Source organism: Lepeophtheirus salmonis, chromosome 6 (genome assembly GCF_016086655.4).
Source record: "Lepeophtheirus salmonis chromosome 6, UVic_Lsal_1.4, whole genome shotgun sequence".
Classification (NCBI taxonomy): Eukaryota; Metazoa; Arthropoda; class Copepoda; order Siphonostomatoida; family Caligidae; genus Lepeophtheirus; species Lepeophtheirus salmonis.
The window spans coordinates 7,488,126-7,632,304 of NC_052136.2; the positions used below are offsets into that span (position 1 = coordinate 7,488,126).

Sequence of the window (144,179 nt, forward strand, 5' to 3'; positions counted from 1 at the left end):
ACAAATAAATAAAGAACTAAAACCTATACTTTACATAAGCTCAAAAATTGACACATTTGAGTAATGATTAGTCTTATTTCTGGTATCGCTCAAAAGGACAGTAAGAAATTATAAAGTTATTATGAAAAGAAGAGTTGATGTAATAAAAGGGAAAAATTGAAAATTGGTATATTTTTCTAAAACGGCTTGACTTGAGAAAGAACTCAAACTTCAGACAGCTCAAAAAATGTATTTCAATCCTAAAATATAAAAAATAGTTGTCTGTAGTTTAGCTCAAGGAAAATTATTTGTGTAAATGAGAAATCCAAGTAGTTTTTTATTATACTATTATATGTATTAAAACTCAATCAGAAACATCAATATTTCGATCCAGACTGGAGTCTAAAGCCGTGTATTGAAATTTAAGTCGTAGGTCTAGAAAATTTACAAAATTCCTTTTTTTTAAAAATAGTTTAGAACTTTTTTGTCTATTCTTTATAAAAAAATATATATATTGTAGGACCGATCAATGATTATTTTACTACAATACCTTAACCGCAATTAGTTTAATATTACAAAAACTTTAACGATCTCAAATCGGATTTGGATTACCAGACCAAAAACCTAACAATAATAGTTATCAAGTCCAACAAAGATTACTATCGATCAAAAAATATGATAATGAAACAGGGAACATCTTTTTGTAGTTGTAACCTGAACTGTCTTTTTTTTATTCTTCGAAGCTGTTTTTATTCATAAAATAATAACTTTAAGTATAATGTCAGCACAAGCACGTAAAAGAGGAAGAATAACACTGATAATGTGTTGCAGATTTATAAATCTAAGTCATTGTTGAACTTTCAGTAGAATTGAGGATCTACATTAAACTAATTTCTGCTTATATTATTTATCAATACAGAGTGGAGATTTGAGTTTAAATCCTTCATCTTATAGCTGTTGACAGCTAATTTAATGTAACGCCCTGACAAATATGATGATCTTCTCCCAAATATGATTCAAATGGTCAGTTTGATCATGTTAATTTTCTGTTTCTTTTCTTTTAGAATAACGGCAGATCATATTATTCTCAACTATAAGGTTTGAATATACATCATTATAATCAAACCTTCAAATAAACTTTTGTTATATTTTGGCTAATAATATACATAAGTCAGTTTGTATTAATATCAACGTAATTTTTTGCATACTTTAGCACACACGTGTTTCCTGCTACCTTTTTTAAAATAGAAAATTCCTGGAATTACTGCCTCATAGAGTATATATCTAGGTATTTCCAAATTTGATGATGAATAAAAATTAAAACACCTTTATTTTAATGAAGAATCTACCTACATTATATAGGTATATATAAAATGTCGTTAGTTACTAAATACTTCTGAAAAATAGAGCAAGAGGAAGGAAACTCTTTGAATAAATAAACGTATGTATATTTCCACACTATGACATCGGAAAACTCGACCAAACTATAAATAAAATACCCATCAATAATGTACATTTAATTCACATATTTCATGATAAATGAATGTCGCAAAATAACAAAAGATAATTATAAATAGAACTAATTAGAATTCGTTTACGAATTGGTAGTACATAATGAGGATTGTCTGCAGGGATCTCAGGATCCCGAAAACCCGGGATATATTTGTTTTTATTCCCAGAACCCCCAATATCCTAAAAATGAATTATTTTTATGTATTTATATATAAGAAACTAATATTTTAATATTATCCAAATAAACATAGCATATATTACTAGAATTAAAAAGCTAATTGGAATCTATTCCATCCAGATCTGTGGAATCAGATGTGGATGTTTCGGGATTTATTTTTTTTTTGTTTTGAGACTCAATGCTCGTTCAAATTATAAAAACAATTATGCTTAAGCTTTTTGCAGGCCGAATTTAAGTGTTTTGAATCACATGATAGCAAAATTACGATATATCTGCGTTAGTAAAAATGGTATTTTATTCACAAATTTTGATATTTATTATGTAGGTATTGTCGGAGTAATAAAAACTCGAATAACAGACAAAATTAATTTTAATAATCAACAAATCGTCAGTATTACTCATTGTTATACACTCACCTATAGCTACTCAATACTTAGATGTTTGGTAAACAAGAATGAAAGGAGAATATTAATAAAGGCTTGATAATTCTTTTAATATGTCGTAATTACCCAGAGAGTACTTAAGTCTGTAGAGCACTCACTGGCCATGCTAAAAACGCTCGTTGCTAAATATCATTTAAAGTAGTATTCATTATTTTATTTATGTGTACTGTATTTTTTTAATATGAGATTGTTATTAGAATTGAGTCCTCATCCGACACACAAACAAACCCACAGGCAGACATTCTTTGCCTTATTTATATAGATTTGTGTATATTATTTTCCAAATGTGTTAGCTAATACTTATTTCAAATGCTATTAACATCGTGCATTATTCACTTTCTTGATAAATATAACAATTTTTGTAAAGGCGGTAATGGTGTCCGGGATTATCACAGAATCCCGGGATAGAAACTGTCTCAAACAAAAGTGTCTAGTACATGATATATGTATGTATATGAATGTTAATTTTTGTTCATCGTCAACATATAAATATATGATCATTTAAAACTATGAATCTTTATATGGAATATATACAACAACTATGCAAAAATAAAGAATAGCAGAAGAAAAAAAGAGAATTTACGTACAAATGATTAATTAAATGAGAATGGTAAAGGTAAAATACTATTCGTGTCGGTTTGAATTGATGCATTTATAACTCTTAATACTGCTACAAGAGATCCCAAGGTGAAGTAGCTATTCCAAATATGAAAATCAAAAGTTTTATTATTTCAAAAAAATATATATAATATGAAATTCTACGAAAAAATTATTTTTAAATAAGTAATATTTAGTAAATACTTATACAGAAAGGATGTTATGAAGACTAAGAACATTTGCATTGACAAAAGGCTGTTTTTCTCAATCATCAAAAATGCTATAGTCATCAAAATTCTAAAATCTTATATGAATTATTGAAAAAAAAATTATATGATTTTTGTTTATTTTTCTACGAAATTGAATAAAAAACGGATAAAAGTAACTTTTTTTTTGAGTAACATTATCTAGTTTTTCTTTGTTTTTGCTGTAAATTTGACTATCAATTTCTATTTTGTTCTGAATGTTGATTGGTTAAACACAACTTAGCTGTTGCAATTATATACATATAAAGGAAATTGGCGTTGCAATTTCTTTAGTCTAAGCCAAGCCAGCTCCGAGTAATTTAGCTAAAAACTAAAAGCATTGTAACTTTTCTAGATCTTCCCCTCGTAATATCTACTTATAAAATGTATATTAAAGAAATTTTATACCGGACGTAACAAACAAAAAGTTACACTCGTACAAATGATTAGTTTACTGGATTTTTTGTAATAACTTCAAGAAAATTAGATGAAAATGTGATTTTATAAGCAAATAGTTTGTTTTAAAAATGTTTTATTAAATCAAGGATGTTTAAAGAACACCGCCAAAAAGTCCAAACGTTTTTCAGATTAGAACTACTCTATCAGAGATCACGACATGGTAAGAACAACCATCGACTCTTTACAATTTAAAAAGGATGACGGAAGCTGAGGAAGACATAGAAAGCCTAAATTGTTCACTATTGCTATAAAAAAGACTCTCAAGGCCGTCTTACTTAAGAGTATGTGGGCCCATACATATTACTTCAAATGTCCAAAAAACATAAAAAAATAGATAAAAGGTCTTACTGCACACCTAAAAAGGGGCTCATAATTTTTCGAGGAATGTTTGCCTCTTTGGTCACATAAAAAAGTTAATGTGAATCCCAAAACCCGGATCACAATCCTCTGTACTATGCTTTATGACTACATGTTTGGAGGCAACCCTAAACGCTTCATCACCAAACATTTATACCCTGAAGAACATAGTCAATAAACAATTGGTTCGAGGCATATATCAAAACAGTCTGCAATCACTTTCGGAAGAGATTCGAGGCGCTTTGTGCTATATATGGGGGCTATATGGAGTGAACAATATTTATTTTTGTCTTGTATTTAAAATATACTTTTATAAAAATTAAGAATAGCAATTTATTTTTTATCACCAGTTGTCCTTGATGAAGTCAGAGTTTTATTTTATTTTTTCAGAACATCCTCCATATCAAACAATTCTTAAAATATCTTCAAAATATATTAGGGCAAAGGATATCTACATCCTTTTAATTCCCTGTGTGTCACATTTCATTACATGATGTGTGTAAAAATGGCCAAATAATAACGACCACACCTGCCTCTTAAGGGTATATATTTTTGTGGCAAATGTTGGATTTTAAGACTCTTATGTAATGTAAACGTCCATGTTGGAACAAATACTATTTAGTATATTTTTTGGGTCTATTCTTGATTGCTACAAACCTCTAGAACCTAATAACAAATATAGAGTCATTTATGCCAATTTTATATAAATTTGTTTGGTGTACGTGATGTTTTGGTCTATTTAAAAAAAAAATAGATAGCATTTCTTCCGTGTTACTAATTGATGTTTTATCATTGATAAATCTCAAATATTTCGTATTTTATAGTGCATAGAAGAAAATAACATTATTTGCATACAAATAGCAGATTGTTTATCATGGAGGCTAATCATGACTGAAAATCGTGATGGAGCGACAAAATACATGTGTGTTGAACGTCTCTTAATATTTAAAAAAAAAATTATCTTTGTATTGGAGAAAAAAACAAACGTTTAACAAATTAAAATTGTATTTTTACATATAGATTTGTGAGTAGCTTTTTGTATGTTTTCATTATAGTAAAGTATATTTTAAACATTGACAACTCCTAAACATATTTTAGTCAGCTGTTGATTTTCTACCTCGGATTTCGCTCCTTATTAGTGCTATAAACGTTGATTGGTTGTACACTATTGTTGATTTTTGACCAATTTCCAATTATTCATCGAAAAATAGAACCATAGTTGGTAAAAATTGGCTATCTACCTACTGCGACCCGCTAATGTGGGTTTTTTAAATATTTCAATAAATATTGTTATGTAGTAAAAATTATTGAATTCAGAAGATTAACAGATTTAGTTAAGACCAATTTTCTTATTTCGTCAGACTTGTCCTTCTTTGTACTTCCTATCTGGTGTGTCTGTGAACTTTTTTATAAATTCATGACAGGTCCAGATTTATATGGTTTAAGTTTGATAATTATTCGACTAAAATAAATGTCGAATTTTAAATGAGGAAAAATCCAAAACAATATTTTTATATTATGAAAACAAGACCTGAAATTCTTAAAAATTAACACCCTTTAGCCATAAAACAGTTACTGAACAGAAAACATGTCCTATTTGTATAAAAATCCAAATATATATGTCAAGGGACTGACAAAGTCGGTCCAGTATAAAAGAAATTTGCCTTATAAAAACTAATTAGTTCATTAAACAACTAATTCGGACCTCTTATAAATGCTCACTATTAACGAATATCTGTATTAAAAATTGGTACCTTTATTGAGTTCCACTGTATATTTTTTAAACTATATTTATAAGTCTACATATTATTCGAATATATACATATATACAGACCCAAAACTTGCAGTAACATGACTCAATTACAAAAAACGTGACTTGTACGGAATTAAGAAGTACAAATAAAAACCAATTTTTTAAATGTTTAAATACTATACTTAGCTATATTTTTTATTTAGTATATGTCCTCCTTCACAGCAATAATAGCCTGGATAGGCTGGCGAACTGTTTGACAGGTTAGATCCATAGCGTACCAAACTGTCATGAAGGCACCTCGGAGTGAATCCAAATTTCATGAGAGTTGCGCCAGACCTTGTTCTCCAATATACCCTAAACTTCATAGTCCAGGGGTTGAGATCAGGGCTGAAGAAGGCCACGTAAAGGCAGGCAGAAGTCAACCACATTGTTGCTGAATGAGTTATGGTTATTCCTTGCTGTATACACTTTTCAACAAAATTCCCATCTTTAATGAACATCTTGATGTTGTAAGCAGTTCAAATAAATATGTCAATGGTCTCTGCAACCATCTCTGAACTGACTCTCATGTGGAAGAAATCGTTAACGGGCTCCGTTTTTTGTTGTTGCTCAGACATGTTTAGACTTATAGACATGGGATAAAAGCAAATTTTGTTTATTTTTGTTTCAGCTGTCGTTACGTTTACATCATTGGTATAATCGTATGTGTAAATGAATAAAGACCAAAGTATTGAATTGTAAACTAATGTATTATATTTTTTAACCGTCTTGAACAAGAAATAGCATAAGACTAAAGAAAATGAACTGAAGGAGGTACTACTCAAACACTTGCAAATTAGCCTGATCAGTCCAATAATAAAGCCTCTAAATCAAAAATATCACAAATAAAATCATAATTAGATGCCACCGAAGTTTTGGGCCCTACTTTGTATATTGAGAGCGTCAAAAAAGAAACAATTCCAAATTCATTAGTTACATTTCGTAAATGTATACATTACGAACCTAAATATATTTTGGTCAATTATAAGAAATACATATTCAAATCTCTGCATTCAATGCGTTCAAACATGCAATGACGTATAAAATAATTGAAAACAATCATTTGCTATGTGAGAATTAATTTGGCCTCCATATGGCCTTTTAGCCAATTTATCTAAGAATTGATTTACTTTTCATTATGATAGGGATGGAAAGTGATAGAAATATTGGGCATCACTGATCTAAGGAGTAAATAAAATTGCAGTTATGATTTGTTATCATATGAACCCACTTAAGCTGGATCTCAAGGGACCGCTGTAAAAGACATCCGACTTATTGAGTTAATTTTTTACTCAATTAAATAACTAATATTTAATTGAGTCAGTCTACTATAAACGATATCTGTATAAAGAGTTGGCGCCTTAACTCGGTTCCACTCTATTGTATTAAAATATTACATTATACAGTATATGTTATTTGAAAATACATCATATGTGATGAGTTAACACATAAACAATCTTGAACAAAAATTAAAAAAATCAATTATTTTACTTCATAAATGCATTCAGCATAATATTTCATATACTATTTCGGTAAATTATGGACTTTATATTCGAATTTAGGGATGCGATGATTTACACAACATTGTTTTCCACAGGGTGTGACAACATAACCTCCTTTTTTATAATGTGAGGACATCAGGATGTAGAAGTAATAGGGGGTGGGCATGGTTTCAACTAAACGCAGAATTCTAAAGTTGTCTTGGAAATACAGTCAGTCGTTATCCTGCCATCGAAAATATTGTTAGAAAAAAATGATTTTGCAGAATATATTCGTACATTAAACTAAATCCAATTTAGCTTTTAAGTTTTTATTTTTTTTGAGTGATTTATGAAAATCAGTTAATTGCTTCAATTTTTAATGTACAAAAAAAAATTCAATTCATTTTCAAAATTTAAAATATGAAAAATTATATGAATGCAAAAAAATCCACTCATAATAGTGTAAGATACCTAAAAATGGTGTAATCAGATTTAATGTGACGCATGGGTTTTAAATTGGTTCAAATCGATTAATTCGAAATGGATTTATTAAGGAAAATCCTATATTCAAGAACTTTGCAATCATCAATTACTAAATCAACTAATCATCCCCAACTTCAAAATAAAGTACATTGTAAATTAAAATTTGTATATTTTTGAATGAAATAACTATCCCTCGAAACCTCTCAATAAAAAGGTATTTTAAAGAGAAACATAAAAATAAAAAAAAACATATGGTATTAAAATACCTAAGTTGGTTTGTTCAACAATGGAGGACACCATTTATAAAATATTTTTATAGAACAAAAAAAAACATTTCTGATTTATAAAAACTTGTTTAATAGCATTTTTATAAACACAACTCATGTGCTACTTTGATTACACATTTTATTAACATAGATTTTTTTCTTCCTTTTTTTAATTCAACCACTAACAGTTTTTTATTTTGACTTATTAATTGAATAGTAATTAAATTAAATAGGAAATCGAATTAGAATAATTTTGTTATAAATGTCTTCAGGAATTAAAATATATTTATTCTATTAATTATTATTCTTACGACATAGAATAAATAAAACAACCCAAAAATATTTTTATTTCTTAAGATATTCATTATACGATTGTTTAAATTTATTTTCCTTATGGCTATTTGATTTCAAAATTATTCTAATCAAAAAAAAAATTCCTATATTTTGACAGAAGAAAAAATATTCTTAATATAAATGTAAGATCATTAGATGAAGCCTACAAATCTACCCCAGACTATATTTGAAGGGAAATAATTTTTCATTTCTGTTTTGTTGACGGACCACATATTTTCTTCGTTCATCAAGGAGATCTAAAGCTTATTAGTACGAAATTCTCTATGATTATATCATATAGATTTTTTGGTGTTGTTTTCACACGATGAACGGACGCATAACCAATGAACGATGCTGATAAGAATCATTTTCAAAGAAAATAATTAATTAGTAACAGAGAGGGTATGGAATGAAGGGATCACCCTTTTTCTGAAAGGAGATCAACTTAATCTTCTTTGAAGAAATGATCCGTATCATCTGTAAATGTATGTCAATTTACTTTCAAAGTTAATTACGATGATTAGAGCTGTTGTATGTATGTAGGTGTGTGAACGAAGGATTAAATTCTAGGTGGATTCTAGGAAAACAAAAAATTATTATTGAGAGTAATTATACTCCCTGGAGTTATTCCGGAGGAATTTATTTATTTGAAGATCACTTGAATATATTTTTATATATAAAAAAATATGAATATTTTCAACAAGAACTACTCGTTATATGTTATTTAAAAGACTTTGAGTAAAAAAATGTATTTTTGAGAGGGATCAGGGGCGCCAGAACCAATCCAGGGGGAAGAAGGGCAGTTTTATAAAGAAGACGTCATAGGTATATTGATGACAACATAATCACTAGTTTTGAAACTCAGATTTTTCTTCGGTATAAAGTGATTTCTTCTAAACTGTAGCAATATTTTGGTTGAGAGCGCTAATTTCAAAAATGTAAACCAATTTCTTCAGTTTCACTCCATGAATCAATTTTCTTTCCATTCCACTTAAAAAAATTTAACACATCTGACGCTATTATACTCTTGTTCACAATTTTGGAAAAAAACACATGGCATCAACAACAATTCTCTTATAAAATAGATCTCAATCTTTTTATTTTATTTTTTATTTTTTTATAAACCCCATCTAGAACGAGTTTGTAGCAAACTTCATTAAAGGACCGAACTAGTTCGTCTAACAAAAGTTATAACGATACAAGATTGATCTAAGTCTTCCAGACAAAGCCTCAAGACTAATAATCACATGACGTCCTTTTTGTACCTTTGCAAGAGGCATACTTATAGTTAGTGCTGAATAAAATATAACCTAAATGGAGTGCGAGTCTATTTGTAGTTGCAATATGAACAGAGTTTCTTATTTTTTCAAGTTCTTATTTTTATTCTTTTATTATTGAGAATGGAACAACTAAGTTTATCGAAAAACACTGGTGTCTGTGTTTTGGAAAGACTGAGAATAATACGAAGGATTTAACTCGGAGTTGTAAGTGTAAATCCTTCTTGTATTCAGAGTACAATTGAGGACCAACATCACGGTAATTCTTGCATATGTCGGAGTGAGATTGAGGTTTATTTCCTTCCTCTGATAGCTAATCTAAGCTGATTTTCTCTATAAGCTTCTTCAAATAATCAGAGTTACCACATTGATTTTGATATTTTTTTTTTGTATACTGGTAGGTCATATTTAATACAACTCCATAAGTATAATAATATCAATTTGATTTATGTATACAGGGTTCGGAAACAAAACGTACACTGTTAATAAATGCTAATTATGTCATTCAAATAGAGATGTTTTTGATTTTTTCTTGCATATTCCAAATTTCCTGTCTTTTCTGCATAAGTAAACAATAATAAACATTCCTCAAATCTTTCATCATGAGTGAGCAAGAAGTAAAAAGGCAAAAATATCAGACCTTCAAGATGCCAAAATTGAAGTGGTAGAGATTATGGACGTTATGAAGTGCTCCGTATAAGAAAAAGGATGGAAAATACCTCTCAAGGACGGAAGGAAGTGGGGGACACAACTTGAAAAGAGGTTCTGAGTGTCTGGGGGACCTGAAGAAGAAGATCAATGAGGGCCCTACAAAATCCATGAATCGCATCTTTAACGAGTTTGAAGTAGACGAGAGGACAATCAGGAGGGTTGTGAAGGAGAACTTGGGGTTATCCTCTCACACAAGGACCCCACACCACCTGTTGACAGACTCTCTGAAAGAAAGGAGACTGCAGGGGTGCAAGAAAGTTCGTGCATGGATCAAGGCAAATGGATGCAAAGTAAAAAATTTTCTCTGACGAAAAGACTTTCACCGTGGACCAGGTTTACAGCCATCAGAACGACCATTGGCTAGAAGGATCACCAGAGGTGGTAAAGGGGATGTTCTGTAGAAAACATACGGCCCAAACAATGTTACTGGGGGGTCGTGGCGTCCGACACAAGAAAATACCTCCCTTCTTTTTTAAAGCTGGGGAGAAAATCGGCCAGGAGGCCTACTACAAGGTGCTGAGGTTCACCATACTGCCATTGCTCAAGGCCACCTACCCAGAGGGCAAATATTTGTGGACCCAAGATGGTGTACCCTCAAATACATCGGCCAAATGCCAGAAGTTCTGCGCCGACTGCATTACTGATTTTTGGCACAATAACATGTGGCCATAACCTTTGCCAGGTTTGAACCCATTGGAATTTGCTGTGTAGGGCACTTTGGAGAGGGAGACTAACAGGACATCTCATCCGAACGTAGACTCCCTGAAGGGTGTCATTGTGAAGGAGTGGAACAACTTGTCCGAGAAGTTCATCATCAACTCCAGCTAGACCTTCCCCCGCCGTGTGGAGGCTGTGTTTACTGCTGAGGGTGACCATATTGAGTGAACATGTTCACAAAGGTCGTGTCTCAAAGTTTTGTTTAAAAAATTGCAAAATTTTGTTTAACAAAAAATAAAATTATTGACATTTTTCTCAAATCAGTCTTTCAGTCCACGTTTTGCTTCCGAACCCTGTATACTTCTATAATGCACAGGTTTGATCTAAAATATAGAGAACAACAATCAAAAATTTAATTGATTGCCGACAGCTTTTTCATAGAAATTGAATTTATGTTCCTTTACAAATAATTAGTCCTTTTATTTTATCAAATTTTTACACAAAAAATATATGGCACTTTTGTTTATATATCTATGTATTTTAATATATTGTTTTAAAAGACGACCTCACTGTAAAGGACGGTCATTTCAAAGTCATTTAAGTAACCAAATTTTATAAGGATAAAAAAAAAGTAATAAAACTTTTATTGTCTCTCGAAAATCTATTTCTCTTTATTACATTTTCTAAAACAAATTATTAAAAATGTTATTATACATTTACCTTGTTTTTATCCAATAAATTAGTTATTACTTTTGCAAAGGTTAGTTATTTTTATCCCAATATGCCACTTTTTGAGTACCATAATCCATTTGAAACAATATTATTTGTAAACATTGCGCTTCACTACCTTAGTATTTATTTTATCTTTTTTAAATATCAATGCTTTCTTAAACGAAAAGTTATATTTTAAATAAGTATCTAGTTTTTATTTATTTTCAAAGTAAATTCAATACTGTTTTCTGTAAGGTTTCCATTAAAATTTGTCTACTTTATTTTATAAATATATACCACCAACATGGCGTTGCTGTTAAGTATTATGCTCTTTGACGTCTGAGAATATCATTTTTTGTGTAGGTATTTTCTAAGTTGCCTTTTGTGTTTGTACATTTTTTGCAAAAAATTATCAATAATAAATATAATTAAACTGTTAACTTTCTGCCATTCGTTGAAAGATCTCAATTTTTAAAAATATACTACCTGAATTAATTTTATGTTGAAGCACCAAAATTGTTTTTTTCAATTGAATTTGGAATTTATTTATTAAAAAACAAAAGGTAGAATGCCTTTTTAAAATTGTAATATTTTATACCTAAATTATAAAACTTCATTTTATCTCTCTTTTTAGTTGAATAAATTGCATTTGTTGATGTCATTATCATGGTCAAAGGGTAAATAATAAAGGTGGAAATTTAAAATAAAGCTTTACTGAAAAGTTATAGATAATGGAAGAACAAAAATATGCAACATGTTTCGAAATTTAAAAAAATCTTTTAATTGTTTAGATGGAACCACTCATAAGTCATAGATATTGGTTAAAATAGTTAATGGACTTAGGATTCGTGAAGGATTGCTCACAATACCCTTTTCTGTCGTAAAATTGGTCATTTTCCTAAACTTGTATTAAGTAGCAAGAGAAATTTTGGGTTCTAGATATATTATACAACATCTTTTGATGATTCTTTGTTAGTAGTTTTTGGATATGTAAATAATGCAATTATAAGATCAGAAATGTAAGAAAGGCAGATTCCGACATCAACCAATTACAGATTTTGAGATGTAATCAATAGGTGGCAAATAAATACCAAACGAGAGATGGGATGTCCTTTTGGGGGTGATTTAAGAGGAAATTACTATCTAATAGGCTTGTATATGTGCAAGCAATACTGATTATCATTTCATTTGACGTCTCTTTCTTTAGTTATTTTTTGGTTGCCTCAGGAAGATTTAACCTCATGGATATCTTAATTAATATACATTTTTGTCGGCTTCTTTTCAAGTATTACTTGTACAAAACCTCTCGATGATATTATCCACACATACTATGTACACTAACTTATTTTGAGCTTACTTAGTTTAGTTTCTATGCACTTATTAAGAATATACTGATATAATTTATCATGGTTAAAGGGTCAGAGTTCCCTTCTTCTAATGCGTCTGTTTATTTTAATAATAAATACAAATAAATCATAATTTATTCATTCTAAATCATCATAATAAATGAAAAGTTCTCTGTGTGTGTGTTCATGAATGCCTTTGACCTCGTTTTGATGATTTCTTCCTCATTAGAATCATTTCTGCATATGCAGTACGTCAACACAAAAGCAATCTAGAGCAAGTATTCTATAAATTGAGTCTGGATTACATTTGTAGTGTGTACACATAAGAACAATCTTGAGCAAAAATCTGGAAAGGATAAAATTCTAAGTAATTTTTTTACTTCATTTTTATAAACTCCCAATATTGGCTGAACATATTTGATCAATTATGTGCCTTTGTTTAAATTTGTGGGATGAGCTATAGTTTAGAGCCTTAATTTGAGTTAGGACACTTATGAGTGTCGTTCGAAAAGTCCTTGCAAAGTCTAAGAGATGGTACTACTGGCATGTATTGAGCTTATTTTTAGCTAACAGCAACAAACCAACTTTCAGCCAGATCGGTCAATTTCTTTCTGTTTGGCATTTGTTTGAATTGAGAAAGTGTGTTGATTAAACATTACCGAGCCGTGCAATATTATTTACCGATGATGTAAATATACTTTTTAAGAGATTTTGTGGCAACCAATCTGATTGTTTCGTATTTTTACTGTTAAAATAAACAAAAATCCTTCCTGTGAGAGCGTAACAACTTCCACACGTGAGACCATGTCTAATCAGGAAACAAAGAAGATCGAAATTGCAGCCCTCCTCCGAGCGGGAGTGCCTCATAACAACATTAAGGAACAGGTTGGGGCCTCGTTGAAGACAATTTACTAGGTTTCCAAGCGCTTGGAGGCTGGGGGTGATCTTAAGCATTCTTCTGGGGCTGGCAGGAAGCCCACTGTCTCAACAAGGCAAGTAAAGGCAGTATTTAAGAGGACTCCCAAAAGGTCCATTGCCGACATGGCAAGAAAGATGGGAACGTCGAGATCAACTGTTTCAAGGGCATTGAAAAGGGCTGGAGGAAAGTCCCTGAGGCGTACTGAACGCCCTCTGCTAACTGAATGTCAGCCAGAAGTCAGACTTGAGCCTGCTAAGAAAATCTTGAATGATATCAAGAGCTCATCTGGACGCATCATCATTTTTTCAGATGAGAAAACTTTTACGGCCGATCCTGTTTTCAACAGGCAAAATGGCCGTGTTGTGAGCTTTGGAGATGTTTGGAGATCCAACAGGAAGGTTATGAAACCGGTATGGTCCCCTACTGGCTCAGATTAACAGCAGAGGATTATGTGAAGATTCTGGCGTCCAAGGTCCTTCTGTGGATCAAATCCATAGTCGGCTACTCTCCTTGGGTTTTTCGACAAGATGGAGCACCCGCCCACGCTTCCAAAAAAGCTCAGGAGTGGCTCAAGGACAACATGAACTTTTGGTCAAGGACTACTGGCCCCCTCAGAGCCCAGATCTGAACCCACTAGACTTCCCTATCTAGGCGCACGTGGAGACCAAGGCCTGCAAAAAACGACACAACATAAATGCCTTAAAGGCTGCTGTCAACAAGACCTGGGCCTCCATGGACGCCGATTACATCCAGCAAGTCTGTGGCAGCTTCAGACGTCGCCTGACCAGTGTCATTGAGTCAAATGGTGGCTACATTGGTTAAATTTGATCAAAAACTATTTTATTATTCTAAAAATGTATAAATAAATTGTTTTTCAAGTTATTCGAAATGTCATTATTGTCTGCAATTTGTTCTGAACAAAAATCGGTAAATAATTCTGCACGGCCTGGTACTTTATGAAAAGCAAAACGTCTCAGGAGACTTCAAAGAAGCTTGATAAACATTATGTGGACTCTGAACCTTTGATTAGAACAGTTGATAAGTGATATCAAAATTTTCGGAGTGGCAATATGGTGTAAGTGACGCTGAACGATCTGGACGCACTTTTGATGTACTACTCCACAGATCATTGATAAAATCCATGATATGGTGATGGATAACGAAAGAGTGAAGGTGCATGAGATTACTACTGCTGTGGGAATCTCAATTTGGGACCCTATTTCCATTAATTTTGCGACCACAACTGTTGAGGTGTGAGCTGGTGCATTGTCGTGATGGAAATAACTTTTTGGTGGGCAAATCGTGGGCGTTTTTCTTGCAGCTCAGTTTTCAAAATGTCCGCTGAATAATATTCACCTGTAATAGTTTTACTCTTTTCCAGATAGTCACTGAGGATTATTCCTTGCGAATCCAAAAGATCATCGCCATAATCCTTCAGGTCGATTCTTCGATTCAAATGAATGACAAACGGAAAGAAATAGACTGATCGGACTGAAAGTTTGTGTGTGTTCTTCCTAGACATGCTACTAACTAAGCATAAACTCGATACGCACCAATAGTGCCATCTCTAGGACTTTGCATGAACTTTTCAAACGACCCTCGTATATGAACCCCAATATGTCCCCTTTCAAATAAAGTATATCAAATTCTCATTATTTTAATATGGGCTACAATAAATGCAATTTGCAAAGGGTTAAAAGATTAATTTTAATTCGTCAACTAATACAAAATATTATCCAAGCTCTATGATTGAAAAAAATATATTTTGGTTCGCTTTTGTTTTAACAAGCTATATTTGTATTCTTCAAGTAATTATCATCCATTTCTATGAACCAACTATTGGGATTAATTCTTTCGAGGCGCCGAAAACTGCACCTAAACCTATGTACCATACGTTTCGCATTAGATATGTACATGAATTTTGGAATCCTTGATTTCAGCAGTTAACATTTTTGTGGCTCATAAACTTCATGGGTGCAATTCCAAATATATATTCAATGGATCATTAAACAGAAAAAGTGCTAATTTATTACTTATGAGCTTCCAGTGTTGTTGCAAACATATTACACATCAAAAAGTGCTAAAAACACTTGATATTTGGAAAATTATAAATATAATAATATAAAAAAACAGAAAGAAAATGTTGTTCGACATGGAAAATTATTATAATTTCAAAAAGCTAAAAAATATGAACACATGTTAGCCAAGTGAGTGTTATGTATTTAAAGTAGCGAAAATTGTTTCTCACGATGCACTAATTATAAATTGATAGATTTCATTTGTAATACTATATCGGAGTTAAATAAAGTGTAATAAATTTAAAAAGGTTTTAAATTGTAGTTGACATTTTTAGATTTTTTAACCCATACCAGGAAATTTGAATACAATACCTATAGTTTACCGAAATATGTTAATGAAATATTAGGCTTTAGGTAAATATTGTTTTATGTTAACTCACGACATATATGACGTAGAGACTGTTTTGATATTTTTCTGAAAATAGAATCTGGAATAGAGTTTGTATTTTAAAACTAATCATCTTTATTACTATTGATAATTTTTACTTTGGAAGTCCCGTAATTAGAAAAAGTAGGAGAAATGTATTTAACATTGAAATAATTAGAAACTGATTGATTATATTTTAAACGCAATATTGGGTCCAAATACAATCTGATAAATCAAATAAAGAATTTAAATCAAATTTAATATTATTGTTTACTTCATCTCATCTTCAAAATTTGAATTTAAAATTCATCATTGAGCAAAATATGTTTATGAATTCTCATGCATTTATAAAGTACAATTATCAGTTGAAAACAACTCATTTTCTTGATTTTCGTTCAAAACTGTTTTTGTGTTAAATCACCATATGTATACCATGGGAGTGGTTCACTTAGAAACATAAATAATATGTATATGGTGAATATTAAATCTATATTTGTATTTGGTTAAGTTTTGAGTTTTTTCTAAGGCATTTGATTGCCCATTAAGTAGGGTTTTAAAAGAAACGTTATTCTCAATGCAAACGTCTTATCCAAAATCCTGCAAATTTATCAAATGCAAAAAAAAGCATATATTAATCTGTCTTATATTAAATTAAGACATATAAGCTATTTGTACAGTGCTTATAATCCAAGTTAAATAATTTATTTTAAATTTTTGTTCTACTGTAGTAATCTTTTTCCATTTTATTTTATTTTGTATTAAAAAGTGGAGATTTTTTGTGTTTATATAGAGCTTTTATGGTGTTATAGGCCTTTTGTTTTTAAAAAACATGATGGATAAAAACAGTATTACTTGGATTTATGTCACGAATGACAATAAATAATCCGTTGATGTTGTTTTTATGTAATAAAAAGTTTTTTGACTATATGTTTCTTATTATACAATGTGGTAAGGTAACACAGAAAATTTTTGAACAATAATCAAGAATAAGAGAAATATATAATTTATTTTTTTACATCATATATACTTGCGATGGGATGATTAAAAAAAATCCTGATGCCGATTCCTTTGCGGTTCTAGTAAAATTAGCAATGCCAATTCCAATTCTTTAATATTATATTATTTTGCTATCAGGAGCGTCCATAGAATTATATTTTAGGAGGGAGATGGGGGCTTGGTTTTTGGATTTTTTTTGGATAACAAATGCAAAAATTAAAAAAAATTGAAAAATTAAATTTTTTTGGAAAAAAAAGTCAAAAAAATTCACAGCTATTTACAAGAAAAATTCCAACATACACAGCTGTTTACAAAAAATTCCAAACCCCACAGCTATTTATAAAAAATTCCAAAATCCACAAGTGATCACATGAAAAAAAAAAAAATGGGAACAAAAGTTCAAAAATCTCCAGCTTTTCACAAAAAAAAACCAATTTTTTGAAAAAATTTCAAGAATGAAATTAAATTTCACATTTTAAAGTAAAAAAAAATCAAATAATAAATTTTGTAAAAAAAAACTCAAAATTCCTTAATTTGGGAAATGGGCTATTTCTTTTTTCATAACTAAGAAAAGTAATAGATAATAATTAAGAATCGGAATCTCAAATTAAACATTATTTTCCCCGATTGGATTCATCGTCCCATCACTAATTATTAATTTTTATGGGATGATTTAAGAAGCCCAAGAACGTGAACTATAGTATAAAATCTTTCTTTAAATTAAATGAGACTTCATTTGGGCCTGATATGGTCTTTCAAATATAATCTATCATTTCTTTGATCAAAACGATTAATTTTTCCTTCTTTAAGTGCAAGTTGTGGCGTCATCAAATGATTAATCAGAATAGTTTGTTTATACAAATGGAATATAGAACCAATTTTAAGACAACTCGTTCTAAACTGCATTTATGTTGAAGGGACACATATATGTACACAAACGACACCGCTGTGAGTCTTAAATATATATTTTTTCGTTTTGTAAAGGATTAGATAAGGTGAGCAAATGGTATCTTTAACTTACCATTTATCCACTAAAAAAACCGTACATGCTTTCCTTAAAAAAAGTCTCTACTCATATTGAAACAAAGATAATTATTATAGAACATGCCGTGAAGAAGTTTACGAGTCTGACTCGCCAAATAGACATTGTCAACAATCCATGAGAACTATGCGCATTTCTCTTCAGCACTACCACAACGGCTCCTTCGTTAGTTAGTACAAGAAATTCTTTCAACTTGGCATCCGAACTTTACGACTTAACAAAAGGACCACCCACCCATCCCTCCCCCCCAGACGCTCTATACTAATACACATAGACCAAAACACTTCACTAAAAAAATAATATGTAGAATAAGTACAATTAAACTTTTTACTTATATTATATTATTTTTTTTGTCAAAGCGAAATGAATAATTCATGAATTAATGTCAACATTTCTTGTCGTCAGAGTGAGTACAGAGTACGTAGGTTCTTGAAGAAGCTGAATGCTTATATTATGTAAAGGATTTTCTTGTCAACAGTATCAAGAGATTAAGAAAGACGAAACAAGAAAAAGAGGTGAAGAATCCACGAAATGTGGATTAAAATATATCTTTCTATCCATTTCTGAAGGAATGAGATCATGATGATGTCGACTTAGTGAGAAGAGAAAGTAAACACAAAGTGCATAAGTCAGTCCGTCAGTCAGAGAATTAATAACATCTTATATGTAGGTACGTACACCCCCCCCCCCTCTATTTATTTTCCAGAATTAAATAAGTCTTGACTTACATATGTATATTATGTAAATACGTAACTTAACATCTTAGCGCATAGACAAGAGAGAGGTGCACCTATAATGACGTCCCAATACACGACATTTCTAATGTGACGTCAACACTGTTAATGTCGGCTGTCTTGAGAGCCTACACAAGTTTTATTTAAATGAAAATTGAAAACTCTTTCCATAAATATTGTGGAAATTGTGAGCTATTGCCATGTATGTATATAGATATCGAAAATGTAAATTGAGCTCTTAGGCTCTTATTGTCAAAATAATAACTTGATATTGAACTCTACAGTCTTCAGAGTGAAAAGTTGGGAAAATTTTGGCGGCGGCAAGGCATGCAAAGCTGGCCTAAAAATACCTACTCTACAGAGTTATTCATGTCCCAAAAGGAAATAAAATATTTTTTTCTTTTTCAACAAAATGTACAAAAAGATTTTCCGAAGCTTTAAAAAAAACCACTTTTATTTGACTCTTTTTTTTTAAACTTTTACAATGTAATATTTCACTTTATTAGCTTATTTAAGATATAAACTACAGTTCATCAAAAGTATATATTTTTCTATTTCAGATCTACAAATTTGATTTTTTACGTTTATTTATGAATATATTTCAGGCATTAGCTTTGCTTTACCTAAATGTAAGTACCTATTTTAATGAACTGTGAATATAAAAAAATAAGGACTTAAACTTTTACTGTCGATCGAAAATCTTCTTTTTTTACTTCTTATTTTATTATATTTCAGATCCTAATATGAATTAAAAATACGTTATTACTTTTCTCTATATTCTTATTTAAATAGTAAAGCCAATAAATTAACTATGACATTTGCAAGTGTCAGATATTTTTCTATAGTTATTTCATTTCTCTTGTCTCTAATCGATCCACAACAAAATTAATTGTACAAATTTAGTCATTTTTAGTACATATTAGGTCAATTTTTTGTGGAGCAATGGGAAAAGTAGAAATATGCCTCATTGCCCAATCAACCCTTCCCTATTGCCTAAAGAATTTGAAAAAATTGACCGAAAGACTCTACAACAAACGAAACCTGCAATCGGGAAAGGTCCAGAGGGCAATGAAGCATAGGTTACTCGCTGTTCTCCCAAAAATCGACCTATTACTTTGATTTAATTCATACATCATTTTTTAACATGGGTATAAAGTTGTATTCAATGCAGGTGTTAAGTACTTTTTTTAAAGCCATTTAATAGAGTTTAATCAATAAGGAATTATTCTAATTTTATATTGTAGCAATATCGACTACGATCCTCCAAGATGGTGTCGCCTTAAATTATACTATAATTTTCTGACATCATTGAAAACCTTTCTTTTTTTTTTTTGATAAAAAAGAATTAAAATTTTTATTCTAATGAAATATATTTGCTTATGGCTCCAGACAGGCTAATTTTCACAATGACGACGTCTTGACAAAGTGATTTTTTAGTGAAAAAATATTTTTTTAAATTCGTATATTCTATGAACATAATAAATGTTGAAACTTGACATCACAAATCATCTCACTTGAATTATCAAAAGCCCAATTGTCTAAACAATGACTTAGTTTTTCTCAAATTATATGGAGGAGAAAGTTAGTTATTCAGCTTTTAAAAGGAATTTGGGATGTAAATTTTGTTATTGCAAACTTCCAACAAATAAATAATATTTGCCACTAATTTAATAACATAGTTGATGCTACTTAAGCCGTAATACTAATTTTGATGTTGCCCAGTTGTTGCCCAATTAGCTTAAGCCAACTAGTTCCTACCAGCTACTCTTTGATTTCAATGACTAATATATCTTCCTGAATACTTTACAGATTAACTCCATTTAACTTTAAATTAATCCCAAATAATTATAGTTTCATTAAAAACAAATACTATTTAAGAATTTAAGCTAGAACACAGCTCAGAGAAATTTCCCTTGAAATTGAAGAACGCCAACATACCCTGTGCACCACCTACCCCCACCCTCCTACATACACTACAGGACAGATAAAAATCATTATAATTTAAGAATGAAGTTGTGAATTCGAATCTAACAAAATCGATTTATTCCCCCATAAAATATCCCCACTTATTCAACCACACTTCCCATAAATAAGAGTCCAAATGAGATGTCAAGGGCGCAATGAAGAAGTAATTTACAGAAAATATATTTTTAACCTTAGCCAAACCAAATAAGTCAATACCTCCTTACACTTTAAAGAGGAAGACTATTCAATGACCAAATTTGGGAAACTTTTTTAATGATTTTAAATAATATTTATCATTTAAAGAAAAATACAACTAAAAAATAAACGTCAATATGGGGTTACATTATAACTTATTGTTTGTTTTATCACTAACTTTGTTTCTGCTTCATATACTATGTTTTTTTATATATATTTGTTGTCTAGTAAAGTATCACATTTCAAGTAAAATAGAATACCCATCTTTTAAAATTTGCACGCATTTCCTTAGATGAGTGAAAATATAATTATTGCTCAGAATTGTATAAGAGCTTGCTTGGGTAGGGACTAGTGTTGTATTAACTCGATAAATTATGAGCTCGATTCGGGTTTGAATCACTCAACCTCGGCCAATAATGACTTTTAAAAATAATAAAGCACCCCATTTTGTTTCAAAATCCTATCAATATTATATAAGCCTAATCCTTTATAATTCATTCAATATTCAGATTAAGATAAGAATTATTAATGTTTTGTCATTAATTTTTATTACATATTATATTGCTATAAATGATACTTTGAATGGACAATATAATAGGCCAAGTCAAGAGTAAGCCTTTGGTACCATAATCCAAGCATCTTTTATTTCATAGGTCATAGATACTAAACTATGGATGTGACAAATGTACATAATTATTCAAGGATCTTAGTCAATCCCTCAACCTTTTTAAGCATCATGTATCCGCATTTTAAGTATGTTAAAAAAATTAACCGAAAAACAACAGGGTAACCCTGAAAATTTGAAGAATGTTATGGAGGAGAGTGCCATAGTGGTAATTACATTTCAGCTAAAAAGCAGCTGTGACGAGGGGGAGGAAGAGAAGTAATAAACTATGACATAGGCAAGAATTACTCCGATGCCGATCTTTAATGCTACTTTGAGTCTTCAAGAAGGCGTGACTTATATATCTGCAACAAATCCTCAGGGTTACTCTCTGTATGGTATGACCACACGCAAATGTTTAATCCGATTTGGTATATATCAATGATATGTTGGAGTTAATAGAAAATGCAGTTCACTCATCAGGATTTAATTAATAATGACAACCGATTAGGAATAGAAAAAATCACTCTTTAATTGACCATATCCAAGAGACGGACAAGCTAAAAAAACACCTGATTTTCATCAATAGTTTAGTAGTGTTAAGGCTTTCCTAGAATTAAATATAAAAAAACTCTAGGGTGCAACTGGAGTCACAAGTCCTAGCCTTCCATCGTAGGTCGCAAGTCTTTTAAATATGCACTCCAATACAAGTAGAGTCGCCCTGAACAAGAAAAAGTTGAAGGATGAACGAATTTTTTTTTTTTAAATTGTGTTCATTTCGTCACTCATTTTTTGTCGTTAACCAATGATATATTTTATGCTTGGATCAAAGCTATGACAAGTGGCTAAATGAAGATCGGGTAATAACTTCAATTTCAAATCATTCAACTCAATTTAATCTTTAAAAAGTCGACACAGCACTACTTTTATTTAGAATCTTTGTACGTACTTGATAAAAGTTAAAAGTATGAAGTCTCGTAAATTCTGCAAATGCATTTATGACTATCTATAAAATTGAAAATGTTGTTTGACCTTCCAAGAATAAGCCACTATTTTAGATAGGGTTAACATTGACCCATATTTGAAACTACATATTGACAATGTACATGCAACTTTTTCATTTAAGCCTAAAAAAAACAAATAAGTATTAAGTATTTTGATAAACAGGGTTGGAACTTCTGACACTCGCTTTATAAAACAACTAATATATGCTAGAAAAGATCAAAAAATATCACAAAATAATATTTATATTGGATTTTATATTGATGTTTAATTAATCTAGTCAACAATTTACCTCCATGGAGTCAACATACAAGAAATTAGGAGAGTTTGATTACAACCAGAAGGAGTGGAAGTGGATTGGAATGATGAAAGCATTACATTATGTCGCTGGAGGCTGGAAAAAAACAAAAATGAATCTAGAGTCATTATCAAGAAGAAACTCAGGTCCAAGAAGCACCACAGGAAGTCCAGGAAGGTTGTCTTTATCAGGAAGATGGAAGAAATTATTCAGGAGTATCCCAGCGTGTCAACATCATCAGCTATCATCAGTGAAATAGAGGCCATTGAACTACTCTGAATCGATAAGATCGATGTTCACTGTCCCTGGGGTGACACTAGACTTGAACTCTGGAATAATTTTTTTGGTGTGTGTTGGGGACAAGGAGTAATAGACGTGACCATACTAACAAGACCTCTTTCATCAACACAATCAAGGATGAATGAAGCAGGTTAGAACAGGATAAGATAGACTGCAACCACTTCAAAAATCGTGTGAAAAGGGCGATTCAGGCTGAAGGCAACTACATTGAGAAAAATTGATCCAATATGTCATAACCTTGTCGTCAGTTTTTATGTTTTAAAAATATATTGAATTTAGTGAATTTATTTACCTCATGTTATATGTTAAGCGAAAATTACAATTGAAAACCACTTTATCTGGGCAGCACCAATATTTTGTTAACTAAAAAGATATTTTATGAATTCAAAGAAATTTCCGTAAAAATTGGTCAAGGTGTATAACAATTTTTTTTCTTTTTAATTATTTTGGAAGAATTATCTTGCCAAAATATTATATAATTATAGCAAAGTTACCTATATTTAATATATGTATATTCATTTCTGTACGCCCTTATATATTTAAAACAAATAAATATACTTTTCATTATATTTAACACATTAGATTTTGAACCATCAACTTTGGCTTACATAATTTTTTTGGTATATGTAAATTCATTATTAAAAATTAGTATAAATTGTAAAACAAATGAAAAAATTGTTCTTCAGAAGTTTAAGGATAATTTTGACGAAAAAGGAAATTCTGCAAATTTTTGACCTCAACTTAAACAGTTACTTTTAAAAAAAAATTGACCACTGCAATTTGATTCAATGAAATGTTGAAATTTTAATGCAAAATAGAATGTGCTTTATGATGTGTATACAGCATCAATAATATTTTTATATTTAGATGCATTTACTATCATCTGTAATTTGGTGTACATAAGTATTTCTTGCAAAAAGTCAACTTCCCTAATAAGTCAACCTAAACAATTTTTATTATTAACTTTACCTACATTATTTTATAATTTATTTGAAAGTTGAAATAAGTGAATATTATATCAATGATGGATATAATAATAATGATTCAGATATTTATATAAACCTTATGCATTTTGCGATTAAAAACAAGAAATTTAGTTCTTTTATATTTTTTTCCCTCCAAAGTGTGTGTCATGAAAAATTGTTAGATTTATTGAATACACTAGATGTTTCAAAAGATTTGATTATAATTATGCATTGAAATTCTATAGGAAATTTGCATGGCTCTTTTTTGTCAAGCAGTAAATTATTGACTATGCTGGATTTGAATCAGTGCCAATTCATATTAGAATTCATAATTCATGGTAAAGTTAAGTGTATGTTTATCGTATTAAAGTTTGGCAAAAGATGGTTTCACAATTTTTAACACTTCATCCTGACTATAAAGGCTTATAACTCAAGGTCTGTAACAAGATTCTCCGAAAGAAGAATGAGGAATGGTATTCTACCCAATCTCATTTTCAATGACGATAAATATTTTCCCATTTAGACTATATTTTACACTCAAAATTATCGTGTGATTAGGAAATACATTGTTTTAATATCTACGGCAGTCCCAGTTTGTTTTCAGCTTCAAATGTCATCATAAATTATGATATAGGCTTCTGCATGTGAGGAAACAAAGTATCCAGTAACTTTTATATAGAAAGGAACCAAAGTCCATTCAGACGTATACTGGTAGTTCATATTGGAGCAAGGATTATTATATTGAGTTCAAAATAATTTTATAATACCTACATTTACTCAAGATGGAACTCAATAGTATTGATCAAAATCCACCCAGGCTTTGTACCATAAGAATATGAAAGTCTTTGTTTTTTAGTTTAAACAAAGATAGTCTGCGTTTATTAAAGATATCAATCCACACATTTTTCCTTTAGCTTCCATACTTTAAAAAAATGCCTACCATACGAATAATCCAAATATGGACTCATCGGTACTTATCGGACCATTAAGTCGACCATGACAACTGCCCTTTGCCAGGAGGCTTGGCCTCCTTTTTGATCCCATATGGCGGTAACTGATTATCATTATTTTTGTTATTGGTGAAGAAATTGATTACTATTATATTATCGTGACTGTATAGAAGCCAAGAAGGCTAAGGAATACTATAGCTGTCAAGGGTGGGCAAATAGAGTATAACTCTGCATCACTATCTGTTTAAGATAATTTGAAGATTATTAGTACAGGGTAGGGAAGCAAAACCTGGACTTGAGAGATGGATTTAGAAATACATCCATAATTTCATATTTTCAATAATTGGCTTAAAAAAAATATTGTTTACAAAACATTTTTCCTCTTCAAAATCAATCACAGCCTTTACACGTTGTCTCAAATCTGGTTCAAATCTGGTGAGGAAGGGGTTGTGGAATTGATCAACTTCTAAAATCTTCTTGTTCGAGAAAGTTTTCACAATTGACCCACTTGCCTTGATCCATGTGAGGATTTTCTTGCACCTCTCGAGCCTCCTGGCTTTCATGCCCTCTGTTAGAAGGTGATGTGGGATCTTTGCGAAATAAAATAATCTCAAACTGTGCTTTATAGAATGACCTTCATGATGGTCCTATGAGCCACAGAGAAGTCGTTTGCTAGGCGATTCTTCGTGTTTGTGAGATCCTCCTTTATATTCTTTCTCCAAACATAACAAGAACTTCGTATGCCTCTTTTAATTAGGCCCTACACTTTCTGACATCCTGGAGAAGTATTTTCTATTTTTTTTATGTTGGCCGACTTAAAAACCAGGCTCCTTGAACACTAAACAATGTCCATAATCTTCATCACATCAACTCTGGCATCTAGGAGATCAGAGCTGTGCTACCTTTTTGCTTGTTGCTTGCTGATGATAGTGAAATGACTAAATGACTAGTAAAGCTTGTGTATGTAAAAAGGACGACGGAAACAGAATATCAAAAAATAATCAATAACCCTTGTCATAATAATGAGAAAATAAACATTAATAATTAGTCCACGTTTTGCTGCAATACCCTGTACGTATACAGGGTGAGGATTTTAAATCCAGAAAAAAATTGGACCTCAATATCTTGACATCCCTGAGATTTATGTTTATGAAAGTGTACTCATCAGGTTTAGCTGACAAAACCGTATTAAGAAAAATAGAAAATTCCCCGAATACGAAAGCCGTGTATCTATTATTGTGTGTCTCCGTACTGGAAGCAAGGCCAAAGACGCAAATAACACCGTGCAAGATAGTTTAATTTGTTTCAATCGATCTAGTATCATGCTAGAATTTGAAGTTGTTCAGTTTGTCGAAATCGGTTGATTAGTATCGGATTTTTTTCGGGGAAACCCCAACAATTTTAATACTTTTATGTTTTGGGCAAAGGATATGCAGACTCCTACCTCACTTGATCTGAGACCCTTGGACTACTAAGGATGGGACGTCTTGGAGAGAGAGTCGAATAAACGTTCAAATAATACTCCGTGCAAGCTTCCATTCTCGAGGCAGTGCCCAACATGGAGACGGAATTCCTCGTCAAGGCCTATACCAGGTTCAAGGCCAGGTTGGAGGCTCTGGTTGAACATGCTAGTGGTTGGTTTGATAGATTGACTTCACTACACAATTGATTTATGAATTACTGAATTAATTTTGGAAAATTAATTGTAATATACATTATCCTTAAATTTTCCGAATTTAAAATCCCCACCCCATAAATTATGAAAATGTTTTATTCAGTTGTTCTCGCTTTTTCTCATTATAAAATGAGAACAAAACTTGTTTTTTGTACACATTTTTTAATAACCCTAAATATTTATAAAAAAATAGCTTATCATTTTAATATTATAAATAAGTATACAATAGGCCGACGTAAGTTGCACTCATTTATAAATAATTGTTCAATTCAGTCGTAGATATATATGTAGGTAAGAAAATAAAAGGAAGCAAATAATTTCTGGAATGTTCGTTTACTTTTTTTGAAAAAGTCAAGTGTTTTCTCTTGTGTGCAAGCATAGCTTTTTGCTCTAGATTCACACACTGCCCACAAACTCTATAAAGAACGTACGCAATTTTAGAGTAGTTGTTATGTATTGTTTTTGCATAAATAGCTGACTTTAAATACTCAACTGCTTATTCACTTACTCATTTCTATCGAAAGTATGAATCTTTCATGACGTCATTTAGATAATTTAATATTGATATAAGACGGATCTTATACTTAAGCCGCTACTTATATTTATGGCCTCAAAGAAACTATCCATTGTAAGCTCCATTTGTTGAATACAAATATCAACTTTATAATAACGTTTGATATAGTACATGATCATTTGTCTACCGAAAGTCTCCAAAGAATTCCAAAAAAGAAGAAGAAGACGCGAATCATTTTTCATCATGAAAATGCAAGAGCTTACACTTTGCTCAAACAAAAAGATTATTGACTATTCAAAACATCGAAAGGATCGGTCATCCACCGAATATTTCTAAATTAGTCCACAGTCACTTTTTTCTATCCCTATACATCAAAATGAATTATGTGGTCAGCAGTTTTCATCGCCAGAAGAAGTCATTGGTGTATTCAATCCTATGTTTTGGAGTTACCTCAATCGTAATTGAAAAAATGCTTTGAAAACTGGTTCAAACGTATGTCAAAGTGTACTGATCTTCATGGATAATATTTTGGAAAGTAATATACCTCAATTTTTCTTGTAACTACTTGTTTGTCTGTTTTTTTTTTTTTTTTCATTATTATATTAGAAATATAAATAGCATCCTACGTATCATCTACATATGTGTGCAAACCCGTTCAAGGTATAGGTGAAAGATGAATACAAATGTATGTATATAAACAAATACGACAAAAACTCATGAATAATTATCATAAATTAAAATCCAAGAAAAGTCAATTTATATACTATCCAATTAATTGAATATATCAGTTCCACACATGGAATCCTTTCTTTATTTACATTTTATTTTTTCAGATTGAAAAACTCTGTTCCCTTAATATAAATATATAACGTCGTTACCTCAATTGTACCCTGTAATCCTTCTTCTAAAAAAATAAGGGGAAAGGTCAGTTATTAGTTGATCGTTAGCCAAGAAATCCCCAACTGCCGGATCGTCAGTGGGTCGTGAGAAAAATTTAAATTTTCGTCTTCTATTATCAGTCGAAAGAATAATTAAAAGGCTAATGAATGGGTCTGTGTCTATGTAATATAATGATATTTACATTTCGGGCCGGGACTATAGGGGTTGAACATGCGTAATAATTAGATATAATATAACCTTCAAAAATGTGTAATCAAAAAAATCTTTAGGGGCATATACCCCCTGGTGTCAAGCACCTTGTATTTGAAAGATGACCATTGGGTAATTTTAAAATCAGTCTAAAAAACTAAAAAGACTTCAGTCCTATCAGTTCGGTCGAAATAAAATTTGTCAGTCCTAGAATCGGTCCTTATCAGTCTTTTGTAGAAACTAAAAAAGCTGAGCTTACGTAGTTACTACTATCTATGACCTTTGAGTCGCAAAAGTTGCATCATAGTTCACATAACCTCTTTCAATGAGGTCCAAATATATAGTTCATATATTCTTCAATCCTAGTTATGAGTGAAGAAAATGAAAAATAATGGAATTGCCGTAGCTGTTGGACAACGCGAGAAATTATTCTCTTGAACTTAATGTGCGTAGGTTCGCGCCCAGGTAATTCTCAGAGAAAGAAATATACTTTATGTATATGGACTTTACACAAGATTCCTAAGTTAGTTTGATTAATTGTTGATCTATAATATTTACTTATACTTAATCAGTGCAACTCCAATCTAACCAATTTAAGGAACATTAAAGAAGAAAAAAAAGATAGCTAGGACCCTAGCACTGAAATAACGATGTATCAGTCCTTAGTGCCGTTGAAATGTAAAAAAGATCGTACTGGAAAACAAAAAAGACTGAAAAGGGAGTGGGGAAAAGACTATTAAGGCAATCAGTCATAGTACTGATCCAACACCTCCATTACGTCATTAAGAACTAAAATAGATTAAATGAAGGATGGTTTACTATATTTGTATGATAAAACTTGTCTGTGTGCAATAAAGATTGGGAAACTCTGAGTTAGCCAATTTTTCCCAACTATGGAATTAATATTTACTATAAAAGTTTGGAATTGTAAATACATAGCTTGAACGAATCAGATCGGAAGAAAAGAAGCAATAATAGTGTTTAGGGGTTTCCAGAATTCCATTTAAATTAGCTCTCGAAACTAAGTGAAGTCGTGAGTCTTTGATTGTGATATCAAGTCCACTTGCAATTCTTCTAAATATTGACTCTAGTCCAAGTCCCAACTTTTTAAAAGAAGCAAGAAAAATCCAAATCTAACAACAATGTAGAGTTTCAATATTTGTGTTGGTGAGGTAACACCTGCCGTTGATCCCGTTTGAATTATGGCAAAAAAAAAAAAAATCCCATCCAGAATGCCTTACTTTTAATTAGGGCCACAGGGATATATTACATAAGTTTCTAATCATCATCAAGTTTCATTCATTAAAGCTTTGGTAATACATATAAATTAGAAAAAAAGAGTTGATTAAGACACTTTACTATATGTATGTATGTCTCACAGACACAAATTAAGTAGCAAAATGAATATTTCACAGCCCCTTGGATGGTAAACGAACTGTGACATAGAAGAGTTTTCCTTTAAAAAAGATAGTTTTTTAGGATAATTGATTTGCTTTTTGAATATTATGTCTGTCTAGGGAGCAATCATATTCTCTTTACCTTAACTTATATTAGAGACATAAATATTATGTGTATATAGGCAAATAAAAATTATATTCGTACGGATTTATTAACTTTAAACATTCGAGCCAGGTTTTTTTTTATCAAATATTTTATAAATATATATTTGAGGCAGAGCTGGGAACTCGGACTGTCCCAATCAATCAAACGACTTGAAAGATTCATAAAAAGGTCTGGACTCACATTTGAAAAGATTCAGGCTTGAATAAACTCGAGTCTTGACACTCAATGATATCTTATAAACATCAAGAACTCCTTATATATTTTTTGTCAATTTTCGTGTTTTTTTTACTTAGATTGCTCCTTATTAGTGTTTGGGATGTTGATTGCTTGTAATTGAATTAGCTGTTGTTTTGCTCTGAATCATTCCCGAGCAGTTATCTAACCTCTACTAAATAAAAAATGTTCTGATGGTTGGGGAAAAATTGACGAACGGCAAACTTCAAAATAATTGTATGCAATAAAAACAAAAGAAAAATAAGATGCAAATAATATGGATATGTGTAGAGACTTACAGCATTACCGCATTTGCATAATAATATATGCTGTAGTTTGTGGTTATTTGTCGAGTTTTACCTCCGCCAACGAGGTTGAACGGAGTTTATGCCTCTGTTTTCTTGTTAGTTTGTTTGTCTGTTGGTTACCAGGATTGCAACAAATCAATTTTGATCTAACATGGTACAAAGATTATATATAGTCACAGTTAGTTATGAATTTATTGCTATTTATCATAGTATATACATACATTATAAAATAGTACAAATACGTATACATTACAAAACTATACATACACACGGCAAGGAACACGACCAAACAAAGGGGTTAATGTGCTACTACAGCAAAAATTGATCTTATGTCCTACTTGTTTCATTTTCATAAATTTATAGTTATTACCAATGATTTCTTTCATTTTTTTCCATGCATTTTTGGTTTCTTCATCATGTGATGTGTATGTTTCATTCTTTGATATTCCCTGTATCTGTTAGACCAAACTTCGAAGAAGAAGAATCCTTTCAACTACTTTCTTTATGTAGCTAGGAGACGTTCCAACGCACAAATGAGTTTGACTTTCAGTACCACTCTTTACCAGATAGTCTGCCAATTCGTTTCCTGAAATATCTTAATGGCCTTTTCATCAGTGGAGATATATGTTTATTTCACGTTTTCCGCTTTTGAAATATTTCTTTGCAGTTTTTAAATGTATTATTTTTTGTAAAAGGATTTTGAATAGCAGCAATTACCGATTGAGAATTTGATTGAATTATTACGTTTTTTGATGGCTTGTCATGTATAAGTAGAGCTACCACTAATTGTGTGATTTATAGTCACAGTAAAATACCCTTAAAATTTTAGAGGTCAAGGTAGAACAAAACGTTAAAAATACATAATCGACATTAACATTAGAACATATTGAGGTGCAGTGCTCCAATTGCTACATTTATGTAAGTTTATTAAAGATGCTTCATATAGCAAAAAATGTAATTTAGGAAAGATAATCATAGGCGGAGGTGAGTGATTTACCGAGATCCCATTCTAGTTCGACTGATTTTTCCAATATTAGTATTTAGAACTTTGACTGGTTGAATTCTAGCCTTATAATTTTTTTAGACCAAACTACTTGGTCCTGTTTGGTGTAGGTGAGTCCAAAGACAAAGTGGATCTACCCCAGTTTATAGAGAGTGCGTTAGTACTCTTTACAAAATATTTGAGAGTAGACTAAATTTTAATGACGTCGCGTGTGTTACCAAATTATGAATATCATTACATTGATGGAAGTTTTTGATATGTATCGGTACATTGAGTGAGATCAAAAAAATTGATCCACGTAGACAAAAGAGTTGTCACGATTACAATATTTTTGTACTGATTTTGGCACCGAAATAGGTGACTGTATTTTTCAATACTTTTTGACTAAAAAAATAAATACAATAATATTGTCAAGGGTACTTAAAGGGGTGCCTTTAGGCCTTTTGTTTGGAGTCCCATCTCAGAAGTTTAATATCCTTTTTTATAAAATATTTGGGCTTATTTGATAAAGGACAATATTTTTTGGCTTGAGTAGAGGGGCTATACATTTTAGGAATCACTTCATTGCCAGGTATATTTTTTTAAAACGTAGTGAAGTTTTAATATCCATCTAATATTTTAACCCTTTAGAATGTGTTAGCACTCCAGTACCACTTTTAGGATCGGAGACCGAACATTAATAAATTTATATTTTTTTAAAGATGCAGGATGTTTTGTATTTATGATGCGTCAACATAAAAGCATTATGAATAAAATCAAAAAAGGAGAAAATCCCAAAAGATTATTTTAATTTTTTATATATATACACATACAGCCCTAAACTTCATAGATACATTTGAGTCCCTTAAAGTCTTTGTATTTAAATTTGTTGGATTAATTAAAATATTCATAGGTTATAGCTATAGCTTAGAGCTTTTATTTGATTTATAATACTTATATTGACTCCAATATGGGTCCTCTTACATAAAATCTATCAAAAAAATTTCATCTTTTATGTTAATAATAAATTTTGACTAATTTAAATGTAAATTTGTGAAAGAACACAAATGTAATACAGACTCTACTTTTATAATAATAATTCTAGCTTGCGTTTGTGCTGATTGGCCACATATATGTCTGTAGACTTTGAGTAAATGTCAGTGCACATTTTATATTCAAATTCTGATTAATAACATTGCTTTAAAATCTTTTTTTTAAGAGTAAATGAATGAGCTCTCCTTCTCGACAAACAGACATTAAAACTACTTCCATGAATAGTAGTATACATACTACAATTATGTAATATGAGTGATTATCACTTCATTGCACACATGAAAACACTCGCTTACTGCAAATAAACTAGAATAATATACTAATATATGTTATGCTAATATCCTCGTACAATATGATTGATCACGTTTTGAATGATGTTTCCTCAACTTTTAATCACTGCTATATATATTTTACAATCATCATCACTTGATACAAATTGACAACATCATAAAAGGCCTCCAAATATTACACAAATTAAAAATGCAAAATAGATTCAATTGATCTTTTTGGGGGTGTATTGTTATTTTTTTGAGTCAAGAGATGAGTTATTGTAGACTAATAAAAATCAATCACAAATATAAGGAAACACTTATTGTTGAAACACTCTCTTTCAAATAAGCTTGAAGGCATTGCAATTGTGAGTCGTACGGAAATCTACTCGTACTTTATTTATGCTTGAATAAATCTGTCATTTTTCTTGCAAAAATGTGTTTTTAAAAGCTTTTGATAAAGTTGCTTGGAACTTTTTCACAAAAATATTTAATAATTAATATATATTATGTATAAATATGAACACCATCCATAGAGAATGACAAAGGATCACTTGAGGGCGCTGTTATCGCATAATTTCACGTCAGCTGTTGTTGAGGGAATTTGTCTATTCTTAATATTTTGTTCTTCATCTTCAAGATTATATATATATACATCAAAAAGTGAAGAGGAACAGCAATGGACGTGAACTGACCAAATCAGTGCCCTCAAGCAATACATGTTTAGCTATGTCCCTACCCTAGATAGTTCAACCAGTTTAATTCCCCAAACTGATATAATTTTTTTTTAAATGTATTTTCTATCTTTTTCCGGACTTTATACCATCTGAATACTTCCGACTAGGGTGTAGTTACGGATTATCAGAAGAATATTTCTGTATGTGGATATTATTTATAATGTTATGATTCCACTCTTGCAAGGGCAAGATACAAGGAAACAAAAAAAAACATACATGGAAGAGGACGGAAGGAAATGAATTTGGAGCCCTTATTCACACGCAATATCATAGTTCATTTCTCGCATTCAGAGTGTCGAAGGAGCTTGTAGATATTCATACATATACAAAGTATAATTTGTACCAACATTATAGCTAAGCACTTCAGTATATCATTTAAATTAATTTAGTGAAACTATTTAGGATTATAGCCCATAGCTAGAGATGGGATTTTTGTATGAGCGCAAGAAGAAGGGGAAAGCAAGACCCATGGTGTAACTGAATAAGAATTTTATTAATATTAGCTGTCAGTTATAAGATTTTGAGTGAAGAAAATGAATCATTTCTATAACAAATGAGAACTTTCTACATTTAAAATAGAATTAGTACGGGGAAAATGTTATAGTCATATTTAAATATATATATTTATGTTAATTTTATTATACAATTTTAAAACAATCCCCTTGTGAATCAAGCCCGTGGTTACATAACAGTCCAACTTGACAATTTCTATAAACTTTATCCACATTTTCAACAATTGACCCTCCAGAGCGTAGTGCATCCTTGACATCAAAATTACAAGGAACGGTATCTACAAGACCAAAATTGTGCGTAATTGGCTTCTTTAGTATAAGAATCATAACAGCTATTCACATTTTCAGCCGCCTAACTTGCGTTTTCGCCTTTATCGAAGGAAAAATGTAAAATATGGCGTATTTTCTCTTTGAATGTGTCCATCTTTGACGCGCGTTCAAACTATCACAAAACTGCATAACAAGATTTTCAATAAGAAATCAAGAACTTTCTAACGTCATCAAGCATAAGCCGATCACAATTATACAACGACCGATACAAATAACCAAAGCCATCTATTGGGAAAATAAGGAATTTATTTTTACTTTACCTATTATTATATTTGTTCTTATAAACATAGGATGTTTATATATAGAATCAATCATGTAACCAGAGATATGTTCAAGGAAGAACACTCCAGACTCTAGAAGGAGTCATGACTATGAATGAGATTTTCATTTGCAAGGTAACTAGTATTTATAATAGGCCAAAATTTGAATAACTATCAGTATTTTTTTTTTTTGTAGAAAAGACAATTTACTTAACGTTTATGTAATTATTATACTCATTAGCTGTCAGAGGTCTAGAGTGCACATTTAAAAATAAACTATTGAGTGTGCTTAGAAAATGTGGTTACAATTCTGAGATTTTAGTAAAATAAAATTTAATTTCTGTTTATACTTAAATTTCATTTGGCAGGTAAGGCCCCCTACTGCCTCACCAAAATTAAGACACTTATTTCACTTAAGAAAGTGAGTATATATTTATGATGACGTAACTAGTTAATACCTATGATGCTGTAATGGATAATTTGAATTTTGTTTAAAACATAAATTTAGAATCTTTTTTTCAATAATTTATTGATTGCTACATTAATGACATTTTTTTAATAAATATAAATTTGATTTTCTCCAACGGCCTTTTTCGTAAATGGTCTTAGAATGACGGTTTTTTTTTATTAATAAATAATGTATATATATATATATATATTCCTAATTTATCACCTTTCTTCCAATTTTTACCGCCTCCTCATTGTGTTACAACTGCCACTGGATGGGACTGATATATCCCTGATAATTGCAAATTCATTTGTCACGTTTTATTAGTTATTAACTCAGTTTTGAATATGCATATTTTGAACAGGTGGATGATATTGTTTATAATATATCATCAAACCCTATAAATATTAAAAATATCGTATTTTAATTCATCCTCTAATTAAGTTGAAATTGGAAGTTTATTTTGACTATTGAAAAGTATTTTGCCATGCTTAATTAACGTAGGTTGACTCTCTCATTTGTATATTTAATTAAAAAAATATAATATATAAATTATGTATCTGTATATTTATAGGTTGGAACTTCTAAATACAAGTAGATAAATTGATAAAGCATAGTAACAATAGTTTTGCATCATGTACAAGATATGCGGCACAATGAATCAGAGTCACACACTCAATAAGAGCTTGACTCTACATATCATATTCCAGAGTGGATTGTACTCATTTACGAAATCAGATCTTTAAATGAGATGCAATTTCATAAAGAAAAAGAAATTGATGGGTAAAGAGAGGGGAATTAACGCGCATCTTCTTCAAGGAACTTGATACATTAATGGAGATTCCATTTGAAAGATTTGGATTGATGACAATCATGAACATCGAAGACACATCTTCTTGGATGATTAAAAGTTGTATATACTTACATAATAGTCAGAATTGAATATTTAGTGGAAAATAAGGGCAGTTCATACGTTTTGCTCATTTTTGAACGGCAAAAAATTTGAACAAGTATATGAAAGACAACTTCAGTACGCTGTTTATTTAGCCAATCATTTCTTCGCCCCTTTTTTTTTCTTTTTTTCAAAAATATCCTTTACTCAAGGACCAAAGCTAAAACCAAACGATCAGCACGCTATTAATTTTAGTCCAAATATAATTGTCTAAAATAATACGTTTAGTTCACTAGGGGGGCGTATGAGGGTATCATAAAGCAACTACGCAATCTACATTAATTTACAAAATGAGTAGTTAGGGATAAGGTCAAATTTCACGACAAAAAATGATTAACTGGCGTCATATGCGTAAAATGGACATCCTGTGATATTTTTTTTCCCTCGCAGCCATCTATATTAGGACAAAAATTGACCCGGCGGTCATCCTTTCATTATTTCAAAAAAATGAACGGAAATAACTTAGCAAAAAGAAGGGATGAACAGAAACATGTCAACAGATCCAATCCTGTAGCCATTATAACCAACGTGACAAATTGCTGTAATTACTTAGCACATAAACTTAATTGAATAATAACAATTTTGTTAATAAAAGGAAATAAAAACACAAAAACAATGGCTAATTGGATTGATTTTTTAATATTTTTTGGTAAGGTCTACAATCTTGCGTTGTTATTTGTAATGTATTAATGTTTGCGTCCCTTGTACCTGAATACATAGGTATGTTAAATATCAAGAAAGTCCATGATGTATGACCGTTAATCAAGAATTCGAGTGGGTCACTCCTTTATCAAAATATGAAATGAGGTATGAGAGAAAATTATAGAGTATCATTCCGCATGATTTTGTAACATGTGTAACTATAATTGGAACAAAATAATATGTTTCCGGTGTGGAACATTGTTTGCAAATATGTATGAATAGAGCCCCGAAGTAAACACACGTACCCCTACTAAAAAAATGATTGATAAACAACTGAGATAGGTCGTGTTCCCTTTTATTACTATCACTATTTTTACAGATGTTCTATGAGAAATGGTGTATTTCCATGTGTACAAAATAAAATTAATGATTGTGGACAATGTCGGGTTGTTGTTCGTTTAGGATATTTAATCAAGATTTGCTGATGTGGATTATATTTCACTTATTATGTACATATATACCTATACATAATTCCATTTGAGGTTTGGTTCAATTGTCATGATGTTATCCTTGTTGTATCTTGCAACCTTTTCTCTAAGAGAGAAACAACAAGAGGGCTAAAATAATTTACAACGGTGGGATACGTCGTTACATTACTGTAACACCGAGTGTTCTAGGAAGCCGTCCCTGTGTAATAATAGCAACATAAAATTGGAACAAATTTGGTTTAAAAATTTAAAAAATCTGATAATTTCAAATTTTGGTCGGACAAAAATCAAAATCATATTACTACCCTGGCCTCTCCTTGGATAAAGATCTGGTTACTGGACTGTCATTATCTTTATTCTGTCTCACAACACTACCTTCAAAAATGTAATGAAAAATGACTCCAATACAGTTTTTAGTTAGCCAATTATTCCCAACTAAGGAATAATTATTAGGAATTGTTCTAGACTTAGCGACACCTAATTCGAATTCATCCAATCAACGTACAGAACACTGATTAGTGGAAAAAGAAGTATACAAATTGACAGCTGACTACAAAAAAATAGTGTAAATTTGTATGTAAATGAGGTAACACTCTGTCTCAATACATATTAATTTTCTTTGTACCTCTCAACTTTTACTCGAAAAAGAGAAAGAAAAAATGCCCAAAATTATATGATAGATATGAGTTAGCTAATTTTTCCCAAAATAAATTTTTAAATATGTATGTAAGTTGGGAAACATCATGGGTATTCTTAAATATAGTAAAACATTTTTCAGAGTTGAACAAGAGTTCCTTCCAGCCTTACCTTTCAGCAAAATATTATTTATTAATTATTTTTGTAAGTTTGATACGTGTTACCATTTTAAAAAGATTATTTCACAAATAATTTTGTCAAGTAAGAAATAACAGCTACAATACTATTATAGGATCAACGTTTTGAATGAGGATTTCTAACAGTAATCCATCTTGTATCTATTTTCAAATCAAATGTTGACATGTTTGTTGATATTACTCGTACATGTTTATTGTAGAAAATTAAAACACCCGGTCTGTCAATGATATATTCTGTCATCGCACTGCGTTTAAAGTGGAATTAAATTGATTCCTTGATCATATTTATAGCATAAACCTCTTGAATAATTATTCCAAATAATAACTCAGTATGGTACCATGGCACCCACTGCAGTCGCAGTGGACACTACACTTACCCATCATACTTGATTGAAAAAAGACATTAAACAATACTCCTCTAAAATAAAGTCGTTGGGAAAAATGAGGAAACGTTTTTCTAAAAAATGGTAATTTTATAAAAATAGAAAGGTACATTTCTTCATTAAATGAAATATGGACACAATTTGTTAAAATAGGCCTCCTAACAAAAGTTCATATTAAGAAATACAATAAAATTATATAAATAATGATTCAAAAAGGCCGTTGGAAATATTTTTATCTTTCACAGATTGGGGTTCAGACCTCGCCCAATCTATTTTGCATAGGACTCACAATAGTTAAGGGCACAGGACCGTTTGCATAATCTTACTTAGAGGATTGGGGGGGGGGGATTAATGTTTTAGAAGAGACAAAAGACTTTTAAGAGTAAAACTTTTTGGGTCCATCTTGAATTTTAACAAGTGACCTTTAAAAAAATTGATTTTTTTTTCTACAAACCGAATATTTTGGGGTGATAAAGACACGAATTCTTCAATTTGGAGGGGGCCAATCCCCTGAAAACAGTTATATCAAGTTTATTTGGAACTGTGGGCCAGTTTAAGTGACTAATTAGTAACTTTATGAACGAAATTATAGGCAATCCTAATGTAGTAGACAATTATGAGATCAGCACAATGATATGGAATTGTCATAACTTCAATAATAGATATTTGAAGATGAAATTTTTGTGTTTTTGCAATTTAAAATACTTATTCTAAGTGATTTATCCGTCATATTCCGTACTCCCCAGTTGTCCTTATATTTAGAAAAAAAATTAATTAACAAAATAATAATATTTATGTAGCACACAACAATTAAATTAAATGAGCTATTTACAAAATATGAAAAAGAATCAAAAGATTTATTTAGGTATTGTAGTCTATATAATAAAAAAAAGGACAAAAAAGACGATATGAATCTCTATAGAGACATATATTAATGTATTTCTATTAATTTTTGTTTGTATTAAAAACTGCTAATCAATTAGAGCTTTTATCATTTATAAAAAAAAAACATACAAATAAACGAATTGAAATTACATTTGAACTATGAAAAAAAAAAAAATCTTCATTGTGAACAGTAATAAAGATCATTTTCAAAATATATTTTATGTACAAATTTCGATTGTACAAGTTACTAATGTCTAGCAATGTCTTATTGAATTTCAATTTATATAACCCATCCGGAGAGGAAAAGTATTGAGATCCTTTTCAATCACATTTTTTGATAAGTTAAGTGAGTTTAATTAAAAGTTTCAAGTTACTAATTAAAGGCTGAGGTACTTAATGTTCATTTGACATATACATAGAGCATAAACAAAACAAGAAAGATTATCAGAATGGAAGAAAAATAACTTAGTATGTACCCGACGTTTACTCATGTTGAGGCCACAATTCCTAGGATTATCATAGAGACCGGTTGCTTGGTCTTGCTGACATTCCAATGTTCTTATTGGTATCAGCAAAGCTAACTATCCAGTCATTAGCCTTGATATAGACAGGGTTACTAGTGAATGTATTTTATTCGGAAGTTCTTTATATCCAATTTCATTCAGAAGTTGCTCACAAGGGTCCTGATAGGCTTTTTACTGTTGTGAAGAAAGGGTCAACTTAATCCTCCTCTTGACTTTGAACCAAGTATTCGCCAAAACCAAAAATTCACATTTAGTCTTCATGATGTCGGACAGTGGTTTGCTGGCGAAGAGTACAGCGACAATATTAGCTCTTTTTCCTTCAATCTGGATTATCTTGTTTGCTTTAATTATGTTCAATATATCAAAGAATAGATGATAATCAAAAAATTCAGTTCGTGAATAGAGCTTTATAATTAAACTCACTAAACATAGTAAAAAATGTAACTAAACAAGCAAGTAATTATGATAGGTAAAAAAAAAGAATACAGAACATTAAGCAATTGTTGGTCATTTACATGTTGTTGTTTTTTTTTTAAATTGGATCAAGACTTTTCCTTGTTCAAGTAAATTACTTACAGTTGCTTGATGTTATGCAATCTTTTTGAACAGTTACTTATTTGTTATATGTATATTTACGAGCATATTATAATTTTTTATGAGGACAGTTTTAATTTTTGTCTCAATATAAATAACTAATTCAATTCAAATTTAAGACTAAGATTTTGTTTCAAATTTGAAAACTTCCTAAGTGGATGATGACATTTAAAAAAATATATTTTTCTATAAATTTCTTTAAAACATTATGTTGGGATAATCTTTATTTTTATAAGTTGTTTCTTTGATGAAGTTTATTTATAAATGTAAATGAATACATTAATTTCATATCTGACCTTTTTAAAATCATCTAAGCAAATTGATTGTCCCAATATTGTTTGGTTTGTCAAATATATAAAGACAGACCCCATCTCCTACACCTGCGTTTTATCGAGTAATATAACTATGGATAATTTTTCATTGGGCATGAATATATCGACCAACAAAGCATATTCAATTATTGCATGATCCTCATCACAAGTAATCTAAATCAATCATTTAAAAGTATTCATATCATTTTTTGGTTTCAATTTGCATAATAGAACAGTTTATTTGTTAACTTTTATCAAAGTTTTACTATGACAATTATGGCAAAATTGTCGTCATTATTTTTCAATATAAATTAAAGTAAAGTATTGCTTGTTAATTTGCTTGAAATATCATTGATATACATTTTTTAACCTATTTAAAATATAAATATAGAAAATTTTGGGTCAGTTCTTATTTAGGACTTCAGTTTAGTCTCGGTCCGGCCCAGTTCAGTACGTCATATAATTTCTAAAACTGATACAATTGGGTCTTTGATGACGTTACTCAACTTTATTTCTTATTTTTTAATCAGTTTTATTGCTGAACGTCCGAAGGCCCAGCAGTCTTAAAGACCATTTGCAAGGACTGATAGAACTAGCCCTAAAAATAGACTGGACTGGAACGAATAAATTAAGACTGCCATGACACTAAACTGATAGAGCAAGCAAATAAATAAACAGGAGAATATCATAAGGAAATTTTGATTATCTATGGCTCTATCTTATTTTTTACATTCTCAAATAGACCAGATTAAAATAAATATAATTTAAATTTAATTCATTAAATTTTTTCTAAAAAGATTTCAATATTTAATATTGGGGCTATTCCATCTTTAATGAACTATTGCGAACAATAATTGATATGCTGTGTAAATAGTATTATTTGACAATTATATTTTGACAAATTTTTGGGTTTTATGCTCACTATTTATTATTTTCATTTTATTGTTCTTAATAAATTTTTCATTTAAGAAATTTTGTTGACGTATTGTATAATTGATATTAGGCAAGATTCCACTCCAATACGCGTTGTTTTATTACTGTTGGGTAATTAAAGGAACACACAGGGAGAAAAAGCGTTTACTATTGGATTTTTAAAAGAAAATCTACGTACTCTGAGACATAAAGGTCAAATTGAGAAGGAAAGATAGATTCGGCAGTCATCCATCATTTAGGTCAAACTACAGAGTCCCCACTCCTTTAGTGTTTTGAATATCACATTGTATCCTATTCATTCATTTATATTGATGGGTTTATTATTTATAACTTACTTAAGACCTCTGGTCCCATCTGCGGATATAATATGTATAATTATAATAATCAACTACAGGGTGTTAATATAATTCTAATGCAATTTAGACTAATGCCACATTTTTGTGCGTATCTCTTAAAGATACTCGTGTATTAGTAGACATTTGATATTTTGACATAATATTGCACAAAGAACAAAAAACCTCACATCTTATCAGGCTTGTGAGCGATCAAGAAAAAAAATGCGATCCGATCAAAAATTGCGATCAGAAATTCACTAAGATATATCGATCAGAGCCATTTTAATTGCGATCATATTCAAATATATACAACTTCTCTAAACCTATTACTAAACCTAAATATATATATATATACCTTTTTAACTTAAATAAACGATATATAAACCTTTTTCATATGTATTTATTTACAATAGTTTATTATACTAAACAAATGAAATATATCTAGAAAATAACTAAAATATAGTTTGCCACCGTATTATAAAATATCTACATAAATCATTTATCTTCTAGCTCTTTACTCACATTAACAGGAACTGCTTCTCAAGCTGTCGTATCTGAGGCCTCTGTTTAGTCGTCCTCAGGATCTGTTTGGGCTTGGAGAACAACGGTCGCTGCTGGCACTACTGGGAAGCACGACATTGTATCTTTGAAATACCTTTTTGACTCTTCAGTAGGCCAAGATCATTTCCAGACCTTCATAGTCATCAGCCAGGTATTTTTTTACTTTCTGCTTGGCCGTATCCATCTTTTTGGGACTTTTTTTAAAAAAGAAATTACTATTTTTTTGTTCATGCTAATACAACTGGCTGGATAGCTGATCTTAAAATAAGATGGTCTACTCAAGAAGGAACTGTTTGCTTTTTTTTAGTCTCCTCAGTAAGAAAAGGAGATAAGCTGATATATAATTTTGTACAAATTGATCGGATCACAATTTTTTTGCTATTTCTGTTTTGATATAAGGATCAGGACCGATTGCAATCCTGCTATCAGCGATATTATATCGCCATATCGCAATTGATCCCCGATCAGAAAAAACTCCAATCAACAAGCATGTATGTTATTCAGCCATTTGGCCTCAAAACGCACTTCAAATAGGTGCATAACTTAATAATATAACCTGGCCATTCACCACTAATATTTTTGTTGAGGACACTCAAATTTGGTGCACATTTAGCACAAGCACTCGCCTCAATTATTATAGCTGAAGTTGTACCTGTTACTCGGTTATTTATTCCTTGAGAATACTCAAATTTGGTACCCGTTTAGGGAAGTCAATATACGGTTATATGCAATGGTGTATAATATATGTTCTAGAAATCAGGATGAACTTCTCCTAGGTGGCTTTTATTTTCCAAAACTGTTCTCATTATTATCTAATTTTTGAAGACATAACATCTAAGTATAAAGTAATAACTATAGCGTCTGCTCATGAAGGACGGAGAGTAAAAATACAGTTTTGTTCGGGAGTTGTAAGAGTGAGTACTTGTTGTACTTGCAGTAGAATTGAAGATCGAGGATGGATGCCAAAATTACTTTCAGCAATAAAATCTATTGTTGTTTTAGCCGAATAGACATCCCCAAGTGTTTACATAAGACGTCGTTTTATTCGATGCACAGTTGACCAGAAAATTGTTTAATTCTTTACAAATTTTGTTAATTGGAATTGACCTGTAGAATTCCTAAGATCCGATTGGGGATTTTGTTTGTCATTTCAAAATTGTGTTAATGTGTAAAAACTCAAGGCTGAATCAGGGGTGTCCGCAGGGGGGTGCTGGAACCTTTTCCAAATTGAGGAATTTTGGTTTTAACTAGATCTTCTTAAATTTCATTTGGGCAAATTATGCAGCAGAGCAAGAAAATTTATAGGTATTAAAAAAAAATTTACAGAAAATTTAATTTTTTGAAAATAAATAGATTTTTCTGCAAATTTGTTTCGAACAAATTTTATTTTTAGATTGTTTTTTCAAAAAGATGTAATATTTGAAATTTTTGTTCCAAAAAATTAATTTTTTCTTGTAAAAAGCTATGGATTTTAGGAACTTTTTTTTGAAAAAAATTAAATAATTACAATGTTTTTCAAAAAATTATAATTTTTGGCTTTTTTTTTCAAAAATTTCAAAAAACAAGCCTCTAGAAAATTTAAACCCGCGGAGGCCCCTTGAATAATAATTATTATTTGCAGAACTTTTGAATAGCGATATATCTTACAGGATGTTACCTCAATAGTAAAAAATGTCCTCTGTATTTTGTTGTCAGCTGTCATTTGCACACTTTCCCTCATCAGTGTTCGAATTATTGAATTCTAATTAACTTTGGGTAAACTGTGAACAATTTCCAACAATGATTTACTAATAGTTCCATAGGTAGGAAGAATTGGCTTATAATTACCAACTATTTTGGGGCTTTAGTTTGCTTCCTTTTGGAAGAAGGGTAAACGTTTACAATAAAAGTAACAACGACCTTCCTCCTTTAAAAAAATCATTTAAAAAAGTGTGTGATAATTAAATTTACACCCTGTATGTGTATGTAACCAAATGCAGTTGTAATCAAAATAACAAGAAACCCATGGTGGTGACTTGGCTCAATAAATCTACCAACTCAAATATAAAGACACATTAGACATGGAGTCTCTGACTTGTTTAACGTCCTTCGAAGCCAAATAACATATTTTTTGACTGTGACTCCAATTTCCTTCGAAAAAAGAAAGGGTTTGGGACATTATTACTCCTGCAAGTATTATTGTTATTTTCTGTTCAACATTATAGCAAACAAAGAAGAGTTAGTGCCCTATGGAGTTTTATAAATATTTGACATTCATGAGGTTATTTATGCATTGGACAAGAGGGAGAACCAATACACCAATAATGGTTCTTACAATTAGTTACAAGGATGGTTTTCTTAATGAATTGAAGTACATTCATATGGTGTATTTGATTGGATTGTATTCTTTCATCCCTGTGTAGGTGAGGGGATGAGGAATATTATGGAGGTATGCGAGTCTCTTGTTTTGGGCAAAATATTTGAGGCACAGTCTAAAATAAGAAATATTATTCTTATAAAAATATTTAAGGGAGTCCGGGTAGAGTTGCAAATACTAATTTTCTTGACTGAATTACTCAAAGTTTAACTCGGACCGGCACGCCAAAATTTTTACACAACATCCCTACATGTTTGCTATTGTTTGAACCTATTAAGAGATTATACCATTTATTAGTCTTTCTACAAATTGTATTGAATGCGACTTGTAAAATATTAGCCGTCCCTCTACCCAGGAGCGGTTATAACAGTTTAAAAAATTGAGTTAATTATAAATTAAGAAAAATATTTGTAAAAATATTGAATTATTCAAATGAAACAAACTACAGGCAAAACTGACTGTATTATTATGATAAATATGCAGTCATCCTTTATTCACCTCTCCAAATCCGACATATCCTCTAAACAGCTAGATGTACATATGTATTCGTGATTTTAAAAACGGAATTCCATGGGACATCCATGGGGCCTCAATTCGATGATTAAGCAATTTCGAATCATCCCAACATAGTTTAAGAGTTAATCAACTGTGGATATAGTGTATTGACGTCACAAGGGTTAAATAATTTATAATTAGATGAGTATCATTAGCGAGTAATAGTCCTACTACAAAATACCTCTTAGTATTTGATTGGTGAAATTAATTTACTCATCCTTTACCTCTGTCCTGTTCCAGAGAAGAAGAGAGGGACGAATAAAAATTATTAATCAAATTGATGCACGCACGCGTCAACGACAACAACAATATATTCTACGCTTCCTCTTTTGAAAGAAAAGAAAAACATTTCAAACTCGCACACCCGCAGTTGAAATACGTGAAGGTCCGAGCAACATCTTTCGTTACATATCTACTTTACTATCGTCTGGTATTATATACCGAATTAGTTCGTTGTTTTAATATAATAATACATTATAATTAGTTAAAACAAAACGTGTGGCTTTCTGTCTTTCTTTCGATAATTGTGGATAGTATTTTTGCTAGTGTTTGGAAGGAATTTGTTAAAAGATGCGTGATAAATAGAGTTAGTATTTTACTATAGAGGTCGTCGTCAGTCATTACCACTTGTTGTGCTGTGTCCTCTATCTCTCTATGCTTTACTCGTCATGAATTCGATCTCTACTCCATCTTATTTAAAAAGGATGCTTATTTGTACATTTATATCACTCATCCTCCTTGGCACAGCTTGTGATGGCTACGGGAAAACGCATCATCGGAGAAATGCTCATTTAGGTAAGACGCTTCCTTAGTTATTACTTTAATATTTCAGTAAAACCCCTTAACCCGATCGCCTAAGTACTCGACATAGTGCCTTAACTACAGGGGCATCTGGGATCTTTGTACCATTAAAACATGGCTCCCCGTTTAAAACTGAAGAAGTTGGAACATCAAACTTTTGGCTTTTATGAAAAAGAAGGTTATTACAAAATTTGAAGAATACATAATTTAAAGTATCATATAAAAGTTACGGGACTGTCTGGATGAGAGTCGAGAAAACTTTTCCTTTGAGTAGCCCGAACAATAATCACCTTACTTTTGTACACAGTTCATACTTTGGTCACAGTCCTATAGTTGAGGTTTGTTAGAAAACTGATTCAGAACCCAAATGTATCTCACTTCTCAACGCTTCTTTCGGGAAAAACTCAACTTTGGGAGAGGGGGAGGGCGGAAGGGTTCTAGAATCTACCCTCATTACTAAAATTTTGTTCACAAATTGCAATATTAATACATATCGTAATTATATTGTGGTTAAATCCCATTTTTTTAATTTTGTGTAACACATATTTATATATATATATAAAGCTCTTTAGTCTTTTATTGAAAAAGTGCTCAAATTTCAAAATAGTGACAATACCTAAAAAATAATGCTAGTTCGGCTCTTCGTCTGAGCGTCCAGTTCCTAAGTTCTACTGTATCTTAATTTTTACTAGTACTTCAAAACATAATTTGATGTATCCATTAAGTCTTACTGACCTATTTATGGAACATGAAATAAACAAAATGATTTTTCATTAAGGGCGCTAATTATCCTTAAAAAAAACACATTCCTGGGGTCTTTCGGCAAAAAACATAGACTGAATCTTTAATCCATCAATGTGTTTTCGTTTAGTAAATCGTACTAGGTTGAACATAAATCCATTTTTCACCCCTATTGTAAGAGGCGTAAAAAAGGATTATTTTTTCTATTCACTTGCTGCTAAACAACAGTATATATATATACATACATAAATCGTCCATTTCCGATTTTTAATTGGATATAATTAAATAGAGATTATGACATATTTTCAAAGTATATATATTATGTAGATTAGTTTCCATAGACCATATAAAATTTGTGAAGGGTCAACACAAAAACAATCTTGAATAAATATAAAATAATGATAAATTGTCTATTAATTAGTTTTACTTAATAATTGCGACCAACCTAGTAATGATTCATAATAATATTTCGGTCAAATATGGGCTTTATATTCAAGTTTTGGATTCAATTTGAAATACTCAATAATATTTACTATAGTTTCATTTGATTTATGAGACTTAATTTGGCCCCGATATAGCCTTTCCAATAGTCGATGGTAATAAGGATTTTTTTGCGACCTTAAGTGAAAATTACGTTGCCTCCAAAGGATTTATCATAAGATTTTATTAACAAAAGTAGAATACAAATGTATTCTGGAGATTTTATTAACAGAAAGGGATGATCTTTTGTCGAGGAATGTAAATGTTATTTATACACAATTGATTGAGGGAAACATTTAGTATTGACAGGGACCACATTTCTACTCCTCTCCCATTTCTATATTAACTTAATAATCCTTCTTTTCGGACACTTTTTAATCATTTCTACAATATTTGAATGTTTGATCGTCTGGCTTTGATATCCTATGGAGTAATGTATATAAATAATCCACAGGAAGGCTGCATGGTTGCGTCCCTCTTACAAATTTCAATGCATTTTTAATCAACCTTCTTCACTTCTGTGACTGCATCTATCTTCTTGTTTTTCTATTATTATTATTGAAGTTAAGGAAGAGCGAAAAAATTTATGTATAAATCCGTCTCACTCATATCATTTCATTTAATCTTTGAAAATTAACACCTAATTTATTTGAAGCAAAGTTTTTTTTTTTTCAAAAAATACATGATGTGAATAGTAAAATGCTTTATAGATATTCACACAGATGCTGCACAGAAAGAGAACATATTTATTAGTGTTAAGCTTAAGTCTGGAAATCCTAAACCGGTCTACAAAAAAAAATCAAAAAAATCGGCCTTTATCCAATCCCACAAAAACAAATTTGAAAAAAATGGTTTTTTTAAAGGAAGGAAATTTTCAATCATTGAAATATCTTTTTAATTTTTGGTCTACGTTTTTAAACCACAGCATTATTAGTGTTGGATTCGGTTTGCAAATCCTAAACTATTCTGAGACAGTTTAATTTTAACCAATTCGGTACAACTTCAGTCTAGACAGCTCTCGTAGAAAATTCGTTCTTGATCTAAAATTGAGGGTTCTTTTTATAAAAATAATTTTTTAAAGGGTAATTTCCCACTTCGATTTCAATTTCGACCTATGGTTTCAATCTACGGTCTGAACCGAAATATTGGTCCAACTCAGCCTTAAAAATATCCCATTAGACCAAACCGAGTTTCAACACTAATATTTATGTACTATTGTACCTCAGTTGAGAAACCGCTAAACAACTGTTAGTTGTTAAAATAAAATAAACTACTACTCACTTTGAAAAATTAATCTCATGACTCCTAGTTACACGGACACACTGTGTGTTTTGTTACTTATTTATTAATATTATATTAGTATTAACAATGATTGACTCTTTGTCTTTGCGTATGTTTTGAACATGTTTTTTACTCTCCTTGTACGTTGTAAGTTCCGTTTATTTTTGACAAGTGAGCTTTGATATGTACGTAATAATATGTGACCCGTCAATACAAAAACAAGCATGAATGATTTTTCTCAAAATGGAGTCTGGATACCAATTGTATTCTTTCAGCAAATATTGTCAATTTCTATGCACAAAATATTCTTATCAATCCTTTGGAGGCACTTCAAATTGTATTTTAAGTAGAATAACTTTATTGTCATGATGAAAGTTTATTTGTAAGTCCATATCGGAACACACAAGCAGCATCATATATCAAATAATGTTTCTTAACTAAATTTAACATTATTGGGTATCTTAACTCATCCCATAAATTTGAATATAAAACCTATAATTGATCGAAATATGTCTATGTAAAATGGCTAAATATAAATTGTACATTTTATTTTTGTGTTGACTCACCACATATATATCATGAATATAATATGTTTTGTAACTTTGTTTTACTCTCATTCAGTTTAAGTTATCTCTCTACTATAATGTCCTCCATTCCATATGAAAATATAGAGCAGGGCTGATAGGTGATAAGGGGAATAGGCTCCTTGGACTTTGGTCCTTCATCAGTCATGAAAAAATGACGAACAAGTTACTAGGACGTTTCGTTGTTGTTTTTCCTTTTGAAAGGAACAAAGGTGCTACACGATTTGATGTGTGGTTAATTAACATGAAAACAATCTAGCATGAAAGTGAAGAAATGAACATAGTTTTTAGATCATATACCGTCCAATAGTTCATAGAGATATTTTGGTCATTTATAGCCTTTTTAATCAAATTTCCGGGATAAGTTGATATATACAAGAATGTTTACTAAAACAAAGAACTTTCATTTAATTTATGAGACTGTACTGGGACTCTATAATGCCTTTCAACTAAAATTTATCATTTTTTTTCATTTTGATTTTGACTTTTAAGTGCAATTTGGGACGTTTCCAAAGGATTAATCAGAATAATTTTGTTCGTATTAATTGATGATAATTCGTCAAAGAAAATAAATGTAATCAAGATTCATATTATGCCTAATTCTGATGGATCCCTTCCTTTTAAGATTATATTTTGAAACTAAGTTGCAAAAAAATAACCAACCCTATATTTATATTCTGTACATTGATTCTTTATTTGGTCTAATTAAAATAAATCATTCTCAAATATCTATATAATATAAATTTATTTATTTATTTACTTTTTGGTCGAATTTAATGATCTAAATATCCCTTATATGGAACTCCACAAAACATTAAAAGTTATAGTTATATATGTGTGTATAATAGGACCTGTAGATGAAATACTTGTTTTCTACCCTTTAAGATGTTGAATGTTGATGCATTCGTCATCCATATTATCTAGGTAAAATAATAGATACCTTCGCTTTTAATCAATTGATTTTTTAATTTGAAGAGATTGAGAGCGACCATTTTGATATAACAATATGTAGTAACAAATTTGCTGTCTTCAATGAATAATATATAAATGTAGTCATGAAAATTGTCTGGATTTTGGGCATATAAAAAAAGGAAAAGAAACTGAGAATCAGCATGGTAAGCCTGACAATTAGAAGAATGTTTTTTTTGGAGAGCTGCTCAGCTGTCATGACGTTTCCGCTATAGCCGCTACAATCAGCTGCGATGACGTATGAGTGGGATAAGGAAATAAACAAGGGTATTGGCAAGAATGAATCCGATGTCGATCCTCAATTCTACTCTGAGTCCAACGAGAACAATTATAACTCCGCAAAAAATCCTCAAAGTTACTCGCTATGATCACACATAAATGCTCAATCCGGTTTTGTATTTAATTGTAATTTATATTTAGTAGAAAAATAAGTTCACTCCTCAGAAATTAAATAATTATGACAACAGTTACGGAAAAGAAAATTAATTCTTGAGATTACCAATTCCAAAAAACAGGCCAACTAAAAAATACACACGATTTTCATCAATGTCGTATACAAATTGCAACTTGTATAAACAGATTGTGCAAGTTTCAATTTGTACGTCTTACCAATCACTTTGCCTTGTATAATTACAACAGCAGTCATTTTAATTACCATCGATTTATTGACGTCTTCTCAACTGGGCTCTCAGTTTTATAATAATTAATAAAGTAACACTGTATAACAAAAATATTTATTGAATTCATATTAAATGAGACTTGTGGCTTATTTGAGGCCTTTATGACGGGGTTGGGTCAATCCCATTTGAAACAGAGGGGTTCTTAATCACTCATTAATACTATCAAGATTGATTATAGAGAATAAATGCGGAGTAATACAATGTGTAGCGTGAGAGTGTGACATTGGTTGAAAATACTGGAGTCTTGCGGGATACTTGAGAGACCTGTAATATGTATGAAAGAGTAAAATATCTTTGAGTATTTGAAAATTACCCTGCACCAGATAATTATTTGCAATTAGTATCAAATTCATTAAAAAGGTTAAGAATTACACCATTAATATAATAAAATATTTAATTTTTGCATTATCCTCACCACAATTACTGTAAATTATTCATCTCATTTTTGTTGTAATTTGTTCATAATTGCAAAGCAATCTCGTAGTGGTCACTTTTATCATTACTATTTGCCTGTAGTTATTATGTACTGAGTATCCCTGTGATCGATTAGGGACGATAAATGTAAGATAATTAGACAACAATATCTTATTATTTTGCATTGTTAATTTGTATCTACAATATGGAAATAAGATTGTATAACGATGTAATAACATGTTTTCAAACCCTTTTAGGATCTGATATATAATAAAACTAGGCATTTTTGGTAGAAAATACAGTTTCAGTTATTTTATTTGTTGGTCCTATTTTAACATTCAATAATTGACCATTTCCCGTAATATAAATGAAAAAGGGGCTTCTTTAGTATTCAACTTGGTTGTTAAGGCCCCCAAAATGGCCTACATCAACAAAGCTGACATCACATAAACATGCTCTATGACGTTGACTTTTATTTTTAAGTTTTAAAAAATAGAGTCAAGGATCATCGCCTTGACAAATAATAACAGCTAGCTGTTGAGTTACTATCAGCTTTTTAAAAAGCAAGTCCAAATGCAAGATATTTATCTTGAGAGTTGTTTTTTCGCATATCTTTCTTTATTATTGCCTTGACTGACTAAAACAAAAAACAACAACTAAAGATTATAAACGAGTCTTAAATCATCAGACACACATACATATATGTTTATATATATAATATAATTTTTATGATTTATTACTTTAGTGTTAAATTTAATAATAATAATAATAATTTGGTAATATATAAATGTTTTTATTTTATTTTTGAAGAAGTTAGTTCTTTCTTGTCGGTTGAAAATGTATATAATGTTATATTTATTACTAAAGCTTTTTAAGAATGAAGGGGAAGGTGTGATTAAAGTTGATTGAAAATATTCGAATATTAATAATTTTATTGATAAATCTTTAGAATAACTTTTTTTTGTATTTTTTTTATCGTAACCTTTTATTGGATATTCTATTGAGTCTACAAATAACATGTAGATTTTAATCTATATATATTGTGTACATATTAGATTGCCCTGTTTTTTGGGTTAATACCCCCCCCATTTTACAATTGTACAAAAACCTTTTCTGCTGGGGAGAAAAAAAAACTGACTTTGATAAATGATGAAGCATCTTAGCCCATTTTTGTTTCAGTAAAAGTAATATAAATTCGAAAAAAGGTATTTTTGGATAATAATTTGAAATTTGAATTTGAAAAAAAAATTTTCAGGAAGAAATTATTCATTTGAAAAACTAAAAAAAAAAGATTTCCAGCCCTAAAATAGTCATTTGAGGCCCTTGTACCACCGTCCTGAATATAATTCTATGAGTCAAAAAGTTTAATTTTGTAGATTTTTTAGTACATAGAGTCAAATTTGTATAAAAGAAACTGCTATTTTCAGATAAAAAATTCATTATATCCGGATTTTTTTTTTATGTACAAAGTTTTTAAAAATATCACAATTTTTGGATTCATCAATAAATAAGTAATTTTAAAAGTCCATGTTCCGCTTTTCGAAGCAATCTGTGTTTGATTAGATTCTGTTTTAACAGATCATCTAGGATTTTACATTATCTTCCAGCAAAATTCCTTTTCAGGGGCACTCATCATATGTATCCGTATTGATTGAAAAGCAATGTGATACGAATATAAAAAGAGACACAGAGAACGAAAATGTTGTCGTCAGGTTACGATCTGTACCTATAAAAAGGAAAATCCCAATGAGAATTCCTCATTCTTGTGAATTCCTATAAAGTTGATAGCAAAAGGAGAAGAAATAGTTGACTTAATCCGGATTTTTTACATCTTATTTCCTCTAGGCCAAGTAGCTTATGTAGTAAAAAAATGATGTCTGCGAGAACGTTGACTATAAGAGTATTTTTATTATATCCTAATTTGATTTTATGTGGCTTATGAGTAATTATTTTATGCAACTAGTTTTTAATCATTTAAGAGGGTTCCGATGTGCTCAATGATTTGCAATTTCCCTGTTTTATAAAAGATAATGCTCTGCTTTTTTGATATGCAACTATCATTTTAACCATAGTTAAATTTTGCTATCTTACGTTTGATAAAATAGGGAAACTGAATATCATTGAACACATCTTCAATACTTAAAAACACCATGTTTTGACCTAATAAACCAAATACTAAAAAAATTATATAAAGCACAATTTTTGAACCATAGCATCATATTTGAAACACTGGTACAATAGATCTAGAAATGGCCCATTTTGACCCAAAAATGCCATTTTTTCCTAATAAATATGGCCTGTTGTACTCTAAAAATGGTCCGAGAGGTTTCAAACGCTGATTGTTGCCATCAAAAAGGGTTTTTTATTTGGAAGGTAATAATATGAACCCGACAACGGGACAGTCTAATAGTGTATACCTATATAGATATTCATATTGAAAGTCTTATAGGCAATCAATAATTATGAACAAATAAGACATTGTGATTCAAGGATGGAGTATTGTATATACATACATCTATTTTGATAGTCCTACATAATATTATATTCTTCATCCCATAATAATGAATGCTCCAAATACTCTTTCTTTAACTCTTTTTCATGTTCGACTTTCACTCTTTGAAAATGTTTATTTTAGAGCTAGGAGAAGTGAAAGAAACTACATATTTATATATATATATATATGTAGAACTTTTACTTTAAATAAATACATATTGTTTGTAATAAACAAGGATTGTGTTTATTGCTCATATAATGCATCTACGTTTATTACACTTCTTCTAGTATTCAAATAGTAGAAGTTAAGGGTATGGGTTTCTACATCTATCGAACCGTGAACATTAAAGGAATACCCTCTAGTACGCGTACTCTTGTGTCGTTCTGAATTTATTTTGTACAATATTGTCTTAGGATAGGTCCTATCGTGTATTTTTGGGACCGGTCCTTAGGACTGTCAGTCCTCGGTCCTTAACTGTTGGTCCTTGATTTTTTTTTAAATATGTCGATGGCTTATTAAGTCAAACAAGAAATATACGATATATTAAGAGCATATCTTGCAAAAATATTTCTGTTTTATCTAAAATGCCATATTATACGAATATATCTAAATATCCAAATAAAATCATATTTGAAACACTGGTACAAGAGATCTAAAAATGGGCCATTTTTTCCTAATAAATATAGCCTGTTGTACTCTAAAAATGGTCTGAGAGGTTTCAAACGCTGATTGTTGCCATCAAAAAAGGTTTTTTATTTGGAAGGTAATTATCTGAACCCGATATTAATAGCCAAATTATCGTAACATCAAAAAAGTGCTATTGTCTTTTCATCCTATTGGTCTCATATTTAATGTTAATACATAAAAACAAAGAAATTCAGACCTTTGAAATGAATTTCTCAGATCTATTTTACTATAAAAAATGGAAAACTCCATTATTCATAATGAAAGAATTGTGTTTTCTACCTTAATTCCGTGTAATATATATTTGAGTTACGAACAATATTATTATTTTTACTTAACTATATAATTTTTTCTAAAAATGTCTAACTGAGTTATTAAAAAGAAAAACACCCTCAATGAGATCATAGTGGATTGATTTTACCTTCTTTAATGATAGTCAATTTGGACTGTGCCGCAGTCTTCGGGCCTTAATCAAGACTGGCAAAATCAAAATGTTATAATTTTCAAAGTCTAACAACTCTTTTCTTCTAAATTAAGGAGTTATTTAATTGAAAAAAGTTCTTGTTGTTTGTAGGTGTGCAAATGCGACGATAAAAAAAAAGTTAATGAATGTAATACGTGAGTAACTATCGTGCTTCCAAAAATTACATACTGGAGCGTCCCTTTTTGATTCTGAATACAAATCGGAAACATTTTAAATTACAGAATATCTTTATTTTGAAAAAATGAAGAATTATAAATGATTATTTATAGTATGCAAAGTTCTTATAAATAAGTTGTACATTGGTCCGTTCCAAAATTATGCAAGTCGTAACAGTACACGTCCGATAGATGTGGAAACTCACCTTCACTCTTAAAATTATTAGGAAACTCCAGTTTACTCTTTTTTTATTGTTGTTGTGAAAGGTTGAAACATAACATTGTTGTGATATAGAAGTTGTATTTAAAAAAAGTCGTAACCCCTTGGCGTGATATTTATTTTTTCCATGAAAAAAAATTGAAGTTATTTTTGGAGTTAAAGACACATTGGAGAAGAAGAAGAAAAAAAAAATGGCTTCGCCACTGTGGGAATGTTTTTTAAACTAGTTTTGTTTAATCTATTACATTTTATCTTGGTGTTGTTTTTTGTAGTTTTTTTCCCCTTCAATTTCTAAAGGAGTTATTATATGATTTGTTTCTTCGTTTTTTCCTGAAGAGATATACTTGTTTTAAATATATGTCTGATATTATGTGATATTTTAAGTATTGATTGAGTCCAAAATGAGAAATCTGATATTATTATTGTAAATATTACCAAATGGAATTTAAATATATTGAATGTGCAGAGTGCAACAGGGAAATTTTCCACAATCAAGAAGCAAAACCTTAATAACTTTTTATACGAGAAGTATAATGAAAAATATTTTTGAAATTAAAATCTTGACTCCATCCCATTCTTCTTGCCCCCCCTCATGTTCTGGAATGTCCTCAGGGTCACACTGACTATGTCCTAAATTCTTTTTGGATCAAAATCTGCGTCGAGAAGATCCGATACCCTTTGCTTTTTTTATTCAATGTGGAAGAAAAACAACACATGTATCAGAAAATTATTTGAGATGTTTCCTAAAACCTTAATTAGCTCTAAAAATAATAATTTTAATGACGCTGAAAATTTCCCTGTTACACTCTGTAAAATTTTATAGTGGTTTCAAAAATAAAAAAAGTTTAACAGATTTAAATTTGTTGTTTTAAATGTGGAAAAATATTGATATTTAGTAAAATATTTAAATTCACTTTTGATGAATCATTATACAGAATGAAATATAGATTGACGTCTTAGCTATCAAACAAAAAATACGAAAAGAAAGTTTGATTTAAAAACAAGGGTAGTAAGAAATATTGAATTTATGATACAATTGTGTCCCTTGGGTGCAAAGGAGTTAAAACATAAGAAAACTTCAATTGAAGATTTCAGACAGTTATCTGGACCAAAATTTCAGTCCATATCGACATAAAAAAAACACTTGAGACTAATTTTATCTAGTCAAACGGTACTATAGAGGTACTGGTGCATTTAAAACGGTGCTATACTAAATTGAGAGTGGAGTCTATACTAGCTGCTCCTTTACGTTATAAGAATGAAGACTCGCCAATGACCTAATCCCTCAATTTTTTTAGGCAACCCTCCCTACTCAGACCAAACAAAATCCTGAAAAGGTTATACATGTAAATTGCCCTTAACAACATGCTTTTTTAAATACTTTTAGTCAAAAAAAGTATAGAAAAAAAAACTATACAAATTTTGCTACTAAATATTGATAATCGGTCTCAGACTGAGTCGTATCACTAGTGGTTACATTACGAAAAAAAAGTTCTGAAAATCGTTAGATTGACAACCGGAAACAATATGAAATGGCTTAAAGAAGAGAGGACTTGTATGCTTTAATGTTGAACATTATTATTTTATTGTATTCCTATCAAATCCCCCCCCTACTCTGGATGGAGTTTCTATTCGAAAAAATTGGGTTATTAGGAATGTATTTTTTATTCACATTTTGATTGACATGAGGCATCAAGCTGTGCTGTACCTATACAAAAAATAACTTATGAGTTCGACAGATATAATTATTGTTTCATAAAAATATGGATAAAACCCATTTAGGTATTTGTTTTTCGAATATATTGTTTGCCATGTTTGTCTTTATTTTTATCCTGACATCTGCTTCAATTTTGACATTAATTTCTAAGGGTTATAATAATACTCACTTATTATATTTATTAAAAGGATTTCTCAAGGAGCAAAGGTGTTGTTGATTGTATACATATAGGTTGGTACTTACATTATTGACCAGCTGGGAGATTATTTATAACAATATGTAATTCTTGTGTCATTTGATTCCCTCACCTTTTTGTATCTATGGGTGTTTTTCTCTCGAAATGTTGGGGAAGCATAGTCCAAAAAGGTTTTTTTATAAACAGAATGAAGAAATATAAAGTTTCATGTATATTAATCAATATTTAGAGGTCGCTCAATATTCATAAAGTTTCTTAACTAATATATATATATATTATTTTTTTTCAAAAAATACCAATTGCTATCTTAAAAATAATCATTCGGGTCAAAATAAAGTAATTTATAAATAATAACCAATATTTTAATAGTTATAATATAGTTTTATGAAAAAAATGTTAAATAAAGCATTGTTGTACTAATTTTAACGTTTTTGAAAGTGAAAAAGTCCATATATTTGATTAAATATTACAATGTTTGTGTGAACATTTAAAGATAATTTCCCATCGACAGTAAAAATGTGAAATCAAAGAGACAAACAGTCTTAAATTGTACACATTTATGATTTTTCGTTGTTTTATTGTATCATTGTCAAAATACAACTATATAATATGTAAATGTCATGTCCCTTAGATTATATCCTTGATATACTTTTTATGCTTAAAAGTCACAAAAAATAATGTGTAGTATATACACGGGACTACGTCAATACAAAAGCATGTTAGAATAAATTTGATCTAAATTGAGTGTACATATTTGTATTCTTGGAAAGATTTATCGTTGTTTTCTATCAACAAATTCTTGCATATTTAAAGAATTTTAAAATAGAATGATTCAGCCGTATTTTGCAAAGTTTTATGCCCCCAATCCATTGCTACTTGACGTTTGAAACCATATCTATTTCAAGTGTCTCCAAGAAAGCTATCAAAATCCAAATTGTGGGTTCTCCGGCTGATTTGGTGAGTAAACACTTCCTTCGATTAGGTTGTAAACCGTCAGACAATGTACTGAAAAACTCAAATACAATATTTTGCAACCCTTTCATGGACTCAAAAGAAAAGTGGGTCCACTACAAGATAGCTACTTCAACCCTTTGTACAAATAAATCGAGAGTCAAAGATACAGTGAGAGACTGCACATTATGTATTTTTTTTTTTTGTTTGAACAATGAATAACAAATTATTGTTATATTAATTATTATTTTTTTATTTTGTGATGAATTTGCTATATGTTTTTTAGAATGTATAGATATATGAAATTAATTTACGGAGAATAAAGTAATCATGTGATTTGAAAAATATATATATATATATATACTGATCAATCCTTTTGAGTCGTCGCAAATTGCACTTAAATTAGCAAAAAAATAATCATCACGATGAAAAAGTTATAAATGGATCGTTGATTTTATTAGAAAGAGTATATGTGGGCCAAATAAGGTGTAATAAACGAATATTTTAAGTTATACTTATTGTTCTTGGGTATTTTGTTTCATCTCGGAAATTTGAATATAAAACCTATAATTGGCCGAAATATGTCTATATATCGGGTTGTATTTATATAGTATGAAATAAAAAAGATTGACTTTATTGATTTTTTGTTCAATATTGCTTTTTTGTTGATGTTGAACCCTATGATTTAATTTCGGGTGTATTTTTTTTATTTTTTACAAGTGTTAAAGTATAAGAAGGGAAATATAAGTAGGAAGAAGAACTTTGTCATTATCTAAGAAATTGATCACATTCCTTAGATTCTTCTTCATAAATGTAATTCTTAATAATAATTATTATTTGGGGAAGAAGAAATGAGTACTTTTCTTACCTTACCTGTGTGTATGTTCGAGTATCTGCTCTAATACTTTTCATTTTATCAAAACTATATGAATATAAGTGTTGGATTCGAGTTGGATATAAATATCGAGTTGGGTTAAGTTCCACTAATTGAATATTGAATCGGGTTAAATATAATATAAAAATGATCTTTTGAAGTATAAAACTATTTTAAATAACTAGTGTTAGATTCGGATTATAACTATCGAGTATGGGCAATAGTTTGAGTCGAGTTAAAGTTTTTGATTGTTCAGTCAATTCGAGTTCGAGTAAAGGCATTTGGCAAAGAAAAATATTTATTTATTGAATTGATAAAATCCTAGATCAACAATTAAGTCAATTTGACTACTTAAATTAATTATCAAATACTGTAGACAACTCCAGGCCAGATTGAACACATAGGTGCCCATACATTAGCATAGTTTAAAACCCTTGCTCTACAACAGCATATTATGAAAGCTAAAAATGTTTACAATTTTTTTTTTTTTTGTAGAATTACGAAGAAAAAAAAAGGTCCAATTAGAACAAAGAAAAAACTTGCCGCCATAAACATGACAACGAAATTGAGAAGGGATTACTGCATAAAAATGTAGAAAAAATTAGTCTATACTCAAATATTTGGAGTTTTTTGTAGCTTTTCAAATAATATTTTGATATAGTTCGAGTAATGTTGAGAAAAGTGATTTTTTTCGAGTTCGAGTATTAATCGAATCCAACACAATATTTAGTCATTCTCTTTAGTGAATTAGATATTCCTTTATTTTGTAAATAATATGTAGTGTTTAAAAAATAATATTTCAACATAAACACACTAGGAGTCAAGTCTTATTTTAAATAAATATTTATATACAATCAATGTATGCGCTAAAAAGCATTAAGTATAACTTTACAAATACGTATGCTAAATGTTTGTATGTTCTATCACATAATATTATTCATGGAAAAAAATAAAATAGTATTATTATGTACAAATTATATTTGTAAGAAAATTTTATTTATTTTCTTCTTGTCAAATTTAATTTTGACAAGCTTCAATTATGTTTAATATTGTGATTACTACTACTTAGTACACACTGTATGTAGAAGGGGACTGATATTAGAGTAGTGATATTGTCATTATAATGTATTTGTCCTATTAATAGCTTTTTCGGATATGGAGAGGGAAGAACGGAGATTCTACTACTGAGTGGGGACCCAAAACTTGCAATAGTATGCCTAAATTACAAAAAATGTCATATTTATGGAATCAAGAATGAACAAATAAAAACCAATTTATGTGATATTGAATAAAAAATTAAATATTATATTTAAACATATGTCCTCAAGTAATAACTGCCTTGACACGCTGCCGGACAGATTGACAGGTCTTGACGATAAAGGCCATGTCAATGGCGTATGATTGGATGATGGCAGCTCGGAGTGAATCCAAATTTGGATGACAGGTGCAACCGAAATTTATCTACAAAAAATCCATAAAGAAAAGTCCAGGGGTTTGAGGGGAGGGCTGGAGGTAGGGCAGAAGTCAGCCATATTGTTTCTGAGGAAGTTTTGTTTTTTTCTTCATTTTATGGGGCTGCTTGAAATTGTAGGCAGTCCAGATGGAGATTGCAACAGTCTCTACAGCCTTTTCATCACTGACACCGGTGCGAAAGAGTGCTGATTTTTTTTTGTTACTCCTATATTTTTACACTTGGAGACATGCCATAAAACTTAACTTGTTTATTATTATTTCAACTGTCCTTTGGTTGCGTAATTAAAAATAAGGAGGATAAAATCGTAATTAAATGCTACTGTATGATTTGGGTCCTCATAAAGTATTAGAGATGTTTAAAGTATGATTTGCGGTTTTATTAAATAAAATACAACGAAAATTAACGTAATAACAATTCAAAGCTGTAATCACCCGGGCCGAGGGGGGGAGGTTGCCCTTTCCCAATATTGTTGTCAATAGAAGTATTTGTTGTCCTAGTCAATCTATATAAATCCATAGGCAATCCAACCTGAACTCCCCTCCCCAATAAAAAGCCGTTAGTATAACATTGCAATTTGAAGAATGTTTAGAAAGAAGAGCAGATTAGTGCAAGGGCATTATCGATCCTCAATTATGTTCAAACTCCAACAAGGACTTAACCATATAACTCCTCCACAAATTGTCAATTTTATTCTCTGTCTTCCACGAAGAAACAAAATATTCACTTTTTTCTTCAATAATTAGGGATCAATTGGTTAGGTTGCCGACTTTAAAAAATATCGCTCGCGTTTCCGGTCATATTTTCCACAACTCTCTCTATGATTATCTGTGCCAAGAAAATACGAAAAATAATATTTTGTTATGTAACAGGGGTTTGAGGACAGTCAATATGTTGTAAAATTGCTTGGAAACAGGAGTAGGGATGGCCAGGGACAGTTGCTACACTTTTTTGAGAAGTTTTTTTTCGTAAAAACCGAGCTACGGGACCAGTTCCAACATTTGACGAGTCGCATTAAAATGTAATTTCTCAGGTATAACCTTTAAATAGAGTCAAGCAATAGTCAACATACGTAGGTAGGTATCTTGCGTTAAAATATATCGTGTCTAACAGTCGAACCAGCTCCTAGTAATTGAGCCAAAAATAACAAGCGTTGCAACTCTTCCTGTCTACCCTACTTTACAAGTTGTTGTTTTCTCTCCGCCTTTTCTATTCGATTAGGTTTAATAAAGGATTTGAAAATGAAGGATGTAATCGCTCTATTTGAGCTCTCCTTTTATAATATAATATTAATAACAAAAGATCAACATAATTGAAAGAGACAAGTTCATATTTCAATAACGTAGTTTTATTTGTATAGCTGCTGTTTTTCGGCTATAAGTATATTATATTGAAAAAATATTATATATATTTTCATAATCCATATCAGATTTTAATCTTTTCTTTTATTTATTTTTTGACTAAATATATGTACGTAGAGAAGCCTCCGTGTATAATTTGAAATATTTGCATTCGTTTTATTTCTGCTTCAATAACACTCAAAGCTGACTAAAAAAAATAAAAAATTAACCGAAAATTATAAACTATAAAATAGATTTACTATGTGTTTGTGTGGGATTTTTTAAAATATACATATATTTTTTGTAATTCTTAATTGTGGTTAATGAATAATTATGCTACACTGTTAATCATATATTGTAGAAAACATGCACAGTCTACAAACATACTAGGATTTCTCATTTCTCGGGAAATTGTCTTTCAGTGAGATCTCAAAATTTATGTTAATAGGCACTATTTTTTCCGTGGGAAAATATATCAATTTAAGTTTTTGCTACTACTATTTTAAATATTGTAAGTAATTATCATTTAAAATCACAAATCAGACTTGAAAATGACCCAGAAATATCTAACCTCCTAAGTATTTGTTCATTAAATCTTCTGATATCAATTAGTTTATTAATGGGTCGTGTTATACTTTGTCCTGATTTTCTCATCCTTTTCATAAGATCAAAATAGTTATATTTTAGTTTTGCAAAATGTCATATAAATTTGTGTTCATCAACAGGATCATTTTGATATTTTGATGAAATTCCTGTTGCAACATATGAACCTTCTCTAGAAAATCAAGGTGACGGTGACATAGAAATGATCCATTCTTTGAAATTTTCTAGAAAGTGTATATTTTATAACCAATATATACATATTAAAATGTCTGTACTATTTTCCAAATTATATTTGTTTTGCTCTTATTCTTTAAAATTATGGAATGCCTGGAAATTTTGTAATAAGATAGTAAATATAAGATTTTGTGAAATTTAAGTAATATATTTTCGCATAGTTGTAGCCATTCAACTTAATTTTAAGTTGAATTGGTGCAATCAGGACTTATTATTTTAAGGATAAAACATACAATCAATTCGTTAAAAAGTACAGATAAAAAAAAAAAAGTCAATTATTTCTCGGAACTTGTCAATTACTCCGAACTCGTTAATTTTGAGAGTTGGATAGGTGCATGGTGAGCAACTTATTCACCTTAATGTTTTATAGTAATAATTCCTCATTGAATTTCATTAAAAAAATTGTAAATACTCGGAATATAGTTTTTATTCTATATAATGTTGTGTCTACTTGAGTAAATAAATTAGAAAATGATTTTTTTTTATAATCTGGGTAACATAAATGACGAAAACGATTTTTAAAGGACAACTTTTTATAATTCCATAAAGAAATATGATTTTTTTTATTTGGCTGACGAGTTTGTTAGTGAACAGAAAGTGTTTCTGTGACTAAGGATTATTAAGGTGAGTAATGAGTATAACTCAGTAGTAAAACTAATGCAGCAAAATTCAGCTCGTGGGACATCACTAATCGATAGGTTTGTTATAGAGAGTTCTTTCATTAGGCATCATTTTTGTCAATGCGCATAGTGCATCATTTGCACGGATAAATAGTTAAAAACTGATTGATTCTTCAATGTGTTTCCCTTCATTGTAATGAATTACAAAAATTAAACTAAGTTTTAAGCTATTTTTACTAATATATCCGTAAAAAATCATAAATGAATCCGTGCTTCCTATGTTAGAAGGGGCAGTATTCATTGCTATAATGATTATGGGTGCTTCGTTTTGCATCATTTTCTGTTAATACAGAGGGAACATTTTTTTGTTTTCAGTCCTAAGTCGGGTTACCACATTTATCGTTCGTGTACACGTCTAAGTGTACATATAAGTATATACAGGATATCACGAGAAGAGTTTCTCTATCAAAAATATCATTTATATATATATATATACCAATATATAAACCCGCCTTTAAGGCCTGAGAAATCCCGAAAGATCAACCCCTATACATAACAGTGACACCAATTTACCAATATTTACGTACCAACTCCGGGTACAAAAATAAGTATCGCTATTTCTATACTTTTTTGTATTAAAAATATAAACGAAAAAAGGGTAGTTCACATACACTCACACCGGCATCCACTTTTTTTCCTTTTTTTGGTAGAGCCCTAATTTAGATATTTGTAGACTGTCTTATTTTAAGTACATTTTGTTTTGTTTTTTGGAGGGGGATATATTTCTGAAATGGGGGAGGAATACAGCTAGCAGTTCGACGTTTTTATCATAGTATGCCCCTGCAAATACCAATTTAGTATAGTACCGTTTTAAATGCGTCACTATCACTATATTACCGGTAACAACTTTGGTATAAACATAAGAATTTGTGATGTGGAATGATGAAATAACTTGACCGATTTGGGGATTTTTTTAAGGACAAGTAATTATCGGTAAAGAATAAAGTGGAAAGAAAAAAAAAAGATTGTACATAATTGGAAAATATTTTGTTATTATTAATAATATTTCTTTGGAGGAAAAAAAAATATGTTATTGGTTGGGAAAAAAAATATAATTACAAAATATATTGTAGAAAAATAAGAGGTCAGATATTATTATAAATATATTTATTTATTTTTGCAGATATGCTGTCATTTGAGCGAAATGAAGTATGTGAAACTTGGAGTGATGAAGACGTATTCTCAACAGGGAGTTTTCATCGTGTTGAAAAACGGAGTAGTTATTTACCTCCAATCGACTGCACAAGTCCTCATGAAAGAGGAGCCATGAATTCCAAAGCATCTTGCCGTCCACGTCCTCGTGTAATACGATTACCATGGCCAAACAGCACTGAAGTGAATCATGTAAGTCCTTCAATCTCTTGATTATTATAAGTCGAGCCATACTCTAAATCAGTGGTTCTCAACCTGGCACCTTTGCCAAGGGATCATTAATTGATTTTGAGCCGAATGTGTATACTATACTAAACACGGTTGGAAACATATCAATACAGTTATATAAATTCATATTATGAAACTAAATTTAAAAATAACTCAACACAACGTCTGAGCCAGGATTGAGCATGTTTGGTTGCTGTTCCCCCTCTGCTGTCACTCCTCCCATCAGAGTTGCCCAATTAGCTGCTTTCTGGCTATTTTTAATCAAATTTGGCAGCATCTATTTAAAAAAAAAGTTGGAAGTTAAGTAATATTGCCGTGTCAATGGTGCTCAAGGCTAATGGTAGGAAGTCAATGAGATTTGATGAGAGATCATTCTTGACTCAAAAGCATCAACAACTCCATATTATAACCCGCAAACATTATAGCGACCATGGGATCCTCTAATGAAAAAGGAACAGAGTGTATAGTTACTTTACGAATACATAATCTATAATTGATAATAAATGGAAGATTTATTAATTAAAATAATAGTTATATAGGTATTAAATATTTTAAGAATTGGGATATTTTCCTAATTGTCTATTCTAAAATGGGTCACTATATATTTGAAAGGTGGGGGGGAACCACTGGTCTAAATATATAGACCATGTACTCTTTTTTTAATATATATTTTTTTTGAGCAGCTAAAGAAGTATTTTTTTTAAATAGAATGGCCATGAAATGACAGAGATAATGCAATTAAAACTATTTTGTAATAAATGTCTTACGGAATATCAATATATTTTTGGATTATTTTATATTATCACAATAATAATTAATACATACTATTCTTTAAATTCGTTAACCCTTAACCATGATGTAATTTTTTGGTTCTTGTATTTAGGCATCAATGTTAGGGAGAATTTGACACTCGAAATATATTGATAGATTATTATTACTGACCACTGGTATCAAAATAAAAACATTCATAGATTTGATGTTCAATGATGTACCCAAGATGTTACAATTATTCAAATTTCAACTAACATTAATTCTAGCTTCTGAATACAGACTGAGATTTCATTTCCAGTTAACTAACTAATCTATTTAATTATATTATGTAAGATCTTCTTATTCGGACACAAACTTATAGTTAAATTTAATAAAAATAATGTGACCACTACTACTGAAAGGGGTTATAAGTGACTAAGGATGGGTAAAATGTAGATAAAAATGACCTTTTTAAGATTAAAAAGTAAAAGAAGCTGTTACTACCTTTTTTTTTTTTTTGTTTATTGTTTAATACATCGTCGTTGTGTTAGTTTCTAGGTCTGAATGATGAATTCTTACCTACATTTGGTGTAATTTAAAAATTTAAAAAAGTGAAATAAAAAAATAACATATGTATTAGTAATGTGCTGCTAGCTAAAATTTGCTGCTAGAGTATTTTTGAATTTCTAAATGAGGCTCTAGGAATAATGAGCTAACCCCCTTACTCACCCTTACACTTTTTCCTCCCTCACAAACTAATCAGTCAAAAAATAATATATTTTCAAGAATTATTGACAACGTCATGAGAGCTAAGCTGTTCTCTCCCATTCTCTACCCCATTTTTTTGGGGTAGTTTTATATATATATATACCAGTGTTTCATATTATTTGAATCTCTGGTGATAATAATATTCCTAATAGGGACAAATTTCCCTAAAGAAATACAAGAATATCTGAAAAATGTTGTTTTAAGGTCTTGTTTTTGTTTACTTAATAAAACGCGAGTATCAATTGACGAGATTTGTTTGTGACCCATCACTAATATATGTATATATTCAAATATAATTTTATCTGCCTTTAATTTAAATGTACAAGGTTCTCCTTTCTATAGAATGAACACATTTTCTTCAAAATCACATAACAGGCAGCTGATGTTAACAAGTGTTTTACTCCAATAACATCATACGTATCACTCCCAATTTCTTCTGACACTCTACAAAATGCCCATACCTAGGTATTCTATTCATTAAACGATTATTCTAATTCAATTCTCTCCTTCATATCATCGTTATTCTACTAATAAAAAGCCTTATTTAAGCCGAAAGATAGGAAGGGAAAACAAGGGTGTATCTTGTTCCATGTATTGTATTCATTGGATTTGAAGTACAGCTGCAATTTGTTTTCTCTCATTCATTTGCTGTTATTTTTTGCTCTTTCTCTTACTCACTTTTTGATAAATAAATAAATTAGGCATATTGTACGTAGATTTGTACAAATAACGAGGAACCCAGATATTATTCTGTGTGGTTCCTTTTTTGTGTGTTATTGTCTGTGTTAGTTGTTATATTCTCCTAAATATAATGAAAACATATCATTTATTTATATATGTATATTCAATGCAAATCTATTGTACATATATTATATATATATATTTGGTAAAATAATCAACATCTTTCCATTCTTATTTTATTTTTATAAATATGAGTGTTTATACGGATTTGTAAAGGTTATTGATGTCATAGAAATGAGTATATAACTCTGGAGTTCTAAGTATACGCGTCGGAAATTACATTTTCCTAGAAGGACAATTTTAATGTCCACAAATATTAATAGCAATTTCAATATTTTTTTGATGTGGATTTTTAAAGACTTCATTTGAATGATGTTTATTTATCAAAGTCATTTCTTTGACGACATATTTTTTTTGATTTTTAATTCGACTGCATTTCTGTCTTTTGTAAAAGAATAATAAAAGCAATTTGATTCCCCAAATCTGTTGGGTGCCCTAAAATAGGAAGACAATACCATTCTCATATCCCTACACCTAGCTTATGGTCCGAAGCTTGGGTAGAGCTGAGATAAATGTTGATTCAAGTTTAAGGAAATAAAGCAAAATAATAGTTGAAGGCTAAATTGTCGTGACTCAAAAATTACAAATATTGGTGTTATTGCTTATATGTCATCATAGAAGTCAAATTTGTAATGTTAATAATTAAAGAAGTGAAATTCAGACTGTTGAAATAAATTTCTCGGGTCCATTTTATTGTAAAAATTGGAACACACCATTATTCATCATGAAAAAGGGAAGTTTTTCTGCTTAATTATGTTAAGTAACTACTTGAGTTACCACAATTTGGTACTAGTACTTTGATCCGTTTTATATAATTAATTGTCGACAACAAGTTGTTTAAATAATGAAATAGAGGAACTCACATCTACAAAAGCAGCCCTAAACTTTGGAATGTATTTACGTAAATAGATTATTCTTACATGGGTTGAAATCTCTTCCATTTGACATATATTGTAATCTTGGGACCATAAGCGATTTATAAAAAGACAAGATGAGAAGATGAGTATTTTAGGAGATTGACAGTGTTGTTGTTGTTGGTTTTTTTTTGGGGGGGGGAAGGGGGTTGTAAGGTAACACGGGAGACAGGACCCATGGCCTCGTGTTTAAATATAAGATCCTATGATTTTGAAGATTATTTCGAGATTGTGCCAATATATTTGTATAGAAAAATAAGGATTGGATTTTCCTCATCTATTATTTTTTTGTGAATGAAACACTTACATTGTTAGATTTTAATGATCTGATTGATGATTCTGATCATTGAAGAAAGTTAAGAAACAACATATTCAATAATGTGTCGTATTTACAATCAAACTTTTGACTTTAACATTAATAATATGCTCAAATCAAAACACATTGACATACTTTAAAACCAGCACTGGAGATGTCTGGATACATTAAAAATTATCTATATATAAATCCCCTAGATCAGTGTTTCTCAAACTTTTTAAAGTGAGTACCACTTCAAGAAATATCAAAATCTTCAAGATGCACCACCATTATGAACTATCAAAATATACAATAGCAAAACTTATTTATACTGTTCCTCACTAACCAGCAAAGGGATCTTGTTTACTAAAGTCAGAGCTGAGCTGGTATAGTGTAGGTATTTTTTAATATTATAAAATAATTTCATTTTTATTTTTAGAAAAGAAAATTCGAATCTTTTTTTTTTTTTTTTTTTTTTGGAAAATATTTTCAAAACCTCGTGTTTTTTATAAATTAAAATGCAGGCCCCTTTTTTACATTTCTGTAAAAAAAAGCTAGATGTTTTGATAACCTAATTTTTTTAATACAAATCTTATATTTTTATAATTTAACCTGTGCCGGGTCAAATGTTCCCCATCCCCCACTAAAACCGATCCCCAATGAAAGTTTGAGAACAACTGCTCTAGATTTTTATGTACACATAACCTTTGTAAAACTATGTGCATAAAAATTGAAGGAGTTTACCCCCCACTTCAAAATAGACTCCATGTTGTATGTTAATTTTGTCTATAAATTGAATTAATTTTATTGAGGAAACATTGGCCATGGCTTCCATTTTGAAGGAAATTGTATATTTGCGCATCCTTGTTAGCAAAGTGGAAAAAATCATATATTATTTACATATTAGATGACTCAATCATGTTACATCATCCTCATTACATATCACTATGTATGAGTATTTGTTATGAGGTCCTTTTTGTATTGAGCTTTACAAAGTGATGTATTTTTTTCAAATGACTGTATATTTTTTTTTAGAAATATTAATGACTGGGTCTCTATGATAAGGCTTTGCTTTTACAGATACATGAAGAAACTATGTGTGACTATGAATTACATAGATAGTATACATTATTTCTTTTAAAAGTTTCTTTTTTGACACCATGTTGGAGGCGTAACCTCAACCAACCAACTTATTTGTTTTTCTTAGTCATGAAACCCAAAAATGATGGGAATATAATGATAATGATATGTACATACATATATTTTAAAATGAGGTGCCCATTCTGTACACTCAATGTACATATTTTGGGATTTTTTCTTTTATACTACTTCTCATAAAAATATATGAAATTCTTGAAATCCGTTAGGACGGGAGGAATAAAGATCACAATCAAGATGGAAAGTAAGTGAGGGTTCGAGTATGTGTTGCTATATTTATTTCACTGCCACCCCTGCGAAGAAAGGCATTTCTGTTGGAGAAGGAAAATAAAATAAAACAAAATTATACAAATCCACGTGAATTGTATTGAATTCCAACTGGTAATGAAGATGGTACCAGAAGGAATCATTCTATATGTGTGATTTTTAAGTGATTATAAATGCATTTTCCCCTTTCCTCCTTATGGGGTCAAAAAACCGCTGCCTTTATATATACCTAAATATTAGGATTTTTACGGTACTTAATATAGGGCTTAAAGCTTCTAATATAGTGAAAATCTTCGAACCTGCTCGGCCCAGACCCCAAAAAAAGAACTGTACATATAATCGAACTAGAATCTATTTATTTGTGTTGTATTTGTCACATCATATGACTGCTGTTGGTACATGAAAAACGTTTATCATTTTAAAGTGTCCTCTATATGGGCTCATTTTCACCAATATTATTGTAAAGTAATTCAATTTATAAACTGAATTACTTTAGTAAAGCTCTAAGTATCTTTCGTGTACTAGATAAATTTTTTATTATTTATATTTGGGATGAAGTAAAGTATAGTCAAACTTGATTTAACAATCACCTTTCTTATGCATGTAAACGCACTAAGCGCCCATATCCAGTCTTCAAATTTGGAATTGTTACAAAATAAGAAACCTGGTCTAAGGGGTTACCTGCGCTAAGCGGTATTTTTAGTTTCCCTTGTCTAACTGCTTAATACAGTGTTGACTGTTTATATTTATCTTATAAACATGTTTATTCATCTGAGATGGTTGAAATAGATTGATGTTTACATCATTGGCAAATATCTATAAGGACGTTATTTAGCAATGATTGGTCTATGCATTAGCATTAAATATTATTAAATTTTATATTAAGGCGAGAAAAATAATAGTATAATATGTTGAAAATACTTAATATTTGAGCACATTACAATTTCATTCGAAGTGACAGCCATTTGCCCCAACCACAGCCGAAACCACTTGATAGTACTGGCAGGCACCCTGTCCTCCAGGGTATATCTTGTCCTTATTGGTTCTTGAGACAGCATAGGACTTCCTCTCCACCATCCTCTACATTGCAAAATCAAGGGAATTGCAATCAGGTGAGGAAGACGCCAAAATTATTTTGGCCCAAATTGTACACTTACTTTCCAGGTCCATCGTTTCGAAGTTATTGATTTAGCTAATTTTGCATACAAAATTGTATGCAAAGCAATTTTTTATTTATTTTTTGTGAAACCAAAAAAATCCCTTGTAAATGATTTATAGTACATTGAGCTGAATGTTTCACTAATTTAGAACAACTCTTTATGTATTATTTATATTCGTATAAACATGTTTGTACCTCCAAGATGGGTGAAGTAGATGGATTGCGACGTTACTGGCTGACATTATTTTGCAAAAGTTGTTCTATGGGACGACTTATGCGTCCCATTCGGTCAAGATCTTGGACGATACATCCCTACTAAATATGTATGTATGTATCCCAAGATAGGATAGACTGGCTTACCCCCCCCCTCCCTGACTTAAACTAATTCAATACTAGGCAGATGTAGTTTAATTACAATAGCGTTTACATTCAATGCGACTAACTTTTTATGAAGGAAAGGTAAAGTCAAATGAATAGTAACTCGATATTTAGATGCGCTGGTGGTAGAAGGCTAAATAAAAGCCTTTGTAATGAATAGACTGATTAAATATTATGCTTACATGACTTATATGAGCGTACATATACATGTATATATATATGTATAGAGTCCTCAGTGATTTGTGACGCTTTACATGTGGACATCGTACAATGCACATATTATGAGGGTGACATTGTACATATAACCAAAACCGTTTACTGGTCTGTGGTCGGTTTAATAACATCACGTTATGCAAATGAGTGCATCACCTTGCACATTTACATATTTATGAAGATATCATATGTATTAGTGTTGTGTATCGGTCTGAAAATCTTAGATCGGTCAAAGATCTTTAAAAATTTTCTCTTAATGGATCATATTTAATATTGGGTTTTGAAATGTTGATGTCATCGTGTGTATGACTCAATTATGACATATTACTCAATTAATGTACATAATTTTAGAAGTACTTTAAAGATTTTCAAGGTAGCTAGATTTTTCGAACGATATATAATCTGCCTATCTTATGAAACCCTAAAATAAATCCATCGAGTAAATATTGGTCAAAATTGCTCGAGAAAAAAATCCCCAAGTCTCATCACTAATAGATAAACATCTTGAAGAATATCCAACTCATTGCCTCTTTATTATTCATACTATAATTGAAGTCCCTCACGTTTGTATTTATATAATAATAGTATATAAGACGTTCAAGAGGTACCTTGTATAAGTAACCAAGACAAGACATTGCTTTGTCGTCTTAATTTGTTCAAAAGTGTAGGACAGATGTCATTTCCATTTTTGTAAGTTTTTTTAATTCTATTGTTTAACTTCATTCCATATCCATTTTCATTTGTAAAATGGAGGGATATCAAGAGGTAATAGTCAAAAAATACTTGGGTTATCTTAAAACAGATTTATTTTTTAATAATAATAAAGATAATTATTTAGGGGAAAAGGAAAGGGGGTTGGTTATATTAAAAATAAAGTTCATTTTATGAGAAGCCAGTCTCTCTTTTTTTATCATTAGGAAATGACGTATGTGTGGAGTTGTGAATCATATGACCACACGGTGTTTTAAAAAAGCCCGGAATATGAGCAATTTAATTAGAAGGATTTTTAGGACGAGAGCAGCTTCGCTGTTATTGCGTTTTATTAGATAAGCTGCAAGCAGCTTAAAAAGGAAGGAAATAATAACGAATCCCACTTTGTATTTTACTGGTAAAATGAGAAAACCTCCTACGTCGATCCTCAATTCCACTATGAGTCCAACAAGGACTTATAACTCCTCAACAAACTATCTGTGTATTTTATGAGTAAACGCATATATATTGCATGCGATTTAGATCATATTTTCTACAACTCTACTTATGAGAATGAGCTTTTTCCTTCTTCTTTTTTTCTCTCTCTCTCTCTTTTGGCTAATTACTGAGAAGTATGTGTTTCTTTTTCAGTTGTAACTAGTATGTAATTATTTAGTCGTTGTTTCTTAAAAGTCGTTCTTTTTTTTAAGTCAAAAGAGGGGGAAAATGTCAATAGAATTTTACAATTTATTGTATGTATGTTGTCACCGCCCTCAGTTTCGAGGTTCGTTGTTCTTTTGAGCCAAAATAATAATCTGGCCTTTGGTTCTTCTCCTACATACTTGTTTTACAACTAGTTTTTCCCCTCTTCTTTTTGTTAAAGCAAGGATATCAAATTGGAAATCTTACTTTTTTTCTTCGTCTATTTTTACAAGAATATTAATGACCCTTCAAGTGGAATGATTCAACAATCGTTCTTGTTGTTATCGTATGTACAATACGCAGAATGATGGAAAAACTCAAGGAAAAAAAAAACTGTTGAAGAATATCCAATCACTAGCATAAATGAACTTCTCCTCCTATTTGATTTTATTTATGGTCGTATATTTTCTTCAACATGGTTTTTGAATATGTATATAATATTTATGAACCATAAAACCCATCTTGTAAAAAGAGAAAAGAAAATAAGTTAATTTGAATTGGGGTGATGATTATATTCATTTGGGTTATACATATCTTAATAGGAGACTAGAACAGTGGTTTCCAATCAGAGACCCTCTAGGCCCTTGTGCTCCGTGGTGCTCCATAAGATCACATAAATATAATATTTTATATGCCAAAAGATATTAAAAATGCTTTAGGACTCCACAAGGGTTAAAAGGTTGGGAATCACTGGACTAGAGCAGATCAGGGGGTTTCAATGTCCGGCCTAATGATAAATAAATACATAGATGCAATTAAAGGAGGGTTACAAAATCTATCGTTCGTGTATATGAACGATACATGTGATAACACATTTGGCATAGTCTGGCTGTTATAATATGCCGTCAATTGCAATGAAGAGTAATTATGGAAAAATGTATTAATATACATTATTTATTATTTCAACGTCAGCTAAAGGAAATATGTTAATTGGTTAACTTTTTATTTACCCTAAGAGCCAATCTGAGTGGAATACAGTTTCTCTATTAGTGGGACTGTGGATATTTATGTCAGCTCTAGTTCTTCTTAATTTGTTAAAATCAAAGAAAAACACCCAAATGTGACGTCATCCTTTGAATCCATGGTCTATCCACATTTTTCTCCTTATTTTGGACCTTTACTGTTCCCATGTATGAAGCGTATTTTAAACTTTTATATAATTCATAATATTTATGTGGACGTAAAAATAAACTCTACCGTTCAATGCTGTTATTATTTTAGTATTGACAAATTACATTAAAACTTACTCACTTGGGAATTTTCCATTGATTTAATTCTTTAAAATCAGGTGTGACCTATTTTAGTTTTTCAGGTACCCCAGGGCCAGAAAGATTGCTACTTTTATGTCCTTGGACAAATAGCTTTTTCAAATAGATTTCCGCTCCATTCCCTTTGCTAAACGAAGAAAAATGACTTAACAGAGCAATGATAATTTAGTCCATATTGATTCGTTCCACTTTTTGCCATTAATATTGATCAGTATATAAAAAAATCATGGAATGACAACACTCCAGGAATGTCATTATTATTATTATTTTTCACCCCACACACAGGATATTTTTCATGTACCTTTTAAAATTACTCGGAATTGAAAAACAAGCATTTCGTTCCGCCTAATTTTTCACCATCTTAAAAATGATTTGGAGGGGGAAGAAAAAAAAAAAAGGAACAACACTATGTGACTATTAAAACTCCATTACATGAATGGATGGTGCTTAAAAAGTTGTCTCCAAAAGCACAAATATGTAGACAGACAGACATCTTTCAATCATAATAATACTATGACTCCTTCATCTTTATCTTATCACCTAAGAGTTTTAAAATGAAAGAAAGAACGGACTGTTTTGACTTATTATTATTCTTTAATTATATAATTAATACCTACTCATAACATATGTTTTATATTTTTCAGATGATTCCTAGCCATGTCATTGTGGACCGCTGCGATGGAAGCTGTCATCATCGAAAACAATCCTGTCTTCCTAGAAAAGTTATTAAAAAATCATTTCCCGTAAGTGTCTTATGGCTTCTTTATTTAAACGAAAAGTATTTTATAGTCTAGGGACTATTTTTGACTCATATATCATATGTACTTTTAATAATAGATAGATATATGTGTATAAACATACGTATATGTTCTTGCATTTGAAGGTTGTTCTAATCAAACACAGTTGTCCTATTTCCATAGGGTTTCATTATTCTCTGAGCTACAAACATACTTTGTGTATATAGTACTTTATGAATCATAAGTTTGCAATGTTCCCCTTTTTTAAACTGATGTTATACGTAAATTGTTCTAGGACTGTTGTATATTGGATAACGATAGAAACATGTTCGTTCTATCTTCTCCGAACTATTTTCTTCTTTTATAAATTTATAAAATTGCCATATGTTAGAGTGATATAAGAAGTTCAAGATCGAGTTATAATTAATAAAAGTGAAATTAAAAATAAAGAAATTGACTAAGAATCCAACGTACCTTCCGAAAAAATAATATCAATTTTTATTCTTTAATTTTATTTGTCACGGAACCTTCTTAAGTTCATCAACTTTTTCGGGAAACTTCAAATTCGTACAGTTTTATTCATTTATATATCATATTCGGGACAAGTTTTTAAGGACTTATATTTAGATCTACGAAATCCTTCCTTTTAATAGAGAGAAGTTTTCTCTAGAGCATAATATAATTTAATATAAATGTTCTTCTTCTTTTTTATTGTTTTTTTTATTTTTAAATTGAAAGCATAGCTTTTTCAAAATCATTTTCTTTGCTGAATGAGGAAAAATTAAAATTTTCTCAGTGAATAATTAATTCACAATACCTTTTTTTTTTTTTTTAATTTAAAGAATTGACTTTAAGATCAAAATATAGAAATTCCTCATAATTATGTCCTTAAAATAGTTTCCTAAAGTATTTAATTAATTACGACAATACACTCAAGGAGTAAATTGGAGTAAGAAAACTTACTATGAATATTCCTTGTTATGATCCTAATTGAAAACAGACACTCGGATAATCTCTTTCAATCCGAGGTATTACTGTGCGCATTAAAGATGTGAGAATTTTCCACATGATTTGTTATTTCCATATGTTGACCAATGTTAATGCCGTAATTTTTGGGGGAGTTTTTATTTCTCTTCTTCAGAGTAACAACCCCATTAGTTGAGTAGCTTTATAATAATAATTATTATTATAAACTTTTTCTAGTGTGAAAATAAATACGTCACTATTTTCTTACTTTTTTAAACGTCTTAATGTTTATTTATATATATATTATTTTTTTTACCAAAATGTTACTGCATAGCGTCAATCACACAAAACTAATGATTTTCCCCCAATCTATTTTTTGTTTCTTATCTTGAGAGACGACTTCCGTACACCTCCTCTCCTTCTATTACTTAAAACGATTAAGATGCTTTTATTTATTTATCATCCTTTAATTATATGTATAATTTTCTTAGAAGGTGTAACTTTAAACATTTTATTCTCGACGTCTTTTTTATGTAACTTAAAGCCTCAATCATTTCGTTTTGGATTATTTTTCTTCATCAAATAAGTGTTTATTTATTTTTATATGAAGAAAAACAGAACTAGTGTTGTGTCGAATTGAGGCGATTCGAGTCAAGTCAATAAGCACTTTGTTAACATTGTTGTATCTCACAACCTCTCTTTAGAAAAGAAACTGGAAAGGCAGGCCCAAAATCAATTGATAGTTTGTCAATTCTTGTAAAGTTAATATTCAATTAGCATTGGGGATTGTTCACAACTTAACAAGATATAATCTTAATTCATTTAACAAACCTTCAGAACACCGATTTGAGGAATAGAACCTGGAACATCTACAGCTGCAGACAACAAAAGATAGTCTTAAATTATTATTTTATTTTTTTTGCCTTATGAGCACTAACGAGTTAATATGTTTGAGTAATTGTGAGGTTGTGCAATTTGCTACAATTCCGAAGTACATGTGATATTCTGTCATCTGAGGGATTAGAAGAACCCTATTAGAAATTGTGAATAAATATATAACACTATGAAACAAAATTTCGGCCTTGGAAGGCAGTAGGTTTGGCCTTTTCAAGCCATTTATAAAAAAAATCACATTTTTAGAATATAATTTCGATACCGAGTCATATTTTTATATTTAATAACTATATATAGATGAAAAATAAATATAATAACTATTGATAAAAACATTTCAGCATTCGAAAGATAAAATATTTATTAAATTATATTGAATACGGTTCCTAACAATGTTTATAATCATATAAAAATCAAGTTAAATGTAAGGTATTTTTTGGAAGCTAATAATTCTTACATATTTTTTTCAGTTGTATTATGTTAAAACTAAAGAATTAATCTAACATTATACTTAATAAGATTTTCCTCGAAAAAAGAAGAAAAAGTTTTGAAATTAAATATGAAGAAGTCAATTATTTGACTAATTATGATAAGTAATGAATATTTTAGATGTAAAAAAAGTTCAAAAATTAAATATAGATAAGTCAATTAGATTATTTACATCTAATCAATAAATACCAATAAAATATATTGGTTATGGAACCTATCCAATTAAGAGTTAATCTTTCTACCTCTAAAATATTAAGTTATTATTAAAATTAGTCAAATAATCCACTTAATTATATTTAATTTCGAAACATTTTCATGCAACCTTTGTTTTCTTATTTATTAAATATTATATAAAAAGGTAAACTGAGACAAAATCAATAATAATCTAACTTTTTTTGACAACAAATCCTTTGAATTTGTAATATAAAAGGTTTATTATTTATTTATAAAAAAAACGATTGGAAAAAAAAATAAAAGGTTTCATATATGATCCTTCATTTTTATGGATTTTTGTAAGATTCGACACATTTTGTTGGAACTGCATTCAAAATAACTTGATAAATAATTTCACTTTTAAATATTGGAATGTATGTTATAAACTGTTATTACCTTAAATTTTCGTCCATATTTTTATTTCATTTCAAAATATGGCTCTAAATCGAAATTATATAGAAAAAAAATGTGATTTAAATAAATAGCATTAAAGGTCAGAGGTACTACGATTGAGAATTTTAATGTTCATTTTTATACTTTATGGCTTTAATAACAATAATAAATGGGGGTTTTAGCCAGCGAACGAAAATGTTGTTGTATAGTATAATCATTTTGATACAGCCCCACAAAACTCAAAATATTTTAAATCAAATCTACTCTATAAAATATGGAGTTGACTTGGATTTGTTCTAATTTGAAAATCAACTCATCATTTAAGTATAGTCCAACCAATTGGATAATTGTTCGAGTCGACATAGTACTGAGAAAAGAGTTTTTTGCTTTGTTTTTTAAACAAAGCAAAAATAACAATATATCTTTATCTTTAAAAAATATGTACCTTAAGTTATCAGCCATGAACTCGAGGAAGAAGAAAATAAAAAGGATGTCTACCCCAATAGCCTTCTTTTTTCTTCATTGTCCTTCTTCCCATATAATAATAAAAAAATAAAAATCTCTATTCAGATGATGAATCCTTTATCTGTGTACATATATTTGGGTATAATATTTCAACATCTGATTCTCACAGAGTGGAAATATATATATGTATATACACTATACATACAAATTATAGTAATGAAAGGCAATAAATCCCAAATGGGTTTTGGGGATAGAAAGGGGATGGACCCTTCTTATGGAATGGGACATGTCTATATATGTACAGTAACACCTAAGGATACGAGAAAAATTCGCTGCAAAAGGGTGTTTCTAAACATATAACTTGTTGAGAGCTTATTTCTTATCAATTAGGTACTATTAAAAAGTAAATATCAGGATATTTATCCAGTCACAAGAAGTTGGAAGATTTTCTGATTTGCATCTATTATAGCCTTTTTTTAAGTAACTTAAAGAAGGAAATTTATTATCAATTACTTAGCATTTGGCTTCTTAAACAAAATGTGGTTTAATTTTTTCAGTCAATCGATTTTCTCCCCTATCCACTTACTCGAGGTGTCTAGGATTTTCATACTAAAACCCAACACTTTGGCCTATCTCGTTTTCCTTCAAATTGAAAAAAAGGCTCTCTTGTGTCCAAGTTACTCGCAAACTGGGTAACTACTGTAAATTTATCAGCAAAAAGCTCTCATACAATTTCATATCAATTAAAATCCCCTCTTTTGGAAAGCCCTAGAAACACTATCTTTATTCAACATATCCATCTCTACAATTGAGGGGGGAGAGAGTTTGAAATGCAAGATCATAATGATGATATTTTTCGTATAATATGTGTAAGTACATATATGGCTGTACTTACCAACCCTTCCTATACAATCCATATACTAGATATTATTTTTATGGTTGTTTTAAGTTATTAGCCAAAGAGTCTGGAACTTTTTTTTTTATGTATAAGAATATTTAATCTCATTTTATAAGGGGGCATCTTGGCTTAGAGTAGCTTTTCAACGACGAATACCAATATTTTGGTACCAACTACCAGTTTTACAGTAAATATACTGCCATGTTGTGCATTAAACATTTTTAGCACTAACCCCTAACACAGAAAAATTACCTTTTGCTCAGGGTAATACCAAAGTTGTATTAGTATATATAACATTAAATTGTTTTTTGGTTTTTATTTAGCTACTAACTGGGGAGTAATGTATAAACAGTATTGTATTATTGATAATATAACTTAGTCATCAGATATAATGTGTGCACCAAATGCTTCGTTATGCCTTATTTAGGTATATCTCTAAAAGTGCAACATTTATCAAATATATGCCAAAATTCAAAGTTGTAAGACTTTTGAATGCACCTTCTACAAATTGAGGAGGATTTGAAAGTCACATGACAATACCAGAAACATCCAGAAAGCCATGGACAATATTTCCCCAATTAGTGTATCTCATATTTCATTATATTACTAAAAATATGTATGATCTTAAAGACTAATACTTAGTATCACATAATCATAGAGACTGTATTCTATGTTTATTATTTTATCTTTGTTTGCTCAACAAATTGAATCCACTAATACAAGTCAATTAAAAAATCCGTAAAGGAAAGGTAAAAATATTTAATAAATACCTTTGGGAAATGAGTGGCACAATTAGCTTGAATGCAATATGATTGTGAGATGATTTTATTTAGTATCACATGTCAAGACAAAGTAACTCTAAAATGAATATTGAAGTGAAAGCCTTTTACATTAGCCAGGAGTCCATATTACCCCTATATAAAATAAAATTAACTCATATATGTATATATATAATACCAGGGTCCTTTAACTACGACCCTGATATTTGAAAGTGTAGTCATAATTTAAAATTATTATCATTTTGCAGGTAATGTTTGCTCACTGTACAATACACGACAAGACGTGTGGCAAGATTTGCTCTCAAGTTCAAGTTGATGAACATCTAGAATGTGGATGCGAATGCAAAATCAAGAGGCATCATTGCAATGCCAAACAGGTAAACAGGTTATTATTTAAAAGAATGGGGTAGGAGAGGGTGTTATTTACAGTCTAGACGATTACTCTTTCTACCCTAAATATCTTAGAGAAAAATGAGTTGGGTGTTATATCAACCCCCTAATTTATTTATTTTTCTAATGGAATTTTATACTCGTACAATATCTATTTACACTCTTCAAACTCCGAGGAGGAAGAAGTATTTCATTTTGTATGTGTGTGTGTGTTGGGCTATTTGGCCAATTTATTATGTGACAAAATGTATAGTATGTCTCTTTTATTCCTTTTAAATAATTGTACTTGTAGAATGTACAATATAATTATTCAAATCCGGTTTATTTTCGTATCATTTACTCATTCATCACCCCTTTTCCTTCCTTTCTTCCTTGGAACTCTTATGAGTTCTTGTGACCATGATTTGACAGAAAATCATTTATGTAAAGGAGGGATTGAATTTTGTAGTCGTGTTTTCAAATTATTTTCCTTCAGACATTTCCGCTCATATAATTAATTACAAGTCACACTTTTGCGAATTTTAATTGCAACATTTCATTTCCTTTCTAACCTATAAGGTGTCTCAAAAAAAATTTAAAATTTTTTTACAATGCCAATCCTTCAATTTCTTTTTTAATTTGATCTCAGCTACACAAATGTGAAAAAATATTTATTTACCACAAGGATAACTGACTGAAACTTTGAATATGACATGATCGCAGGGACATTTCATACTCAAATGTAGTTGTGCTGTGTCACTGATTAGAAGACGGGCAGAAACATCGACAGCTCACAACAAAGTACCCTCTATATTTGTGTGTTTCCAAGGTAACGCCCTGAAATGTCTTTTAATTGTAGTTTAACTTGTAGTAAAAAACGTTTTTGGAAGTAAAAATCAAAGAAGTGACAATCAGTTCTTACGTCTCTCCCTCACTTCCAAAGATTACTGGATCAATAATTAAGTAATTGGTACTAATACATCAATGTACATAAAAAAATAGACTTATTCCAATCTTTTTTCCGTCGTATTCGCAAAAAGTTAATACAAATGAAGACTTTTTGGAATATCAGGAATATGAATGGAAAAAAATGCACTCCGCATCATTTCTTTATAATACGATATGAGAGTTGTTTACTTATTAGTAGTTTGTTTACAAACCCAAGGATAGTTTATTATTGTTTATTTTGTATACTTATTTGTTTATTATAGCAACAAAGTACATCTGCATGATCTGGCGAATATTTATGATACTTTTAGTTTGCTCGTGTCCTATTTTCATTTTGTTCAATTACTTAGAGAATATTTATATTGAACCTATCATATTTTTAGACAAAACCTTGACATTTATGCATTAAGAGCTAAAATAATTTAAAAACCCTTACTTTTTGTATTGGAGTACGAAATATCCCGGCTCCCTCCACACTTAAGTCATGGTTAAAGTTTAAGCTCAAGTCGGCAGGGATTATCCTTGTTCTAGAGTAGTGTTTCTCAAACTCTGGTGTTCAAATTCCCTGTAGTTACACGTAGAGACTTGAGTAATGGCTCCTGATTAAAGTTTTTTTAGTCAAAATTAAAAATACATTTTAAAATTTGTCATATAAATAAAAAATATGTCAATTAGATAATAATTTTTTTTTATATTTCATTCTGTCAAAAAAGTAATAAAAAATAAAAATAGTTTTAAATAATTGTGTTAATTGTGGATTTCACTATTTTCTCTGGTGGTACGACCTGTAAAAAGTTTGAGAACCACTGTTTTAAAAAAATAATATTTTTTTCATATTTGTGTTGCTTAAATATGTTAGTTTTTTGATGAGAAACTCTAATATAGCCTCATCATGAGAGTAGTTCATGTTTAAATACATACATATGTATGTATGTATTCAATTGCGATCTCTTGCCTTTATTTTCTGCACTAAAGCAGTCCTATACGAAGTCGAATTTTAATACATAAAACACTTGTTGTACTCTTGTCAAAACATTGACAAACTGCCACTTTATTTATTTCTCTTATTCTTTTTTTTTTAAATTAATATGTTGCTTCTTCGTTATGTGCATTGGAGTTGAATGACGTATATTCTATTTTTACAAAATGTAAGTTAAATTAGTTAGTCTATAATATGTTCTTATTTATATTTTTGCAAAAACGCCCTTCATTACATCATTATTACACATAGTATTTTGTCAATATAAAGTAGAGTGAACCCTTGAATTAAGAACCATATCCGTATAAGATAAGTATTAGTAAAAAGCCTGGATAAATATAGATTGTTTGTTAGCGTTGTAGTCACACGTTTTTATGTCAGTTCTTAACGGGTCCACAAATATTAAAAATAATATTCCATTCCTAAATCACCTGGCAAAAATTTGACATAAAATCATGGGATAAAAGGCTCACAAGTAAAGCTTTGTCACTCTATAAACGAATCCAGAGCTTGTTTCTTTGGTCTAAATTTATTAACATTCGATGGTAGGGATCAATCTTTTAAGTCATTAAAAAGTCATCAGTATCTTAATAAGTTGTTTTTTTTTCACTCCAAACCTCTCCTTTCAAAAAGACATGATTGAGAATTACTTGTGGTAGCTATGTGAAATATATGGTAAACTATTTACGGAGATGCAAAGATGTATTAATATCCTGAAATCAGAAAGAGTCAACTGACGAAAACAGCTAAAGGATGATAACAATGTATTTTTGTTTATTTCATAAAGCGATTTGTGACAAAGAACATATATATAGGCAATGTTGGAAGTTCATATGAATTGACAGACTTCTTTTGCAATTTGTTAAAAGTTGAAATTAAGGTCAACATCAGATTATAAAGTATTATAAAAAAATATCTACATTTATGTATAGACTTTCTGCATCTTTTCTGTTGCACGCTCCCTTCATTCAACTGACGTGTTGCTCATCTAGTTCTTAATATATTTTATTTGGTCGTGACCCAAGACACTCAGCGTTACATCAGTAACATAGAAAATTATACTTTACTTTTTGTAAGCTTTAGTTCTGTTCGAATGATCTCTTGTTACGCTGCTGTGAATAATTCTCAACAAATATTTATTAGTATGGTTCTTGCCTTCCCAAATATTACGTCGTTTTAATAATATTTAAGAGTTCTTCGATAATGTTTTCAAGATTTGTTCACTCAATAAATTGATTTGAATTTATGGATTTCATTTTACGTGCATAATATACTCTCCCTAGAAAGTGGAGCCTCACGGTCCTCGTATTTTATATTAATATATTATATTTGGTAACTGCTACGCCCATAATTATGGTTTAATACTATATATATATATATTTACCCATATTTTACGAGCTTCCCTTTCGACAAAGAATGTAGATATTATAGGAAGGGTTTAGAGTTTATATCATAAATTTAAAGCCAGTAATGTACATAAGAAAATGTCGGTTTGACTGATAAAATCTTCAATTTGTGGCAGTAAAAATATATTGACACTAATTGAATGCATGAACTTGTTTTTCTGTTTTTTTTATATATATAATATGTGTAGAAATATAAATGCATTTAAACAAGTCAAAAATTAGTTATTCGTGTTAAAATTTTCGAGGTTTTTAGTTCTGTGTGGAGTTTAGTTCGTGTTAGAACAATATACCAATTTTGGAGTGGGGTCGAGATAGAGTTTTTGAGAATACCCTCATGTGGAAGGGGATTTCTCTTTTTATTGCATCATCTCTTCTTTTAATAAATAAAAATAATAGGAGCTATTGTATCATGAGCCGAATGTTTCGAATTTTGATTATTCGAGTTCAAGTTTCTATATATCAAAAAATAATCGTTCAAGTTTGAATAATTTTGAGAAATTTAGTTAACACATACCGTGCGAGGTGACCCAGCGGTAAATCACCTTTTTGAAGTAACTTCAAAAAATATTGCATTAATGGGATAATTTTAATTTTTTCCCCATATTCTTTAAAACATGTTGGGTGAAACATATCAGTGTATTTCAAAATTCCATAAATAGGGCACTACCTTCAATATTTAGGAGTACAGTCATGTTGGAAGTGGAGTTTTTCCCCCAAGTTCGAGTACAATTCGAAACCAACACTACTATATACATAATTATAAAATATAAACGCTCTGTATTTGGAAAATTTCAAATTCAAAATGATGGTGTATTGTGGAACGTTTAAAGTTCTGTATTATCCTGTAAACACAAAAATAATCCTGGACCATTTTTCTAATAAAAAAATTAGTCAAAATTATATTCATTTACTCAACGAGTTGTCTTCTATTTATGTTGATAAAATATTATTATCAATCCTTTGGAAATTGCATATAAAGGTCTCAAAAATTCAAAAATAATGAGATAATATTTGGATGTATTTGAAAGGCCATATTGGAGAGACCATGTAAAGTCCCATAAATCAAATAAAGGCTCTAAACTACATATAATATCTCTGAGTATCTCAACTTGAAATCTACAAATTTGAGTATGTAGCCTATAAAGTGACTGAAATGTATCATAAAATATATTGCCGTGAATATTTATAAAGGAAATTAATAAATTGACAATTTCTCATTTTTGTTGAAGGTTGATTTAGAGTATGTAATGTGCCAATACAAAATCAAGGAAATCTGTAATTACCAATTTATGTAGACTTGTTTTACTCTATAAACTATAAACCTCCCTTTAACCTATTGACTAATTTCGGTCAATTAGAAGCATTATATTCAAATTTCTTATAAAATGACATGTTAACGAATATTAGAGATAGTTAATGCCTCGATTATACTTTTCTTTGTATCGATATGGCCTTTTTAGTAAAATATATATTTCTATAACGGATCTATAATTTTTATAATCTTTGATTGTAATGAACTGAATGATTTATCAAAATTATTTGTGAAAATAAATTGATTACTGTTCGTTCATAGGTACAAATTAAAGCCAGACTCACATGCGAGAAAAATATTTCTAGCTTGTTTTAATGTTGACGGCCCTCATATATTACTATTCGTATTAACCATTTCTAAGGATGAAAATATTATATAAATTATTTACATAGAGACTAAGATATTTACGGATTAAGACATAGGGTTCAGGAGGGATGGTGGAGACTTCTACTCTTCCTTTGGAAATAAAAGAAGAGTTATTTTAAGTACTAGCATATTTAATGAGCTGCTTTTTAAATGATGAAAATATCTTCTTCTTTTTTTGCCGTTTTAATCTTTTAATACAATACGACTGACTCTGTGTGTGGTTATTCGTCTTTCTTTATAGAGATAAAGAACAAAAAAAAAAAAGTTCATCAATGTATAAAATAATTTTATTTAACGACTCAATTATCATGAATAAAGGTGTACATGCTACAATCATCTATTAATATTTTGTATCTCTCTCTCTCTCTCATTAAAATAGGTTTATCGTAAGGAACTCTGTAGTTGTCAATGCAAAGATCTCTCTGAAGTTCAAGCTTGCTACAATTCTGGGCGTGTATGGGATCCCAGCAAGTGCATGTGCCGATGCCCTCTCTCAACTCTCGTTCAATGTTCCTCCAAATATGTATTCGACTTTACAAATAGTTGCAAGTAAGGCACTCGCTCAATTCATTTATTTTGACATGGGGGATGAGATCTTTGTAGAAAGAAAAATAATTTTATGTTTAGAAAAGGAAAAACGGTTGGTAGTTTTTTGTTTTTTTCAAATGATCAAGGCATAACCTCACTAATGGCATTTTTTTTACATCTGTTGATTTTTCTGTTTTTGTTCTCCTTATTAGTGTGTTGAACAATTTTGATCGGTTGAGTTTGAATTACCTTTTGTTAGGCGATGAACATTTCCCAACCATTATTGAATGATTCTTCCGAGGTTGAAAAAAATTGGCTAACTGCTACTAACTGATTTTGGGCCTTTCCCCCTTTTTTCAGTTTTAAATAATTGAAACAATCAAAAAATCCATAAAAAAAACGGATTATATCTCTAAAACGTAGCATAAAAGTGTAGTTGATTACTTCAGATCATTTGTTGAAGTTTCAAAGTCTGCGAGAGCATCGATTTGAGTTTGAAGGGAAGGAAGGGTTAAGGTTAAACCATACAATAAATTTAATAACGTGAATTGTTTATATTTTGTTCGACCGCAACGAAAAAATTTCCTTAAAAAAAAGAATTAAAATGATTTTACCCTTACCTTTTTTCTAAATCATGCTCAAAAAATCATATTTATCTAATTATTATAATCTCCTTGCTCCAATGAAGTTATACATTTTATCCACTTAAAATCATAAAGCATGCAGCTGATGTTAATAAGAGTCTCACGCTCTACTAAAGCCCCATTTCTGGATAATCCAAAAATTTACCTTCCTACATTATGTATTAATTAATTTCCCTTTTTTTTTTTTCTCAGATGTATACCCGAGGAAACCAATGAGTTAGAAGCGGGGAGAACGCATCGAACGCAGCCATGAATCTCCTAAAACTGTCAAAGACGCCATATTTCGATGGGAAATAGTGGCCATCGCATGTCTCACACTTTTAGTGTTGTGTCTTTTCGTGGCACTTATTTTTGTTTCTCAACGTCGTGATCATCATCGTGCCGTCATGATTCGAAGACATGATGACATTGTGGAAGGGAGTAAGGGACACTCTTCCGATGAGCTTCTACCTTCCCTAATGCCGAACTCCGCGTGAGGGTTCGGGGGACGGTATCGAAGATATTCTATTGAACAAGATAAAGCCCTCACTGAGGCCATGATGCCTCCTACTCCTGGGGTAAAAAAATTTGAATATTCCTCTGGTGGAAGTATCTACACAGAGGATACGCGTTCTACTGCATCTCCTTTGCCTGCACCCAATTCGGAGCAGGTCACCATTGTGTTTCGCAAAGGAGATCAAACTGTTGAGCTTCAATGTAATCTAAATCCTGAAGAAAATGCTCGTCTCTATGTAGCTGAATCTCCTATTCAGGACTAAAAAAAATTACAATCATCTACTCAGGATGATCGATCCTACTATTTCTAGTCTACTCAACTCATTATTCAAATAGACAATTCAATTCTTGTTCATCTTCGATCCGTCAATCCCCATCCTCTCAATCACTCACTCAATCGAACCAACCAACCCACCTAAAACGCAATCTATGGACTCTTATATATGTATAAACTTCATAGTTTCCTTCCTACTACAAATATCCAAAATCGGCCTCGCATTAACCGATTTTTTTGTTCCATTATGATATACATACAATAATTATTATTAATTAATTATCATTTCTTTTTTTGTTTATAATGTTATTTTTCATGTAAAAAGAAAACACAACAAGTATATATATATTGACTTATAGAATTTGCCTCAGCCATGTTAGATATTAAAAAATTAATCATCTTAGTAATTATTAATAATGCAGTGTCTAAACTCGAAAGAAAGAAAAAATACAATTTCTTAACATATGAATTTAATATATCATGTCTCATCATTTCCTTCCCTAATAATAATTAATATTATTGTATGTGACCGTTGTTAACACAAAAGCAAACTAGAATGATCTATCTCAAAATTGAATTTGTATAACATTTGTATTCCTTGACGAATTCTAATCAATTTATAACTTAAAATATGAAGGGTGGCAATATTTTTTTATGTTCCTTTAATTGGTTAGATGGAGTTGCACTGATTAAGATTAAGTAAACAGTATGGTGTTACATTTACTCCATCTTACCAAGGAATCTTGTGTGAAAACCAACTACAACCATAAAGTATATTTCTTTCTCTAGGAATAACCAGGGCGCGAACCTTCGCAGATTGAGTTTAACAGAATAATTTCTCCCGAGCACGTTGTCGTCCATGAGCTACGTTAATTCCATACAATATTTACAAAAGGGCACACAAAAAAACTGATATTTATAAAATGTTTTTGCTCTCATCACGAAAACTTATTTGAAGGAATTCTTAAAATTGAGTCCGGATTACATCTGTATTGTAATCCGAATTATCGTGTATTTCTAAAAACAAGTTACTCTAACTCATCCCTTGGAAGTAGGAAAAATGCATCTTCATAATGATCAATTGATAGATTATTTATTTAAAAGATCATATCATGGCAAAATACAGTCTCATAAATCAATTGAAGGTCTTAAACTATATCTAAGATTCTTGGGTATCTCAATTTATCCTATAAATTTGAATATAAAACCAATAATTGAGAAATATTGTATGTATATATGAAGTAACTTTATTTGCAATATTTTTCCCTTCTTGATTTTTTTTCAAGATTGTTTAAATGTAAAGATACGTAAAGTCAAGAATTTTACATTACATACATGCAAAATCCTTTATTGTCGTTCAAGACATAAATTAAGGTAGTACTTTTCAACCATCATGCCCATGAAAATAAAATACTTATAACACCGTCAAAACTCTTGAGGAGAATAAATAAAATCTCAAGTGTTTGATAGGGAAAAAATAAAAACATAGATCAAATATATAAAAAAATTTACTTAAAATCTATATTTTTGATAAATGTTTTAAAATCTTCTTTGTGTTTTTTTTTAGATTGTTTTTGTCTTAACAGACCAATAATAATCATGTAATATTATGTCAATCTTTATGTAGGACTGAAGACGTCCAGTTTAGTCATGTATCTATGTCCAGGGGTGTCCGCATGATTATACATATATTCTTTGGGAGAGGGGGTTTGATTTTTTGAAAAAAAAATTTGAAAATTTATTTTCAAATGTAAGAAATTTACAGGTATTCATAAAAAATTTAAAATATTATACTTTTTGAAAAAAAAGATATCGTGAATCCATAGCTATTATCATAAAATTTAATTTTTTAGAAATAAAAATTAAAAATCCACTGCTGTTTACATAAAATTACAAATGTTAATTTTTTTTCCAAAAAATTTGAAGAATCTATAGTTATTTTTGAAAATAATTTTTTTTGAAAAATCCGTTGGCAAAAAAAATCAAAAATCATTTTTTTTTGGGGGGGCCCTTCCAGCCCACCCACTGCACACGCCCCAAAAAACTTATAAGGCTTTGTCCTTGATGATGTCATGCAACTTTATTTCTTCTTTTTTAAATCAGTTATAGTACTGACAATCATAGGGACCGATAGGACTTGTCCAAAGAATGGACTTGATCGAATATATAAGGACTGACACAACCCTAATAACATTTAGTTGTTTCTCTTTCTCTCTGCGACGTCATCAAATAAAGTAATGTCATTATTCATCAGAGATAATTGATAAATATCTCTGATAAGCTGTTTCTCAATAAATTGTAGGAAAACAATATGCCATAATAAATTAATTTACAAGACCTTAGAAGTCAGATTAGGAAACATGTTTTTTGAGTGTGTATTTCGGTTCTTCCTTCACAAGAGTCGTTTATTTTTGTTTCTTTTAAAAGGACCAGTTTTATTTTTAATGTTTCATATTGTGAATAGAATGTGTTAGTAGATACTAGATATGTATATGTATAGTTCTGGAGTGCTATAACCCACTGTCGTCTAAGTATGTGCGCCTTTAGGAGTCAATCTTTATTTAATTTATGATATCCGTCCACATGTTGTCTTCCTCACTAGTCACTGGCTTCTCATAACTCATTATGTGAAATTTGAGATCCAGAGCTGTACTACAATATACACACATCATCCATGGAGAGGAAATAAAGTCAGATGTGTACTTTATATATTTTTTTATATATTTGACCACTGGTCATACAATACCCATATAGTCTATTTTGCCAGACTGATTTATATACTATTAAAGAATTTTTGCTTTTTACTAGAAAATTTAATATATGAATTTAAATTTAAAAAAAATCGAATTTCTTTTTTTCTGTTAATATATATGGAATTTTAGGAATTTCTCTCCAAAAATTTGAAATTTAATTTTGGAAATTTTTTGTCAACGTTGTGAATTTTGGAAATTTTTTCAAAAAATTTAATTTCTTGAGAATTACTAAAAACTTTTTGTTCAGTATGAAAAAATTTTAGGCAAAAATAGGCTAAAAATTAATTTAAAAAAAAATTCCTTATGAACTTTAATTTAGGAAATTTTTTCTGAGCAGCTGTGGATTTTTGGGAATGTTGGAATATTAAATTTTAAAATATTTTTTCCCCAAATTTTTTAATTATTTTGTGAATAAATATAGATTTTTGAAATTTTTTTCAAAAATTTTAACTGTTGTAATTTTTTTCAAAAAAATTACAAAAACCACACCGCCCCTCCAAATATATATTATAATCCTGCAGACCATCTCTTCATATCTTTATTTCATCAATTACGTTAATATATTTTACATTACGTGTATTATTTGCCAAGAAGAAATACAATTTATTTTTTTGACAAATAAAATATTTAGATGCACTTTTTCCAATTTCAAAAACGTTTCGATCTTATGTTATACTTAAAAGGGCTTTGTATAAAGTGCGTACGATCAAATACGAACATTGAGAAGGGAAGGGGATGCCAAAAACTGGTGTTCATACATTGGCACCAATAAAAAAAGTGCCAAAGGAACATTTTCAGACCAAGTCATCCAAATATTTTAGAAAAAAAAAACAACTAAATTTATCGACTGATCTAATGGACAGAAGTTGTGTAAATTCTAAAATTAGTGTCTCATTCTTCAAGGTTTGATATTCCAAAAAGAAACTTTTTTTAACATAAAAGGAAGACTAAATACATAGCCGTGTAATCTGATAGCAATCCCATTAACCTTTGGTTAAAATCTGTAACAAGACTGTTGGATGATCCCTGAATGAGCTCTTAATTTAAGACAAAATAAACTTTATGTCCATTGACATATTATGTTACATGCTTTTTCACACCACACAAGATGACGGGATCAGCAGTCCGATAGTCAAACATTTTACGTAGCCATTAATGTCAAAAGACAATTATTATTATTGTTTCTAAAAAGGAAGCGAATATATTTCTCTTAAATCCATTTACGTTCCACCTTGGCAACTTTTTATTATTAATAAAAATAAAATAAACATGCGCAGATATTGAGTGATATTTGAGCATTGATAAACATGCCTTTGGACCATGAAATATACTACTCATTAATGACAGGTATAACTGACAAAGGAGTTAGTGGGTTCATATACTAGTTATGTGTACGACAGAATATGTAGAAAATTGCGATAGTGAATTGTTATTAGCTCATAAAACAGTTTAATTACCTATTAATAACAACTTTTGAAAAAAATTAGGGGTAAAGCATATGTCAACACAAAAACAAGCTGGAATGATTTTTCTTAAAATTCAATCTGCTTACCATTTTTTTTTTGTTTTCTATCTTTTTCCATATTAGACTGATGGAGTTGGACTATTTAGTTACCACTAAACATTTTAGTCAGACAGTTAATCCTTCTTTTTCAAAGAATTCATATATTAATAGAACTGTGTAAATCCTTAGTTAATCGGCCTAGTACAATCTTAGTACCGGTCTTATTAGTCCTTAAGACCGTTTGCCCTCAGGACTATCAATACTACAACTGATCAAAAAAGAAGAAATAAAACTGAATGACGTCATAAAATTTATATGTTGTTAAACCTGATATGCAGGGATGAACTGGACACACTGCAGTCTTCCCTCCTAAATAACGACAGACACAACAATTATTTACATTCTTTTGAGGCTTCGTGCCTAGCATTTAAAGTAGCCAAATTCTTTTTTATAATGAAATAATTATTAATTGGTTGACCAATAAAAATAAGCAATTCTTGTAAATCACTTTTCTTCATCAGACCAAAAATAACTGAGATTGAAGCCGAAAGAAATCCGTAAGTCAGCGCATCTTGACGTGGGAATGAGTTATGACGAGATCTACGGCATCATTTCCTTCTATAAAGGTATAATTACGATGATTTAAAAGTTGAAGAACGACAACAGGAGCCTGGAAGCCAAAAAGACAAAAAACCTCAAACGTAGTATTTTTACATATGGGCGAATTTATGGCCGTGGTCAATATTGTTTCTGTCCTCATCAGACTAGAACCCTTTTGACTTTGTAATTTGGTGCGCCATCATAGGAAATTGATGTGCAATGTGGGCTCACATGTCAGAGGAATACGTAAAAAAGACTTGGAAGACCTTCAGGCCTAGGATTGATGCCATGGTGGAGACCAAGGGTAGGCATTAATTTTTTTCTATAAATTAATCAAGTTTCATTGCCGTACTACTTGTATCTTTTTGAGAAAATTGATAAAGTTGAACTTAGGATTATTTGTTTACTATTCGTAGAGACACACTGTATATAGGTATGATGTAAAATTCATATATGGGGCATTTCTATTGTTGTTTTTTTCTTATTCAATATTGTGTTTTGTTAATTACCTATTTATAGTTATTACATTTTTGAAGCTTCAGATTTTCTAAAATGATTATTTATCCATCGGAAATAGTATGTAAGATATTAATTTGTTAAAAAATTAAGAACATTTGCAAATATTTCCTAGGAAATGCAAATTCAAAGCTATCACAATTTAAAGTTTTGAAATATGAGTATATAGAGACTTTTCATTTATTTGACACTCACAACCAAAATATATACATTAGATTCAAATGTAAAACATTTTTGCTGGCTGCAAGCAAAAAATAAAATACAGAAATAGATGTTTCAGATTTCAACAAATATACTTCAGTATAGAATTACCAAAATATGTTTGGACATATTTGATATAATCGTAAATCTCTTTTGACAAATTATGGTTATTTAATTCACACAAACCATTTATACTAGTAGGAAGTTCGCAAATTGTGGAGCTCCTATTATGGTTACAGGGTTGCCAGTCTGTGACTAAGGATGTGTGAGTAGTAGGGATTATCTTTTGGGATTTTTTGGGGGTTTTAAACATACAAAAAACTCCTGCATTTAATTATTTAAAAATATTTGTCAACTTTGTATTGTTTGTTGTATTATGTTTTTTATATATAAATGAAATATTTTTGTCAAAATAGAAATACCTTTTTAAGCAATTACATAAATGAAATTAATACTTCTAGTGCTGTGTCTGTTCATATTTAATAACGAGGCCCATTTCAGTCCAGTCTTAACTTTGTTCTCGTTAAAAAAGAGAAAAAATCCATGCATTATAACGTCATTTAGGTCATTCTTCCTTTTGGGTTATTATTTTTCAGTTGATTTTAAGAAACGGTCTTAGACTGCAATTGACCAAAGAAACCAGGAGGGACAACAAACTATTAAAAAATAATGTTTTTGGTTCGTTGATAATATTTGAAACATTTTTTATTATATACCTTTTTATGAAATACGTTTATTTGTTGGCCTATTTTTAAAGCAGGACCGAGCAACTGGGGAGAATTTTTAAATTTTAAGAATTTACAATTATCATAAAGCTGGGGTCCATATTCGATTTCCAATAAAAGACATGTTGCCAAATCAGTTTTAGGGGGGGGGGGGATAAGCATTTTACAATTATGAAATGTTTTAAATGAATTTTGATTTTTTTTACTATTTTGTTAGATTTTTATAATTCATAAAACAGACAAGATTTTGATCTTTATTTATTTTTAAATTGAATTTTATTCAATATTTTGATTTATTACAGAAAATCCCATTCGTATATTAAATTAAGAAGAGCAACTGTTTTAATTTGTAGAAACATGTCCTTTTTTTAAAATACTAATAATTGACTTAACCCATAAAAAACCGGACGTATCATGAATTTATACAAAAGTTTCGGGACAGCATTAAAAATATTGACATATCTGGGCAAATGAGACACGGTATTCACTCAACTTATAGCAAATAAAAAATAACTTCTGCTTTTTAACCCTTAAATTTTTTTTTCTATTTAAAACTTTATGAAAAAAAATTAATTTTTTGATTTTTTTTCTTCTAATTACTAACACAGGAGAACAATTAGAGGGAGGGGGGGGGATTTTGTACAAATTAATTGAAGACAATATTCGAATTTATCTATATTTCAATTTTTTTGTGAATCTGAACTTTTAAATATCTGGGATTAGAGTAATTCCGGACTATTATCGTTCAGAGTCATTTTTTACCCATAAAACAATCCCCAAGTTGAAAGCAGGTTTAATGAAACCTAATCAAATTTATTTCATTAATAAGTGTTTTTATTGATTCTGTATCTTGTTTTGAACTCGATATATTTCCATTTTTAGTTTAAAAAATGATGAAAAACGGCACTCTTTAGAACCTTATAACTTGTTCTTAATACATAGTGATGAAGAAAATCTATTTAAAACATATTCATATGCAAAGATTTTCGCAACATTTTGTATTTTTTAAGTGATCTTAAGGGATTGTTTTAAGTAGATTTGTGAAGTCGAAGTTGTAGAATATTTCAATTTTGGATTTGGAGTCTGAGTTGCATATATCTAAATAGCACGAGTTGGAAGAGCAAAGGAATGCTTCAAATAGAAGAACAGATTCCATCTAATATTTTAGTTTTTTATGACGTCACATACACTTTTCATACACATTAGGACGATAAATTATCCTGAAAATCTGTTTATTCTAAATCATCTATTTTCCCCCTCAGTTAAACATTATTTATCTCATAGTTTACTGACTCACGTCACTTCAATATAATGTGCCTAATAAGAAATAACTGATAAGAAAACAAATTCTGAAAAATTAATTTATAATTCTCGTTTTATCTAAGTAAGGAATAATATACTTAATATGATTATTTTAATTGTTATTATTATAACTTTAAGAGAGAAATCGTCAGTTTTGAATTATTTTAACGTCAGTGAAGATGGCAAAAACTATATATGCAAGTGTAAAGTCAAGAGTAACGGGGGTGTTGAAGATAATGTCCAAAAGATAAGCAGATAAACGGGGATTAAATCAAATGCGCCTTCAAGAGTTTCAAATTTGAAAAGGCATCTTAGCAGATCACATATGAATATCTTCAAACTAGTAGAGAAGAAAGATTCTCAAAGATTTAAGATCAATACTGTGTATAAAAAGAACAAAGTATAATCTTTGGGAAGTGATCAACTAGAAATCCATTCCTTTATGAACACATCCAATGTTAGTATCAAAATGACCAAAGAAAAGTTTATATCCTCAATTATAGAAATGGTTTTGAAAAATTATATCCCTCTCAGATTATTTTCATTGCCAGCCTTTCAAGATTTAAATGGCGAGTTTGCTAGTAAGCTTGGAGTGTCTTTAGACAGAAGTAAAAATATATCCTAAAAAGCCTAATTTATGATAAACTTTTTTTTTTTTGAATGAAAATTTATGCCTGTTTAAGAATGATGCCAAATTACTTGGGCAGAAATATTCAATTTATTGATGAAAATATGCAAACAGTATATTTGTGAAAGCAAAAAACTCTAATCAATCTATTAAAAATATTGATTGACTAGATAAAAAGTTATTAGTTGAAGAAATAACAAATTTTAGCAGTCATAACTTATAAATTATCATATAATCAGCACAGTCAAAAAATTAAATGAGGAATGCATTATTCAGAATACATTTGAGGATATTGAGACCCCCAGCGGTGATTTAGGAATTTTTGACTCTTAATTTGACAGTAAGGAAGAAGAAAATCAAGAAGCGATTGAAAGTTGTAATGAATTTTATTCTATCATAAGTGGCACTAAATTTAGTATAGAAATAAATCACATGCGTTGCGCTGACCATCCCCTTCAGTTAGCCATTCGTGACGGATGAAATGGACCTAATGTAGCTTATATAATTGAAAAAGTAAAGATAATTGTTACTAGGGCTCGCACTCCCAAAATTGATATTATTATCTAAAGAATTTTTCATCTCCACACTTAAAACACAAATCACTAAAGTCAATAACAGAATCTTTAAGGAATAAAAATCGTTCGAGCCAAAAGCCAAGAAGGGTGCAATAATATATCAGACAACAAGATGGGGGAGTACTTACTTAATGATCGATCGCATCCTCGAATTAAAATCTATATTGCTTCATATGGCAAACCCAGATTTGACAATATCAAAATCTGATTGGGATCAAGTTGAATGTCTTAGTGATTGACTACAACAACCATATATATAACCATGGAAATCTAGAATAACTGGAACGCTCACGCGTTGAAAAAAAAGAAAAGAAAATTTCCGTTATGAGGCTATTGTTTCCCCTCGTGTTTTCATACTCGACAGCGTATTTACTTAATACAGTTTTTTTGTCATAATTAAAACGCGCGTTGCTGACAACAATTTAAGTTAATTAATATAATATTTGCTTATTTAAATAAAGCTTGTGAATTACTTGTGATTGTGTGCTTTTCTATCTCTTCGACGATCTACTTTTCAGCTCAGTAAGTAAAATATCCTGTAGCACTTGTGGATATGGGATTAATAATTTATCTATATATTTCAGATCATGCCTAATAAGTACTGTGTTCTTAAGTGCTCCTCCGGATATGATGGAAAACCACCCATAGCAAGGTTATCGCTCCATTCTTTTCCACTGGATGAATCCTGAAAAGGTGCCTGGCTTAGAGCTATTCCACGGGGCAGTAATGGGACTTAGGCACCTTCTAAGTATTCAATCCAATTACGCCCCTAAATTATTATTCTAATAAAAATCTTAATTGGAAAATAACTGCAAATTTTTTGTCCATCATAAGAAAATACTGGAATATTCTAAATTGTAAAACGTCTTCCGCAGAGGACGGAGAAAGAGAGACTCATCGAGGGAGCCTCTGTCATTAAATCACGAAAATTTTCAATTTCTTCAAGATTTCCATGTGTGGTTAAATTCATGGAAGTGTGAATCTACCTCTCACAAAATGGGACTCACTAAAGAAACTTTCGATGCAGTGAACCAAACTAGAGATGCTACAACAAAACTTGCAACATTTCTTCTAAAAGATTGTGGCTTCGAATACTTCCTTCCAAGGCAGGTACAAAGCGAGTTTATCGAAGCTCGATTTAGTTGGTACCATCAATTGTCTAGTGCAAACTATTTTGTATCCGTGCGCCAAATCGATTTTATTCTTTGTATCAGGCTATATAGCCAAATTTCAATCCTTAAAGTTAAAATGTAATTTATGCAAAAGCCAAACTTGTGTTCTCAAAAAGTTTTCCTCAAGTTAGTTTGGACAAATCAATTGAGGAGGGGTCGTAAAGCAAGCTCCTAGATCAAATTAATAGAGGAGGACTCGTCACTCTAAGCGATGACTTATTTTCGATTGTCACACAAATTTATTGTTTATATAACTTTATTATTTCAAGTGAAAATGCAAAATCTATTTTTTTCAATGCAACAATTTAAAAAAAAGTATTTACAAAAATATGTTGTGAGATGATAGATTACGAACTAATTAATCAAAATTGTTGTAATGGTCATATTTTTAAAGATTTATTTTTTAGCAGTAGTTGCCAAGTTTTCAATATTATGACCAAGAATTTGTCTAAAAAAGTAAATGATAAAATTAAATTGAAAAGGTTTCAGGGCTATGTAAAATCCTGTGAAGAGAATAAAAAAATTGTTAAACTTACTTCCCATATATATATATATGTTGTGTCTTGTTGTTATATTATGATAGTTGTCAATAATTCCTTAATTTATTTAAAATAATAAATAATAGTTGTTAAAATTTTACCACCTCTTCTTTTTTTTAATTGAATTTTGTTCCTTTTTTATATGCGTCAGACTCATGCCGGAATAAATAAAAAGGCGTGAGCGTTCCATTATCTAGATTTCTATGATATAATCAAGAAATTACAAAATACTTATCTGACAGATGGCTTATTCGTCAAAGAATGGAAAAAGTTAGTATTCAATTAAATTAAACTTCATAAGGTGATCGTCAACAACGATGAAGGAGTCTATGATACGAAGAGAGGCCGCCAGCCTGTTGAATAACAATATTTTACTGGCCGCAGTTTATGTAGACCCCTTAAATAGAGTTTGTCTTAATGAAATTCAATTTAAAAAAAAGCCAAGAGTTTCCTGTACAATATAGCCCTTAGAATTAGTGGGCTTCTCGAAAATATTGAAACTGGTCGAATATTAGAAGAAGATGAAATAAGAAAAAACATGAATAGTCAAGGAAAGTTCGGGCAATCCCCAGAAATTTCAGAAGAGTATAAAAACTTTTTAGACAATGAAGAACAGTCGAGGAAACGATAAAAAATAGATGAGGAAACAAACTTTATGAATTTTAAAATGATAAGATTTAATAAACATTTCTATGCGCCCCTTTCGGAAATCGAAAATTTTAACAGAAGGATTAAATTAACTGCTTGTGATACTATACCATGCTATCCAAAAGACATTCAACCAGCTGTTATCGCTGTTTCGGGGTTGCCAACCCATGTCACTGTAGAGCGCCTCTTCTGGGCTCTTAGAATTATTAAATCTGATCTTCGTTGAAAAATAAAGTAAGATCTCACTGATTCAATTCTTTTTTTTTTAGAATCAATACATAATCATTTTTATATAATAATGTAAACTGTTTTGTATATAATTTAAATATATATATAATAGAGGGAGTGTGTGCAATTATATAAATATCAAAGATATACAATTTTGAATCAAAGAAAGCCACATAATGAAACAAATTAAATTAATTCAACATTTAAAATATCAATAGAGTCATGAGGATAGAAGATAATCTTTCTCTATAAAAAAACAAAAAAACGTGACTTGGATTTGTTTAATTTAAATAGATAGAGTCTGAACCGTATAATTTTCAATTGTCTTAGTCGAATAATTTCAAAAAGTTTGAGTTGGAGTCGAAGTCGAATAATTTCAGATAGTTGGAGTTGAATAATTTCAGATAGTTGGAGTCGAATAATTCACATAAGTTAGGTCGGAGTCACAAAAAATCCTCTGACTCCACAACCCTGGTTTTAAGGGAATAAAATAACACTGAACGATAATAATCCTTAATTACTTAATCCCAGATATTTCAAAATTTGAATGACCAAGAGAAAAAATTTAGATCAGTTTTGGATTCTGCGCTCACAGATAAATTCCTGTTTTGGCTTGAATTTAGGTACAAAATGAGTCTTCTCCTCTGAAATTAATGATTACCCAATTAGTGTTAATGGTGATGCAAACTCATACTAAAATATTTTCACACTCACCAACAGAGATTTTTCAGATTTAAAAAAAGTTGCAATTTGACAATCAACCATGGTGTTTGTTGAATATGTGCAACAGAAAGTATTTAGGGGTTCAATTATATTTATTGGTTCATCCACTTTCACTAATATTGCACGAAGCCTGTAAATAAAAACAAAATTTTTGGGGAAACAATTTTTTTTTTTTTTGTGAATGTTTCCTTTAGTTTCAAATTTAATATTATAGCTATTAAAAAATAGATGAATATTATGCTGTTTTATATAATATAAAGGAGGAAACTACCTTTCCCCATCTCTTATAACCTTATTTACTCAATACAAAGTCATGCTATGATACAAAAAAGCACTACAATGTATATATAATAAGTTCTATATAGATAAAAAATAGATGGGTATTTTTATATGACGTAACAAAAGCAAGGTTTTATGTTTGATCTAACATATTATTACGTCATTTCAACTATTTGTTTCAATCAAAATATTTATAGCCATATATTATACACATAATTAAAGCCTTACTTTATGCATATCAGACCTTCTTATAAAGGGTCTGAGAGAACAAATAAATCGGCAGGTAATTAAATAAATGCCAAATAAATCAAAGAAACGTACTTTTTAAGGTATGACAATATTTGAGAACAGTCCTGCTGTGACGAGTTGGAAACAACCTTTAACATACTTTGTTTTTTCTTACAGAAATAAAAACTAAAAAAATGTTTAAGAAAATAATTACCTTAGAGTTTTATGTGTTTTTCTATCTTTCTTAAACTTCTACGTTTTTGTCTTTTAAAATATATGTACTTACATTATATATACGAATGTATATTTCTATTCTTTCAAGTTGTGACAGAAATAGCGAAAAAACTCTACAATAACTATTTTTTTACTTCCTCGCATGGTCAGTTCATAATGAGTAAATATTTGGTATATTTTGAATTTTGTCTGAAGGTAAAATTGAGTACAAATTCAATTTGTATAAAAATTGTAATTATCTCATAGTGCTTAAGGCTTTTTAAATAATTTAATATGTAGGAATTAATTATGGTTAGTGAAATTATACGAAAATTTGTACTTATAGACGTAGGAAATGGTGATTTTTTTCTTTTTGCCGGAATATTAATCACCAATTCTATAGGAACTGTAAATTTGATTTTTAATTTTAAATATATTCACTTCATTTCTGGTTAAAAAAAAAAGATTGTCCCAATATTGTTTGGTTTTTCTTTTCATTGGAGGGCAATTGCATCCTTCCAACATCTAATTTCATACACCTGTTTGTATATTGTATCTCATCAAAGGTTATTGCTTGTATGTCGACCTTTACTACTAAAGCAAGAATCGATTTATGAAACCATCTACTCTACGGAAACATTTTCCAAACCTTCCTAAGTACTTATCTTCTCACAAATATCAGAGGACAAAATAAAAGCCACTTAATGAGCTATACTTAATGATAAAAATCTCAGTATTCTCCAAGCTGAAGAAACTTGGACTCTGTGGCCGATTTTGACGATCTGTGTTCAAAAGTTGCTACTGAAATACTCAACTATAGAAACCCACATAGTTATATTGCTTTTAAGAATCGTACCAAAGCTTCCTTGAAATTATATTAATTTTTTCAGTCCGACATGTTTACTCTTATATAATAATATCAAAGTATTAATGCTTTTCAACATATAACAGTTGATGTGAAGGTTACTTCTATCCATCAGATTCAAAAAATATTCATATATACGAAATCTCTTAGTTCTCCGCCAATGTAAGATACTATTTGTAAAGAATTGGAATCTTAAAGTAAGCTTATGAAAAATTTGTCATCGAATCTCGATTCTTAGCAATGAAAAAAATTATACTCATCTGTGAACTACTAACCTTTCTTCACTCTCCTGTAACCCTTAGTCGTCGTTATTCATCAGTCTATTTTGGCAAAATTTCTCGTTTGGCACAACCCTTGTTCTAATTCTGGATATATTACCAGGTCACAAGAATCAAGACCCAAAAATCACTTATTGGTTGACCTCCTTGTATCTCCAAAATATTTTACTTTTTACTTCTTGAGCAAATAAAAAGAAGGGGTTGTTTATTTTCTAATTTTTAGATTGTAAATTATTTATCAAATTATTATGAAAAATGAAAATCGTATTAAAATTCCACTGCCAAAATTTAGGACGACTATTCTCTGTTATTTGTTTGAGAAAAAAAAGATGCGCATTTAATAATGACTTTTGTTATAATTTTACATTAATAATAAAATCGAAAAAGTATTAAACTATTTTCTAACATAAAAGTTTAGACTAATATAAAATCATTTTTATCCTATAGAAGCTACGAAATAAATAATCTTCATGTTAAATTACATAAAATGTGATTGTTTTTATAACCTTATGAAAAGAAGGAAAATATTACACCCATCCTGCAACATGAAAAAAAAGTTTGCGTTTTCTATGTGTCTGGAATTTTGTGGTATGGAAAAAGACGAATAACAGGGACAGAAAAGAACTAATTGTAAGTCCCATAAGTATTAAGGAGCTATGTAACGCTACTAAATTGATTATCCTCTGATCATATAAAGTGTAAAGTAACCGTCCTTAGAGTCAAAGGTTGTTGAGACGGGATAAAACCAAATTTTTGTACAATTTCAGAGGTAAGAATAGAGAGATCTAGAGCTATAATGCTGTAAAAAGCTTTTCTGTACATTCACAGTATAAATAATATACAACCAGTCAAGAAATGTACATGGCGGAAGAAGCATAAGTCTTTCAGTATATGGTAAATTGAATGCATAGCCCCAAACTCATCATTGAGCCATCATTATTTATAAATTGGTGTCTTTTCTCTAGGCTCTATTTTTATGAGGAGCCTGGAGGAGAAGCTCGAATTATAAGACGTCTTAATAATAAATTTGCGGAACCTAACAAAACTCATACAAGTATATGCCAATAAAAATGAGCGTAACAAATTGTAATAAATGTGTGCAATTTATAATGTAAAGAATCTGGTCATAACCATTAATTCAACACTTTTTCCAACACTTGGGATCCTCATCAATTTTTTACTACCATTCTTAAAATGTCTCATAAAAGCTTCCTTTTTTTACTCTTGAAAGTAATTTGAATAGATACAGTGAAGAAATAAATATGTATAATTATGGCTCCCTTGAATGCCTTTTCATCTCAAGTACACAGTACACAATATTCGGGATGACCATCATTAAAGTGTTCGGAAGACTTCCTTTGAATGGGTATCTACGTTCATTTTAATAATATATCATAAAGCAGAAACATGTAAAATTATACGGGTAGGATGTAGGTATGCTTTATGAATATTCATGCCTGATCCGGCTTTGTCTCTTGTATGGTCAGTCCTTCATACATAATTATTTTCAATGGTTAAGACTCAAAAGGACAAGGTTTCTTTGTTTTGTTTCAAAATATCAAGTAAAACATAATTATAATTACACCATAAATTTGTACGGACTGATAAAACGAGAATGCAGTAGAACCCTGGAACTCAACACTAATTTGTTCATGTAGCGATCCACCTGAGTTCCAAATCAATTTTCCCCATAAAGAATAAGTGAACATAAATCGATTCGTCAAAAAATGCATAAGAGAATGTAGTAAAAAGTATGTTAGCTTTAAGAGACGACATATCTGATAAAAGATATTACTATAAAATAATTAAATATGCACATATTGTCGTTCTCGACAATTTGAATTCAAATATTAAGTTTGTCAAACGAATTCATTTTCATGCTTCTCGATAATTACCTTTTTCAACTCAAGATATCAGATACGATATATATCAGTCATCCTTTTAGAAATGCGATCTGCAGATCTGTCAAAAAGAAGATAAATTTGTTGAGTCAGAAGATTGAAAAACTACCTTCCATGAAAACAGTCTCTCTGATATACCTTGTCTCTAAGTATCTTTTTTTAACTCTACTAGTCTTCCTATCGTTTCTTCTTCTCTATTCCTGCTATGTTTTTTTAGCACCTATGTTTTTTGCCTAAAACAATAAATCACAAAATACAACAAATGCAATGAGTACTGCTATGCTATGATTTAAAATCCACTAATCAACAACGCTAACTGGACGAATGGATCAATGCACGAACTGTATTTTGTTTACAAAATACAAATGAGTTTGCCGAGGTTTTTATTCAAGTTCAGAGACAAAGTTTTTGGAATTTGTGTTTAACTCCGAATACATCTGGTACTAAAGGCAATCAAGTTTCGAGGTTCTATTGTATTAATAATTTTGCTGTAAATTTTCATCCACAGATAAAAAATATCAGCTATACAATAAATAATAGATGTTTGATATATCTTTCAACATAACAAATTATTAATATGTACATTGCACATTCCCCTTTTAGAGTAATTATGTCTTTATACACATATACACTTTTATTTATTGCACTTTAAGGAGGGGAAGAACAAAAACAAACATACATTTAACGAAGAGGACATGTAAGAATGGTTTTATATCATGGAATAAACCACTAAAAATTATGTCGATATCCCCTCGTTCAGAATACTTTTTTTCATATTTAAGATTTTGACTACTAAGACTCCAATATTGCCTTGATGGAATAAAATTTTCCTGAGAATCTTTGTATTGAATGCTGTTTTTTTTGTTATTAAATATTATTAACGATGATAGAGTTTCAAAAGTGATCTTTCGGGGCCAGAACAATAATTGCGATATAGTAGTGCATAAAATCACTATAACTAATATTAATATTTCAATTACATATTTTTATACCCAAGAATACAGGTGTGCGCGTCTCAAACTGAACACTCCTTTACATTTTACGCCATGCACATATTCGTGATCTTATTGGGTTGAAACCGGTTTATACTTCGAGGCAAGGGCCTTGACTAGTTATAAACAAAACTCCAGCAAAATCTAAATAGCAACAGTGAAACAACAGCCGATAATATAGAGACGTCGAGTCGCAATTTTGGAACTTTCCGCGCCGGTAAAAACTCCCACTGAAATTGCCAAAGTTCTGAACTGCAGCCGCACCACCGTTTACAGCGTGGTCACCAAAGGGACTACTGAGGCGACCACAAGATCTAAGTCAAGGCCTCGAAGGTCGGACGAAATGGTTGCTGTCGTGAAAAAGTATGTTGAGGACAAGAGAGGCAAGGTCACCGTCAGCGGCCTCTCAAGGGAGTTCAACGTCAGCAGAAGGATCATGGACCGGCTAGTTAAGAAAGATCTCGGCCTTAAGGTCTACAAGAGAACCCCTCGTCAAGCTCTCAAGCCGTAAATTTAAAGGAGTGTTCAGTTTTAGACGCGCACACCTCTACTTTTAGGGAAATTTAGGGTATGCAAGATTCATATTGTTTTCTAAAGTTATTATCTATTTTTCTTATCAAAGGTATTCAACTGGTATATAATTAAGTGCAGTTTTTTCTACCTTACTTATCATTAAAATCTCTTTAATTCGAGACTCAAAGTACTTCGTTTGTATAACAATGTATAAAAAGGACTATGTTGATAAGCAAATAAGCATTTCCTTCAGTGCTATCATTTATAAATATGTTTAATGGTGGTGATATAATTATGAATTAGTAATAATGGCCAACGTCACAGATTGCGTCATAATCCGAAACTACACAGTAATATACGAGTATTTGTGAAATATGAAGGACACATTTTCATTAACTTTTTTGATAAAAATTTATCAAATGACTTTGGAAATAAAATCAGTATTGAATACTTTTTGTTATCTAAGAAAAACTGTGATATTTGAATTAATTATAACAAATAATAATTGAAAATCCCTTTCAAATGGCTAGATGGTTACTATTAGTTTTACTTTGGATCGATTAGGAAGTAGAAAAGTTGGAGAAAAATATCGGATCCTTGTAAAAATTAAAGTTAATTTATTTTCTTTACTATGTTAATGTGAATGTGGGCCATGTGATAACATATTTTAATACATATTACAAGGATCTGATATATTATAAAGCTAATATTGAGAGATTGATTTTTGATAATCCTTTTATTTTTCAGCCCCATTTTCATATCCCAATACACGGTAATACCTCACAATTTTCTTTCATCCTTATAAAAAAAGGATTAGTATTCTTTAAAAATTTGATTGCTCAAGCTTCAAAGATAGCCAAAATCAACAATGCTGACGTCTAATGAAAAAGGCTCAATACAAATCTGTTTCAGCATATAAATTTAAACATGTACACTTTTAGCTATTCATGACCTTTTGATTATATTGTTAGTATAAATTTATATTATACCTAGGGTTGGGACTTTTGTTGAGGCGAGTGAGTACTGCCAGTATTGCTGTTTGGTTCCTTTGTCTCCTTTCTATGAGTCATTTTTTATTTACAATACACAATACTGATGGAACTGATCAAGCTGTTCTTTTTATTTAATTTTTCAAACTTAACTTTGTTTCAACATTTCTCAAAAACTTAATCATAGCTATTAATCCTAACTAACTAACAATATTGAATATGCCCTATTTTATTCACATCAATACAGCGTATCCAACAAATCATGAATGAAATTTTAGAAAGGTTTCATTGACTTACTAAAAAATTTACCTATTTGCTCGAAATATCAATTGGTAAAGCGATAAAATGGGAATAATAACTTGGGAATGAGTTATCAAGAGGTATACTGCATCGTCCACGGCTTTAAGGGTGTCATAATTAATATTAAGAAGCTAAAGGTCGACAACAAGAGCTTTAAGAGGAAGTTCGGAAGTGGTGGCAAAACCGGAAAAGGACAGTGAAATTCCTCGAATTTTAGGTTTCCAAAGAGCCTCAAGATTGGCACGGGCTATCTACTTATACTTTTTGATAATCTTGATAAAGCTGAGCTAGGGAATATTTGTTCATGATTCATAGGAACAGAATGTAATTAAAATGTTATTTAATTAGCACACTAAAGTTAATAAATAAAATATCATTATAGTCTATGTACTGGTATAACTAAGCTGTTACAACATTGATTAAAACCAGATATATATGTAGTCATTTTGCTCAAGGGCTGGGGAATCTTATTCCCGACTTAGGACAAAGTTACATTTAACTCTTCCCAAACTTGTGAAAAGTTTGTTGACTAGATGGGATCAAAGGTAAAATTTCCGATCAAAAAAGACAAAATATAATTGGTTTTGTATATGTTGTATATAATTGAATATCCCATGAATAATTGATATATTAACTTTAATACAAATTACTAAAATATATTTACAAAAATTGTATTTTAATGAGCATTTAATACTAATTTATGGCTTTAGTTTTATGCATATAAATACTTTACCTATAATGAGGTATTTCCAATGTTGAGGAAAAGTAATCCATCAATTAATGTGTCGAATGCAAACATCACACACTATAAAAAAATGTTCAAAAAATCAATGTTTATACAGTATAATAGGACTGTACCATGAGGTGAATATATATTATATAGTTATTATTTTGTTATATATTTTTAAAATATGGTAACATAGATAAATCAATTCAAATGCTCACGAAAACCCTCATGGGTTCCAATAAATGACCCCTCCAAAAATGGCTTGTTCTCTTATATGAATGACTAATGGGGTATTATTTTCTATAAACAATCAAGAACACACCTATATGTAAGTACATCCGTATATTATTGACCCATAAAAATAAAGCCGTTTAAATCCACTATAAAAGGAATAAAATAAGTATTTATGTATCAAATGATGTTTTTTTAGTTACTAGAGTAATTAGTGACTTTTATTACATACGAAAAATAATACAAGCAAATAGTGCAATAAGGTTTTTTAAAATTTGTAAATGTAGGTTTTTGCTCTATGATCCAACATAATTAATTCGATACTGCTTAGTGTTTATTCAAGTCCAAATATAGGGATGGCACGTACATAAGTATCTGTATTTGATATTTATAAATGACTTCTCATTCCTTGGAACATAAGATGATTCCCGTATTTGGAGTACAATGTTGGAAATCAAAGCCATTATTATTTGTGTAGGTATGTATATTGCATATTTTTTTCCTATTATGTACTATTTAAATTTATTAAATTAACTCATAACACAGAGCTACGAATGTGGGTTTCTTTTTTTAAATGATAGTTTTTGTAATTAAATTCGCAGCTTGTTATGATTTTTTCATATCGTACAAAGAATCTGTGTTGTTCATTAGCTACAAACTTATATTCCGCATTCAATACCTACCTACAAGTGTTAGATAAGATATGAGATCAACCGTTATAACTTTTGTAGGATCAAACTAGTTCGGTCTGGATCGGTTATGTATCAAAATTCGGTTTAAGCATATCCTAGAATAAAATTGTTCTTTATTGGTCTTATTTTAAATTTTCTTTAGACCGACTATACAGATGAATTGTTGATTCCGACCTCAACATAAAGGTGGCACCACTGGTTAATAAAAGAGAGCCACACCGATTTAGTATCTGTTCAGAGCTACTCACCAAAATTTTAGCCATTGTTATGTAACAGTCGTTTCAGTTGATGTGAGTGTTTTTGTGAAAATGGAGAAAATTGGGCATTGAGCTGTTATTGGATTACAACAAAAGTTACAGATAGATTTTTATCAAACTTGGTACAAAGATTATGTATGGTGACAGTCAGAGGAAATTACATTTTAAGAGGTCAAAGGTCAAGGTAAAACGAAACGTAAAAATGCATAATCCACCATTACTTTAGAGCAAATTTAGATAAATGACTTAATTTGGTTTAAGCCGTAGGTTTTGCGTAGTACCAAGTGCCCATTCTTGTTAACGTTTTGTGTTACCATGACGTTGAAAAATAAAAAAATGAGTGTTTCCAAATTTGAAAAATCGTTACAATGACGTCATATGAAATTTAAAGTGTATTATACATATGTGTATAACTCGTATAAGTAGATAAAGGAGAAAAACGGTCCATTGAGTGAGACCAAAAAAATCGTTCCACGTGGTGAAAACGATCAAATTTCGATTCACGGTCTCGAAAAAAAAATCGGTGCAAATAAGTCCAAAAAACCGATCTCGGACCGAGTCTAAACACTATTTATACCTACCTAAAAAAACATGACTTATTCTCACACACCATATAGGTACACTGCATATATTTTTAATGCACTCCTTCATAAATAGTAACATGTGGAATTGTACTAAGCTCATCCTTTGAAGCAATGTTCTTTTCCTATAAATAGTGAATGGCATGATAATGGTATAGTTTCTTAAAACATCTGTGGATCTTTGACGTAAAAGCTATTCATTAAGATACTTCTAAATGATTTATTTCTTCTTAAATAGAGATGTGAAACAAAAAAAAGTACCTACAAAATGCATCCATGAAGCTTTGGGCTCTTTTTAACTATAATAATTGATTAACAATGCTCTCAATATCCTCTTTTCTTATAATCCTGTTAACTTAATTGAGTGAGGAGCGGGGATTTTAGGAATAGCAGATGGTTTCATTTCATTTAGTCAGTTGCATAGCAATCCCTCTATTGATATAGGAATTCTTTTATTTTTATAGGCTTTAATTAAAACTTTATGACATCATTATCACATGATATTCTTACAACATACTATTATGTATTTATGTATACTTTATAACGAATTACTATAATGTTTCACGTCTATTATTCATATTTAGGTACATTCCTTGTCTCATTTATTAAAAACGTGACTATTTGACTTTAAAGAAGAAGCAAAAAATTCCATGCTTCATTATCAATGAAAGTTAAACATATTATGTTGATTTATCTCCATGAAATCTTTGCCGTAGCAAGCTACAGTAGCCTAAGTAAAAATTAAGGAGTATATATTTCTGTAACAAAATAAAACATTCAGTTACATAAATATTGTTAAAAGTGTCTAAATTATCTTATTTATTTATTAAGCCTATTGAAAAAAAAATGTTTAATGACGAAATAAATAAAATTTATTTAATTCTTTATAACAAATTGTATTTTATATAAAGGAATTTTGTAACACATAATGAATCAAGAAGAAACCTAAATTTATGAACATGTTTATTGTAATCAATCCCCTTTCTTCGAGTGTTATTTGCCAATAATATTAAAGATATAACTATTAAATTCCTTAACTTGAAATTGAACATTTGAAATCCTCATTATCAAGAATACAAAGTATGACATTGGTGTATAATTCTTAGAATATATTTGAGATATAAGGATTAACAAACTTCAAGCAGCTAGTTTTAGTTTAAGTAAATTGGATCATTTTTAAGAAATGACTGATTTGAGAATGATATTGAACATGAAAATAACCCCAAATAGCATCCTACTAAGGTCAAGGGGAGGCACATCTGGGCTACAAGTAGGCTAAAAAATATTTGGAAAGATTGCTGTGATATTGATGAAATTTTGAGTGTTGGCTGGTTGTGGTCTAGTTCCATCCTTATACTAAATCCAAGCAGTTCCATGCCACTCATAAGCCTATGAAAAGGTCTTAATTTGAAGGATATTCTCATATTGGGAACTGTCGAGCCTTTCTAAGGGCAGATACCTTTTTTTAATATTTTTGTGAAACTGTAGGCTCAATATCCTATAGAACCTTCTCATCCGTCCTACTCTCTTCGTCTTATGTCAGCCAGGATAATCGAAAATTTATCTTTTGTTTTAGTTATGCATTTCGTGATACTAAATCGACAAGATTTACAGTACAGGACTATTAATAATAATAAGGAAAAGGAAGAGTATGTAAGACAAAAGGCGGGAAATTCAAATGTGTTCATTCTGAAGCACTGACCCCTGTACTATTTCAATGTTGTGCTTGAAATCCATAATATTCTTATTTTTACTCCTTACTTTTCTGATCGTACCTTTTGGGGAGCGGGAAGGGGGGTTAAAGAAATAGAGAGAGAGCAAACAAGGCATTGGGGACATATTTCCTTGCGTGTTCATTTCCTCTATGATATTCATTTTATTTTAAATATCTTATTTATTCTTTTACTAATTTGACAAAATAAATAGATTTATAAAAGTGTACTACACTTTTGAAAGATGGTCCTTTATGTTTTTCTTTACGTGATCTTCCTAAAAATGATGAAATTGATGTGTTTAGTGAGTGTAATGGAATCCATACGCATACACCATACGTATAGATAGATAGGTGAGGTGCTATTGAAGGGCATGACCGAGGGTTTATTTCAATAATAACAATTAGAATTATTATATCATTAGAGTACAATGTAATATTTTCCTCTGTAATTAGAGAGATCATTTAACCTTTACGTAAGCGAAAACGATATACCTAAACATAGGTATAGTTATGTGTTTTTATTCTTCTTGAAGAAGGGATATAAAATGGTCTTTCTTAAGAAAATTGAGAAGATGAAATAAAGGAGCTTATGTAACAAAAACCTTCATTGAAGAAAAAAAAAAGAAGTTATTTAAAGGAAGGCTCCTCTGTTATCATAAAAAAATAAGTATACTTTATTCATATTTATGGTCATAATTACAATAGAACCTCGAAATTCATACCACTTTGAATTAAAAAAGTACGAAAAAATGTTTAAAATTCAACTAAAATTGTATTTAATGGTTTTACACTTAGAATCAAAGAACTTTTGAAACTTATTTAATACAGATTTTTTTTTTGAGTCACCCACTACTTTTAAGTAAAACGTCATTTATAGCTGTGTAAGCCCTAGAATGCTATAAATGGAATTCCAATAAGATTTGTTTTTGTTCCTTAAATTAATTTTCAAAATGATATTGGATAACATTGGATTTATGGTCAAGTTTTATTTATTTATATAGTCGAATAAAAAAAAAGTAAGCTATCAACACCTAGGAATGAATACCTTTTGCAAATGTGTCAACATTCTACAAATGTTTATGAATATATAATGTATTTCAGATACACGTATAGTGCATTTCTTATCAGAAAGTTTTTATTTAAAATCTCGTTTTGACATATTTCAATTTAATTTTATTATTCAAAAAATTATTTCAAAAAGATTCTTTAAAAAGCCACATACTTTCAAGAGTGGAGATCCAGTTATAAAATTCCAGGATGAAAACAAGATTAATCATCCTTCCTTCTTTGAAAGGACCGAACCAATACTGAGAAGAAAAATAACTGATGTCAAACTCTGCTATCCAGGGACTAAAAATAATCACACCACAGTAATCTGAGCGAGAAATTGTCAAGGATGTCTTATCATCAATTATCCCATGTAACAGTTGGAGTATATTTATTACCTTGTTATTGTTGGAGAGGGCTCAATATTTATTATACATATTTTGTCACATATTTGATCATTCAGAAACGCCCAAATTGATTGCTTTGGGTTCCTAGGAGCTCATACGATCTCATTATACCTAATGTATTTATTTGAAAACATACATAGTTTGTAAAATAAAAGCAATTTTTTTTCTTCTTCCAAACGCTTAATTTAATTACAGATTATTTGGTTTGCAGAAAAGAATGGAACAAATTTTATTTTGTCATATTTGAAATTAGTATTTCTTTTCTTAGGATATTTGGAGCAAAACCATCAGTAAAAGGTCTCCAATATTAACCCCAAAGCCCTCTTGACCTTTAAATCCCCACATTAATATTTATAACCACAGTTTTATCTACTAATTTATGTATATTTTTAAAGTACTGAGTATGACTTGAATATCACGAACAGTGATTCTTTCATCACTTGAAATCGAGATCAAGTTGTCAAAACAATGATATCTTCATAGTTCACAAAATATGAAGATAGTGTCTTTTGAGAGTCATGGGATTAGAAATAAATAATATCCAAAATAACAATGTATCGAGTCAAAACAAAGTCATTTTGTAGATTGGCAATCCTGTGGAATCCTTTTTATATGTAAATTTTATTTCCACACCTATTTATTTTTACTGTACATTGTTGAAAACGGTAGGTAAGTTAATAATATGGTTTACTCTCGAAACCTCACATGAACAAATTTATTCTTTTTATAGTTTATCAAAAATAAAAATAATTCCTCGTATAAAATATAATGATGAGATATAGGGACTCAATTGGTATTACGTGTGTGCTTCAGAGGAATTCTTCATAGGAATAAACAAACTTATTAATATACATTTTATATATAATGTATAATATTTATACTAGTTTTTGAACGAAGATTTATTTATGAGATTTTTTAGCAGTTTTAAATGTACCACATTGGTAAAAAAATAGAGTACATTTTATCTTTGTAAATGCTCATTGCTTGGAGTCCTAATCATAATTCTATAGCCTACAGTTTTGATAAAATATGAAAATACATCCATTCCCTAAATGTATTACGATTTTTAATCGATTCATTTTGAGATACTCATAATAAAATCCTTAGGGGCAATTTTAAGTTTGTACTCATACTAGCGTTTTTAAAAGGTTTTATTCGTATTGTTGATGATATATTTACGCATATATTTAAAAACGTTATGAAATGTTATACAGAATTGCGTTAGTAAAAACATAGAGTAACATTTTAGTTTAAAATTACATCACATAACCAAGACTTAACAATAATAAAAGTATCAAAAATAATTAAATAATTAAAACACAACAAGGATAAAATAATGTAACCCTAGAGTCAAGCTCTTGAATCTATGATGTTAATTAATCAATCTTCAAAAAATTTCTACTGCCGGAAAATTATCTTCAACATGGTATAGTATCGAAGGGAATCTGATATCCAAGAACATAGTCCCAGAAGCTACACACCAAGTTTGGGATCTCTAGGGGAAAAGGAACATATCTCACAGGGCCGGTTATAATTATTGCCCTCAGATCTTTCCTCTAAATTGTTACACCGTTAGTTAGCGAGTTGTCCCGATACCATTACTTGTGTGTTGGTATTTCGATACTTTTTCGACTAAAAATATATATAACAAAAATGTCGTTATGGACAATTCACTGTCACTTAAAAAGGCGTCCCTATGATTTTGTTTGTGCAAAATCAATTCAACTCTTATGGTCATATTGCTGATTCCACTGGGATACATAATATATCTTCCAGTAGAAAAATAGTTAATATGTAGGTACAATGTACAAACACATTAGACCCATATGTGTATATGTCTCGAGAACACAATTGTTATTTGGTTTCCATAGACTTCAATATTTATCTTTGTCTCAAATCTCTACTTCTCTCAGTTTGGGCAAACGAAATAAACACATTTTGTACATACTATATACAATTATTCTCTTACACTATGAGAAACTTGAGTTTATTTTTCTACATGTCAAAAACTGAGGAAGAATACCCCTAATCCTACTCTGAATATTATGTTAGACTGTCTTGGCTTCGGATTAATATTTAGTCCCCTCTGAACAAATACCTTTTCTGCTAAAGACAATTAAAAAGCTGACTTTTTCAAAGTTTGAAGTCCCTCCGGCCATTTTTTGCGTGATATAGACATTTTATATTTTAATTTGAAAAATAGCACTTTTAGGCCGAAATTGGCCATTTTTAAGTCACTTGTACCATTTCTCCAAGTATGTTGCTATGAGTCGAAAATTACATTCGTTATTAACTTAGACTAGAGATATGTAACTTGGACTTGACTCCATACTTTGAAGACTTGTAAATCAATTTGATCTCTCAATCTATAGACCCTATATTATAAGAATGAACTTGAAATGGGCTTATTAAGAAATCTGAAGACTCGAACTGGACTCATAAGTACTTTTTTAAGTATTTGAGTTTGTGAGAAAAAACTTGAGACTTAACTAGGACTTGCAGTATAGTATAATTATTATCCACCTTTACTTTTTCTATTCTTTAACATTTGGTTTATCAGTAATAAATATGATTGTGCACTTTTTTTTTTTACAATTTCAGAGGTCGTAAATGAGCTGAATGATTTGCAGTTTCTCAAAATTTTACTTCTAATAAAGATTGTAATCATATTTTTCAAAATTAAATAACCCATAACTCGCATAAAATTGGTTTGAGAGGCCTCAAACTTTGACCGTGTCAGTTATTTTTATTGTTCCTAGGAGAAAAAGTATTTCTCAAAGTCAAACGAGACAGTCTAATATATTCTTCTATTCTATGAGAAACTAATGTTTATTTTTTTAAGTGTCAAAAACTGAGGAAGTATAAACATAATCCTCTCTTTCTGTCTAAAAAAAAAACAAGAATGGAAAAATAACTTCGATAGAAAAAAGTCTCTTCTTAGATTGCGAAGAAGATAATAGAACCAAATATCATAAAACTGATCTATTTATACAGTATCTAGTCTATCTGTTACCTTATGAGGGGCCTACTTCATTTGAAAATTCCGACATATTTGTTTGTATTTGAAAAATCCTATTTGTTTGTTTGAGGAATGTTTCCATAATAATTTTTAATTAACAAATTGATCCATTTTGAAATAAAAGTATAATAAATAATACTCACGTAACCACTGATCATCATCTAATATAAGAGTATTAGTCAATTATTTCAAAAGTTAACGATGATTACATGTTATGTAGATTTTATTAATGTACATTCTGTGAGGTCTTCTAAATAATAATAATAATAATATTGGAGACTTATTAAGTAAGTAAATAATAAGTGGCGAGTTCATACTAAAATCAAGAAAAGGAAGAATTTTAACTATAGTTTAGAAACTTCATTTGATTTATGAGATTCTATTTGGCCCCGAGATGGTATTTCAAATAAAATATATAGATATTTCTATATAATTCTTTCATCCGGACGATAAATTTTTAATACTTTGCGGCTCCTCCAAAAGATTAATAAGAAAAAATTATTGATAGATATGGACGAAAATTCTTTTTATGGATACGAATTTAGTCCATAATCAATTTTGAGGAAAATAATTTTAGGTTGCTTTTGCGATGATAAGCCACACATGCTATTTTGTAGAGCTCTTCTAAAGCAACGCATTGCATATTGGTTTATCAAGGGCATCCGCAAAATTAAAAATTTATATATCTTTTTTTTTTGGGAGGGGGCTGGAAATTTTTTGAAAAAAAAAATCCAAAAATTAAAATTTTTAGAAACCAAAAATCCATAGATATTTACGGAAAATTAAATTTTTTAATGTCAAAAAAATGTCAAAATTCAGTTATTCACAAAAAATTAAATTGCTTTAAAATACATTTTTTTCGGAAATAACTTCAAAATCCATAGCTTTTTAAAAAAAAATATATATTTTTTTCTTTTTGAAAACAGTATATATAATTATTCCCCAAAAAGTTGATTTTTTTGAAGAAAAGTTTCAAATATTGCGTAATTTGCTTTGCTACTTAATTGGCCCAAATGACAAAAAAAAATCCTAGTAAAAAGGAAAAATTTCTTTATTTTTTTTTGGGGGGGGGAGCTACAGACCTTCCAGCCCACACCCCCTGCAGACGCCCCTATTTATTGTCCAAATTTATAATCGTTTCTTTAATTCAACTTAACAAGCATTTCTTTATCTTTCCCGGGTTATTAGTTGAGCTTTATTCAAAGTTCATTTCCCTTCCATTTTTCAAGGTTAGATCCCTCTTTTGAAACATCATTAAGCTAAAAATATATAAATATTTCTTTTTTTTCTATTAAAAAAACTATCAAAAGTACCAACAAATCAAACCACAAAGGGCATATTTTGTCTCTCATTTAAAATCTTGATAATATTATCCAATACCTTCTCTAAAAGTTAAAAATATAGCAGTTACAATATTTTGTCGTCCTGTCCAAAATCCAAAGGACGCATTGTCTAACTCGGACGCAAAATACTTCCCATGGAATAATCTTTGCTCAATAACGACATCACACATAGAAATCAACCAGTTATGTCAATATCAATCATTTTTTTACTATTTTTTATTCGAATAATATAGTACTTTGTTAGTGAAAATGAGGTTCAACTTAAGAACGCTACAATCGGTACGGCCTCAGAGTGCCCGTACTTAATTTTAGTTAGTGCATGTTTAAGGGGGCATAGTTTACGCATAGATTACAGTGTTTTATTAATACATATGATAACTGACTATTGAAAAAAAAAGAAGTTCTCGAAAAAAATAAGATTCGAAATTAAATTCAAATTTAAAAAAGAAAATGGACCCTCCCAAGCCGAGGTTATCAACCTTATCCCTACCCGGATTGGAATTTGTGCATCATACAATGGATTTCGCATAGAACCTTGTAATATTTAAGGCCGCTTCTCGTGAAAATAATTCCTTGTATGATGTAGACAGTACTAAAAAATTCAGGAATTTTTCAAAGACCTATTATAGAACTGGACTGAAAGAATCCATACAACCCTACAAAATATTTATATTTATATTTAAGTAGACATATTTCAATCTTGTTCTCCTCAATTTTAATACCTTATTATTAAGTATTTTTTATAACATTTATATTGTATTTTAAATTGAATGTAAGAGTTGTTAAAATAAAAAAAAATATTATGAACCAAATTTCATGACATTTATAAGTTATGATAACAATCTTTCGAGATACATTATACATATACCTATGTCCTAACTTGTAGCTTTAAATGACTTTATTTCCATTGGTTAAGTTAATCAATAGACAATCATATGCCTAACTATATTTTATCATAAACATTTTTCAAAGCAAAAGATATTAAATAGGAAATATTTAAAAAAATATATTATGTCATTCAAACAAAAATTGTTTTAAACAAAATCCTTTTTAAAGGACCAAAAAGGATCTCATTACTCATGGATCGGAAGGAGACAAAGGACACTTTATTATCTATTTAGTTAATGATATTTTCAATATATATATATTAACTATCTAGTGAGTATATATTATATATATTATATTATGTTTACGTATATTAGTGATGCGCGGCCGATGGTTGGCTTTTTTTATACCACAGGTTTCACAACTTTTTAATCAAATTAACTTGGCCCGACTAGAATAGCAATACGTTGTTTAACTTGAGTACTTAATAATTTAGAAAAATTGACAAAAATACATGATACTTATAATATCGAATACATATTAATTCCGTCTATTTAGTTGATATTTATTTAACAAAATTATCCCCTTAGATTTTTCAATTATAATGAAATTATATTTTAAATTCGGCACATTTTTAAATTTAACTTTTAATATCTGCACTTTTCACAAGAATGGTAAAACAAGCCACTCTTAACTGTTACGCTTAATGTAAATTTCTTTATAAAAAAATATCACAACTAATTAAGCTTTACTTTTCCATACTAGAAAAAATGTTGCAAAATTCAATATTTGGTATGGAAGCATGATAAACTTAAGAGTCTTGGAATGGAGCCACTTGTTTAATAAGAATTATGCCATTTAAAGACGATCTTCTGAGTGATGAACGAGCTGATTTTTATTAAAATTGTCGGTTAAAAATACACAACACGACCCAAACCACGATTCCCCCAAGCTAAACGACAACACACACAGTTCATAAAAGGGGGAGTCATTTTAAATCCGGAACAAGTTTAGACTTCAATATTTTGAAAACCCATAAATTTTCGTTTACGAAAGTATTCTCATTAGGTTCACCGGACAAAACTGTATTAGAAAAAATACATTATCCTTGAGCTGTTCCCTCAATACGAACGCCAAGCCGCCATCATAGTGTCTCTGTACCATGCACGCCCAAGGAGATCATTGAGTTTACGATGCAGCTCAAATCAACTTTTTACGATGTTGCCAAGGCTTTCAAGGGATCTAATAGAAAGGGAACACCTGCATGGAAGACTCGTGATCTTTTTGGACAAATAACTGATAATAAATTAATGTAATATTTGGTTATAATGAATGGAGCTGTGGGATACTACCTCGCCGGATCTGAACACATTGAACTACTATGTGTATTGGAGTCCAATAAACGTGTACATAACACAGTTGACTCCTTGCGGGCCTTCGTTCTCTAAGTAGTGGTGAACATGAAGAAAAAGTTATTTATCAAACCTGTATGAGGTTGAAGGCCAGGTTGGAGGCTGTGGTTGAAGCTGGAGTTTGTTAGTTTAAATTATGGAATTCACTATGAACCTATATATGTAAGAAAAAAAGAGTTGTGAATTGCTGCATTAATTTTGGAAATAAATTGTAATATAATTATGTTAAAATTTTCCGGAATTAAACTACCCACCATGTACAATGTACATGTAAGTAATAGACAAGAGCCTGCCCCAATAATTTGGCGATAAGCTTCATCAAAGACCACTCTTTTCAAATACACCAATAAAAAGCCAAAAATTTTGACAACTTTGAAGAAGATATTAATTGCTGTCTTACCTGTATATCTATATATATTTTTCTTTAAAAAGGTTATCAGATTATCTGATTCAATGGTTGCTCTATACATACGGGATATTATTAGCGTTTTTTTGAAAAAACATAGGTAGACGGGCTCCGTCATAAACTTTGTTCGATAAGATAACTTCCTAGATTACTTTTTTCTAAAAAAAAAAATATTTTTATACTTGATTGTTTCACAATGTGATTTATAGTCGTCTAATTTATGAATATATATTTTATTCAGTTGTGTATATAATAACATAGATTGGTTTATGTGTACATATGTTGAAGAATATGACATAAACCAATAAATATCCCTGGAATAAAAGAAGAATAACTTCTTGCAATACATATTATCAGATTGTTCATCTTGTTTTAAAGAATTGGCTGTAAATGTTGAAAGGAAATATCTTTATAAATATTAGTATTATGTTTCAGTCTGAAAATTCTAGAACTCTCTGTAACAAGTATACTTTTTGTTGAGCCCATCTACTAATTCATTTCTAAAAATAAGTTTGGTATTTAACGGACTCACTGCAAAAAAAAAAAAAAAAAAAATAGTAGGTCCAATATTCAATTTCAGAATATCAATAAAGAAATTCCCTTCTAGTTTGTTACTCAGAAATTTTATGACTTTTTTCAATAAAAGTAAATGGATGAAGTAAATATTTAAAAAAAAATATGACATCAATATCTTCTTTTTTTATATACATAGATGACGTTTTTTATGATATCCTTCATAAGTTCCCAAATTGCCTACTTGGGAAGGATTTTCCAGTGGTTAAGAACCTCTGGGATGGACTGATTATATTGAAGATTTCGTTTTGTTTCTAAATTGTGAAAATCAGTGTAATGACGTCACAAGAAGTTTTAAATGTTTAATATACGTTCAACTCCCAATATAAATAACTGGATAGAGGAAAAAATTCGTTCATTGAGTGAAACCAAAAAATTGGTGCATAGGATGGGACCTAATAAATTGTTCTATTATATTTTGAGCCACGATATAAGAACACGGTCTCAGTTGTAATATTGGTTCAAATTAATCAAGAAAAAATCATTAATACTGAAACGGAGAAAAATCGATCTCGGACCGAGTCGCAACACTATTAAATATATTGAGACTCACATCTTTTTTGAAGAATTTTCTGACCCATGATTGTATTACTATTATTATGTGGAACCTGGTACAAAGATATCCAATTTTAATGATGACTTGTACATACATATTTGTTAGAAGTTGATGTAATAAGATAGGAGTAGACAATGAGAATAGTAATTATTATTGTTAGTGACGTCGACAAACATCTTTTTGAGGCAGTAAATATTTACATTTATGAGTTTTTGTTTTCTAAGAAACCATAAAATTTTAATGACTGATCCCTATCAGCGAAAAAAAAAGATATTGTACATACAATAATCTTGTGTTGGTATCATTTTTAGAGCCCCTATGTGAGGATCAAACTACTTTGTTGGAAGAGTAATTGCTTTAATTTTATGCTTGCATAGGTGGTAACCAAGCAGATCCAATAACATGGATAATTATTTTTAATCAATGTCTATTTATAAAATAGATTTTTTTTTCTAATTCATACATTATAGGACTACAATAAAATCCCGAATTGTGATATCTTGACGAGTGTTTGTGTTTTTCTCCACACACCATTGGGATAGCGAGGAATATATGGAACGAAATTCTTGCTTAAAGACTCTACAAAAAAATCAACATATTTTTCCGTTTTGGGCTAGCACTATAGAGAGGCTACCATTCCGTTTAACTTAAAACGATATTGATTACAAGCGGCTTCCAAAGTAGGAGAATATGGCAATTCCTTTTAAACGTTTCGTGTGGTTAGTGTAAGTGGAAATTTTTCAATACAGCCACAGCGTATTGCACCAAACCACGTGATAAAAACAGCCTCATTTACAGAAAATTAAGACTTAAAAGATTCAACAAATAATCAACTATATAAATGCAATTATTGATCAAATTTCATTAATATTAAGAGTTAATTATTTATTTATGTAGAATAGTATCTATAGATACATTGACATTCTAAATTGGTTCGGAGGGATGCAAAAATTTTAGCCTGAAATAAATAATTAGAGAATCGATATACAAACGTTGTAGTGTGGATGAACTGCAATTGCTATAAAAAAAGGCAAATTATGTTAGATAATGAATAAAAATCCTCTTAAACCACGAATATATTTCAAGCTGATTAAATGATAAAGATTAATATTACTATTTTTTTAAATGTTCCTTTCATTGGTCATATAGAATTGCATTGATTAAGTATAAGTAAACATTATAGTATTATAGGAATCTTCTTTGAATCCATTATACACGATGTACTTTTCCTTCTTTAGGAACGACCAAGACACAATCCTACGCCCACTGAGTCTTAGAGAATAATTTCTCCCGAGCGTGTTGTGTATTGAACTACTTCGTTCCATATAACTAAATATTATTGTCATTAATCAAATGATCAATTTACTTACTACTAATAAAAAACTATGGTTATGCGGACAAAGTCCTCACGAGGGGCCTTTTTATAAAAACAAAAATACACTCCTATCTGGAGTTCTTCTTCTAAATCAAAACTTGTATGGGCTCCCAGATAAAGATGTAAACACTGATGCAAGAGCTTAATGTGGCCTAGAACGGAGGGGATAAGGAGCTCAGTCTTCCCTATTCGCTGAATATTTCAATGGGGGTAGAGAAATGCAATAAAACAATATCAAAATTTGTTTTATTCACTATAAAAGATAGAAAAATTACAACGGGATCAATAATTTTGTGAATTTTTAGTACAGGGTGGTATTATTTACAAAGACATGATCTCCTTGTGAGAGTCGAGCTATGTTGTCATTGTCTTACCATTCATTATAATATGATTTGACACGTTGATACCTACAGTAAACATTGGGAGTAAATAAATATATATATTTGAGGAAGAATCAGTTTCGAAATACGAAGCAATTCTTTGAAACAATTTTATCGCCTAATCCAAAGTGTTACTGCATTTTAAAACCCTCAGAATACAGTAGCTGGAAAATCAGTTAACCCAGTCTGATACTCATCTATAGACCTTGGTTGTAAACTTTTACTGCACATCACTCACATGACTAATAAATAAAAATATGTTGTCCAAAAAAGCGAAAACGCCCTAGAAGTCTGTATTTTTCATTAGCTATATCCTTAAAAAACGATATAGAAACAAGATATAACAGGGACATGCTAAGGAATATACATAAAATAGTAAAACTACAATTTTTTAACCGTAATTTGTGCATCAAAGTTGCGAAAATTCATCACCAATAATGAGTAAATTAAATATTATTATGTCAACTCAGTAAAATCCACGTTTTGACAAAATTAAATTCGGATAAAAATAATGATTTTTTAATAGCACATTGCTGTTACTAGTTATTGGTGAATAAACAATTTCATTCGTCATGACTTTTATCAACAGCATAAAATAAATGTACGGATATTTGTACATGAAATTCATCGATGTTAATCCGCAAATTTATTGTCTCCGCAGATCTCTTTCTACTATAATTTAAAAAAAATGTTAGGTCATAAATTGCAAAATAAATATATACGGAAAATGATAAATTTGTGTTGGTCTTTTGGTTATATGTAGGACGATAGAAAAGTTGCCTTCTAGCCTTCTTGCCTCTAGGGTTTCATAATGTAATTTAAATGAGGTAAAAATAATAAATTTAGGCTTAAAATAACATTATTGCTACAATGTATAATTAAGGAGCCCTTATTTCGCATATTTGAGAGATAATATATGTACTACATTCAAAGGCACATATGTACATAAATGTGTGGGTCTACATAAGTTTTTTTTTTTTTTGTTTCTTTGCGAATATTCATCTATTTTTTTGAATTTTTTTAAGTATTATTTTTTAGCTTGTAATGTTTGTTCTTCCGAAAAATTGTACAATAAACTCACAAGGTTCAAAACTTACTTATACCCCAAAACTTGAAATATATTGATTCCAATTAAGTGCTAATTATCTCCCTTCCCCAAAAAAATGGGCAAAAGAAAATATTTTTTGAAATATTAACACATATAAAATTAAGCCTTATTTAGAGCTTCTAAGATCTGATTTCACAGTTTTTAATTATGGGACGATTAATCACAATCAAGAATCGGAGAATCAGTTGTTTTTTCTACAGAATAGTTGCAGAGCGAATCAAAAATCTAGGCGGATCTTTGGGGTCCCAAAATAAATATGATGAATGCATTCATGGACTCCGGTAAAAAATGGTTCCTCATTATTTCTAAATATGCCACTCTCAGATACAACGAAGAGGAGTTACTCTATCTGTGGATTAGAAACCAAGACAAGCAGCTACATATTCTACAAGTGCTCAAGGATTTAAAGTATTAGGAAGGCCGTGGAGAAGAATATTCTTTCGGAGTATGGGATGAAACTTGACGTCCTATACTGGGTCATAACAAGGACGAGCCGGTATGTGAACTGCAGAAAAATTGAAAGTTTGGTTTGAGCGTCCTCTCAATCCTCAGCGCAACCCGGTAGAGGATCCCAGGTGGTTTCGGGAAATATATGGAGCAATCGATGCATATTCTCGGATACTTCCCAGATAGGGGGGCCCTGCTTGGATCGAAAGAACGGATGTGTATATGAAAGGATGGATGGATGATGGGAGTAAATATATATTATAAAGTGAGTTATGTATATACTGAGCCGTGCAAAATTATTTACCGATGATGTAAATATACTTTTTAAGAGGTTTTATGGCAACCAATCTGATTGTTTCGTATTTTTACTGTTAAAATAAACAAAAATCCTTCCTGTGAGAGTGTGACAACTTTCACACGTGAGACCATGCCCAATCAGGAAACAAAGAGGATCGAAATTGCAGCCCTTCTCCGAGCGGGAGTGCCTCATAACAACATTAAGGAACAGGTTGGGGCCTCGTTGAAGACAATTTACAACGTTTCCAAGTGCTTGGAGGCTGGGGGTGATCTCAAGCATTCCCCTGGGGCTGGCAGGAAGCCCACTGTCTCAACAAGGCAAGTAAAGGCAGTGTTCAAGAGGACTCCCAACAGGTTCATTGCCGACATGGCCAGAAAGATGGGAACGTCGACATCAACTGTTTCAGGGGCATTGAAAAGGGTTGGAGGAAAGTCCCTGAGGCGTACTGAACGCCCTCTGCTAACTTGGGGGGGTATGTGGGACGTCAGCGAGAAGTCAGACTTGAGCGTGCCAAGAAAATCTTGAATGATATCAAGAGCTCATCTGGACGCATCATCATTTTTTCAGATGAGAAAACTTTTACGGTCGATCCTGTTTTCAACAGGCAAAATGACCGTGTTGTGAGCTTTGGAGATCCAACAGGAAGGCCCTGAAGTCGGTATTGTTCCCCACTGGCTACAGATTAACAGCGGAGGATTATGTGAAGATTCTGGGGTCCAAGGTCCTTCCGTGGATCAAATCCATAGTCGGCAACTCTCCTTGGGGTTTTCAACAAGATGGAGCACCCGCCCACGCTTCCAAGAAAGCTCAGGTGTGGATCAAGGACAACATGCACTTTTGGCCAAGGACTACTGGCCCCCTCAGAGCCCAGATCTGAACCCACTAGACTTCTCTATCTAGGCGCACGTGGAGACCAAGGCCTGCAAAAAACGACACAAGAACATATATGCCTTAAAGGCTACTGTCAACAAGGCCTGGGCCTCCATGGACGCCGATTACATCCAGTTTCAGACGTCGCCTGACCAGTGTCATTGAGTCAAATGGTGGCTACATTGATTAAATTTGATCACAAACTATTTTATTATTCTAAAAATATATGAATAAATTGTTTCTCAAGTCATTCGAAACGTCATTATTGTCCGCAATATGTTCTGAACAAAAATCGGTAAATAATTTGGCACGGCCTGGTATGTGTTGCGAGTAATGTGAAAAATTGGCATTTCTTAAAATGACAAAGCAATGTGCAATATGCTCTGCAATCTATAAAATTTCAACTAGAATGGTCAATGGTTATTTTAACTTCATTTACATTATCAGATGAAGTGATAGTGGGTAATTTGATTATTAAGTAATTTATGTAAAGCAATTTGATCATTAAGGATTTGATTAAGATACAATTTCATTGGAAGCAATTTGATACTCTAGTTTATTTTCATTGAAATTTATATTGTAACTGTTGTGTAATAAGAAATTGTTACAAGAGATTCAATTCTATTTTTCAAAATATACCTTGGACAATAGGCTGTGCAGATGTATAGCTGGTGCCTAAGGGTATCAAAACCTATCACCACCATTATCTTGAGTATCAAGAACCCCTTCTAATATCACATGATACACCCCGGCTCACGGGTTGTGCAAGTGAACCACTGTTCCAAAAGATGGACCTACCGCCACTAATTATCTGAGCAAGAACACCATTTGATATTCTATTATCCACCCCACCCACTGGTTGCTTAAAAGAAAGTAGCGAAATGCCATCACATGGTGTATATCTTGAAATTTTATCGGAGGTAATTACAAAATGATCAACTATGAAGTTTTATAGACAAGAGAGTTTGGACACTCATAAATATTTACATGCGGAGGAAATTAATTATTTACCCCAATTGTTTCTAAAAAAAGATCTGGGTACGTAAAAGTTATTACCTTCATAAAATGTCATACAAATTTGTCAAAATCTATTTATATTTTATCAATAACAATGTATTCTTAATTATTATGCAGGAATATTGCATGATACGGGTAAATTAATTAAGATGAAAAAAAAAAAAACTTGTATGCATCATTGCAATCAAAAAAATCATGTTACTTATATCAATAACAAAAATAAGTAGCTCTAATTAATTGTAATATCTTGTTTTAGTTTTACTTTTAGATTGTATAACTAATATAGTATTTACATTTTTCACCTACGCAAATATTACCTAAGTCTATATATTGTATAAATGTATCAGCTGATGAAATGTCTAATTCTCTGATTTTCTATCTATCTTTATATTCAAAAATATTTGAAACTACATATAACTTTTATAGTTGCATAGTTTTGTGGCTTTACATATACGCCAAAATATTTATTACAGGGGTTCTCAAACTTTGGTACACGAGCTCCCTCTAGTGAAAGAACTAGCATACACACCTTTGCTATTATATATTCAGTTTGAGAACCGTTGAGGTCAGTACTAACTTGTCAAATTCATTCTTTTTTGATTTCGATGATCAAAATGCAAAAATTTCTTTATCAAGCGACTTCTGTCTCATGAAAGTGTTCAATTGAATGCAAGACATCCCATGTCCTTTGACCACAACTTCTTTAGGGATTATTTCTTGGCATTCATAACACTACGAAGATAAAAAATCCCAATAAACTTTTACAATTCTACCTCCTTCAGTGTAAAGTCCTGATTAGTGCAATGGGCGTGCACGTTTGTACACTTGACCAATATGCTGAATAACTCCCTCGTCAATAAGGTCGCGAAATGCATCTGGAATATCTGGTAAGTCCTCTCGTCCAGTGAACACATTTGCAGCAGCAACTCTTCTAATGTTAGGTCTGTTCACCTCCTCGCATTACGTACCGTCACCACCAACTGCTTGTGCATCATTCTCTAATACTTTGTCTTCATCATTGGTTTCGTTGCGCGAGATCGGATTCGGTTGTAGAATTTCTGCTTCTTCGTCACTATCACGAAGGCTATCATCTCCGCTATCTTCGTTGTCCGAGGTAGAATATTCCTCTAGGAGTTCCTCTGTCAAAATATTTCTTCAAACCATCAGTATGCTGGGTATTGATGCAAAATGTGGGATTAAAATTGATGCTTTTAAAACAAGATACCTTTGTTCCCCCCAGTCTGTATAGTTGGGTTTATTCGTTTATGATAATACTATATACTACGACGAAATTAAACAGAAAGCACGAGAACGCCTTAAAACATAATGTTACAACTGCAACTGCGTTTTTTGTTGGTGCATGTATAGTTATAATAATCTACAAATGGATTTACGTCAATTGACGTCAGCCACGCTTCTAGGTAGTTCAAAACTCCTGAACTTCTAGTATTAAAGTTTAACAAGAGCTAATTCGAATTCAAACAATCAAGGTTAAGAACATTAATAGGGGAGAAAAATGTCAAAGACAAAATACATTACTCATTTTTATGTCGGGGAGAGTGGTGCTAGTTGAAGCATGTAGTAAGTTGACACTCTCTAATCCTACGCTGTTGCTCATTTTCTGCTTTTACAATTACAATTACATTTTCTTTTAATTATACTGACAAATAGGATTATTTTCTGCCATAAATATAGAAAATCTATACTGCGCTACATTATGATGCGTTCAAAAAACAGCAAATTGTAAAATGAATATTACAGCTTAAGTACCATTCACATACTTAATACCTGTGCTAAAACTCAGAACTCAATATCACTTCTACAGGCTCGGTAATTCGCACCAACTAGCCTTGTCCTTAAGTGGGGTAATGTTTTGTCATCCGGGCTGATAGATTAATTTATTGCCAAATAGTTTAGATGCAAAATATAAAAATGAAAAAAAAATTTTTACATTCTAATATTCTTTAATTATGGTTTAAAATATATGGAGATGTGAATCATTAAATGTCCTATGTAAAATAATTTGAATCTGCATGGAGTTTAGAACAAACTTTATCTTTAATTTTTACTTCCTTCTTTCAACATTACATAAACCAATGAATTAATTTTAGATACAGGAACAAACAGATCTGTTTATTTGTTTGGCTAACAAAAACTAACACCAAAGCTGTAATGGTTGAATGATAAATATATATATATATATAAAGTTATATTTTATTTTCTTGTCAGCTCTGTATTTTTTTTTTTTTTTTTGCCCCCTCCCTACTCAGTGTTTTAAATGTTGATTTATTGAATTCAAGTTATTGATATGTTGCAAATAATTTCCAACGAATATTGAACAATAATTCCATAGTCGATAAAAATTGGCTGACTAACAACTGAATAAAAACGTATCAAAGTTGCAAAAGTAGGTAATTTAACAATTTTCTACACTTTTCATTCAATATGTCCTCCTCCATTCTGAAGGATGACTTCAATACGGGAACGAACTGAAACACAGCTGGCCTTGATGAAGTCCAAGGACAACTTGTTCCACTCCTCCGTCATCACAGCCTTCAGTTAATCGAAATTCTGGTAAGAAGTCTTGTTCGTCTTGCCCTCCAAGACGCACCAAACAGCGGAGTCCAGGGGGTTCAGCCAGGTGAGGACGAAGGCCATAATTCTGCCGTCCAAAAAGCAGCCATTGTTCCTCCTTAAGAATGCTACACCTTCTTGGACGGGTGTGCCGGGGCGCCATCTTGGGTAAACACAAAGTTGTCCTTGGGGAACGTTCTCTTAAGCAATGGCAAGATATGGAGCGTGAGGACCTTGTAGTAGACGTCTGTGTTGACTTTCTCGTTGCGCTTGAAGAAGTAGGGGGCATCTTGCTGCCGTCGGACGCTACGACGCCTAGGACCATAACCTGAGATGGATATTTGGTCTTGAAGGTTCCCTTAACCTGAGCACTTTATTCAGCTAAGAAACGATCATTTTTCCTGTTCAGAACAGCGTCCACTGTGAAGATCTTATTGTCGGAGATCGACTTGTGCGTGGAGGAGAAAGCACACCTCTGTAGCTCTAACATTTTTGATTGCACAAAAAGAAAACAAACATCAAACTGTAGTTTTTTGTCAGTTCTTTCGAATGGCGTATAGTATAAAACTGTCAGACTTTTAGAACTGAGACTAAACGTCCTCGAAGAGGATTATAATTTTGGAGTCCTCACCCTGTAAACTTTTCATCATTTTAAAATATAAATTTTCAATTTATTAAAACGAAATTTGTCTGTATTTAGTAAGTCCATATATTTTTGACACTAAGAAATAAGAATTTAGTCATATTAATGACTTATCGCAGGCGTTTTGTATGTAACATAGAGCGTATCGTCATAATAAAAGAGAATATATAAGTACAAAACTGTCAGACTTTTAGAACTGAGACTAAACGTCCTCGAAGAGGATTATAATTTTTGAGTCCTGACCCTGTAAACTTTTCATCATTTTAAAATATAAATTTTCAATTTATTAAAGCTGCTTAAGATATAATAAGATGTATACTACAGATCACTGATCAGTATTATAGAACAGATAAATCAACTCTCAAAAACTTTTCGGAGTCCTCCTATTGCTAAAAAAGATTTTTGTTGTGATGTGTAATTACATGTATACTAATAAAAACAAAATTTGTCTGTATTTAGTACGTCCATATATTTTTGACACTAAGAAATAAGAATTTAGTCATATTAATGACTTATCGCAGGCGTTTTGTATGTAACATGGAGCGTGTGGACATAATAAAAGAATATATATATGTTGTACAAGAACGGCAGACATTTGTGTCAACTCGAATGTAATACAACATTATACTATAATTTGGGAATTGACAACTCCTTTTTAACAACCAGCGTATAGCAGGTATCGTCCTATAGACAAAAGTACTTTATATAAGTTATATATCTACAAACTAATAAATATGCCTTTTAAGGAGGCTTAACAACGAGTTTCGAGACTAAAGTACTCCCTGGCTCATCACGTCATATTATTTTTTTCTTCTGAAACAGTTATTATTGTCTTTTCACTTTTGAGGAGAGAGTATCTAAGTATTAAGTCGCAATGTGTTAGTGTACTTATGAAAAACGAAGAAAAAAACCAAGGATGTATTGGGGAGTTATCTTATATGGTATTGAAGCAATGTGTATCTGTTAGACGACGCCTAATTATTCTGGGAAATGACGGGTACTACTGCTACTAAAACAATAAATAAGAATAAAAATTCTAAGGAAAACAGTTCGCTTAGTACTGATTGTTACAATATCTCGAATATATATTAAAGAGGGAGTTTTGAATTTTAATAAAGTTTATGTCTACTGGTAGCAAAAAAATTCATGGTTAACATGATATAAACTGCTGACAAAACAATTAAAAGCCAACTGCATTAGTACATAAATAATGCTCATCAAAAAAAATTACTTTTTACCTCTCAAAATCAGGATTTTTTTCTTCAATATTTTGAAGAAAATTTAGCTTTATAAGTGTCTTCACTGTCATCAGTCACCTGTATTACAAAAAAAAAAAAAAAAAAAAGAGAAGATTATTTGAATAAAAGGAAATGAAATATATATATATATCGATAGCAATTTTTATTTGAGGAGGTGAAAGAGTGAATAATTCGTGATGGGAGGTGAGAATGAATATTTGAATATCAAATACCCCAAAAAATTAATTGAATTAAATATACACCAAATGGTCACAATCATTCATTTATTACTATCAGGAGTCAGAAGACAGTTTTGCCATGTCATGTACACATATGCATACACATTACCAGTTTTATGTATATGTATAGTCTATATAGAAACGATTTGATGTAGTCCCTGGAAAAATTGCATGTTGGGTTTGTGTCGATTTTTCCTACAGTGGGAGATAACGACAAATAATCGTGCAAAATCAATGGACTGGGTCTCATTACTCTAAGTAATAGACCTACCATTAAAAATCTCATTACACTCTACATCATTTCAAACAAAAAGGTAGACCTATAACTCCCACCCTCTCCATAAAATAAAGGCTATCTCTTCCACAAAACGAAACACTCTGATCACAACACCATTTACCTCCCAAAAGCAAATACAGACCTTTTCAAGCATAGTTTTTATTATAGATCGGATAGTTTCTGGAATTCTATACCTCAATGCTTTCGTTAGTAAAGAGAGGCTCACCTAAAGCAATTTTTAGTTAATTATTTTTATGTGACATTTTTTTGCACTTTTACGTTATTTTACAACTTTCAACCTTAAATTGATTACTTTTACTGAAAATGATAATTTTTAGGTTTTATGAATACTTACTACAAATCTACTAGGCTTGACTATCGCCGCTGATCGAAATAAATAAATATGGCCTGAGTCAATCCATCACAAAAATTGTACAGGTATAAATTATGTTCTTACAAGGATCCCGTTTTACCAGAATTTCTAAGGTGCTTTACAACTACGAGAAATTACAGTGAGAACATATTTCTCAACAAATCTCACATTTAATTATGTCAATATATAAAATTCCTTTCCATAGTTAATTTAAGGAAAAGAAGAATACATATTGAAGATTTACTTTGGATAAAGTTTTTATCAATATATAATAAATCAGTGCAAAAGCGTGTCCGGATAATTGCCCTCTAGAGAATTTTCACTGAAAAATTGTCATTGGTAAAATTGCCAATTTAGAAAGTAGCCCTTACGAAAATTCCCCGTCATTTACTAACACAATCAGAATACTTGGTCCAAAACTTGTATTGGGCAATGGTAGAGCCACCCAGCAAGTTAAAGTTGCTAGTTTTAGACAACAACAGGGCTACCAAGAAGGCTCACTTCATAAAGCATTTAAGCTCCTTCCGAATACTTCAAAATAAACCCCGATTCCATGGGTCATTTAAGTCACTACGGCAGGGACACCATGCAAGTTATTAACTAGCTTTGACACTTTAAAAAACATTTAGGATCCTCCAATTACTTCAAAATAAGCCCCGCCATGGGTGGATTATGGCGACAATGAAGACAACAAGCAGAAAAAACCACCCACCAACACTTCACAAAGTATTTAGGGTCCCAATACTTCCAAATGATTCCCAGGCCCATGCTCTGTGTCTTTGCCGTAGCCTTAATCAACCTATAGGTAAAGTTGATAATATTGTAGAGAAAAACGCGTACAAGGCGAAGGGGAAAAAATACATATGGTATTATTGTTTAAAATACTAATGTGATTATCATCTGCTTTATTATGATTTTTGAGGGTATAACGAAAGTATTTATTAGCAAAATGTTTAATGAAGATATACTACGTATAATTGACTTAGACGTTTTTTATCCGTTATAGTAGATTTTATAACGTCACACTTCATGAAATTGTAATTCATTATGAACCTTATTCTCAGAATAATAGCTAATGAAACGACAAAGTAGAGTATTTCGAAATATATTTGAAGTTCCAAGTTTAAAAAAGAAGGCTTTAATTAAATATAATCTACATACTAAAAAATAAACCATTAAACATTTATGTTAAATATACAAAATTAAACAATTGGAATCATATAACTAATAACAATAAGTTATATATACAGAATATTGAAATAATAGATTGATCCAAATAATATTTTCTTGTTCTGACACCGGAATCCAGTTAAATATGTCATAACTTTAGGTTGCAAAACACAAGCGAGACGTGGAGTTTAATCAAAAAGATAATCACCCCTATTCTTCATGTGGAAGTTGCTATATACAATTGTGCACAGGATAGATATATCCCTACCGATGAGATCTAACTAATTATTATTAATAAAGTAAATGTCAAAATCATAAAGTTAGACAATAAATATACTAGTAAAAAAAATGTTAAAAATAAATCCATCTTAAAGATTTAGAGCAAAAGCTAATTATGTAGTAATGTCCGGTGATATTACTCCTTATTAAGAGCATGAAAAAAGATATTTCCTCGTTATTTATGCTTATATAACACCATACTATTATCATGAAGGATATACACAATTGCTAATTATAATGCTACACCCAATGTAACTACCCCCGTTGTTGTGACCATTTAAGCAGTTGTTTTTGCCTTTTATGAGTTTTCTGAACACCAATTCTTGGAGCTTATCAACTATAGCTAATCCTTAAGTATAAAAAAGTAATATTTATTGACTGTAATATTGGAAAACCTAATTATCATACCCAAGTCTTTAAGTGAAGAAACTAGTCTCAGACAAACTAGTTGCAAACCATCCAAAGCTACTACTCCCGTTGTTGTGACCATTTAAGCACTTTTTTTGCCATTGAATGAGTTGTGTATCATAATTCTTGATAATTTTGGCTCAAATAGAATCATATTCTAGGCTTACATATAAAAAAAATTGAATACTTAATATTATATAGTAAAAAATTCAGAGTTCCATTTCGAAATTAGTAAATATTTTATACTTTTTACTGATAACTTGATCGTCATTAGGTGTGAATGACTCAAAACATTTTTATATGTATTTCTATAAATGACATCAGTACCAACATCCTCAATTAATTTAATGATGGTTCCTGGGGAAGGGATAGGTTTACCCGTTTATTTCTCCATAAATTTTTTGGACATAGATAATTAGCAAAGGATAAGGTTATATTACATGCAATAAGCATCTTTGTGAGACCAGAGTTAAAGTCTGACTTGATGTATTCATCATTAACTTGATATGAGATGAGGATAATGAGTGGCGTGTAATTCTAGACAGGGGACTAAATGCACATTTATATCGACAAACCATCTGTTTCTCATCCGGTAAGTATTTTCCAAATTCCTGGGCCTCCATTTTTAGAAATCCAGACAGAAGGCGACGTTATTTTAGGCATTTTTATTCAGTTCTCTATCGCCTGTCACCATCTAATATTATATTAATATTGAATAATAAAGGCGGGAATGATAACGTTCTTGATTGATAGAAGAAGATGTATATTATTTAATCAATGATGCCATAAGATTTATTCTCTTCTCCTCGCACGCTTTTCTATTCTTACCAAAATTATCACCCTTACCTTTAGGTCAGGGATTCATTCTTATTTACTGGGAGAGGGTTAAATACTTTGTGAATTTTCGTGGGTGGTAGCCTTCTTGGTGTCTGTACCGTAGCGTTAATGAACCCATCGACTTAGAATTATTTTTGAAGTATTTGAAAGGACCTTACATACTTTGTGAAGGCTCGGAGGTGGTTTTTAACCTACTTGGGGCTCTGGCATTGCATAAAATAACTTTTGGGCAGAGGTACTGTGATTTTGTTTATAAATGACAGGAAATTTTCCTCTGGCATGTTTCTCTGGGGCAATGCTCCTAGAGCCGTGTAAAGGATGTGCTGTGTGCATTCAAATGGAATGTTACTCAACGAACCACCTTATTAATTACAAAAGGTAATTCAATTATAGATTTAATTTTTAACGTAAGGAACATAAAATTAATCTTGAATCTTTCCCGACTAGAAGTTTTCTTCTATAAATATTAAATAAATTACTCAAGTTTCACCGTATTTATTATATACCACCTTCTCCCGCAATTTAAGCAATCAAGCAATGAAATAGATTGGGGTTGAAAATCGTAGTGCATACGGTAAAATGATGGCAAAATATATGGTTTTTTTGTTTTATTTTTTTGCAAAGTCATAAAACTGTTATAAGAATGTAGTTTAACAATATCGATCAATAAAAAAAATCATTATACCCTGTTGTAAATAGATATATATGTAAAGAAATAGAAAATATATTTGTCAAATTGCCTTCTTTGATAAGTCATTTCAATACTTATTTATGTAAAGATGTGGGTGTATTATTACTAGGGAAGACAGGGGACAGTTACAACAGGCTCCAATTCTCGAAAATATAGAGAAATTTATAGTTGTAAAATACATTTAAGTTATACAATAATATACAGATAATTGTTGGAAAAAAAATGAATCATTTTGTTAACTTTTTTTCTTTTGCTTGTTATATCATTTAAATTACTGGATTTTTTTTTTTTTGCAGAGAGTTGACATTAACTGAAAACCTACGACGTAAAAAGCTAATAAACGATATATCTATATTTTTGGAGAAATTATCTTTCTTTTTAAGCTAGAATTAAGAAGCACTATAAACTTTTTTAAATAAGTAAAAAGTTCGAGAAACTAAAAGCGGTTTGGGTCTCAGATCTTTTTGTATAATAATACAAGTTTATTTATACCGTACCCGGTTACTTCGGATCCGGATCCACAATCCGTCCTATCTCTAATTCAAATGCAATTTGTGGAAAACTACTGAGAAATGTTAAATAAATACAAGCAATAATAAAACGACGTAGGTATGTTAATATATAGACTTTGGTATGTCTAATTCAAAAAAAAGTTTTGGTGAATGAGTCAAAAATAAATTAAAAATGTTCCAACTGTCTCCTTAATCTCCCAACCATTTTTTTATAAATTGTAATGGGTTGATAGTATTTTTTTAAATTTTTATCAGGACTTTGAAAAAGTTCAAAGATGCATTTTAAATATTGTATTTTTTATCTCCAAATTTAGTTCTTATCAGAATCGTATATTTTTAATTTTAATTTACTGACACATTTTGAGAGTTTTTAAAAAAGATTATACATTCCCTTTTATGGAAAGGGTTCATATATGTGGATTTTTATATCTAATAGTTTATTTTTCTTGTCTCAAATACAAATTTTATAAAAAAAATCAACAACTTTAAGTGTGAGTGCTGCTTTGTCATATGTACAATGTAGAGAGTTGTATAAAATATTACCTGTCGGTATGTAAAAAAGAAAAGCTACGAAAATTAACATGATAACACTTTGAATTTGAAGAACGTTGAAGAGAGGAGTAGTTTATCAGTCATGACGATTAATTAAATAGGCTGCAAGTTTCTATGAGAGATTGGAGATATACATAAATCCCACTCTATATCAAACAAAAACATAGGGAAAAAATACTCAGATGCCGATCTTCAATTATACTCTGAGGGTATTAAATCATATTCATAATCCTATATATAAAATATGAAAATCATCAATGTTACTCACCATTTTTCATGCATACACGCACTAGTTGTTTCTGAATAAGTACTTAGCACGTCATTATTTTTTTTGTATCACTCAATCTTCTCTTTAAAACGATGCATAAATAAGGCCAAAAATCAATTGGTACAGAGTAGGGAACCAAAACTTCGAGTAACATTTCGTTACAATTGTATCACCATTATTTTTATTAAAAGGCTTCTTTATGCAACCAAACAACAGTTGAAACAAAAACTAACAAGTTTTGTTGCTATACCACGACTCTAATTATAAAAATGTTGCAGAAATCACAAAAAAACCAGCATTTGTGCAATCTCCTCCGCGCCTGTGTCAGTAAGGCTGAAAAGACCGTTGGTATATCCTTCCGTAATCCCTACAACATCAAAGAAGTTTATTACAGTCTTATACAGTCAATAAAAACCAAACTACTGCAACAACAGTATGGCTGATTTCTTGCCTGCGTTCAAGCCTCCTCCAGCCCTGAACTGAAAATTCATGGACTTTGTAGTTTGGTGCGTTTTGGAGAAAAATATCTACTGTAAATCTTATCTGAATTTGGAATATCTCCAAGATGACAGTGTGGTACTACAGGGATACAGAGTTCATTGTCAAGAGCTGAAATCGGTTTGCTGGCACATCGAGGCTGGTATTGCATGTAAAGGAGGACATACTGAATAAAAAAAAATGCTTGCTTTAATCAAGAAAAGTAGGGTGGCAACAGAAAAATTATCTGACAAGATAATTTTTATTTGATCATAGAAATATTTTATTTATGAATATGTTCTTAAAACAACGCATTACAAAAAAAAAATCTTCATGCACATTTAGAAATTGCAATTGTGCTGGGGGTAAATGTTAGCCAAATTTGCTAAAATTTTGTATTTTTGTACTTACCTGTCTACAGTACCAAAATAAGGGTCGGTTTTTTTGTTTATAAAGTTAGGGTACTGCATCACCCTAATTGTACATCCCAATATTTCATAGACCTATTTGGGGAAGAATTTCTACTCCCCCGCCCCCCCCATCACCACTCCCTTCCAAATGTGGATTCGCTCGTAGACATACATGGCTTTCATTGTCAAGAGCTCCCTATCTGTTTGGCAGCGAGTCAAGGCTTATAAAGGAAGAAATATTCAATAAAAAATATATCTAATATTTAATATAGTATTTAAATCGATCAATAATTTGTTTTGAGTTGTCTTTAATTGATAACATTCTTCATAATTTAATCATACTATTGAAAGTTTTGAGTCCCCACTCTGTAGTTGGTTAACTCTTCCTACCTATAGAAGTCCTATTTAATAACAATCGGGGGTTGTTTCCAGCTTAAGAAGAGCTAATTCGAAATCAACCCATCAACGTTCAAAACAGTGATAATGGTAAATAATTAGAAATATCAATAGCCAATGAATAATTAATTTGTAAATTTGTGTAAGAGACGTATCTCTCCTCAAGAACTAAAGAATAATTACAAAAACTTTGGAATATAAATAAATCATTGTCAACTAGAAAAGTCTTGCACATGTTTAAAGTATTAATTTCTACAAGTATAACAATTTTCATACAACCTACATAAAACAAATTTATTACCCATGGATCAAACTTATCAGATAAAGAAAAAAACTAAACTTTTAATGAGTTACACTTTTACTTTCCAAGAATGCCCAACATTTTAACAACAAAAAATACTTACAGATATTTAACTTCATGTTAAAATCTGTGCATAAAAAAAAACATGGAAGAATTAGCAGCAAGATAGAGGAACTGATAATAATCATTTTTTATACGTTTTTGTGTAATGTGTTACCTAGAAATGAAGATAAGGAGAAAAAAATCTTGCGTACGTCTTAAATCTTTAAAAAATGTTTCAACTCATAAATGAGGTTCTGTGACTAATTAATAGATTGTTTTTGTGTGATGTCTGCTATTTTGGGAGCTTAAACAATCAAATTTGCAAGAAATTGTAAACTCTCCTTTTTTCATTAACATTAAAGACCACCGTGTCTTAGGATGTCAAAATGAGATTCAAAATGAAAGGATCAAAAAAATATATTTCTAACGTCTGGTTTCATTATATATCAGACCTTAATTCTTATTAACAATGTCTTATTATATAATCATACATTCTTTTTACATAGTGTGGCCAATAAATTAGCTCGTCCCTAATATAAAATAAACAAAGTTAATAGAAAATATTTTCCCTTTTTTATAGATTTTAGTACATATTGAGGAGGTTGAATAGTTTTCTTTGGCATTAAAAATTGTAATCAATGCAGGTCTGTTTGAAACTTTAAAGCCATGTCATGAAATTTTTTCTGGATTTTTTGTAGTTTTTTTAGGCCTTCCAAATTGGCGTCGCTTCGATTTGTGATGCACTCTGTGATGACATTGGAAAGACTCTTTCTAAGTCTTGGTTAAATTATTATTATTATTTAAAAAAATTCTATGCTATATTGTTTATGTAACATCAGGGGCATCTGCAGTGGCTGGGTTAGAGCGGCTGTAACACCTCCATCCCCAACTTATGACATTTCGACTTTTTATTATAAATTTTTTATCAAAAATTTAATTTTTTGTGAAAAGTTGGGGATTTTTGAAATATTTAATTTTTATGTGAAAATCTATAAATTTTGAAATGAAAAAAACAAAAAATATTATGTTTGAAACTTAATTTTTTTTTAATATCTGTAAAGTTTTGAAATTTAAAAAAAAAATATTTGAAATTTGGTTTTTAAGACTTTTTCCAAAAAATTATATTTTTCCAATTTTTTTTCCAAAAAAAATAATTTTCTATGAATACCTATAATTTTTTTTTTTTTTTGTCCCTGAACATTTAGGTATAACCTGAGTTTCTTAAGAACAGGTAATTGGTCCAACTATTTTGCGTGTCGTGTACTTTTCCTTAAGCCATTTTACCTAAAGGATATGTTGCCTTAATATATAACTATATGACATTTATTCATCGTTAGTGTTTATTTTTGATTGAAATTGATGTTCCTTTTGATTTTTACAATAAAAATAAGTAAATGGTTGCTTTTTGTTAGAATAATGATGGTATTATGCCCCTAAATTTCAAACCATACTATCTAAGTCTCACTTTTTAATGAATTTGAACGAGAGACAAAATGGGTAATAGAATAAACAAACATTACAGCGATGTGCTAATCAATTTTACAGTCTCCGTTATCAATTATCATTAGACATGATGGATTATTATCACCACAAATAATAAAAGAGGTAAGAACTGTGATTAACACTTTGTTATGATACAGGATATATCAGAAGAAGAGGCTTCTGAGAGTTAATTATGAACCAACCTTTGAGTGATTCTACAAATCCTCTCAGTGGTTTGTCTTTTTTTTAATTTTAGGTAAAAACATTACGTATAATAAAATAGTATAAAGTGAAATTACCTAACACTCTATGTTGTATCTCATATTATTATTGTCTTAATCTCTCGGACCAAGTTAATCTTACTAAAATAATAAGACATGCTCAAGTTAAGTTATATATGTTGAGCATGTAGAAAAATCAATAGGCGTTTCTTCACTCAGTTATTTAATCTTTTACCAATGGTAAACCTAAAAATTGCCTTACCATTTACGATATGGTTTCCCAACCCGTGGGTTACAACACCGTTATGGCGTCTGAGCATTTGGTTTGCGGGTCAACTAGCAAATAATTAAAGGATTTTTAAATGGAATTCATATATATATTAATAATGATAGATGATTGGTTTTTTCATTTATTTTGGTATTTCCTACTTTTAAATTTAAATTTTATTTTAATTTGAAACAAAACTGATTTATACCATAAAAAACCGAATATGTCATGAATTTTTGAAAAAAGATTTAAAAATTAATTTTTGAAGAAAGGCAAAAATGTTGGAAAGCACTGAGCTACAGTGGGGGTCGTTTTTTATGGTAAGATTTAAATCAACTTAATCAAGAACGATATGTACAAAAAATCAGGAGTATTCCTTTATTAAAATTACACTTCATACTATACCAACATGTTTTTCTCTAAATGACCTCGCTCTTCAGCCATTTATTGCCGCCACTCTGGGCTTGAATGGCTTAATATCTTGACGATGTAGTAATTTGAGATATTAGCCCACTCCTTCTCAATAAAGGCATTCAAGGAATCAACATTGCGGTGGGGTACTTTGCAAGCCTTGCCCTAAACATAGCTACATATTCGATAGTACATTGGCGAGCAGTCCAGTGAGTTTTTCCTTGCACTATGGTTGAGTTGTTATGCTCAGATGCTGAGTCTTGTTGCTCATGTAATTGCCTTTTGGATAATTGAATTCTAACCAAAGCTTGGCTTCAATTTCAATAGCTAAAAAAAAGTCTCAAAAAGTCTTTAATGACTATCTTTTTGCGTCTTATGAATCTTTTGCTCTTAAGGACAAGCTTAATAGAACAATATAAAATTTCGGCTATCTCTTTTTACATAGTAATGGTGCGGATAAAATTTGCAATCCTTTCTGTTATTGCCTTTATTGTCGTTGTTTGTTGACGTATCGCAAACAATAATGCAGCGTGTGAAGGCGGATAAAGTTTAAAACTATTTTTTGGTTGATAACCCAATATTGATTGCAAGTAATAATGGCTTTATGGAGTTCTAATTGGTAAGGTTTGATTTGCTCACGCACATTGAATACTATACAGTTTTCATAAAGAAATATATATTACTCTTATGGTGTTGCTTGTCAGTCCTTATTTATTCAGTCCCGTCCAGTCTCAAGATTGGCCGCCCATAAAACTGTCAGTCTCTGGGATTGTCAGTACTAGAACTACAAAAGAATAAGACGTCATCAAGAACCAAACTGTATAAGTTTTAGGACTGATAATTAGGATTGAACTGGACCGGACTGAGCTCAGTGGGATTGCAGTCTTCAGTCCTGAATAAAGACTTAAATGAAAACTAACTTTTATATGTTCTGCCAAGAGTTATAGATCCTTCACTGCTCTAGAAACAACAATGGGCTGCTAGACTGAAAGCTATTCATTTTATTAATAACTAACACATACGTCATTAGGATTAGTTAAATAAACAATAGAACTTTAAAGAGAGACAGATGTAAAGTTACACTAAAAAAAATATTAAAAAATAAAAGAATTTGTAACTCTTGGACTCAGCACTACTACATTCTAGACAAAACGTTTCTTCAAAGACGTCTCAAAATGTAAGCTTATAAATAAAAAGACAAAAACATGCCAAAAAACTAACATGGAAAACTAATATAAAGGCTTTACTTAATGAAAGGTAAATTAATTATGGGAACTAAGGTATGTAGAGTAATGCGTCACATCTGGAAGTTACAAAAAATGAAAAATTTAATTTTGTGAATTGTATTTCCTATATTTCAAGATTTTTGTACAATTTCTGTACATCGCAACTTTATGATGGTTCGTAAAAAATATATTTAAGTTTTACGATTTTTTTAATCTTTCATATTTGTATTTTATAACGTGTTTATTGATAAGTTTTTTTTAAAGATTTTCATCATATAGGGTCTGTTAAAAATTTATGTCTTCATAACTATCAGCTGATGGACAAAGTATGTATGTTAAGTCTATAAAGGAATGAATCTCATTTTATTCGTCTATCCATATTATGTATTCTTATAATAATAATAAAAAGATTTATTTTATTGTTACACAAATTTTAAATAATATTTTTGAATTTGTATCAATTCAGATATTTCTTTAAAATAAAAATAAAAAACCGATTAATAGATTGATTTTAATCAAAGTATAACTGTAACTCAATATTTCATAAGTAAATAAATGTATTCACTAAATGTTTGGTCAATCTCTAACGTGCCTTACAAACAAATTTAAATAATAAAAACCTATAAAAAATATTAATATTTATTTTTTCAATGATGATTAATATCAAGTCAAAAATCAATACAAAGGCTCTCACAAAAATAGGAGTATATCCACATATACGGAACCTACTAACATTGTTCAGAATAGGGATACATAAGTACTCGTATAAAAGCAAAGTCTCAAAATTACACGTCAATAGTGATAGATAAATGACAAATACCCATGTAAAAATGGATACTCACCAATAAATTAAGATCTGAATATTTTAACAAACGACGGTAAATTAATTACCTTCAGGGTTCCGGTTTTAAAGGGTCAATTGTAGATCAATGGTTAACATGTTGGTGTACGCCGGATCCATCCCTAGCTTAGATCTTTTTAAGGGATGTGCTTCGGGGATTTTTTTATATTAATGAGTTATTGAACTTTGAATTCAGGAGTCATTGGGTATTTAAATACCCGCAAGTGATTTATATATATGCATATAACCTTAATTATAAATAACTTACATAATTACAGAATAATGTACAAATTCAATTTAGTAAGTTTTACTTATGAGTAATAAGCATTTTTTGTGGAGTTTTTAAGTCACAAAAAATATGAGCTACTTATTTTACTCTGCCATAGTTTGTGAGTGCATTAGTACTCATAGGCATACAAACAGGGAAATATCCGGAGTTTACCGTCAATACAGATATTAATATACGGCAAATAACTGGGTAAAAGTAAGGGTGCTCGGTACTTCCGACTTCAGCTATTTCGCCATAGGACATTTTGCCTTAAAGCTTGTCTTGCTCAAGGATATTTTGCATTATTATTTATTCAAATGAGGTTTATACATCGTTACTAATTATTTTTTGTTGAAATTGAAGTTCCTTCTGAATTTTTTAAATTAAAATATGTAGTGTTTATTACTAAAGAACTAATTAAATGTCTGTTTTTGGAATAATGTTGAACTTTTCCCTCATATTTCACTTGTTAGACAATCCATGAGTCATTTGTAGCGTGAGTAATCTATCATGTCTAATGATAATTAATTAATAACGGATAATTGATTATCACTTTTTGCATTGGGATCGTTTTATCGTTTCTATATTTTTATTTTCTAATGTTATTAACTATTTTGTCTCTGGTTCCAAATCATTACATAATGAGATTTCGATTGTGGGTATTTATAAAAAAATTGTGGGATAATTCCACTTTTTCAAAAGAAAACAGCCATTTAATATATTTTATAGTAATAAACATCACATATTTTGATATAAAAATTAAAAATGTCTTGCCTAAAATATATTCAATTTCTAAATCTGAGGATTTTTTTTCAACTAGCAATTTTTAAAATAAAATTTTTTCCCGTGGGTTTTTATTATTCACCAAAATATATAGCAGACATATTTAACGTCATGAAATATTTAAAAAAAATAGGATAGAATGCAGAAGTAAATATCCTAAATAAACATTATAGTTCTTTGTTTAAAAAAAAAAAAAAAACATTTTAAATTTTCTTTCAAAATTGTCAAAAAGCTCATCAGCAATAATAAATAACTGCAGACGCTACTGATGATGCAGCCACCCACTTGCAAATGCTTTCCGGAGCCAGTACCCGTTTTAGCAGGGGATATTATGATACTTTTTACATTGATGTTTAATGTACAATGATTCCTAGTTCAGACTAGGCAAAACAGTGGTTTTATAGAATTAATTTTGAATAGCAGTTTTTTAAAAATCAATAGGATACATTTTTGTGTTTTTGTTTTTCTTTCTTTCTTTCTTATATTTTATGCAGAGCACCAGCTGAAAAACATTAGTTTCAAATATATTTTGTGTGAACTTTAGATTCTTAGAAGCAGTTCCTGAGTCTCTTGTACGTTAAACATATTTATGAGACCTTTGACACAATGAAAAACAAAAAAAAAATTGTTTTGAGCTATTGTGATCACAAAAAAAAAATATATATATAATTTAAATATATATATTTCCTTTGTGAAATGTTTTTATTGCTTAATACAAATTTATCGTGAAAATAGTTTCATTTTTTGTATAAATAAATTAAAATATAATATAGCAGGTAACTATATGATAAAAATGAAACATTTATGAGATTATAACGGGGTTAAAATTTACACAATTTTATGTATAATGAAATATTCTAAAAGGATCTGTATTTTATCTACTTTTTACATAAGTTAAAGGTTCACCATATGTTTAAGAGCAGTTATATTTTATTTATAGTATTAAGTAGGTTTACTTTACCAGTTTTCTCTACCACAGTATTTTATATCTGAAAAATAATTCTGTATTAAAGTAGCGTGTGTGCCTCTCTTTTAACTAAACGTATAATTAATACATATAAAATGGCGACAAGTCTGATATATTAATTAGTGTTTTACTTATAGGTAATTAAACAAAATAGTTTTATTAAGTATTACTGCTCGGATTGAGCTTCCCACACTTAATTATGTTCTAACTTTGTTGATGCATCAGCTTAGGTAAACAAAAACAGCCCTAAACCTAAATTGAAACTCTATAAAAGGAATTGCGAACTAACGAAATCAAAAAATTCAAACGTTACATTTTTGTACGCCTTAATGTCTTCTAAGGGACAAAGAACATCATCAACTACACAATCCCAAGTTTCTAGAAACCCACACCATCAAAAATAAGCCGAAATCTACTTAGAAAAATGGTTTAATTTGATGCAACCCGTTGCATAGGACACCTTCTATGAGCAAACAAAATGTAAATTGAGCCACGGAGTTAGGTAGCGCGTTGACGTGAGGATCTCTGGGGGTATTTTTGAGTGAAAATCTTGATTTAAATTAGTTATATGTT

General features: G+C 30.4%; 1 protein-coding gene and 1 long non-coding RNA gene across 2 annotated transcripts; one reads left to right on the plus strand and one right to left on the minus strand.

Annotated features, from left to right (window-relative positions):
• Positions 1 to 45,898: 45,898 nt before the first annotated feature.
• Positions 45,899 to 87,969, plus strand: LOC121119791 (uncharacterized). Its single transcript, XM_040714586.2, has 6 exons — positions 45,899 to 46,342; positions 64,724 to 64,944; positions 74,988 to 75,086; positions 80,423 to 80,551; positions 85,934 to 86,103; positions 86,919 to 87,969. Exons 1-6 carry the CDS (start codon positions 46,216 to 46,218, stop codon positions 86,977 to 86,979), a joined length of 807 nt encoding a protein of 268 aa, XP_040570520.1. The 5' UTR covers positions 45,899 to 46,215; the 3' UTR covers positions 86,980 to 87,969.
• Positions 87,970 to 99,001: 11,032 nt separating this feature from the next.
• On the minus strand, positions 99,002 to 111,708 carry LOC121121128 (uncharacterized). Its single transcript, XR_005865348.2, has 4 exons — positions 111,592 to 111,708; positions 106,901 to 106,972; positions 99,601 to 99,739; positions 99,002 to 99,530 (listed from the first exon to the last, which is right to left on the minus strand). It is a non-coding gene; the product is annotated as an uncharacterized lncRNA (long non-coding RNA).
• Positions 111,709 to 144,179: the final 32,471 nt, after the last annotated feature.

Bases quoted from the DNA above. Each gene is read 5' to 3' on its own strand.
- LOC121119791 (XM_040714586.2), top strand. From the start codon at position 46,216: ATGAATTCGATCTCTACTCCATCTTATTTAAAAAGGATGCTTATTTGT. The intron at 75,087-80,422 runs GTAAGTGTCTTA...ATCATTTTGCAG, and splicing joins TTATTAAAAAATCATTTCCC to GTAATGTTTGCTCACTGTAC. The intron at 80,552-85,933 runs GTAAACAGGTTA...TCATTAAAATAG, and splicing joins ATCATTGCAATGCCAAACAG to GTTTATCGTAAGGAACTCTG.